At 40.0% G+C, this 144,179-nt stretch overlaps 1 long non-coding RNA gene across 1 annotated transcript; it reads left to right on the top strand.

The window, feature by feature from the left end:
* Positions 1-55,020: 55,020 nt before the first annotated feature.
* Positions 55,021-142,512, top strand: LOC137154130 (uncharacterized). The gene is made up of 3 exons (XR_010920092.1): positions 55,021-55,108; positions 124,426-124,488; positions 142,361-142,512. It is a non-coding gene; the product is annotated as an uncharacterized lncRNA (long non-coding RNA).
* Positions 142,513-144,179: the final 1,667 nt, after the last annotated feature.

Below are 144,179 nucleotides of genomic sequence, written 5' to 3'. Positions count from 1 at the left end.
AAAACTTTAGGTCATCAAAAAAGCAGACTTTGACTCCTTCAGGGAAGCTGATGGGCAGGATCCTTTGGGAGGCTAAATATCAGGGGGAAAGGAATCCAAAAGAGCTGGCTGTATTTTAAAGAAACCTTGAGGGCACAAGAACAAACCATCCCAATGTGCAGAAAGAATAGCAAATATGGTAGGTGTCCAGCTTGGCTTAACAAAGAAGTCTTTGGTGAACTTAAACACAAAAAAGAAGCTTACAAGAAGTGGAAGCTTGGTCAGATGACTAGGGAGGATTATAAAAAAAACTGCTCGAACGTGCAGGAATGAAATCAGGAAGGCCAAAGCACAATTGGAGTTGCAGCGAGCAAGGGACGTGAAGGGGAACAAGAAGGGTTTCTACAGGTATGTTACAAGAGGAACAACAAGAGGAAGATTAGGGAAAGTGTGGGCCCCTTACAGAATGGGGGAGGCAACCTAGTGACAGAGGATGTGGAGAAAGCTGAGGTACTCAATGCCTTTTTTGCCTCTGTCTTCACAGACAAGGTCAGCTCCCAGACTGCTGCACTGGGCGGCACAGAATGGGAAGGAGGTGAACATCCCGCAGTGCTAAAGAAACAGGTCCAAGACTATTTAGAAAGATTGGACATACACAAGTCATGGGGCTGGATGCAATGCACCCGAGGGTGCTGAGGGAGTTGGCTGATGTGATTTCACAACCATTGGCTATTATCTTTGAAAGCTCGTGGCAATTGGGGGGGGTCCCTGATGACTGGAAAAAAGCAAATATAGTGCCCATCTTTAAGAAAGGGAGAAAAGAGGATCCGGGGAACTACAGAGCGGTCAGCCTCACTTCAATCCCTGGAAAAATCATGGAGCAGGTCCTCAAGGAATCCATTTTAAGGCACTTGGAAGAGAGGAAGGTGATCAGGAACAGTCAACACGAATTCACCAAGGGAAAGTCATGCCTCACCAACCTGATTGCTTTCTATGAAGAGGTGACTGGCTCTGTGGATGTGAGGAAAGCGGTGGACGTGATATACCTTGACTTTAGCAAAGCTTCTGATACCATCTCTCACAGTATTCTTATCAGCAAGTTAAGGAAATATGGGTTGGATGAATGGACTCTGAAGTGGATAGAGAACTGGCTAGAGCATAGGGCTCAACGAGCAGTGATCAATGGCTCCATGTCTAGCTGACAGCTGGTCACAAGCGGAGTGCCCCAGGGGTCGGTCCTGGGACCGGTTTTGTTCAACATCTTCATCAATGATCTGGAGGACGGGGTAGATTGCACCCTCAGCAAGTTTGCAGACAACACTAAGCTGGGGGGAGTGGTAGATACCCTGGACTAGGATACAGAAGGAGCTAAATAAACTGGAGGATTGGGCCAAAAGAAATCTGATGAGGTTCAACAAGGAAAAATGTAGAGTCCTGCACTTAGGACGAAAGAATCCCATGCACAGTTACAGACTAGGGACCGACGAGCTAGGCAGCAGTTCTGCAGAAAAGGACCTGGGGGTAACAGTGGATAAGAAGCTGGATATGAGTCAGCAGTGTGCCCTGGTTGCCAAGAAGGCTAATAGCATATTGGGCTGCATTAGTAGGAGCATTGCCAGCAGGTCATGGGAAGTGATCATTCCCCCTCTATTCGGCATTGGTGAGGCTGCATTTAGAGTATTGTGTCCAGTTTTGGGCCCCCCACTACAACAAGGATGTGGAGAAGTTAGAGAGAGTCCAGCGGAGGGCAACAAAAATGATTAGGGGGCTGGGGCACATGACTTATGAGGAGAAGCTGAAGGAACTAGGCTTGTTCAGTCTACAGAAGAGAGGGGATGCTATCGAATCCCTCCTCATTCTTAACTACCTGAAAGGGAGTTCCAAGGAGGATGGAACTAGGCTGTTCTCAGTGGTGACAGATGACAGAACAAGGAGCAACGGTCTCAAGTTGCAGGGGGGGGAGGTCTAGGCTGGACATTAGGAAAAAGTGTTTCACTAGGAGGGTGGTGAAGCACTGGAATGGGTTTCCTAGGGAGGTGGTGGAATCTCCATCTTTAGAGGTTTTTAAGCTGCGGCTTGACAAAACCCTCGCTGGGATTATTTAGCTGAGGTTAGTCCTGCTCTGAGCAGGGGGTTGGACTAGATGACCTCCTGAGGTCCCTTCCAACTCTAGTAGTCATGATCATAGAATCATACACTAAACCTTCTGGAAGAAAGTCTTGTAAAACTAAATTATCTGATTTTAAAAAATGAAATAAGTCAGAACCAAGTCAAATTAACCAATATTCTGCTTGCTATTTTGAGTATCTGAATTAAATTGGGCAACTGCATTTGAAAAAGAACATGTTTCAGAGTCCACTCGTGCATTACTGGATAACCCAAACCTGTGTCTGGGAAATGTGGCTGAGCGAGGAATGCAGGTTCAGCCCAGGATGTTCAGTTTCACTAACATCTAGAGCCAAATTGCAAAGACCGTGCAAAATCTCCTGTTACTGTGCAGATGTTTCATACAGGAAGCCTCTAATTCAAACTTTCTCCTCTCCCATTTGTTGGCCTCATGTGGCTTCATAGTGCTCTTTATTAATTCCAGAACAATTATATACCCTTGAATCATGGCCAGACAGCTTACAGCCTCTGCTTTTCAAAGATTAGCCAATTGTTCCAATCTTATTTTCTGATCATCTTTGGCAGAAAAAAGCCATGCTTCAAATATGAAATACAATTTGTGTGGTTAATATCAAACTAACACACTGTGCTAATCATGTTTTCCCTGATTAGTTCCACACTGGGGCAGAGACAGAGCTATGTACATGTTTTAGGACACATTATTCATGCTGTTTCCTAAACTATTAAATATAACTTTTTTGAAGTCAATGGGAGTTGCAACAGCTTGTGCAAGATATGAATTTCCACCAATATACTTAAGGTGGAAGTACTTGCACTTATAAATAAAATGGGGGAGGACCTTGAAAGATGCAGTCTCATTTACATGCTGTTTATACTGTACATTGTAAAAACTATGAAAAGCTTCCCTGTGGTAAAATGTTCTAATCTTCCCATGAGAAGGAGTGGTGACGAGATATGAAAGAAGTGACTAAGGAGTTTAATGGTGCCATTTCTCTCACCTTTTTATACTGAACAATGACTTAAACTATAATTTGTTGATTCTAAGGCCAGAAGGGACCACTGATCTTGTCTGACTTCCTGTATAACACAGGCCATAAACTTCTTTAAAATAATTCTAGTTCAAACTAGAGTACATCTATGGAATTGTATCCAACCTTTACCACAGGTTGAGGTGGATTCTCTGTTTATCAGCAATTTGGAAAACTGTTCCAATGTGATTTATTACCCACACTGTTGAAAATGAGCTTTATTTCTAATCTGAATTGGTCTAGATTCCACTGCCAGTCATTGGATCACGTTATCTCTTTATCTGATAGATTAAAGAACCTGTTATCAAATATTTGTTCCCTGTGTAGGTACTTATAGATTGTGATCATGTTATCCCTTAACCTTCTTTTTAAGCTAAATAGACTCAAGAAGCTCATCCCTGTAAGGCATGTTTTGCAATCTTTAATCATTCTGATGGCTCTTCTCGGAACCCTCTGACTTATCAATATCTATTTAGAATTGTGGACACCAGAGCGAGACACAGTATTCCAGCACCAGTCCCACTGAGTGCTCTCTGCTCCTTCTTGTGATTTCTCATTTATACTCCAAGGATTGCACAGCCCTTTTGGCCACAGAATTGCACTGGAAGCATGTGCAATGCCTATAGCCATCACAACTGTCAGGTCTCTTTGAGAGTCATTGCTTCCCAGGATAGTCTCCCATCCTGTAAGCAGGGCCTATATTATTTGTTAATGTATAACTTCACAGTTTGCTGTGTTAGTAAGATGGACACAAGCAAAGAATGCATTCTAAGTGACCAGTGATCTGTCCACTTCATTATTTATCACTCCCCAGTCTGTGTCATCTGCAAACTATCAGTGATTTTTGTTTTCTTCCAGGTCAATCTTGAAGATGTGTGTCAAAGAACATACGTTCCTGGTAGTTTCCAAGATTAAAAGGGATTTTTCTGATGCCAAAGGATGCAAAAAAAAGTTTTATGAGTGATGGAGAGAAACCTTCTGAGACACTAAATGTTGCATTTGGGTTTTGTTCTGTTTTACGTTTACTGCTCTATTTTTGGTAAATTGTTCTTACAGTCTAAAGGGCACCAAACGTGCTTTCCCACAATTAATGATGTTCCAGTACAGAGCCTGTTTTTAAAACAATACATGCCAGCTCTTAAGAAAAGAGGCCTTTGTCTGTACAAACAAGGTAACTGTTTTCAGAACTCCTTTGAAGGTGAAGAGGGAAAATTATTATTATAATATCAATAACTACAAAGAGGTGATCCATATTATGTATTACTGTTCCACACACTTCTAATGTTCCTGTTACATGAGCTAGGTGGGCATGCATCATACAAATTATTTTTACTTCCTAATGCCTCCCAGAAGAGCCACATTCTCTCCTCCTTTCCATAGTCTGAACCACATCTATCCAGGCAGATGCTGTTGGGGAGGTTCCAAAACCCAAGTAAGGGAAAGCCTGCATGAAGAGATCATGAAACATGCAGGAGTGAAATCCAAAGTCATAAAAATGTAGTGTTGGAAGTGATCTTGAAGTCATCTAGTCCAACCTCCTGTGCTAAGGCAGGGCTGAGTAAACCTAAACCATCGCTCATGAGCGTGTTTAACCTGTTCTTAAAAATGTCCTACCTTCAGTGGACAATTGACCACCATCCTCTTTGTAGCAGCCGTTAATATATTTGAAGACCTCACCGGTGATGAGTACAGCGGGACAATTACCTCCCATGTCTTACATATGACACTTCATTAGTATACCCTAGAATATCATATGTTCTTTGGTAACTGCATCACATTAACTCTTATTCAATTTGTGATACCTATACCACCCAGTTCCTCTTTAGCAATGCTGCTACCTTGACAGTTGTTCTTCATTTTGTAATTGTGCTCTTGATTTTTTTTCTTCATAAACATAGTATTTTGCATTTATTTTTATTGAATTTTAGCTTGTTGCATTCAGACCAGTTCTCCAATTTGTCAGGCTGCCTAGAATTCAAATCCTGTCTTCAAAAGTGCTTGCAACCCCTCCCATGGTGTCATCCACAAATTTTATAGGCATACTCTTCACTCCATTAGCCAAATCAATAAATTATTGAATAGTACCACACCCAAAACAGACTCCTGAAGGACCCCACTAGATAAACTAGGAGGATTTAACAGTAAACCATTGATAACTACTCTTTAAATAGTCTTCAACCAGTTTTGAACCCACCTTTCCTAATTTCATCTAGACCATATTTCCCTAGTTTGCTTACACATGTCATGTGGGACTGTCAAAAGCCTTATTAAAATCAAGATGTAGCATGTCTACTTCTTTTCCCCCTATATATTAGGCCAGCAACCCTGTCAAAGAGGAAATTAGGTTGGCTTGGTGTGATTTGTTCTTGACGTACCAATACTGGCTATTCCTTAACCCTATTATCCTCTAGATGCTTACACGTTTTTTTTTAATTTCAGTCATGACTCTCTGTGAGAGCTCTGCCCTTGGCCCTAACAAATTCTATGGCAGAAACTATTGGCTGAAGTGTCCCTGGTAACCTGAGCTGCTGCAGAAAAAAGAAATGAGCTTTCTCAAAGCAGATAGGAGAGCCCTGCCTATTTGGCACCGTAAAAACAAGCAGCACCACATTGGATTGGCACCAGAGGTACAGCAGCATGTGGAGTGGTGTGCTCTCATTGTTCAGTTTTGTTTAAAATCCTGCTTGATGCATTCTGCATCAAGTTCTAGTTATCAGATGCTTTAAGGGTCTGAAGCAGAAACAGTTTAACTAATCTAACCTTTAAGTGACAAAGGCCTGGATTAATGGGGCTAGGTCTGCATTGGAGAGGAAAAGGGGTTGCTGTCCCTTGGCTAGCTGAAGGTAGAAAATAAAATATGAAATATCTCAAATGGTCCCTCATTTTGAAGACCAGCTCTCCATTTAAACCCTCCCCCATTTATGTCCATCCCCCACAACCCTGCTGTTAGCTCATTTTCATTGTTGTCAATTGACAATAGAAGTACACAATCATGAGAGCTGGGAATGAGGACAATTTTTGCTAAAGAAATGAATTACTCATTACTTGACTTTTACTCTGTCTCACTTGAAAGGTGAGACTATTGACATGTTTAAGTTAAACTATAGTAAAAATGTAAGTACAAATTTTGGTGTAGATGGAATTGTATCTCTTTCAAGAGATCTCTGTTGAGTGACTTTCTAAGTAACTCTACATTCTTTCCCTGTGTTATCAATAAACATGCTCAATCAGTGAATAAGATGATTTTTTTTTTGTCCCAAAAGGGAGTGAGTACAGGCTGCTGATCAGTTACACTTTGGACCACTTAAAATATCAGCTAAAAATTCTGCATGTAGTCATATCTCCTCACTAAATTCTATCACTTTTTTCTTTTAAAATCTGGTAGTGGTGGGATTAGAGAAGATGCCTTTGATTCTAATAAAAAGGGCAATAAAGTAAGCAGAGAGAGTAATGGAGAGTTATTAAAGAAAAGGAATGGGTTATGATGCTAGGTGGAGTCCCAGTAAAGATAAGGGAGTCCTAAATGGATATCAACTTTTAAGCATTCCTGAACCATGGAGGTGTTGGAGTGTTGATACAGCTCCATATTCCTCACTGCATGGCTTGGGGAGGCAAACACCAGATGGAGTCAGCTGCTGTGGGCCAAGAGACTCCCCTTCTCCCACAGGAGCAGAGGCAGGCACAGAAGTAATAGTAGCTGTAGGAAAGAGAGAGAGAGAGACACACACACACACACACACACACACACACACACACGAGTCTCCCCCATGGCTTAGATCGGGGGGGGGGGGGGTGGAGGGCGGAAGACACTTCTAGTCACCCATTCAGGGCACTATCTCTCATGCTTGCCGTTCGCCACTAGCCCCATGAACTATGGGGAGACAAACTGCAGGCACTCCCCTTCTGCAGGAAGAGCTAGGAGCTCAGGAAGATGCAACACCATCAACAGCACAAATGGTTCCTGTGGGGTTTTAACTTAGGTCTTGATTCTGGACCATCTTTTCTTTCTTGCTGATTGTTTGTTTCTTCTACAATTCCTTCATTCATATCCTTCAATGTCTCTGCTTTCCATACTCCCTTCCCCCTTTCCTCTCTCTCTCTCTCCCTTCCTCCACACCTCAAGCTCCCACAATGTGTTTTTTTTTCTTAAAAAAAATAAAAAATAAAATTACTCACCCTAACATACTTGTCACCCATCATCCTAGTCTAATCCTCCCTCCCTCCCTATCCCCCCCACCCTTCATTTGTGTGGCTTAATTAGATTGCATGCTCTTTGCAGTAGACAATCTCTTATTATATGTTTGTCCCGCAGATAGCACAATGGGGCCTCAGTCCTGATTTTTGGGGCCTGCAGTGGCTACTAAAATAACTAATGGCTGGGACCAATCATGACTGATGATGTATCTGTAAAGCAAGTATGTAATAGACCTGTAACAGTGCGCCATCCTTGGGCACATGCATGTGCCTTTTGGCCGGGTCTACACTTAAAACTTAAGTCAACATAGCTGAGTACCTTAGCTACGCTGCTTCAACCCCCAGGGCAGACACAGCTTGGTTACTAGAAGAATGCTTCCATGGCTTGGAGGTGGAGTTCCAACAGTGGCCACAAAAGCAACTTCTGTCCCTGCAGGCTGTGTCTATGCTATGGGGTTATGCTGCCATAGCTACGCTGCTATAATCTGTCGTGTAGACAGGGCCTTAATGTATCTGTGGCGTTGGCACTTTAAAGGTGGGAGCTACCATTTCAACAACTAGGGGTAAATATGTGCCCTTCAGGAAACAAAATACAAGGCTTTTTGCATGTGGGGCAAAGGCAGCAGAAGTGAGTCACCCAGGCTGGGGGGAGAGGCTCTCCCCAAGGACAAAGGCAGCTAGCATAAGAGAGAGACTGAGGACAACGGAAGTCCTAGTGCTGGTCTCTCCATAACAGCTAGGCAAAGGGTGATCAATTAGAAGCAGAAGGGCTGTGCTGTAGACTAAGGAGGATAGCGGAGAACAAGGGGATAAGATGATGCTTGAGCCAACCAGGTGGCTGCTTGATCATTGTCTCTTCTGGGATCTGTACCACTGTGCTCCAGTGGGGAAGGGGAATGGACTGAACACCCTGTTGTACAACAGGAGCAACTTTGTGTGTCTGAAAGGAAACCAGATGCTGAGTAATATTTACCTGAGGTTGTGTGGGGAAAGGGGTTGCATTCATCAGGGAGCCGAGAAGGAGAAAATGAGGCAATGGGCTTAGTGACCCCAGGACAAAACCCTTTGTTTATTCAAATAGGTTTTACAATGGTTATTAAGAGCTAAGTAAATACCTGGTGAGTGTATTTATGTAGAATGTTACCTGACCTCCTGGGATTAGAAAACATATGAACATGTCCCTGTTAATTAGGAACAATATTGTTAAAACATGTTAAATTCTGTAGACCTCTATCATCTGGCATGTGCTATTTATCTGAAAATTTGGCTTTGGGTACTGATCTTGATAAGTTTGCGAAACTATTGGATGCATCTCATTTGTTTGGTATGTCTCAATAGTTTTGGATGACCACTGGACTTGAGTGAACAAAATTCTGTTTCCAATTTAAACCGCACAATCCTGCTGATGTCAGATATATATAGTGTGTGCCAGTAGCGTGCTCTTTAAATCCCTAGGTGAAATATTTCCACACCACAGGTTGAAATTTGAAGGGTATGTATGCAGATTCTGGATTATACTGGCTGAATTTTTTTTTTTTTTTTTTTAAATTGTACCTGCTTGTTAAATTAACTAGTGGTCTGACCTAAATTTTTACTGGGCCAGATTTTGCTCTTGGTTTTTGCCCTGCATCTTCAATGATGTTAATAGTGTTGGGAGGTCATACAAGCAGAATTTGTCCCTATATATTTTTTTAACAAAGGTATGTTAGGAGAAAACCATATATAGTTTTAAAATATCTCACACATCACAGTGCTTTATTATCAGACTGTCTCCTCTAGCCTAACTTTGGCCGCTGTAATCCTGAGCCTGATCAGGTTACTGAGGCTAGTAAATAAAGTTCAGTTGTCTCTTACCAGCACTCCTATGAGTCATACTTCTCTTTTATATGCAACACTAGCAGAGAATTTTTAAGTGTATCATAGCTGCCTGAAGACTGCCATAACACTTTTTTTTACCCTAACAAGCCAAAGAGTACAGCTTTCTACAGTTCTGTATTCCTAAAACCTTCCTGTTGAACACACACAATGGCCACTAAGTGGCTGGACTCTATACTTAACATAATAATAATGGTGTCCATCCTTGCTAAAGCCTCATTTCACCTCTTTGACTTTCTTTTTTTAGTTTTGTTTTAAAATGCTCTTAGCAGAGGGTAAGAAAGTATATGGAAATGGAGTATATTAAGGGGGGGGAATGGAGTATATTAAGCTAAACTTAATGAAGATCTGTTGCAATATATAAAGAGTAAAGGATTAAAGATTCCAGAAAACAGGACTTATGATTCAGGACATGCTCATGTAAGAGATCATTTGTAATGAACTATATGGAAATGGTAATCCAGTGTTTACATACACGGTTAATATGGCTTGCCTCCTAGCCAACACTCATACTTTGGTAAACCCTGAGTAGGAAGGTGAGTGGAATGTAAGGTCTCTCTGCCAACTGGCTCTGGTTGGAATTAAAAGATTCCAAGAGTGGTGGATGTGGTAAAATTGAAAGGCAAAAAAGAGGATCTTAGTGGATGCCTGTTGTATGGACTGATGTCTGTGCGAACATGTGCCCGTCCCAAAAAGCAGACTTCCTCTGTTTGGAAAGCAAACATTTGGGTCATACTTGTCATGTGCTGAAGGAAGTTAGCTGTTTCTTGTCAGCATGCATATTTCTAATTTGGGGTACACATATTCTGGTTGCAGTTTATGATTAGCAAAACAGTGGGTAGAATTCTGGCCTTACTGCTGTATTCCATAAGGTCATTGGTGAAAGACTTATAGAATGTAATAGGCAATTATAACATCACTGCATTGTTGGATTTTTCATTTATTGAACTGAATATATAAACATACGAATTCCACAGGATAGTTGAATACAGTTATAAAAAGGACTTCATGATTACATCCCACACTGTCTTTTTTTTTTTTTAATAAAACCTCTTGTTTTCATGTTAGTTTCCATATGGGCTGGCTAGCAGAAGGGAAGTCCTCACTAGTAGAAAGAAGTAGGATTTCCACTTAGGCTTTGTTCCCTTTTCTTCCTCTGCAAAAGCGCATAGAGCTGGAGGTTCTTACACATTCTTTCCCCACTAATCCTGCATGGAAACTTGGCACCATAGGGACCCTCAGAAACTACTAGGGGTGGACAGCAGAGCATCCCTTGCTTCAGAGAGGCAAATGTTTCCTCTTTCCTCTGCTCAGACCAAAGTTCTTACAGAAAACTGCACAAGTTGAAACAGGGCAGGCAGGCAGAGAACTCCTGCACATGAAAGAATGGAGCCTGACGATTGAAGCAGATCCTGACTGCTGCATTCAACTGAATACACATTATGGAGCTTAAGTTTTCTTTGTTTGCATCGCTTATGCAAACTGTGGGAAGTAGTTATGGTCTATCTTTTTTTTTATTGAATTCCACTAGTATGCTTGGCTCTGGAAAATATAACATTTTGGGCAGGATTGGAAAAACATTTGTTGAAACTATGGGTCTAATCCTGCCTTGTCCATCTGGAAGCTTTGGATAGGCAAGAAATGTGGGATTGGGCCGAACCAAAGGCAAACTGGGAATCGTCTCTCTTAGCAGAACAAATGCATGCAGAACATTAGCTGCAAACATCTAAATAGTAGCAAGCTGAAAGAGAAACTAATTTCTGAGTGGGGATGGGGAACACCAGCTTAGGAAAAAGGACCAGAGGAACAAGCTATACATGAATAAAAAGACCAAACAAGATTTCTATTATAATGGAAGCAAACTCCCTAATTTGAACACTTAATACTGTTGCAAGTAATTTTACTGGCCCTTGGGTTGGAGTGGTTAGCCAAAATTCAGACCCTGCAGGGCTGTTCTCACTTGTACCACCAATGTTTCATCCAATTCAGGTAATTATTGGTGTAATCTTGTTTGTGTTGACAAACATCTACAAAGTCCTGTTTCCCAGAACAAGTAGAACAAACAGCAGGCAGTTCCCTTGATTAAAAAATCCTTTAACTTTCCACTCCAGGGAGCCCTGTGCCCAACTAGTTTTCTCTTTACCTCCTTTCAGTGTTCCACACGTTCTTCTACTGGCTTGCCACTGCAGTCAGTGTTTGAGCCCCTATGCTTGTAACCAGGAAAACTGTTTAATCCACCTGATGCCTAGTTCCTTTGGGTTGTAGCCCCCATTGTCTGCAACTGTCTCTTTATTATATAGATGAATTCAGTTACTTCGGTTGGGCCTAAAAGAGGGTGGTTGGAACCCCATTGGTTTAATTAAGTTTGCAGTTGTCTTTGGATCCAAGATCCTGCCAGTGGTTAGCTTAATAATGTTTACAAAATTAAAGGAAGATCTTGATAGTGTGCACCATCCATTAAAATATGCAACAGAGTTGCTGTGTGGCTGGTTGTTGGAGTGTGTGTTCGCTCCAAAATGTGTGGCCACTCCCATATGGAAAAGATCCCTGGCTCCGGAAGTAATTGAGTGGTGCGTCTGCTTCCTGTTTCTGGAAGAGAGCATCTATAACAAAAACAGCAACAAGAGGAGTCTCTGTAGTCTCTTCCAGTAAGAAACAGATGGAGTTCTCTGGTTTAATGAACTTGTTTGTGCCAGTAAATAGAGTAGGGGGTTCCATAAGAACACACAGGATCATGCCCTGGTGAAGTAAAGTACCTTAAAGTCAGCTCGATTGTCAAATGGACCCTGTCCCATGAGTAAGGAAATTGTCCTGTAGTATAGGGTTGCAGTAGCTACTTCTGTCACTCCCTGCCCCAGCCCCACTCATAGGGGTATCTCTGGGAGGAACAGCCCATGGCTAGGCTGCGTGTATGCCCTCGTGGGTGTTTAGTTACCAGAATGGTCCCTCGGAACTGTAAGCAGCCAGGAATAAATCAGAGCAATACTGAGGCTACTTCACTTTAAACTTGGAACTGAACTGGTAGGTAGCTCCAGGATTGGGGGATCCATAAAGGTGACTTCTTTGATACCAGCCCCTTTCTGAACTGTGCCAAGTGCAGGTTGGACACAACCCAGAATCTTGGCCACACATTTACTAATTTGGGTGCAGTTCAAGGTTTTCAATCCTACTACAATATTTAATATAAATGCAAGTTCATGAATCATCAGTCTGCTTTGGCATTTAAAATGTTTCAGAACAGTTTCTTCCGTCAACTTGTCGAAAATTTATTGGATGGGATTTAGTAAAAGGTCTGCTTTTCTAGTTACTACAAACACCACCATATGTATCTGACCTAAGCTAATGATTCAGGCATTCGTATAAGCACATTTAGCTGGGATACTTAATAAAAGCCTGCCTGATGTTATCTTGTGGGACCTGGCTAAACTGTTGCTACAGTATAATACCTGGAGTGAAAACAAAATCTTGAGACTTGAAGTTTTAAGAAATTCATCAGCATGTCCCATCTGTGCAGAGATTCAGCCATCAAAAGTCTGTTACTTGTCTTATTTCCAACTGGCATCTGTTTAGGCCAAAAAAAAAGGTGAAACTACAGATACTAATAATTTTACTTCATATGAGGCTTTTATGTAATTCTAAAGCATGCAATTGACCCTGTGAAGAACATTGTGATTACTTAAAAGATAAAACTATCCTCATTAAGCTGTTATAATTTAATACTTACAAAACTGGAATTTTCCGGACTCAAGCTAAATAATGGAGGGAGAAGGGGGAGAATTCATGAATGTATTGAAAATGTTACTCAAATTTGATTTGCTGCTATTCATGGGAATCATTTGTTCACATATACACGGTAAGTGCAAGTATTCTTGAAAATTTCCATGTATCTCGAAGTTCCATGAATTTCCAGAGGAAGGACGTTTTGGTAATTTGCTGTTCATCAATTTTTCTGTTTCTATTAATAGTTCCAGTGATCCAACCAGGGACCAGAAACGATGTTGGCATGCTCACATTACAAACCAAGAATAACTAATAGGTTTGCTGTAACTCTTTCCTTTCATCAGCCACCACCCATCTGAAAATCATTTAAGTATTTCTTGTGAACATTTAATTCACTGTCAACCATTCTTGCATTCTATGAATGTTTTCATTGTTCTTAAAAACCAAAAAAGTCCATAATTTGTCAAATTCATGGTTCAACAAATACTCGATAATATACTTTTCACTTAAAGAACTGAAGGATATGTATGTCTGGTGTACATACACATACAAATACATTGTAGCGTGTGTGTGTACACAACAGGAAAGTCCCCTTAACCAAGAAGTACACTTCTTTGCTACAGTAGATGGTGCTTTGTCTGTGGCGCAAGCAAACATTTTTATTAATATAATTATAACTGAGATTCAATGAAATAATGCTAGGGGAAAATCTGATTTTGTTATGTTTGGTATTGTTTCCAAATGGAGAAAATAGCGGGGGGAAAGTTAGAACACTCAGCGTAGTAGGCCTTTTGATACTCCATATTAGAGCATTGGAAATATTAATGGAAATATTAATATAATATATTAATCAACAATACGCCAATGTTCTAATATTAGTACACTGGAAGCATGATGTATAACGTTAAACGTTGAGTTTAAATACTGTGGTGTAGGTGAGCATGGGGCTGGAATCAAGAGGCCTTTTGGCAGATGTGAAATTGCCCCTGTATACTGTGTTTGCAAGTAATTGTATATGCATGTCCGAATACTTTTATGGTTAAGTAAATGGTTGCTCAGCACTTTACAGGATTGAGCCCCTTAAGTGCTACCATTTTAGTTGGAGCATCTCAATGTTCTCTTAGTATAACTCTTTCATTTAAACTTCACTCAACAGCAAACTGTGTCCCACTGTTTATTACACAATTACCTTCCAACAGCATAGGATACTCATGATGCACCATCTCATTATTTTTAAAATCCATTTTAAAAACTTGCATGAGCTACATGAATAAATAAAAGCACAGTTTAGAGCCTCACTGCTAGTTTTCAGGTGTTCTCATTTGATTAGACTTAATGATTTAAGGAGATTTTTTTTTTAAGTTCAAGCACTGAAAAAAAAAATGGAGCTCCACATTATGTGGCCAATTGTAAGCATGTTATACTAATAACCCAAAAGCCAACATTTTGCTACGTTAATCCATGAAATAGTCTGTGGAATGCGCTCCAACTCTCTAGTTTGGCTCAGTTTATCAGCAAGATCCTCTGCTGCAAACCATGTAATTTAATTAGATTTATTTTTACAATTGTTTTCAATTAGAATAATGTGGCACTTTCTGCACTTTGGAATCCTCATAAGTTTTCAAAATTTACAGTCACTATTATGACTAATTTTGGCTTACATGAAAACTTTGAGAAAATTTATCCAATAATTCTACTCTCTAAGGGCCTCATCTCACCAGTGCCAAAGATGACAGAATGCCCTCCAGCATAGCTAGCCTCAGCATTTAGAAACAGCTAAAGGAAGGGACAAAACTAATAATGCTATACCATGCAAAGTTATCACAAATGCGCTCTTATTCAGGGTGAAATCCTTCACTTCTTTAAGTTACCTTTTTGCTTTTAAAAATTGTAATTTCATTAAGGTACTAACTTATTTACATTCAATATAACCTATAAAACAAAAGTTGTAGGAGTAGGGTAGAGTTGTATACAAAGGCCAAATTCTGATCCCAGACCAATGCATGAATGAAGCTCCTATTGAAATCAATGGGAATTACCCGTGCATGGGAAAGGGCACATATTGGGTGTTGGTTTTCAGTGTATGGATCCAATCTGGCAAAATTACATACGTGTATCTTTAGTCATGAGAGGTTTTTTGTAAAATTGGATCCTATGACAGAAGTCCCGCGAAAGAGACGCAATCAAATTAATTCATGAACATATCTATTACTTTCATACAAAAGATGGATCAGATAATAATTGGGTCCATTCTTCTGTTAGGAATTGAGTCTAATTTCCTATCTTTATGGCTTTATAGCCAATCTTGAAACCCCTGAGTGCAGAATTCACCTTGACGTACATGACCATAGGCCAAATCTTGCCAAATCTCTAACTTGTTTTTCTCTAAAATTCATTGTGGTGAGAGGGTTGCTGAAGTTACTGGATTCAGTTTGCTCTCTCAATTCTATGCAAAAGCTGATATATTCAGAAGAGTCTAATCGAGGTAGGTGCCAAAATCCCATTGAATGTCATTGGCTATTGGGCACCTAACTCCCTTGGGCTCCTTTGAAAATCCCAGCCTACGGCCTTTACAGAGGGTTTTGAGGGGGGGGGGTTGTCTTTCATAAAATGTTAAGCTAATTAGCTTAGAAACGTATTGTTGCACTTACTATGCATGAATCTAAATGATATAAAAAAAATCTAATGGGAGCTTTCTTTAGATTGTCCACTTCACTTTAAGTGGTCTCCTAGAACATGTGTGAACTATTTATGCTTAACAATCTCTTACCACCTTGTATTTAGCTTGGATGCTCTAGTTCCCCCCCCCCGACCCAGGCAGTTCTGTGAAGTTTGACAGCTTGTCTCTTCCACAACAGAAGTTGGTCCAATCAAAGAGATTCTCTTCCCCCACCCCAACCTTCCCTCCCTCCAGCTCTTACATATTAGTAACGTATATAAATCCTCTAGGCTTCTCAGGACATCTTGACTACTCCATATTTTTCTCCTTAGTTTGTTTAGGACCTGAGGACTGAAGAATGTAACTGGACTCTAAGATGAGGATGCTCAGCACCTATGCAAAACAAACCACAGATGTTTACAGGCAAAAGTAATATCCAAGGAACCACATCCAAAAAATCTCTTGTGTTTATACAGCACCTAGCACAAAAGATGCTTGGCTTATGACTTGTATTATTCATTTTATACTAAGCACAAGTCTGTTCCTGAGCAATTATTGCATATCAGGGGTAGTGATGATATATATTATTATAAATGAATGGCTTTAATCATCTGAGATATTTAAATGCTTGAATCAATTAATTTCTATTAAGTTGTATAATATGATAAGGTTGATACCAGACTCCAGAATTTTTGCTGTTATTTATGACCATTACCCCACTAATGTCAGAAATGGGTCTCTTCCCACTGAAGCTGCCTTGCAGCTCAACCATTTGAGTCCATTTTATAATTTTAATACAACACTGCTGAAGCCTCTTGAAATTTGTATTACTGCAATCTCAGGGTAGGAGAAACCATTAGTCTTTGCTCCAGGTCTTTTCACCAGCATAACTGATTGCTAATGCTGTAATATGTAAAAGAATCATCTTGACGTGCAGTCCCATCCACTGAGAGCTTGAGGGGGCATAAAGCAAAATATAGGAAAGATGCAAATTCCCTCCTCAGCAGGAGGCTTGTTTGACTCATTTTTGTGGGGAAACTGGAATCTGAATAAAAGAAACAAATTTTCCAACAGTAAGATCTATTACATAAATCGTACCCCCAAAAGCATCCACCCTGAGGTGGGGAATCAGACGAATCCAAGAGGACAAGGTTCAAGATAGAGAACAGGAGCAGCATGGAAATATATAGGACATAATTCTTCCCACCCTGTCTTGTTTAGCATGCAAACAGGGAGCCCATAACACAGCCAACAGCAGATACAGCTCACATAAAGAAGCCCCCTAGGCCAAGCTACTCACTTCTGCGTAGATAAGACAGCATATCATATTTATGCATAGGCCCACCACTTAAGCAGTTTGTTGCTTTCTAATAAGTGGAGTTGGATCCAGTGACTTTATCATCAGGTGTCAGTCAAGTCCAAAAGACCACATTTGTATGTGTTATAACTCCATTGATTTCAAGGATTCTCAAGGCTTTGTATATGTAAAATCACTTAATGCACTAATGAAATGAAGCAGCTATTAAGAGTACACAGCACAGATGCAATACAGAACAATTCTGGAGAAGAATGCCATGTCAAGTTAATATTTCAGGGGGGTAGTATGCAGTCAGAATTCATTTATTCCACTTGGAATTTGATCAGGGCACCTGACTTGCCCCTCAAATTGAAATGGGACCTTTTTTGATGATAAAACCAGGACCTCAGTTAAACATGCCATCCATAGTTCTATAGTGCACTTTGATGTACTGCTGTCTGAACTGAGAGTAAGTCAAAGTGCCCTGCGGCACATTTATTGCAGGATCGTAAGGTCCATATGACCAGTTAGTGCACAGCAGGCTATACAGCTGTTCATTCAGACCCTGGCTTGCTGTGTGCTACCTACCTGGGTGGACAAGCCTTTAAGAATGGAATTCAGGTGTTCTAATTCACGTCAGGGTACAAACTGATCATTAGCATAAATAGATGTGGGTCTCTTATCTTCCCTGAATTATCTTTCAATGACCAGTGTATTGGATTACATGCTCCATTTCTCTCAGTTCCTATATCTTTATGAATTGTAAACAGACTCCATCTGTACAAATCCAACAAGCTGTGAAAAAGAATGAGGGATGTAATGAGTCCCTTACTCCTCAGCTTTGGCTATTACATCAGGTAGCTAGAATATCTATGATCATATCTTCTGGAAAGGGACAGGATTATTTTAAAGGTATTTTGTATTTCTGAAAACAAGACTTTTTTGTTTTCATGTAGGTGCAAAGACTATTTTTGAGATACTCTTATCTGTAGTGTATATCTCATTTTTGCTTTTAAAACAAAGCAAAGTATCTTACTAGATGTTCTCTAACTATAAAATAAGGGTTTTTTTATGCTACAGATGTTCATTTATCCTGTTTATCTTAAAACATCTAATCATAAAAGACTAGGGTTGGAAGGGACTTCAGGAGGCCATCTAGTCCAACCCTCTGCTCAAAGCAAGACCAATTCCAAGTAAATCATCCCAGCCAGGGCTTTGTAAGCTGCACCTTAAAAACCTAAAAAAAACCTATGTACCATATATAACTGGATATATTTAATGTTAATTAGAAAAAGACAAATGTTGGCATTAGTTTGTCTGGCTACTTACCCATCTGAATACCCATTAAGATCAAGTCAATCCATTTTTCTTCCCTGTTTCTATATAATATTCTCCTCCCCTATTAGCACTATATCCAGCATAGGCTTCTATTTTGGTATTTTTTCCAAGAAACTATTACAGAAAACAGGATCTAATATTGAATTAAATTTTGAACTCCTAAATAAATTTCTCCAGCATCCAAGATGTTCTTTGGAAAACCAGGAGCCCCTTAAGGTAACCTCAAGTAAGGGTATGTCCATACTCACGGCGGCAAAGTTGCTGCTGTCAGATCGATCTTTCTGGATCGATTGAGCTGTCAGTGTAGACCCACTCAATTGATCAGGCAGTCGATGCTGGTAAAGCACCCCTTCAAGTGGCGCAGTGCTGTGTCGACTCCTGCCAAATCTCCAGGTAAGTGTAGACCACGGCTAAGAGCTTATCTGCACTTGGCATGAGAGAAGGAGCATGCATTTTTTTATTAAATTAGCAAGTGCCTTAAATAAAAACCTGTTGAAGGTCAGAAGTGACTTTGAGAGCTTTATAAAAATAAAATAAATCTTGAGCAGACAGTACTTTCTATCCATTTTGGTTGCATTGGTTTTTTTACTCCCTCATAAATTCTGAAGCTCCGTATTGCGAAGCCATTTCAAAAATATACTTTGCATTTTGTTTTATTTGGAAAGTAAATTTTAAAGTGAATGGATAAAACTGCCTGTGAAGGGGGGTGGACAAAGTATTCACTGTCCCCTGCTGCAGACCTCACTACCTTTTGTGTTCCTTGCACTAGGAAGCAGCCCTTTAAGAAAAGAAGGGCAGCATGTTTGGATCCCCAGGAGTTGCCTAGAAAGGCCTCCCAGCAGTGTGTAATTTGTGCCGGGGCTGAAACCCAGCACCTCTGGGCTTGCTATGTTCGTTATGAAAGTCTTTTTTTTAAAAAATCTTGCGCTCTGGCACCTCTTTAGTTACAAATTAAGCACTGCCTCCTAGGATCAGCTGCTGGTGGAACCACCCAGACTTGGTTCTCCAGCATCTACAAGGGCTGAGAGCAGGCAAAGGCCAATCAGGAATCAGCAGGCCAGATAAAAAGGAATGGCTGCTTCAGCTAGTTGTGGCTTTCCTTGACCTAACTCAAGGAACATGGCCCAGTCTGGGGCTTAACCTTGACAACACTGGCCATGGATATCTAGGAAGGACTAGTGGCTTAGATTATGGACTTCAAGGCCCAGATGAGATTTAATTCACGTTCTATTAACCCAAAAAGGAGACTAGAGTAAGAGATGGCCTGCCCAGAGGGGCTGGACCACGGAAGCGACATACTTTGACAGAACCAGGCCAAGAGAATTTGATTTTCAGCAACTGGTTTTTAGGCTTCCAGATTATCTATTAACCTGAAAAAGTCAGTTTGTCAACTGAAAATATTTTAAATAGAGAAAACCTATTTCCCAACCTGTGTAAATAACTAGCCATTCTTCGTCTTTAAATGTTAAACCACCTAGCAAGTTGGTTTCCTTGAGGTTCCTTTCCAGATTTCCAGTAACTGCTACAGTATTAATGGAGAAAAGCTGCCTTATCAGCAACTGAGTAACTTCTGTACACAGCTTTTCAAAGTAGTTTTCCCTGTTTTTCTTGCTGATGATCCAATCTAAACGTCAATTGTGTTTTAGGACCAATTGATTTTTTTTCCCCTGCTACCATTATGTTAAATATCTATTTATGGAGGCGAAAGCAAGAGTCTCTTGTACAAATCAATTTACATCTGTCCCTTTCCTATACAATCTCAATAGAAGAGAGCAGGGAATACAATACTTTTCCACTGGTCCGTGATGTTTGTCATATCACGCTTAGTCATGCTCTCCATAAAGAGCAGTGCTGTTGAGAGTGACGCAGTGTTGTAGCCAATTTTGTGCTTACTGGAAATACCAGTTCAGAGACAGGTCAGATTACAAAATTCCTCCCAACACTCCAGTGTCGCAAAGTATTTGAAAGTATTCCCTACTTCTCTGTGCATCGTCTTCCTGCTTCCATTTTAAATCCTTTTTCATCTCATGAGTAACGATAGGGGCACATCTGAGAATCCGTTGAACTTTGGAGAAGCAATCCAAGTCCAGATGCTAATCCGTGAACTTTCTGCCATTCTTAACTCTTTCCTTGATACTGTGCAAGAGGCCCTGAATCTCCCTTGCCATTAGCTAATCACTTTTTTCCTCCTGCAGCAGTAGAATATTTGGAGGCAGCAACACAGCTCTCTCCTCCTCCCTCCATCCCCCAAATTAGCAGTGACTTTTTAGGGGCGATCACATGGCTGTCACAACTGACAGCTCACATTTGTGGGAAGCACTTCATCCTTCCCATTGACAACAGCAGATGCTGGTTTGTTCATGGGGACAAGAAGGCAGAATAGTCTCTGTGAGAGGACTTACTGCTGTTCTGCTCACTGTACTGTGACTTCTTTTTAATCAAAACCCAGAATTCACAGCATCTCACTGAAGATTTAATGGCCTTGGGGTTTGAAAGTTTGCAGTGTTGTAGCTGTGTTGGTCCCAGGATATTGCCTGACAAAGTGAGGTAAGGTAATATCTTTTATTGGACCAACTTCTGTTGGGGTGAGACAAGCTTTGGAGCTTACCCAGAGCTCTTCAGCTCACTTGAAAGTCCCATGCATCCTAGAGAGAAACTAGTTTCATTGTGGGAATTGCCTGTTAAAGGTGCAGTACTCAGGCCAATCAGATGTACTGAATTCTTCTACTAGCCTCCATTTAACTAGGGAACTTGGAGTCTCCCAGGGTAATATCTTTGATTGGACCAACTTCGGTTCGTGGGTGAGAGAGAAGGATTTGAAATTTTTATTTTATTCACGTTCATTACAGTGGTGTCTAAGTGCCAACCTAGAATGTGACCTCAGTGTGCTCAGATTAGCAGGAGTTTTCTGCTCTGAAGAGTTTACAGTATAAATAGACCAGACATCCACAGAATGGAGGAGAGAGTGAACAATGTGATGGCAGTGAACATCATGTTTGGTTCCAGGATTTCTGAGGGGGGCTTGGCAGGGATTTAGTTAGGAACGGGTCAGGGAAGGGGATGTAGGGTGACAGGGCAGGGGAGAAGTGAAGTAGAGGTCGAAAATGGAGACTGGAATTGGGTGTGAAGTGTTTTTGCCTGAATAGGGCTATATAAAGTAAATTCTCTGTTCCAAGGCCTTCGTGGTCATTTCCACTCTATTCAAACTCTTGTGGATGTAGTGATGTACATTCAAGGCGGGCACCATTAAAAGCGCAGTAGTGCTAAGAAAAACTTTAAACTGGCATCGTAGAGTTTCATATTGATTGTCCCCATATAGTCACATATCAAATGTGCTCAGTATATGAATGTTTTTCTAACAGACTAGCAAACGCATCCAAAGTCATTTCTTTCACAAACTTAAGCCACTTTTTAAAATAATGCAATCCCAATGTCTTCAGTTTGTACGCAGTGACACCTGTTCAGTACTGTGTAACTAGCTGGAATTTAATCAAGGATGTTGTTGCACAAGAAGGAGCAGAATCCAGCCCGGTGTTTCTCACCTCTTTATTTTGTAAAGCTAAGTAAAAACTCCTTTCTACTAAAGTCAGAAGCTATGATTCTGCAGATACATTGGAAACAGGTCTATTGAGCAAGGTGGTCACTTTTGTGTACAAAGTAAAACACTACCTTAAATCGATATTTATCTTCATCAAATGTATTTTAGTATTCATTATTTCCCATTCCATGAATAGAGAACTGCAGATACTATGATAGTCAAATGCAATAGTGTGGTAAAAGAGATGGGGGTTAAATGACATCTACTATAAAAGAAAATAATACCAATAAAAAAAGCCACAACTTAGCACAATGCAACAAAGTTTATTTTATTAATTCATCGATCAGAACTACTTTTTATTCACCATCTTGCTCATATTTATTTTCATGGGCTGGACTCCTCTCTGTTTATCAGATTTATTGCTGGCTTCTACTCTGCTGTGTAGCTCTTGTTTCCTAGAGCAGCCTTTCTGTATCTTTTTGCCTCATTGACTTCCATCTATTTCAGTTCTTGAATGGGAGAAAGGAATAAATGGCTTTGCCAGGCCCTCAGTGAATAAGAAGGGAAAAGTTGGAGCATTACTTCACTTTTGAAGGGAAAATACCATCTTTCTTTTCAATTCAAGCATTGATGCCTTTTCAAATATCATCTGAATACATCTTTTCCTCTTGTGCCTTCATTATTTACCTCTCTGCTATTATCTATTTACATCTGTAAAATAACTCTTTAAATATCTTTCTCCCCACCCGCCCCCCCATGATTATCTGTTATTTAACTGCACAAAACCTTTTGGAATATAGTTTGCACAAAAGTTGCAACTCCCCTAGGGCCTCATCTTGTCCTCTTAAAAGTTGTTGCATGGTCCCACTGGTGTCATTGAGATTTAGGGAACTTGATACTTTGCAGGACCCACTTGGAATCTCACCACGGCCCTACGTGAGTGGGGCTTTAAAGCCAATTCATTTCTTTGCACTGAATCAGTGAAAGAACAAAAAAATTCAGTTACATGTTCTAAGGAAAAGCAATAAATTACAAATGAGTGGTGGTTGGTGTGCGGAAAGCATTCTGTGTATGCTGGAATCAGTGCAAGAAGAATACCACAAAAAAGAGAGAATTGCACTAGTCTAGTCAGAAGGAAATGAAGACATGGATAATTCTTCTGAGGGAACAAACCAAAAAGTAGTTTCCTCATCAGTTAAACCAGACTGACAGAGGTGCTGAGTCAGATTTCAAGGATTAAATAGCATAAACTTTCATAAAACAGTAAGTTAGTGGGAGACTGGAAAAGATACTACAAAGCAGGACAGGCATAAATGGGCGAAGTCTTTTTCATTATGCTAGAGGAGGAAACAAGAAAACCAAAGTAGCTATGGTTGGTTCAGCACAGTTAGGGCTCTATCCTACCAGGCCCTGGACGTTCTTGTGAGGTATTAAGAGCCTGAGACCCCATTATATTAAGTGGGAGCTCAAGGCATTCAGCATCTCACAGAAGCACTTGGCCCATTGCAAGATCAAGCCCTTAATTCAATATGACTTTTTTCAAAATCCAGAGACATATCAACTGGTTATAGCATTGTCTCTACTTTCTGGAAAGGTTCTATTCTTTTTCACTGGGGATAGTGCTGTGAGTTGCAAAGAGAGGATCTGATTTAAAGTCCGCAGATCTCACTAGAAAGAACTCTTAGGTGGGATTTTCAAAAGTGCACAACATTGGCTTAACTCTGCTCCAGCTGAAGTCAATGTGAGTCTTCAGTGTAGGTGGGAGTTAGTCCAATGCTGAGAAAATCCCTCACTGACTTGGAAGTGCTTTGGATCAGGCCCATAGTATGTTTTAAGTTGTATAAACTACCTTCACTTTTTGGATGCACAATCTCCTAGAGTCTAGAATTGCTATAAATGCTGGAAAAAGCTATGTAAACTGGAGGAATGTCAGTGTTGGATCCCTGCAACAATTTAAAGCTGCACTTAAACCTGACCTGGGAAAGCTACATAAAAATACAAGAACAAAACAAATTTTAGATTTGCCTATGCTTTTACTTTTTTCCTAACATAGTTTGCCAGAAACAAAATGCATTGTGATAAATATTTATTTTTCAAATACACACAAAACCCACGAACTACTCCAGCTAACAATGCTATTACAATTATATCCAGATTTAAATGGGAAAACAGAATAAAACTTATCACAGTTTCTACAGCTCTTGGGAGATGGGGCTAGGGCTCCACTAAAATGAGGCTCTGTGGAAAAGGAAGATAGTTCAGCTTTCTTTTTGTAGTCTGGCATTGTTAAATGTTTGTCAGCTTTAGAGATGGTTGGGTTCCTCCTTTCCCCCTCCCCCGCCTTAAGGATGCAGGTCACTCTACTTTTCTGGGTTTTCTTGTTTTGAAGTGTGAGAGAACAGGATATGTATTGTGTGAAACCAAATAGTCTTGTTTCTTTATTAGCTGCTGCATCATTTTCTAGCGTTCTGTCCTCAGACAAGCCATGGTGGACAAGGCACAATTGATAGTTTACTAATAACTCGGTGTGTTACATGCAACAGGTTAGCAACTGGAAACCCAGGGCAAAGGAAACTCTAAATAAAAAATTAGCAGACTACTTCGTAGAAGGGGTTAGACTCCAGTGCTGGTCTAGAACTGGCCAGTAAGTCAAGGGCCATAGTCTCTTTAGGATGATATTGAATGGCTTGATTTTTTTTTTATTTTTTTTTTTTGATAAATAATTGCAATGTATTTCGGCCTGCCTGGAGCATCTTTATGTATTTTTAAATCGTAAGCTAACCCAGCTGTTTGTTCTCTTTGAAAGGCACATTAAGTGACCTCTTTTATTTTAGAGGTGCTAATAGAATGTTATACATTATGCTAGCTACAACTTACTGATTTGTTTCCACAGCTCTTATAGTGAACCAAATTCACATCTGCGTTTTCACATGCAAGAACTACTTGTTCAGACTGAGTGAAACAGGGGAAGCTCAGTTGGTATGAGTAGGGGGATGTTAGTTATACAAGCAACCCCATTGAACTCAGGCATGAATAAAGACTACAGACCTGAGTGGATATTGTAGGATTTTGGCCTCTTCTTGCTGTGTCACTAGGATGACCAGATGTTCTGATTTTATAGGGACAGTCCTGATATTTGGGTTTTTTCTTATATAGATTCCTATTAGCACCCATCCCCTGTCCTGATTTTTCACACTTGCTATCATGGTCACCCTATGTGTCACAGTAATTTAAAGGTGACTGGATTATTTGGTATCAGTACAGCACTGGCCAAAGCCATTAAGGCACAACATTAGTCACTCTCCTCAGTCAGGAATGGAAGGACCAAAAAGGGTCTCTGGATAACCTGCACTGTTTCCTGATAAAAGGGACCAGATTTTTAAAGATCTTTAGATGCCTAAGGATGCAGATAGGTGCCTGGGTAAGAAAAAAATCTTATTGGGCACTTAACATCCATTGATGTCCGTGGGAATTAAACATCTAGGTACTACTGAAAATCCCACTATATCTCTGTCTGCATCTTTAGCTACCTAAATACAATTAAAAATCTCCCTAAAAATAACCAGCGAGGTTGCAATGATGCAGGGGGTGGAGAGAGCATTTGAGACAGAATATCTAATACTGCTTGTTAAATTCATTGGTGGGGATTGGATTGCTTCCAACACCCCATGATAACACTTATACTTGACCAAAATAGGTTTGCTTCTACTTCCATTTTCCAAAAATATACACTGAAGGCTCTTGATCCTTTTTTAGAGAATAGAGTATTTTTCTCATCCAGTGGACTCTTGTTTTATTATAGATGTGGAGAAGTTAGAAATGGAAAGGACCATTTGAGTCACTTAGTCCATATGCCCTGCAGTGCAGAATAGTTCCAATATTAGATATTCTCCAGTGTTGTCTCCAGCCCAGTGACCTAAATGATGGTGCCTCCACCATTTCCCTGGGGATATTATAATCTAGTAGATAACAGGGAAAACTTATCTACAGTGTTTAGCCTACACTTTTCTTTTTCTTAATTAACTCATAACTGCTTGCCTTTTGCTTCACCATAGATAATTGCATTCTCCATGTTTACACCTTTCAAAGTTTTACCTGATTTTCCTCTTTTATTCTCATTAATACTATATTTTTCTTCCTTCTATTTATGGGCCAGAGTATGTCTAAAGTTAGAGGCCTATTTGGGAGTGGGGGAGTGTTGTACAGAACTATTCAGGGAATTCTCAGTATTCATATCTCTGTATTCACATCGCCTCCTGGAAAACTCTAGTACACAAAGGAAGTATGCATGCCAGCCACACGATCACTAAAGAGAACACTGTCTGTGCTCTTCTCTGTGCAAAGCCAGATCAGCTCCCCTTGTCTCTTTGGTGGACTCTAAGGTGTGTTAGTGGGGGGGAGGGTTTGGTATGTTTGGTACTGACAAGGAAGAATGAAACCTTTTAATATTTTCTGTGAAATGTGACTCTTCAGTGCAGGCATGTTGTTTACTGTAGTATGTTCTAAGAGCCACCCTTACTCACATCTCAGGGAAAGCTGATAGACTTCAGTTTCCATTTTTATTTTCATCACAAAAGTGCAGGGTACCATGGAGCCCCCAGAAGCAAACTAATTGCCAGATCAAGATGTGTTTTGCTAATAGTTACAATTCTATTGTTTTTATAACACTAGAGTTTTTACTCCTGTATTAACAAGCATGTTTAACTGGGAATTAATAGAATGTGAAGGTCTTAACTCAATACTGTAAAAGAAGAAAGTTATTGCTGAGCATCAAGGAAATGTGTTTTTCCTAGGTGTACACTGCCTGGCACAATGGGACTTTGATTCTGACTGGGGCCGTTGGACTACCACTGCAATACAAATAGTAAATACTTATAGGAAGTCTTAAGAACGGTGAAGTATTTGAACTGTCTTAATAGTGAAATCACATTGACAGACATACATAAATAGTTAACATCTTATTTTTAATTTGTTAAATTATTTTTTTTTTTCTGTTTGGAAAGGATTGTTGGGTGTCACCATTTTATTGGGATGATGAGCAAAGCTGAGCTGGAGGTGTTATGAGCCAAATGAAATCTTGTTATGCATTAACCTCTTTGAGATTGGGTGTGAATTGTTCCTTCAATTAACATATTGTCATTATAAAATAACAAGCCCCAAGTAAGACCAAAGGGGGTTGTGAACATGCCCAGGAGTTCGGACTGAGTGGGTGGAAGGGTTTTGTTGAGTGGTGTGGGGGTGAGTGAAGGCAGAATATACAGACTGAGAACAGAGAGGAAGAGGCAAAAAGCAAGAAAACCACACAGTTGGCTATGAAACTGGTTCATAATCTAGAGAGCTTTTTGGTTTGGTGCTGGGTGCTGGCTAAAGAGGCTTGAGGTTGTATTTGGAGAAGCAGGACTTTGTGTACATTCATTGTAAATAAATCAAACTGCATCAAAGAAATATTGATCACCAATTTGTACTCTCAGCTGGAACGGCCCCATGGCCCTAGCTACTGAGGTCAAAAAGGGGCAACCCCAGTGACTGTGCTTAAAGACTCAAGTGTTGAAACAAATAATTAAGAGGGCCATATTTCCTAATATGACTCTTTTGCTTCCAAAGTCCATACTTGAGCATCTCCAAAACTGTATTTCTGAGGATCTGAGAACACACAAAAAATGGCATTGGGAAAGTAACGAATGGTATCCTGCTGCCAAATCAATTACCTTTTCTGCTGGTTTTTATCATCTGATTCTTAAAAAGTCTTTAACTGGGCCCACCAGAACTTAATTTCAATACCTTAGATTTCTATGGCTTTAAAATTTTATTTGACATTGGATAACTGCTCCATACCAATATCCTAGTGATTATGAAGCTAGCTAGAGTCCAACATAGTACATGCAGATGTTTTGTAAGTTTCTCCATACAGCTCTGCCAGTGCAACTTAATCCTGGCACACAACACACTTGCCATTCCAAACCTTCTCTCTGGAGCAGAAACTAAACTCTGCTGATTTTGACATGCCCATGAAAGTGGGTACAATTACCAGACTCCTCCTCACTGGTGGTCCTACACAGGATATGATCTAAATATATAGGTGACAGTAGCCCAATATATGGGGAGAACACAGTACCCAGGACATGAGTTGTTTCACTTATATCAGTTAGTCCTACTTCATTTGGTGTTCTGTTAAAGTGCATATGCAATGCAGCCTTTCTTTTTGGGATGAATGTCTTTAGAAACTCCTGCCATGTCTTCCTTCCAAGTGAAGTGATTACTTCAGGATGCCTTTACTTCTATTCTTTTTTGTTGAGCAGCTAACTGGGAACAATTAAACTATATTTAAACAACTCTTTGGCAGCCATGCGAGTCACATTGACCCAGTTAACATAGAATCATAGAGTTGGAAGGGACCTCAGGAGGTCATCTCACAGCAGGACTAACCTCAGCTAAATAATCCCAGCGAGGGTTTTGTCAAGCCTCAGCTTAAAAACCTCTAAAGATGGAGATTCCACCACCTCCCTAGGTAACCCATTCCAGTGCTTCACCACCCTCCTAGTGAAAAACTTTTTCCTAATGTCCAACCTAGACCTCCCCACTGCAACTTCAGACCATTGCTCCTTGTTCTGGCATCTGCCACCACTGAGAACAGCCTAGCTCCATCCTCCCTGGAACCCCCTTTCAGGTAGTTGAAGGCTGCTATCAAATCCCCCTCATTCTCCTCGTCTGTAGACTGAACAAGCCTAGTTCCTTCTGCCTCTCCTCATAAGTCTTGTGCTCCAGCCCCCTAATCATTTTTGTTGCCCTCTGCTGGACTCTCTCCAACTTGTCTACATCCTTTTCGTAAGTGGGGGGCCCAAAACTGGACACACTACTCCAAATGCGGCCTCACCAATGCCGAATAGAGGGGAATGATCACTTCCTGTGATCTGCTGGCAATACTCCTACTAATGCAGCCCAATATGCTATTAGCCTTCTTGGCAACCAGGGCACACTGCGAACTCATATCCAGCTTCTTATCCACTGTTACCCCCAGGTCCTTTTCTGCAGAACTGCTGCCTAGCTCGTCAGTCCCCAGTCTGTAGTTGTGCATGGGATTCTTCCTTCCTAAGTGGAGGACTCTGCACTTGTCCTTGTTGAACCTCATCAGATTTCTTTTGGCCCAATCCTCCAGTTTGTTTAGGTATTTCTGTATCCTATCCCTATCTTTCAGGGTATCTACCACTCCCCCTAGCTTAGTGTCATCTGCAAACTTGCTGAGGGTGCAATCTACCCCCATAACTTGCCTTGTAAAAGAATGAGCCATTGTTTGCCAAAGTTTCTGTAATAGCAAAATAACAAGAAAATAATAGGAGTCTTCCTACCACTTACATTCTCTCCTTGCTGTCTCCACATATCCTACCAAGTCTATATAATGAAATGTTTCATTGGATGGGTTTGTCGAGTCAGCATGGAGAAACAGAATCAAACCCATATTGGAAGTATCCATTGAGCAATATGCCTGCAGCAGCCAAAGAACTTGCCTCAGCTGTTAAACATAAAATGCTAGGTCTCTTATTAAAGAAAGATGTTTAATAGCAGCGACTAACCTGCAAAATCTGTTTGCAAAAAAACCCAATTCCCCTGTCCTTCCCCCTTCACCCTCCACAAAAACCCCAGCAAAAATAAAACCATTCACAACAAATTATTAAATGTGACCTAAAAGTCTTTGGGTCAAATTTTGCTTCCATCTACATGCATACAGCTTCCTCTGGTTTCAGTATGTATCTCTGGCTGAAATTAGCTCTTTTTCTCTCTCACTCCTATACTAATAGTTATGCACAGCTAGAATTCAATCCAAATCTCCTATTCAGATTACCATATGTAAATGACATACACAGCCTGCTCAGACACTATTATTGGTTTTCAGAACACTAAAATAAAAGCCAACTGCAACTTTCATGTGCCCACCAAACTGATGTTTATACTTGATTCTAGACTCACTTCTACAGAGACGGACTCATTTGGAACTGGTGCGGGCCCTTGTGATGCCCATAAATGGGGAACTTCCTCTACTGCCCACTGCATGGGTCCCTAAGCTTTTCCCACAGGAAGGGTGACAGTTTTGCTGCATCAAGACTAGAGTGTTCAGCATCTTGAAGGATTGAGCCTCTTGTGCAGCAGTTATCTTTCAAAAACCACCTCTTTTGTAACTGTTCTCTGATATTACTTCCTGTTAATTTCAGTCTTTAAATTAATTTGCCTTTTCTAGCACAAAATGTGATTGCCAATTTATCAAGATCTTGTTTATTTCTCTGGGCATTAAGCAGCATGGATAATTTTGCATGGCACTTGTGCATCTCTTAATGTGTTTTCCTACAGCCTCAAACAGCGATCTACTTGAAACCTCAAACTAGTGCTTTTGATGGCATTTTTTATGCTCACTTTGATTAATATCCTGGTTGTGTGACTTCAGAAAACCAGTTATAGGAGCTCATTTAGGAGAGTGAGCCACTAGAACATACAGAAAACATGCAGTAGCAGAAAAAAGTTGGATAACTAACATGGAAATAATAGGATTCTGTATTGAAAGGCATGGTAGTAGGAATACCTTTTTGAATGGATTGTTTTGTTTTTTCCCCCTGAATTTATCTTTTAAATGGAGACCTTATTGAAAAGAGGCGAAACCCTTGGTAGAAAGAACTCCTCGCCTGTAGTTCTTCTTTGGGATCTCAGAAAGAACTCAAGACTGCTCAGCTGTTCTGTGACAATGCTTTGCATTATGCTTTAAAGAACTTGTAAGCATTTTTTTTAGTCCAAAATCCCTCCCTTGGAAGTCTCTTTCAGAGCCAGCTATCCCGATAGTTTTTTCTTAATATTTAACCTATATCTCCCTTGCTACAGGTTAAGCCCATTACTACTTGTCCTACCTTCAGTGGACATAGGGAACAATTGATCACCATCCTTTTTAACAGCCCTTAACGTAGTTGAAGATTATCAGGTCCACCCTCTCTTTTTTTTTCGAGACTAAACATGCTCTGTCACTTTAACCTTTCTTTATAAGTCAGAATTTCTAAAACTATTATTTTTGTTCTCCTCCGGACTCTACGGCAGATGTGGAAAAAATTGGGGAAAGTGTGGCACCCACAACTGGATGCAATACTCAATCTGAGGCCTGACTAGTGCAGAGCAGAATAGGACAAATGAATCCAATGTCTTACACGCCACACTCCTGTTAATTCACCCTAGAATATTAGCCTTTTTCAGAATTGCATCATATTGTTGACTCATTCAATTTGTGATCCACTATAATCCCCAGATCCTTCTCAGCAGTACTACTGCCTAGCCAGTTATTCCCCATTTTATAATTATGCATTTGGGGGTTATTTTGGGGAGGGGTGGGGGGGTTCCCCTAAGTGTAATGCTTTGCACTTCTCTCCACTGAATTTCATCTTGTTGATTTCAGACCAAATCTCCAATTTGGAAGATAGTCATTTTGAATTGTAATCCTGACAATGTGCTTTCACGGTGTCATTCTCAAATTTTTGTAAGCATATTCTCCACTCCATTATTCAACTCACTAATGAAAATACTGAATAATACTGTATCCCAGACAGACCCTGGTGAAAACCCACTAGATATATCGCCCACTCATTTTGAAAGTGAACTATTGATAACTATTCTGAGTACACTCTTTCGGCCAGTTTTGCACCCACCTTTTATAGTAATTTAATCTGAACAATGTCTCCCTAGTTTGCTTATGAGACTGTCACATTGGACTGTCAAAAGCCTTATTGAAATCAAGGTATATCACATCTACAGCTTCCTCTCTATCCACTAGACCAGCAACCCTGTCAAATAAGGAAATTAGATTGGTTTGGCATGATTTGTTCTAGGCAAATCAATGGTGGCTATTACTTATAACCCTCTTATCCTCCAGATGCTTACAAATTGATTGTTTAATTTATTCCTTCAACTTTCCAGGTATTGAAGTTAGGCTGATTGAAGTATCATAGACCAAAGTGATATCTTTCTCTTGAAGTGTTAGGGAAAGGGATTGGAAAAGAGAATTGTGGCAGAATCTCCAGAATTTATCTCCATTCTTTATCTACCCCCATCTAGATTCACTACTCTAGCATACTTAAAGATCTTTTTAAGTGAACTTGCCATTCACATTTTTCTTTATTTATCATAGCTCCAATATGAAAGTTATATATTCAGAAAAAGAACATCACGATTACATACATAAGCAGGATTTCTGAAAGGAAATCTCTTGTGCTAACTGTTCCATATTAGCAAGATCAAGCTTAGACTAATCATCACTGTTGGATGTTTAAAGAATCGTAATCACTAGAAATCCCATATTTCTTGTTTAATTCTAGACAAGTTGTCATAGGAGCTAGTTATCACTGTTAAAAGGTATTTCAGATGGAACCTTGCCTACATACATCTTTCATTTTGGTCATAAATTTGAGGTTAACTTTAATATTTACTCTGTCATGTTGCTCCGTTCTATTTTGAGTTCACTAATGTTTCCTAACAAAGTTTTATTGGGAACCAGATTTTACCCTTTCTAGAGACAGTTTAAGAGGTGGCATGTAGATGAGCTATTCCAGGATAATCTCAGGGAAGAAATTGTCACCTTCTCAGTTCCTTCCGTCCTTTAAAGGGGGAAATGATTGGAGCAAGTACTCTACTAAACACAGATCATCTCTCCTCTTCATTTTCCCCCAAACTCTTCCTGGTGCTATTTCCACTCTGTTGGCCAGTATGCAGGGCATCTCAAGTAAATACACTACCCAGTTCTTTCCACTCTCCAGCCCCTCACTGCCCTTTTTCATGACAGCAATGGCTGTACAGAGTCTGTTCTCCTGGAAGTGCCTGAACCCAACAGGACTGGTGGAGTCTTAGACCCTCTTATGCCACTGTGTGGTCATGTACAGCTGGAACACAATCTAGTTACTGATACTGACATGCTAAGTCAATACACAATTTTTCTTTTCACCATTTTATACAGAATACTTCTATGGTTCATTTGCAAACTGCCTAACAATAAAAACATACATAATGCAGCCTAGAAACTCCAAATATTCATATCAATATATTGATTAAAGTGATAAAAACAGTCATATATCTCTTTAAGTAGTGGCAGTCACATGAGATGTGCTAGCCTTTCACTAGCTGATGCATTATATCGTGCCTAAAACAAGCTAATGAGACTTTTTCTTTGCAATTTAGTGTAAATTTACTCAAATACTTAAGTATAATGAGGCTGTCTTAAAAAATAACATTGTCAAATTCTCAAACTGAATACAAAACACCAATCCATGTATAAATTTGTTAAATATATTGAAGGTATTTAATTATATGGCTTTTTTCATTTGATAGAAAACAACTACCAAATATTCACTTTTTTACTGTATTCACTGTAATCCATTTATCCCACCCCAGACATTTTATTAAAGTCAGTTGAGATCATATTTCTGTCAGAAATCATCAGACCCTATTGGGTTAATGGATAATCTGTCAAAGGTCATTAATCAACCAGAAGGCCAATAGCCAGTCTGACACATCTGTGAAAAGGTGGAGACACGTTTAGTGTAATAACCGGTGTTTTTGCTGTGAAATACAACTCAAATGTGGAATGATGTATCTGGCATTTATTTTCAGTCAGATCCCTCTCTCCTTCAGAAAGCTGAAAGGAATGCCCTTTTAAAGCCTTGATTTGAGCCATTGCACTTCAAGACTTTTCACAGCCGTCATCTGCCAGAGAGAGAGAGAGAGAGAGCTAATTGTCAAGAGAAGTGATTTACTGCAAATAATGGGAGGACACTTGACAAAACGTCCCTGAGGTATTCTTAACATGAGCTGGAAGGAATTCAAAGATTTGTTCAGCCAGGGGGAAATTTAAAAGAAGCCCTTGAGCTTTTATTTCTGGAGAGAGCAACACATCACAATGCATGTAGGCTAAAGTAGTACTGCATTACAATTTCTAGCATCACTCCCATTTTAATGCTCACAAATGCTGCAGTAGATCGGTTAGCCCTCAAGTATAATGTGGGAATGAATTTAAAATCCTTTGCATGAATAACTAGCATTAAAATAAGAACTCCATTGTGTGAACTAAGCTATCTATGTTGGAAATGAACATACACATCCAGAGCTCTATGATGGGTTTTCCATTTTGGTTTTTATTTTCCTCCCCGTTTTCCCCCCACTGATTTTGGAAACCTTTTTGTCTCCAGTTAACATGCCAAACTTCTGGGCATAAAATTAAAATGCTGAAAAACAAATTCTCCAAGACTTTTAAATCAAACCCATAAAGAACATATTCTTCCACTGAACTCTAACTGCGTTCAGCACGCCATCATCTTTGTCTGCTGGTGGTACGTTAGTTGGGCCAGATATGCAATTGTCTTTGAATTTAAATCATAACACTACAATGGTCTTGGTATGGCATGAGAACATATACTAAAACGAATGTGAAATTGTATGATCAAATTTAATAGCTTGGAAAATCACTGGGGCGGAGCATATTATTAAATCCCCACATCCATTTTCAATCTGTTCAAATTTGTGAAAGTGACAGCCACCACTAAGATCAATATGGAGCTCATTAAAGATCAATCACTTGACCTGGGAGCTTGAGCCCATGCATCTAATGATAGTCAATGAGATCTACAGCTGCTGAGCAGCTCTTGGCATCAGGCCCGTAATAGCTTCATGATCAGATAGAAGAACTGGCAAAGAAAAGCAGAAGGCACAGTAAGAGAAAGGTGGGAGTGTCTGAGGGGAAGGGAAGGTGAGAGTGCCTATGAACTTTATCTTGTTTTGAGGCACATCACTCATTATAATCATAACTGCCTATGTGCCTCATAAGTGTTCATTCCCTCACTTATTACTGAAATTTATTTACCCCTGGAGTGAAATTCAGAGGGGGAAAGGCTATAGAAACTTACATGGAATTTTAAGCTTCCTGCATGAGTGTTTCGTTTTTTTGGTGGGTTTTTTTTTTGTATGTGTGCTCCCCATTTTGGGTCTTTGCAACACTCTGCACTATGCATTTGAGTCTTGGCAGATTAGGAGATATCAAGGTGGAAATTCAACACAATTTCCTTATTAGAATGGAAACTACAATGGATTCTGAAGCTTGATATGTAAATTCAAAGAAATCAGAGATGGAAAATACCTTGCTACTGCAAAATTATTCAGTATTCATACTACATTACTATGAGGAAACAGTCCTGTGTTCCTAATATACAGAACCACCATCACCCTTGTGCGCTGTGACTGCATAACAAATGCTTTCTGTAACAAAACAAATGAAGAGCAGAGTATGTTAAAAATCAACAGATTATGCTCTTTCCTGATGTATGCGTGGTCACTTAGTTCTTCACAAATGCCAAAGGAAAAAATAGTAGTAACCAGAGTATCTGATGAAGCTAAAAATAAATTACAGTAGGAAAACCCATATATTTTTGTCCAAGAGGGACATGTCTCCAGAGTGAGCTCAGATGAATTGTTTTAAAGACCTTGTTATTTATGGAGCCATATGGCTGGAATGAAGGGACTTCCTGATGATGGCATTTTAATGAAGTTAATCAGAAGGTGAGGGTTTCAGTGTCTGCAAATGAATATGCAGCTTTCCTTTCCTCCCAGCCCAGGTATAAATGGTCTGTCTTCCTGCAGCTGTTAACTTTTTTGACAATAAACAAGAACAGGCTACTGAAGCCTCACTATCCTCGAGAGTGATCATAGGAGTTAGATTTTTAAGGAGAGAGGTTAAATAACTGCGATTTGAGATTCACCATGCCTTCCCTAGGAGGCATGCTCTTCCCTATGCTTTTCTTTCTGAAAAAAGTAGAGAAAGTAAACTACACACTGTGTATTTCCTGTCTCGGTTCCCCCCCTGAATGGCCGAGCACAATCTCTCATTAAAGATGTGCAGTTTCTTTAAGGACAGCCAGATCTAGGAAATGAGGTGTCTGTGACAGAAACAAGGGTCAGATTCTCATATGCAAAATAAGAAAGAAAGAGCCCTGATTTAAATAAATCTATATAATCTCCTAGAGAAGCTTGATGACTCAAGGAACAGCTTGTTCAGAAATATTAGGCTGCTAGGCCTTCTTGAGGGCTCACGGTATGAAAATTTCCTTCAGGATTTCCACACTGTCTTGGCAATGAGATATTTCCTGCTCCACTTAATGAGGCGCACTGAGCATTTGCTCAAAAACTTGGGCCAACCAACATGGGACATGAGCCTTGAGTAAAATCTCAGTGATAAAAGGGATATAATTCTTAGTACAACCAAATGGCAGGACACACCATATATTTGGGCTCCAATTTATACTACTACCCTAACTTCAGTGTATGTAGCGCTGGAAATTGGTGCAAGACCATTACAAAAGACACAAACTGCAAGTAAATAAATCTAGACTGTTCTGTATTTTTCCAATGAAACTCTGAATAATTGTTTTAGGAAAACCTCTTTTTTTTTTTTTTTTTCTATTATTGATGCTGCAGAAATGTTAGAGTTTGAAAATTCAGCCACCGTAAGCCTTCACAGGCCAATAACAGCTACAATGAGCTTCCAAAATGGACTTCACTCCCTATCACAAGCAGTTTTTCCTGTGATCCTTTACAGGAGACGTCATAGCCTCTCTAATAAACCAATGAATAATAGTATGGCCTAATAATTTTAAAACCTATAAGAGCCATCCCATTTACTCTGGGGCAAGTATGGAATAACTCAATTTACTACAAAAGCAATACGATTGTATCAAATGCTATACTGATTTCCTTCCCCTCCTTCTCCCAGCAAGCAGTATCTTAGTGTGGGGATAACTTTATTTAAGAAATTTGACAGAGTGAGATAATTTGGGTTCTTTTGGTGTAAGGGCAAGGTAACCTGAGATAATAGGAACTTCTGGCTAGTGGAAGGGAAAGGAAATATTTAGGAACTTGAATCCCAGGCAGTATGGCTAATATTCCTGGGACTCCGTTAATATATTTGAACACAATACAATTAATAATTATAGGCTTATCCCATTCGTAAGGGATGGCTTATAAGTGTGCTACCTCTGGAGAAGCAGTAGGAAGGAACTATGACTTCAATTCTTTTTCCTGCTTTCCCTCCCCCACCCCTCACAAGGAGTGAGCAATTTATTCTTTTTAAGCTGTAGTATAGTCCCCTTTGTGCCGAGCCTGTTCTGCTGGATGGTACTTGTGGAGGCTGGGGCCAAGGTTCTGTCACTCCCAGGTCCTCCTGGAGAGGATATATTGGGCATGTAGTCCCTGCTCTCCTCTGCTATGCCTGTACACATGATTCAAGAGAGTCTGTCTGTCTTTGTACAGGAAATGGAGATGGGGCTTTAATTTCCTTTAGTCTCCTGTATGGCCTCATAAGGCCAAGGCACAACTGAGCCTATATAGTGTAGAAAGTTCTGGTGAAAATACCTCAGTGGCTTTTTAGGTGTTATATGATTGTGGTTTGGGTAATTATACCATTCATCTCTCTCCCCTTATTTTGAGAGAGGGAGCCATTTTTGTAAACACTCATATGAGAAACGATCATGTGACACCCAATTGTTATGCATTTTCCATTGTATGAGGAAAGGATAACATCTATGCTCCAAATTATTATGATGATACCACCTTTATTCAAGAGTTTTCATCTGAGCTATTCAAACTACAGAAGTATGATTTTTATTAGGAGATGACTTCAATTGTTTAATAGATTTGTCATTCAACAAAGTGAATACTAACACAACAAACATTAAAACGGCCAGCATAATTAAATTTAATGCCATTTACATGGGCTATTCTGATGTGGGGCTTTCTTAGACTTGCCTATCGAAAGTCTTTCCCACTTGTTCTAAATAGTCAGTCAGTCAGTCACTGGAGCAGAGACTTCAACTTGAGTCTCCCACATCCTAGATGACTGCCCTAACTATTAGGCTATCAGGTGATTCTCACTTTTTCCCTGGCCCAGTGACTGTCCATTGTTAATTAAACCACCCTTAATTTTAGCATTTCCTAACCTAAGTGCTTCGCTTTGCAACCTGTTATTTTACTATCAACTTTTTCTGTGGGTAATACGTAGTTTAAAATGAATGACTCTGAATTACCACCATTAATAACAACTGATACTACCTGGCAGTCCTACAACCTGGCTCCTCATCCAAGCTCTCACCTCATCCCTTCCTTTCACCCTTCCTTACGAATTTCCTCCCCAGATTCTAGTCTCCTTGACCAACCAGTCCTAGCCTGTCCTCTGGCTCCCAGTCTCAGTTTTCTTGCCCAGACAGTCTCAATCTCTTCTACTCATTCCCAGTCCAACTATCCCTCTTCCCCCTCTTCCCAGCCTCTAGTCCCCATCTCCCCACAGGCTTCTTGTCCCAATCTATTTCCCTCTCCCCTCCCCACAGGATCAGCTATTGTCTCTTCTGCATTCAAATCAAGTAGCTTCCTCCTCCAAAGTGCCTGGGTCCTCTGAGCAAGGGTATGTGTGCAGGAGAGACAGGTATGCTGCTCTGCACTCTAGTGGTGGGCCCCACACTGCAATTGCAGTGAAAGTCCAGCTCAGCCCCAGGCTGGCACGTGCTTGGTTTGTATGGAATCTTTGGGGAGTTTAGCTGTGGAGCTCTCACAACTCTCTACTGAGCATGTGCAAACTGTGATCTTTCAGAGCTTCATAACTTTGCCAAATTTGAATGGATTAACACGGGCAAACCCCTGACCCAAAGGTCACCCATATGTAAAATTACAAGTCCCTGGTCCAAAGCATGAAGGTAACCAGAATTTCTTTACATGGGCAAAAGTATATTTTTCCCTAGTTTAATTCTCAAACAGCTGAACTGTTTAGGCTGAAATATTTCATTCAGCATGAGGCAGACACAGCATGAAAAGTTTCAACCCAAATGTCTAAAGTTTGGCAAAATGATAAGCAACTGAAAACAGGGTCTTATAATGGGGAGTGGCAGGTAATCTTAAATAATAGGCAAGGCTGTATAACCAGACTTGTATAAGCAAACTAATTATTGCAGTGCAAAATGAAACCAGAAATAAGTTGATTTTTGGTGGGGTTTTTTGGATTTTTTTAAATATAAGGTCTATATGCAGAAACCTAAAATTAGATACTTGGAGCAGGAAAGAAGTGCATCTTTTACAGGAAAACTAGAGTTACTACTTCTCAATAGAAGGCTGATTTAGTAACATGAAACTTTCAAATTCAATACCAAATTTTTGTTCTTCAGTGAGACAGAGTGGAGATTTATATAAAGGCTACATCAGAGCCTAAGGTTCATACTGGATCCTTGGTTATTTAGACCATTAGCAGAGAGACTGGTCTCTTGGTGAGACTCAGTTTGGGAATATACTGTTTTCCACTAAGATTGTAACCACCCTTGATATGTTTACCCTGGAGAGGATAAAGTGCATTACGCAAGGTGCAAGTACCTACTGACAGCACAGATATACATTTTAAGCTCTAATACTTTTCAAAATACTAAAACTTACTCTAATGTACAGGGTTTTTTATTTTATATTTTTACAGGGCATATGAACATTAGGGGACCAATTCTGCAAACATGGCTCAAGTTGAGTAGTATTTACTCTCTCAGATTTTCCTGTGGAGACCAGCAGGAGTACTTATGAGTATGGGCTATTCAGCAAAAATTATGGGTGGTAGAATCCTAGCATATGACTTTGCAGATTTGGGGACATAATCTAATTTCTCCTCTTCTGAACTGACACACTGACAACTTACAAAATACATATATGAAATTTCTGTATTGGGGATCATATTTTATAGGATTTTATGCAGCAGATGCTGTCATAGCCTCTTTTGCACAGAAAAGCATCTAAGCAAGATCATCCTGAAGGATCTCTGGAATTTGAGATTGGCTAGTACAGACAAGAAGCCATTCTACATTTCATGGGACGTACACAATTCTCAAGCAAGGACAGACAGGTGCAGATGCCTCATCCAGACGATGTAGACACAGCGGGAGCAGGATTGGCCTACATATTTTTTTGGCTTGGCTTGTTTGTTTCCAACACGTACTGGACACTTGTCCAAAATATCTCCTTTTCCTATGAATTTTTAATTCTCAGGAGCAGGTTCAGCAGATTAAATGCATAAAAAAAGGAAATATTTCCCTCCACTGGCTGTACGAGGAACACCTAAACCATAGGGCAGAGGAAAACACAAATGCAACTTATGCACTGTTTCAAACTATACCTTTTTGCCTCCAAGGAAATGCATCTTTTCCCTCTTCTATCCTACATGTGAGGAGCCAGCCGCCTCCTGGATCATGTGAGAAACAATAATTACTTAGACTGAAACCTCTTTGGGGCAGAGGCTGTCTTTTTTTGTTCTGTTTTGTACCAGGCCTAGCACAATATGCTGTGGTCCATGACTAGCATTCCTAGGCACTATGGTAATAAATAATTAATAGTTCTCTTCTGTTCATGAGACAACTACTGATCCAAAGCAGGAGAAAAGGAAAGAAGAGAATTAGAGGAACAGATGAAGAAACTGACCCTCCTGGAAAAGAGAAAATAGGTGAATGCAGGAACAACAAAGCTGCATTATGAACTTGTAGTAGCAAGACCACACTTAGGATTGTATCTGAATCTTCTATTTCCCTGGGTCTGTACCTTAGTGTCACTTTTTTTTACCCCTTTTTTGTAAACATTCCATGGGAATTTGAACCACATTTCTGCTACTAATCAATGTGTGTGTGAAATGATCTCCAGTGTCAATTTTGTTTGTATATGGTTTAATTTTTAGGAAAGTCTGATTCCTGCTCCCAGCACACATTTGCTGTGATCTGGTCAGTAACATTTTGGCATTAGAGATAAGCAGTCACTTGCTCACTCATTCAGTCCAGTTTATTTGCATATTTGGGGAGAGTCTATATTGCCCGGGTAGTCATGGCCACAGTTGTCTTTGATAACTGATTTACCACTGATGATCATAACAACCAAGGAGGTTTGGGAGATGAACTGTAATGAAAGCAGCCTGGGTTTGGATAAAATGCTGCTGTGTTCCATTAGGTTTGTACTGGGGTAAGTTACACTGTTCCTTTTCAAAGGGTAATGATTACTTTCCTCAAAGGATTACATTAGAAGTGAAAATCCCAACTCTTTTTGTGTAATTATTTATATGCTGCTTTCAAAATTGGGAGCTATGGCTTTCTGAATATTTCTTTTTTTGAAAAAGTAAGAAATCAGAGCTGAATCATGACTGTTTTTTGTGTTACACATTTAAAAGTAATGTGGCAGTGTTCAGCAAAACTGAAGTTGCCTTTAAAATGTTTTGTATGAATACTGTTTAATTATTTTCAATAGACTGGTCAATGGGGTGCAGCATGGTCAAATATGGTGCTTCATGGAGAGAACTAGGGCAATATAATGTAGATGGAGAAAACAAATGCGTAACTGCATTATTATTTAAATAAATATTTTATATATGTGCTTCTATTAAAGTAAGGATATTCACAAACAAAAACAGCTAATGAAATTTGCACTCATCAATAAACTAAACCATAAAGAATACAAAGTTGAGGGTGCTTGATTTTGCACCCTTTTAATCTTTAAATTAAGAAATGCAAGAATGCATATTGCCCATGCAACCTTAATTTGCTGCCATCCCCTCTGTGCATGTATGTTTATGATACAGCCTTTACATGTAGAAGTGACTGTTTAGTGTAAGTGAATTACCTGGCTTCACAGAGGAACTCATGGCAGAGGCAGGGATAGAATCTGTAAGGTGGCATACAACTGCCTCAACTATTCAACCATCCTTTCTCTTCCTATACTCCCCTGCCTCATTTAGCACTACACACACAGGACTCTGTGGGCAGCCAGGCAGGACTTCCCATTGCTATTGGAGAGGGAGGGGTTGGTGCTGCTGCGTGGCTTCTACTTTGCTGCTGTGTCTCCTGGAGAGAGGGAGGAGAGGTGTTAAGCCCTCCCCCACCACTCCTCCTGGCCTTCCTTGCCTCTACCCACTGCCCTGGGATTGCAGCAGTGACTCTTGCTTTGCAAAGCAAGTGGGGCATGCGCCCCTTAGACATCCCCCTCCTTCTGCACTCTCCCTATGTTGAAGCCTACAGGTGGGCACTGGCCCAGGTAGCAGAGCTCCCAGCCATTATGGCAGCCTCTATGATGGGTGGGAAGATTGTCTTCTTCCTGGTTGCCATCCAGGAGGTGGTAGAGAAAGGCAGTGAATGGGGGGGGGGGGGGGGGTCTCGTCATCCTCCTTGAGCACATGGAGGAGCTGGGCATAGGGCTGGTACTTACTTGGTCCTACACTTCCTTCCCAATACTCCCTGTTGCTTCCTGCCCCCTCCCCCCCCACAACTGGGGTAATTAGTCTTCACCATGAGCACTCTACCACTGGTTTGCACTGATCCCCTCTGTCACGTATGTCTGTATGCCATTGCTGTTAAGCCCTTTCTTTGTCTCCTGTGCCATGTGCTCTCCTTCCACCTGCAAGTTACCATAGTGCAGAGGGAGCTTAGAGTAGTCTGTCATGGTACCCTACCAGGCCTCCCTTTAGCGTGTCCCCCATTCAAAGCAGGGGCTTGGTCCTTCCTCTGGCAGGCTTTGGGGCACAGCTGGAGAGATTATCCCTTGGCCCAGCAAGAAGGGATGCTGGGCACTGGACCAGACAATCCTACTTGCCAGGTTCCCCTCCCCCCCATCATCCTGCTCCCAAGACAGCAAATGGCCCCATGTGGATGCTGGAGGTGGCCCCCATCACGTCCAGCTATGCAGAAAGGTCTTGGTGCTGCTAGGCAGCAGATAGATTCTGTGAAAGGGGGGGTTACAGTGATATCAGGGAGCTTGGGAAAAGGCCCCTCTAGAAGACATTGCCCCTTCCTCTGTTACCCCACCCCTGCCTCCCTGTGCCCTGATCCAGTTGCCCTTGCTCTTTGAGCCCTCTCCCTGTGGCTACCCCTCATACAATGCCAATGAGAATAATGGGGAGTAAGTGCAGCAAATTAAGTGATGGGCCCAGCACCTCCCTCTTGAGGAGGCAGAGGCTGCCACTGGCCCTGGTTCTGCATCCCTCTGAGAAAGTCCAGCAGGGGGAGATTTCTGAGGAGGTTGTAGCAGTGGAGGGGCATGGTGTCCTGGGAGGGACCCTCCTTGGCCTTTCTATCATCTGTCTTCTCCCACTTATCACCAATGTGGAATCAGCCTCCGATACTGAAGGGGAAGGACCCTCTTTTGGTAGTTGGGGGGCCTACAAGCCATCTTCCAGGAGATTGGGCCTTGGGTTTGACCCCTGGAACCGAGAGAAAAGACAACCTTTTGCTAGTGGGCCTTGATCTGAGGCCCTTGTCCATTGCAGTGCCCCCTCCTCCATCTCCCTTTCCTCTTCCACAGCTTGCTGTCTAGGACACTGCCTTTTCTCTTGTTTCTAGACCATCCCCTGTCCTTTCCACCAATCTGGCTATGGATGGTACCAAACTTGAGGCTGCCAAGCCCATTGAGGAGAAGACTGGTGCTGAACAGCTGGGATTAGAACGTTCCAGGACATCCCTCCTGTAATGGGGCAGTTGTTTCTGCAGCATCTTAGGAACACTCATTCAGTCAAAGTCCAACCTGCTGCCATAGCTGAGGCACCAAGCGCATCAAGGTGCCCAAGCCCAGTGTCATAGAGAACCTACCTGTCTCACTTTTGTGCCTGGTGAGGTTGTGCCATACCCCAGCAACTCATCTGTTGGGGATTCCAATCTAATCCCAACCCCTCCCCTTCCACCTTTTATTTATGGACAGGCCTAGGCCTGTCCATCCCAGTTCCCACAATAGGTACAAATCTTTCATCTTCTGTAACAAGGACAGGTGCCTTCTGCAGGTGTTCTACAGACTATATACTCATTAATTACACAACCCTGATTCTTCAGAGCAGATCTGTCCTGATTGAACCACAGGGTTGGGAGAGGGACAGGGACAGACAGCAATCATGCAATTAAAAGCTGCATTGTAATACATATGTACAAGGGGGCCGAAGCAAGGTTTCTCTAAACCTCTAGAAAATAATAGGATGCTGTGTAATAAATCATAGCCTGGGTTTAAATACATTTATGCCAGACAAACTTGATTGCTTTTTATACAGAATTTCAGTATTAATGGATGAAAGGACGGAGATAAGTGAGATAATTAAGTGTTCACTATCTCTATGCTGGGAACAGTACATTAAAATGACATTTTGAATGTATAAATTACATTATAGACCTACCATAATTTTAGGTATTATCTAAATATATTAAATCTCTAATCTTTTAGTGAATCATTTGATATGGTACCTTGTAAGATCTTACTCCCAATATTAATTTAAATTGTTTGGCTATGAAAAGCCACAAGTACAGAAAATTGACTGAAAGACCACAGACAAGGTGTAATAATAAATGGTACTGAATCAGACTAGGGAAAGTGTCCAGGTAATGTTGGGTCTTCTTGAACAACTTCATAAATTTTCCGGAACTAGGAATAAACAGCATGTAGATAATGAAATGCAGAGATGATACTCTACTGGGAAGTATTATGAACAACAGCCAGGCTAGAACAATAACACAAAGGGAATTGAAAGGATAGATGTATCCGCAGAAAATAACAAAATGAGATTGAATTTGGAATCCTGAACTTGGATACCAGTAGTTATCTGGATAGGTTCCACTCTGAAATGACGGATCATTGGATGTTGTTCTGGTGAACAAAGGATGCCACTGGAGTGTCGAGGATTACCCTTTTTTGTTCATCTTACAATAATCCAATGCCACTAACTGATTTCTATCAGCCCTCCAGGGGGATGTCAGTCCCCTGGATTTGTGGTTTTTGTGTCTCTAAAGCTCTTTTTTGGGGTTGAAAAGGATAGCAAAACTAGCTCAAGTTTGAAAAACCTAACATTTTATTTTCTATATTTTAGTTACCTCCAGATAGGAGTGGTCTAAATGAGACTACACATAAGAACTGTTTGTGTATCAGAGTTGGTTCTAGAGAGCATATTACACCAGTTCTTTGTACATTTCATTAACTTCTGGTTCATTTCCAGGTGCAGTTCAAAGTGCTTGATTTGGAGCTTTAGAGAATTGCTCTGTGATTGAGGTCCCTGGTACATGAGAGATTACTTCCCTCCATATGCATTGCCATGCCAGTTGCAATCAGATGAGATGTTTGAGCTAAGAGTTTCTAGATGCCATCATCTGACGGCTGGTGGGAGGTAATTTTCAGTGGAAAACAGCTATGTTGTGAAGAGCAGAGCCATGCTAACTTCCATATTATAACAACCTGAGATGATAACTTGTAATGGGAGTTAGCACCTCCACTTGTTTCTATTGGAAAGAATGACAACAGCTTCTACTAATAAGCTGACACAAAATGATGCACAGAACATCTTGCCAGCTAGGGAACTTCTGTGACTACTTCAATAGCTCAGAGGACTTTCACCACATGCTGTATCTATGCCTTTCATAAAACTAAGGTATCATGCTTCATATTTTAGTTTTAAAACATGGACAGTTAATGCAGGCACTAATTGCATTTGACTCTTAAGGAGGTTGGGGTTATTTGTGAAATATGTCTGGACCACCCTGTACAGATCCATGCAAAGTGTAAACAAGCTTTTGTTTTGCAAAGCTCTTTGATGCAGCTGTTTTTCATTTTTGTCCTACTGATGTTATCTTGCTTACAAGACAGCTTAGTTAAAAAGCTGTGTTAACTCATAGGCCCAGGATGTAGACTTCTCATCCGTGATTGAGAAGAACACTTGTCACACGGCTATAATAAAACTGGCTCTGATGGACACTCACCAAGCTATGTTTGGGTCCCAATATGCTAGACCTGTGTGTCTTTAAGCTTCTTGTGTACTGCATAGGCTGCAGCATTGGCTCTTTCCTTGGCCTCTAGCAGACTTCCAGGGCACAGGCTCTCTGTGTGTTACCCCTTCACATAAAAGGAACCTTGTGGCAAAGCTGCTGTAGGCCCAGTAACAGTGATGACTCCTCAGTAGTTTAAGAACATCTTTTCCCAGAATTCCATGTTGTGGTTCTTCTGGTTTTGCAGTTTAACCCTTCAGCAACAGGCATACCAACTTTGTAAGGGAATTACTTTTTAATTTAGTTAGCATAAGAATTATATAGATTTAGACAAAATAAGACGCACCTATATACATTTCCCTGCATCCGTTTCCTCCCCACTCTTCAGCATTCTTTGATCTTAGGTCAGTCTTTTAAGACTCCAGGATCCTGCCTCCTGCACATGATTTCACCTCCAGAATGTACATACTTGGAGTGAGGGAGTCAGCCAGTCCTAGAATCAGCAGGGAAAGACCCTTTCTTTTATACCTCCAGATCCCTTTGTCAGGTGACTCCCTGATCAGCTTCAGCAAGTGACCAAAGTCCTTTACCAGTTGAGCCTTTGCTTAGTTGTCACCCCCCCTCCAATTCAGATTTGAAAAATTGGTTTGCCCTGAGTGGCAGCCATCTTTTGTTCAAGGGTGCTCCATTTGACTGGGAGCTGTTTAGATGAACAACTCTCCCTTATTAGCCCCATGTCACCACCCTTTGGAATTTCAGTCTAACATGGAGGTAAAAAGACAGAGGAAAAGTCAGCCAGCTCCACAGTCAAAATGGAGTTTGCAGTCTGACACAGACAAACCTAGAGTGTCTCCAATATCAAATAGAATTCTTTAAGACATGCCCTAAATGGTCCAAGCATTACTTTATCACAGCAGGACAGATGTCCGGACAGCAGTGAACTGTGTTTTACTATATGTGGAAGGCTATGGTTTCTGAAAAAAATTTAATACTCTCTCTCCCTATGAAGCAGACAGAGTAGATTACTAACTCTTACACAACATGCTTATTCATCCCATGATTATGGAAATGATGGCTCATTGTGTTAGCTAATTAGAAAAGCTTGATAGCCTGGACTTTACTGTTTGTTTCCATTTTCTGCTTTGGTAGATGAGAAAGGGATGCTGAGAGATCTGAAGCTGTTTTGTTTTTGTTTTTGTTTTGTTTTTTAAACAACTCACTTGAACTTTGGCCTTTCTGTGACCTAGACCAAACCTGAGCCTGGTCTGAAGTTTGTGGCTAGCTCCATAGAAGGACCCATCTCTAAATTTAATCAAGCCCTCAGCTACTTCCTTGAAAAAGGCTGGCCAGTCCTCAGTGAGATTACAACTTTATGCTACAGCAGTTCTCATCCCATATCATTCAGACCAAAAGGCCCTATTCTTCTCACTAACAGCCACCAAGATTATTTTTTGCATGTCACTCAGATGCTACCTCCTTTTATCCCTCTGTAAACCTCACCTCAGGCCTCTGAATCCCCTTATACATAAATATGGTGGGTTCCAGCTATTGCTCTGCTTGGCCTTCATGCCTTTGCTTTCAGTTCTTGCACAGGATGACACCTGATAAAGCAAAGGAGCCTTGTGTGCCTAGTGTGGCGGGATGCAGAGGTTTATAGGTAAGTGGCTTCAAATAAGACATATGGGTTTTTATCAGTTTTGCACTTACATGAATAGTAGCTTTTGATCCACGTGTCTCGGAATACTTTACTCCTTAATTTCACAGGTGGATAAACTGAACTATAGAGAAAATCTATCCTGTCACATATATTATTTAAAAAAATACTGAGTCAGTAGCAGCCAGTATCTTTTTAACCAATTCAACTAGCTAGATAAATTGCCATAATTTGCAATGGTGTGCGGAACCAATGTGGTGTATGGGACTTGTGACAAAAGCTAAATAACTGAGCAATTGTTCAAAATGGTGTGAACACAGTCATATACGACATTCCACATGGTAAGGAGAGAAGTCCTTATGTTGTTCACATCTGCAGATGCTCCTGTTACGGTTCGAAACTTCACTGAGGCTGTGTACAAAGCAGCAGGTGCTTGAAGAAAATTTTTCAGATACTCCCAGTTTTATTTTTAGGAGACCATTAGCTTTCAAACAATTATACATACTAATTCCTAAATTCCTGGTTATGTTTTTTGACCACATTGGGCTCCAAAAGCAGGAAAAACGTGTTGAGGCAATAGCTGCCTTGAATCAGAAGGAAATTTGTGGGTAGATTGTTGGAGCCATCTTGGTGGGGGCAGGCACAGAGAAGAGCAATCACAGTGGGCCTAGATGCAGAAGTTTAGCCAAGGCAGCCCCTGAATTTAAAAAAAAAGCGGTCCCCACCCAGTCTTCACACCAGTCATGATTTTATAGATCTCTATCACATCCCCCCTTTAGTCATCTCTCTTCCAAGCTGAAAAGTCCCAGTCTTATTAATCTCTCCTCATATGGAAATATTTCTATACCCCTACTCATTTTAGTTGTCCTTTTCTGTACCTTTTCCAATTCCAATATATCTCTTTTGATTGGGGCGACCAGATCTGTGCGCAGTATTCAAGATGTGGACATGCCTCTTTATAAATCCATGGTAATACGATCTTTTCTGTTTTACTATCTATCCCAGTGGTTCCCAACCTTTGGTCCATAGGCCCAAAGTGGCCCCCAAGGGCTTTCAAAGAGGCCTGCCGCTCCCCTCCCACTGGCTGCAGAAGGGAGCCGCTGCCTAAGGACGCAAGCGGAGCACGTTGCCACAGGGCTAAAAGACCAGTGCAGGCTCCTTGCTGCACCCAAGGGGACAGGAGATCAGGCTGTAGCAGGGAGCATGGCAAAGCACTCTACCTGGATCCATAGGCTCTGGTGTACCTGCTGGAGCCGGAGGGAGGAGAGCACTGATCTCCCATTTCCCTGGCTGCAGAAGGGAGCCATTGTCTACAGACCTAGACGGAGCGCACGGGGCTACAGGACGCATGTGGTTTCCCTGATGCTGCCAGGGGGATGGGAGATCAGCGGGGAGGCTGCCTACCTCCTCACTGAACTCCTTCCGTCTGGCTGCAGTGCGGGGGAAGGAGGGAAGGCTGCTGGTGGAGACTAGTGGCCTTTCAGGGTTGTAATAATATCTGTGGCCTTCGAGCCAAAAAGGTTGGAAACCACCGATCTATCCCTTTCCTAATGATTCCCAACATTCTATTTGCTTTTTTGATTGCCACTGCACATTGAGTGGATATTTTCAGAGAACTCTTCACAATGATGCTCTTTATTGAGAGGTAACAGCTAATTTAGACCATCATTAGAGCCCAGTGCAGATACAAAATTGTAGATACTCATCTGCGAGAACCACTTTACATCTGACCCGCCATCCACAGTATCTCTCTTCTATGGCATTCGCTCCCATATGCATCTGCAGCTCTGGGCTCCCCAATCAACTGTTTGGAGGCCAGCCCCTCCAGGCAGCTGTCAACAACTGATCGGCAGCCAGTAGGGAGAGCGCCACAGAACAACTGATTTGATGACGGGTGGGGGAAGAGGCATCCCCCATCCCTGCATCTCAAAGTCAGGGAAGCAGCCTCAAAGACTATGAGCTGCGGACAGCTGCTTCCCTGCCTTTTAAGATCTGCATTTGATCCACCATCAGCAAAAAAATGGCCCATGGATATCCGCATCTGCAGCACAGATGCAGATATCTGCAAACTTGCAGGGCTCTACCCATCATTTTTATGTGTAGTTGGGATTGTTTTCCAATATGCATTAATTTGCATTTATCAACATTGAATTTCATCTGCCATTTTCTTGTCCAGTCACCCAGTTTTGTGAGATCCCTTGGTAACTCTTCATAGCCTTCTTTGGACTTGACTATCTTGAATGTTTTTTTGTATTTTCTGCAAATTTTGTCACCTCACTGTTTACCCCCTTTTCCAGATCATTTATGAATATGTTGAACAGTACTGGTCCTAGTACAGATACCTGGGGGATGCCACAATTTAACCTCTCTCCATTCTGAAAACTGACCACTTATTCCTACCCTTTATTTCCTATCTTTTAACTACTTACTGATCCAGGTGAGGACCTTCCCTCTTACTCCATGACAGCTTACTTTCCTTGAGAGCCTTTGGTGAGGGACTTTCTCAAAGGCTTTCTGAAAATCGAAGTACACTATATTCATTAGATCATCCTTGTCCACATGCTTGTTGACCACCTCCTCCCTCCACAGCACATTCTTATGTCCTGCTTTTGGAGCCCAGTGTGATCAAGAACTATAACCAGGAGTTTAGGAATTTAGTATGTCTGATTGTTTGAAAGCTGAAGGTCTTCTAAAATGAACTGCTCAACACTACTAAAAACTAATCTTTGAATGTATGTGAATCTATATTTGACTGATTTCAGATTTTAATGAATTCAGGGACATTTCCGGGGTGTAGAATTCTTAGTATGTGATTATTATTTTTTTGTAGAGAGCAGAATATTTTGTTGTTGGAGTTTCCATATGTTAATTTCCTATTCTTCTGTCCAAGTGAAAATCCCCTAATGTTTTCATTAAGGGTTGTTTGCTTGTTAATCTTCCTGAGCTTCTTGCTCCTGAGAATATAATTGAAAGTAATCTGTATTTAGCAGTACTGAGAGTCAGATTTCCATCTGTCTATTATTAAGGCCCAAATAATGAAATCAATGAAAGTTAGGAGCCTAAATAGATTTGAGATCTCGCCCTTAGACCCTAAACTTTTTTCTTCAACTAAATTCTAGAGCTGAATTCTAGACAGATCCTGTGTGGTTCAGGAGAAAAAAGTAAAGGATTCAGGGCCATCACCTTGAGAGAGTTCAGGCCCTGGAAATAGTCTCCACTCAAGTTTAACTAGGAAGGAATTACCTAAATGTGAAAACAATACAGCTGAACACTGGCAATGTATGGAATAATTTCAAGCTTATTTACTCAATCAGAGAAAAAAGAAGAGCACTAACTATTTGTCTTGTTTATATTCTGTGGTGACAGCTGAAAAATGTTTTTGCTAGGAACTTCTCCTGCAGCGAATAATTTATTGTAATGCAGATTTCCTCAGTTTCAAGAAAAATCCTACAGTACTGAACACCACTTTTCAGCAGACACCACCACTACCACTATAGCAAGTAATGCAGCGGAAAGGTTAAATTTGCAGTATTTAACCTTTCAGAGCTGATCCAGTGGAAAAGTTGGTCCAACTGAGAGCTTGCTAACAATATGTAGGCTAAGAATATCAGGTAATAAATCTGTGCTCACTATTGAATGATATATCTGTTATCACATGGATGATTTCATAAGCTTTCAACCCATGGGATCATGTAACCTCCCACAAATAAATAAAATATGCTTAATTTTTATCCATGTTCTATAGTTGTTAGTAGGTATCATAAATATATAATCAGGACACTGTAGTGCCTAGCAAAGAAACCATAAATGAAAACTGGTAGAATCCGAAGATAACTTAAGTTTTCAGTTCCCTAATATTAAAGTCTACGTTATCACATAGTGTGTAAAATTAAGCTTTGTTTTGCCCAGTTTCCTTATGCACAAAGTTGGCCAACCATTGATGATGACTATAGACTCAGTAAGCAGCCACACTGCTCAAAATCATAACTGCTCAAAAGTCAAGTACTTAAAAAGAATAGCCAAAGAGTTTTAAATCAAAATGTGACCTGCTTTAAAAAAATAATTTGCTGGAGAATGAGCTCTAGGAATTAGAATGTTTGCCACTCTATAGCTACATCCACAGACATAATGTATTATAGAACTTACTTTAAAATACTTTTTTTTTTTTTTTTGCTGGTTTTGATGTCTTAGTCCTATTCTGAGAGCTGTGTTGCCATTACTAATTATCTTGACTCTTAATTATCATGGCTTTGTTTATTTAAAAGTCATTAGAAACATACATGTGCATGCTAAAAGCAGGGAGAGTTCAGATTTTGTTATCTTCATAAGCCTCAAGATGTTTCTGCTGTAAGTCAAGTAATGCATGCAGTGCTTTCAGCAAGCTGGCCTCACTGTGAGTGAGAAATGTGAATTTGAAAATGAGCAGATAAAATTTATGACACGACACATAATTAGCAAACAGGGGATTCAGTCAAACTGAAGGCAGTACCGATGTGTTGTTGAGAACATAGTCCCTAGAAGTATGGACACATTGTTATCTGATCACACTCCCTCTTGGATTGTTTCCACTACTCTTGGTGACCTACATGCTACTGCAAACTGTCCCATTTTATGGCATCTTCAACATTCTGCCTCTTTTGCTGGACATTCTTGCCAGCTGTGGCTTGATGTCTTGCCACATCTTCCACAGCTTTTCCAAGTTTGCCTCTGTGACAGTTCTCAGGATACCAAGGGCTGAGAGTCATCCTGTCCATCTTTTTGGCTGTTTGAACTCTGAAGGGCCAGAGACTCTAAACTGAAGCCAGACATCCCAGAGGCTGCCTCCTTGGTCTTCCCTGAAAGACACTTTGAAATGACTGATCACTACAACTGTCACTCTTATGATTTTGATGGTAACTCATTTGTGTATATATGTTTGCTTGCTTTAACCTATACATAACTCTTATTCCTTTTTCCTAGTTAATATACCTTTAGATAGTTTATTCTCTGAATAGCTACCGGCATTGTTTTTGGTGTAGGATCTAGAGTACCAATAGATCTGGGATAAGTGACTGGAAGCAACCTAAGTGTGGTGTGATCATTATCACTAAGTACAGTTTGTCTGGGAGGCAAGTTAGACTGCAGAGTCTAAGTGGACTGTCCGTGACTCTATGGTAAGACTGTTATAGATATCCAGGAGTTCACATTTGTTACTGGTTTGGTGAAATCTAATTATAGAACACACCACCAGTTTGGGGTATCTACCCTGAGGTAGGCACTCTAGACAGCACGACATTCCTAACCCTAACACTGGCTACTCACACATATCACAGATCCTCTGCCCCAAAGGTACAGTGTACCCGACTTTACCGGTTTTACCTTAAATCGCCATTCCTGTAAAACACGCAGCACTTGTGAGCACTTATAATAAAACAAAAGGAGGTTTACTTGAGAAAGAATGGCGTTAACTAGAAACAAGAGGAAAAATGACTGAAAAAAATAGTTACAATACAAAACAAAGTCCATAAAACTCCAGCTTGGGTCTACGCTTATTAACCTTTCCTATCTTAATACAGTAGGTCTCCCCTTCCTCCCCCCCCAAAAAATTCAGTCTGTTGCAGAGATGGATAGCTTCTGAGGAACCAGGATCGAATTTTTAATGAGAACATCCCCACTCACCAAAATGTCTCCTCAGTGAAAGGATTCAGAGGGCCTCTTCCCCCTCTGTGCTATACTGAAACAGTCTTTTGTTTCTGTTCATGGACAGGGGAAATCCCTGTTGAGTCATAATGGTCCATTATTTACCTTCCAGTGGTTTTGATTGTTTGCTTTTGCCCCTGACTGAAAGTCTTGGTATTAAGCAAGACTAAACAATTGAGCCTCGCATTACATCACTAGCTAAGCAGGGAGGGGTGACGACTCCCCCCTACCTGAATGGGCCATCACTGAAACATACTATACCCTAGTGACTGATTTTTACTCCAAGTCCATAAAGCATAATTTCAATATAATTAATCATTACCCATACATGTATCTAACAATGATGGTGAATCTTGACAAGATACCTTACAAGCTACTCTTTATGGATAAATATCCTGTAAGACATGTGTCTGGTGTGAATTTGTCAGGTCTGAGGCAAGTTGTTTGCAAAGAACAGGGAACCATTTGCCAAGGAATCTTGTGTCACACCCTCCTATTAAGGTTGTTTAGTCTCCCAGTGGCTAGCTGTGTACTGTTCTGATATTGCAAATTTGGTCTGGCTGTTCCTTTCACATTTGTAATTTTTTTTACAGCAGTGGTTCCCAACCTGTGGCTCGCGGGGCCTTTCAAAGTGGGCCCACAACTCCCCTTATGCTGGCTGCAGATGGAAGCGACTGCCTAAGGACCCAAGCGGAGCGTGTTGCCACGGGGCTAAAAGACCAGTGCAGATTCTTTGCTGCAGCTAAGGGGATGGGAGATCACGCTTCCTTCCCGCTGGCTGTAGCAGGGAGCACTCCGCCTGGGTCCATAGGTGCTGGGGTACCTACTGGAGCCAGAGGGAGGGGAGCTCTGATCCCACTGGCTGCAGAAGGGACCCACTGCCTAGGGATAAAAGTGGAACAGTCAGGGCTACAGGAGGCAGCCTCCTCGCTGAACTCCTTCCGTCTTGCTGCAGTGGGAGTCAACCTGCTGACAGAGACTGGTGGCCCTTCAGGATTGAAAAAATTATATCTGTGGCCCTCGAGCCAAAATGTTGGGAACCACTGCTTTACAGTGTTAATATTCTCTGATGCAGTCTCTCCTATGGTGCTAGCATGTAAGTCACATTGCAGTTTCTTTGTGATTTCTTGATCTCACTTTTGCTAGTGTGAGAATGGGATCTACCTGAAGCTGTGCTGGAAAATTGGGGTCTCTTATGCCAAGAACTCTCCTGTCTCTTAATAGTTCTTCTTTTAATGTTTCATATTTGCAATGTTCAGCAAGACTCTGAACTTCAGTATTAAATCTCTGCGGTTTCCCTTTGTTCCTGGCACCTCCTATTAAATTTGGCCCATCTGTATATAATATTCTGTCTACCTATGAAAACTCTCTTTCACTCTGGCATATTCTTGCTTTTTCTCCTCAGGGAGGGAGAGGACACACACGATGCCATCACCAGCATCACCGCTGGCAAATATCAGGGCATTTACCTGGTATTCCTGTGCTTGTCACTCTAGAAGCCATCGGGGTCACTCTAATCTATAGATCCAGCAAAGCCAACTCCTGAGTTGCCCAAAAATCAAACTTCTCTAGCAGAGCCATTTGCATGATGGGTACCATAGCTGCCCTGAGACAGGACTCTGTCTCCTTCCTATTGCAGCTTTCACAGGTCTTCTCCCTGATTTTCCACTTTCCCCGCTCACTCACTTTGGTGGTGGAGAAGAGATCTCTTTTTTTCCCCTCATTCCTTCTTTAGAGAGAGGGATTAACTCACTTCTGACTTCATGTGGTGTGAGGACAAACACAAAAAGCTATGCCTTCAGCAGCAACTAGAAAACCCCCTGACCAGCAAGTTCCTATGTTTGTTAAGCTGCCTGCTGCAATACATCCTAGTGGTCTCTGGTAACTATGGGAGAGAACTGTATAACCACTCCACAATGTCCAGGTAGATTGCTCTTAAAGATTGCTCTTGTTGTGTATTTTTGTGATGATATAGTAGTTGACCTAGCCAATATTTAGGTTACTCAAGAAATATAGATGAGAAAACAGCTTTCTTTTTGTGCTGGATTGTGGGGGCATCAGGGAGGGAAGAGTTAAAAAGGTGGGAGGTTAAGGCAGCTGGAAACTATCAGGCAATCAGAGCCAGATGCTAGCAAGAGGAAGAGGAAGTGGGGTTGGACTGGTGGGGAAGATGCTGATTATGGCCTTGATCCCAGGAAGAGAGAGGGCTGAGGGTCAGGAAACATGAAGTAAGACTATTTCTGTTTACTTTGGGACTGTATTTTGAATAGGTTTTTCACCCTGGAAAGGGAGTGTTTTCTTTTGAACTGCCTTTGTACCTTAGGCTATGTTCTTACTGCAGAGTTAACTCAAATTCTCTAAACTGGGGTGTGCCTAGTGCTCAATCAAGGGAAGCCATACTGCAAACAAGTGTTGCTGTGCAGATCAAGTGTTAGTATTAGCAGCTCAGTGTGACTAGATTAGAACTGACAATGTGTGCTCACTCAGACTGAAGCCATACCCCTGACTGGCCAGTTAGCTTGAGTTAAAAGCACCACCACAGTGGAGTTAAAGGTTTTGTGTGTTGGAACTCAAATTAGGGGCAACTCTCACATTATAATTCAAGTTACCTGTGCAGTGAAGGCAAGCCCTTAGCTGGCAGTGCCTTAATTTGGACTGAGCTTGCACCTGGAGAAGGGATGGCTGACATGAGCTCATCCTGTGGCAGTTCACAAACAATCTCTCAATTTGGTTTACAAATGATGTTAATGATAGTCATATAAGCAAAATAAATAAATTCCACATGCATTTGGCCTCAATCTGTTGACACACCTGCATAAATCTGGATGATGCCAATTGATTGATACCAATGTAAGGGAAATCAGAATTGGGCTCACTTGCTGTTACCAGTAAATACTTTTAAAAGGAGAGAGAAGGGTAGAGAAATGTTTTGTGGAATTAGAACACTTTTTTTTTTCCCCCCCCAAACTGTGGAAGCAATTTACTTGCTGTTGATCTTTTGCTTATTGGGCCATATTCTCAGCTGGTTTAAATTGTCATAGCTTCATTTTCAATGTTGCTAAATTAATTTAAATCAGCTGAGGATCTGATTTGTTATAGCCACAAATTTTGTAGGTAAACAACTTAATCAGTCTCTGCATTTTCTGAATTGTTCTGAAGGGTGTTGTCTTTTAGGGATGTGACAAGGTTATGCTCTTCTTTTTAGTTTTTCCTTTTAGTGAAGGCTCTGTCTTCTCTGCCTGATGAATACAATCAAAAGGGAAAACCCTATTTTGTTTATACAAGTGCTATCTCATACCATTTTAAAAGTAACTCTTGCTTTCGCAGACAAGATTAGGTGCTTAGCCCCAACATATGCTACAGCTCATCCTAAATAGTTTTGAGGGTTTTAACTATTACAACACTGATCCCACACAATCCAGATTTTTCTCCAGTTCCCTCAGTGAAATCAGCCTTCAAACACCTATTATAGTAATCACTGATGCAAATTTCTCTTGTAATCACTTTTATGCAAGTGATCAAAATTGACCACAATGAAACAAGTGTGCACTCTAAGAGCAAAAATCAGGTTATGGAATTAATAGAAAGAAATAGCATTTTCCTTTTTCTCCTCTTTCTCTTTCTGGAGTCTGCACTCCCTTGAGGACCTAGTCCATTGCCTCATTCCTTAATATCTATTTATCTTTTGTCTTCTCTCTAAGGTCTATGGGAAAATTTATAATAGAGGAAATTACAAAAAAATGTTAAAACAACAGTGGATGGAATGAATTTGTAATTGTCCTGAAATGACCCCACACTGGTGCTTGGACTCATACCAAGAGGATTGTAAACATGAGTTTTGCCTGCTGCAGGCTGTACATATGATGGGCAAGGAAATGTGGTCCCAGGGGTGGGATAATAAGTATGAGGAGGGTCAGATGTTTGAAAAACTAATCATCTTGCAACAAAGGGTTCCCCCCCCCTCCTTTTTAATTTCTCCATATGAAGTGGAGTTGATCAAACTCATTCATCATGAGTCACTCCGCACGGGCTATTGCTGCTGAGGCATGCAGGATTAGACATTTCAAGAAGTCCTCAGGATAGGAGTGGGTGATCTAGTTCAGATGAAATAAGAACTGACAATGACTTTGCCTTGAATTAAAACTTTCACAGCACTTTCATCAAAACCAGAAACATTAGTTAGCAGAAATTGTACATACAATCCTGTTTTCATGACAATTTCCAGCACAAATTGTGGACTCAAAGGGGCTCCAACTCCTTTGAGGGTTTCCCATCACAAATCCTCTGTTCTTTGGAATTACAAAAAAAGAGGAAGAGCTGCATGGTAATATCTTGCAAGAATGATTTTTACCCTTGGCCTTCCTTAGCGCAAAAATGTAACTCACAATCACACTTGCAATTCCTAGCAACAAAATCCTGCTGCACCTACTAAAGCAAGGATTAGATGGCATATTACAGTTATGATATTCAAGGGGGGAAATGTTTTGCCTATTGCAGCATGAAACTGTATAAGTTTCAGAGAAATACTGGGAGCTTGTGTGCATGAATGTAAATGTTGAAAATAGAACCCTAGGTTAGTGGAGAAGTTACAGTACTGAGGGAAGCTGCTGCAGTATGTAATGACAAGGGAATGTGTACCTAACAGTCTAGTGAAATTTTTGTAGCCGCCTTCTGCTGCTGAGCATAAAGCCTTGATAAACAATAGGGAGAAAGTAACTGAGGCTACAGCATGAAGCCCAAAACAAAATGGTGAACTTTGCACTTAAATTCTGAACGCTGCTAATTAACAAGCCCTCCTTTTATTTGTAAGAATACACTGGGAGCAGTCTTGAATGACTTTTCTCTGTATAGCTGTTACATTTTGAATATTTTTTTCCAAATCCTCTTACTGTTAAGTAAAGAAAAGAGGCTCTGTCTTCTTTTGTGTGGTAAGAAGATGGATAGGGCTTTGAGCCAGAAAGCCAGAATAAGATGCTATTATATTTAGCAGTGCTCAACCTCTTTTATGCAATGAAAAAAATGGCTAAGAAGACCATATTAAATGTCATTTGGTATAAAACTGCGTTGTTTTAACCAATTAGAAAAAATTATTGATTTTTGACCATATTTGGCATACAAGTCTGTGATGAGGTATACAAACTCCACAGTGGACAGGAAAGTGTTAATGAGCTGCTGGGGGTTCAGTCAGTCCCACGTCACTACACCTGCCATAGATGTAAAGTTTGGAAGTGAGGCTAAAACCCAGCTTGCCAGGAGAGAGGGCAGACAGTTGGGTGGGGGTGAATAACTGCCTGACAGAGTGCTGCCTATCAGAACTTCTCTGAGGGAAGGCAGGCCTAATGCAGGATTTCTGGGGTGATTTGCACCCAGTTTATTGCATGTTGTTGGTGGGTAAAACTGCTGCACGTGATGCCCTGTTTAAAGGAGGCAACAAACAAAGACTTTTTATCTTACACCTGATTGGGAGGGATGGTTAACCAGTGGTGGTTAGCTGGTCACAATCATTTTAATGTTAACTGAAATCTGTCAGCAGGGGTGGGGTGAGGGTTTATAGCAAGTTCTGTTTTTATCCAAGCTGCTCTTTCTGTATGCCCAGCAGAGCCCTAGCAACTAGCCTCTTACTCCATAAATAGAGGGATGACCAGTCGTATACAAAACCAAATAGAAGTAAACTTAATCAGTTTAAAGAATCTGAAAGAATTAAAACAGAAGACCATTTGCTTTACCAAAGGACCTGCTATGCCACTGCTGGAGACTAAGGCCTTGTCTTGTGTAGAAAACTACATTAAATTAGAGCACAGCTGTGAGATGTCACAATAACTAACATGCTGTTAATCAAAACTCTCCATTAATGACAGACAGGGACAAGTCATGTTCAACATTGTCACATGGCTGTAGTTAAATCTTACCAGGATATACCCCCCCAGCTAGCTGACCCTTCCATTATCAATAAAACAGAGATATCTGCAAGGACTTGACTAAAATGGGATTTCTGAGTCAGGATATATATTTGGAAGTTTTTGAAGTGGAAAGTTGGTCTCAGTGGCAGGCAGTAATATAGTCTTAAGGTTATATAAAATAAGGAATTCCTATAGTTTAGGCTGAGGAGTTGCAGAATCTGATGACTCAAGATGCCTCCCATTTAGCTTATTACTGGTATAGAATTTAAACCATAAAAGGTAGAGTGGATGATTTCACATCTTGATTATGCTAATTCTGCTCCTGCATAACTTAATTGACTTCACTGGAGTCAATCCTGATTTTCACTGGCGGTTAAATCAGAATCAAGCCCCAAAACTGGAAAATACTGAAATCACAAGGTAAGATCCTTTCCACATATACAAGAAATGCAACTGCCTTTTGAGAACATACATGCACATGAAGAACTTGAATTCTTTACCATATATGTAGGAGTCCATGCACATTGAAACTTTTTTGAAATGTACAGTAATTTCCATCCATTCTATGAGATTGAGTTCCCAATAGGGGATCTTACTACCTGGTGATGCTAAAACAATATGTCACTAGGCAATTTTCCTCCAAAGGCAAGATCTTGAACTTTTGTCCACTAAATATTGTGTGATCCAAAAAATACTAGATTAATTTGGATGAGGATAGAAACATATTATTGGTTTATTCACTTTTGGGTGTTGTTTCTGTCATAATTCAAAAGACTTTATTCCAAGGAGTAAAGTGAATGGAAGATAAATATATAACGGGGGGAGAACTTGATAGCAAATATAAATGTAATGTAGCATTTTCCTTAAATAACCTTGTCATGAAATATGTTGGATTCTCCGTTTAGTAAATGTAGCATGCACAATAAAATGCTTTTCAGAACGGGATTGAAAATGGAATGTTTCCTAATATATTCATTTCTCTAACACAGGCATGCACAGTGAAGTTTGAACTAATGATTTCCACTGTTCCTCTCATCCAAAAGAATGAAACTGTGATATTGTATCATTCCAACCTTTTAAAAATATCAGTCTTATACAATATAACTGATGTCTTCATAAAAACTAAGGTGTTAGTCCCGCAATTGACTTCCTATGGACACAATAGCAGGATGGGGACCTTATGTACCATAGTCAGCATCAGTTTCTTAAGCAATTAAATTGCTTTTAGCTCCTGCCAAGCATGCTGTAAAACCCAAACCAAGGGAACCTATGCTTTATTGTAGTACCCAGGCTTTGTGGGTCCTCATCTGAATTATGCCTCCAAATAATTTGCATGGCTATTAATAGGCTAAGATAACTAATTCAGTCAAGTATTTTTGAGATTGCAGTTAGAATTCAACCCACTTTACAGATCTCCTGGATATGGATTTAGATCTGGTTTACTGTTGACTTGGCCATTCATGCTTTTGATGTCTTTAACTTGCAGTGTGGACATCTGGATGTTTTTGTTATTGTTCGCTGTTATTTAGTAAATACACAGATTGTGTTTGTTTTTATGTTTGAAAATACCATTTCTTCCCCTATTAGTTTTGCCTTTTTCGATTTGGCAGCAATTACATCTTTCTTGTTTCCTATGCAGCTCAAACCAGCTAACTAGCAATTAATTATTTACAGCACAACCTTATTCTATAGTTTTGGGAATCTGAGCACTCCTGTTGGTTGCCATTCTGTGTTCCATTTGCAATGACCCACACAGTACTATTCAACTCTGAAGATAGAACTAAATGCAGTTGAAACATACTTGTCACTTTACTGTCTTCAGCCTATCACAAACTAGGATTTTCCTTGTATATACTATGACAGTACCTGTTTCACATGGATACATGTAATTCCTTTGAAAACCCCTCCAAGAAAAGGAAAGGAGCTATGTGAACAAAATGCATAGATATCACTAATAGTGATGGTTTATGCTGTGAAATTGTCATGTGTTTAGTTAGCATGTAATGTGAAGATGGGCCTGTCAGACTTAGTGGTAAACATGTAATTTGTAGGTTCTTGCAATGGTAATGCTTTTCTCCAGCATTGCCAACTCCAGAAGGGAGTTAACGCACTGAACATGCCTTCCATGTTGACAATGAGATTTTTTTGGCTGCCAATGTACGAAGAACCATTTACACAGATCACTGGAGAGTTGATAGAGCAGGAAAGCATTTCCCAGAAAACAAACAGAAATGTGTTATGTCAGTTCTTTCCAGTATCCTCGTTCAAAATGGAGTTAATACTTGTACTTTCCAAAGCGTGTATATGATAATACTATAGTTCCTGGAGCACTTCCAGCATCAATTCACAATCACAAGATGCATCCTATCAAGCCAAGATAGAATCCACTATACATGCCAGGTAACTTTTTAAGTGGTACAAAGGTCTGTGGTACCCATTGTCAATATTTTTAGGATGTTTTTACAGTTTTTTAGTGATATTTTTCAATACACTTTAAAATACACAGCCTGCTGACATGCTTTATATTTTTAATATTTTGAAATTTGGCCACTGTTGTGCTACTTTCATTGGGACCATATTTTGCTATGTGTACATATACTACATAGCTGATCATTAAACCAGAAAACCATCTTTTCGGTCTAAACTTTTTATGAGCATTTGGGTTAACTTGTTACCTGACTGATTTAATAATAAGTGTAAAGTACCTTAGCAGGAGTCTCTTCATGCTGTATACTCAGGCCAAATGAGCTCTCTTCATAGAGACATCCATGAAAGGGCTAACAAACTCTGAATTATGAATTACAACTGTCTGTGGTATCATTAATGGTTTGCCTCCCACTGGAAAATGGGCAAGGAGCAAAATGCTCTTAACTCAAAGATCTTCTGAGGTCTTGAAAACAGTCTCCTAGATCTCATGACAGCTTTGTCATGGAGAGGTCCTGTTGTCTACGGAAATGCTTCTATCTGAGAAGCTATACTACCATATGTGCTTCTTGCTTCCTCCACTCCCAAGGGTGGACAGGTGGTATCTAATATGCAGAGAGATGATATATTTTGGAAAACATTTTGAAATTGTCTAAACATCCCACTTTGATGTTTTCTAAGTGAAAAATCTGTTTGTAATTACTTTTTGTGCTTTGAAAATTAACCTAACTATAGTTTAAAACACTGGAAAAAAAGGTAAAAAATTGAAATGATCTCAAATTAGAATGTTTTCATTCACCTAAACTAAAATATTCTGGGGTTTTTTATTTCAACTTTTTGTCCCAATTCTGAATGGGAAGTTTTTTGATTTTTGCAAAATTTTTCCAAGGGTGGAAAACCATTTCCTGCCTAGCTCTAATCTGGGTCTCAAACTCAGAAGGAGCAGCACTCTTACTGATCCCGGGAAAGAGCATCCACTGAATTCCCCTCCCATATCTGTGCATCAGAGTAACCTTCTCATAGCAACGCATGATATTGGAAGTACAACTGATTGTCAACAAAACAATGTGACTAAGGTGTTGCCAAATCCCATAAATAAACTGAAAAATAGATCAATGTTTTACCTTTAATCTTTTAATCTATAACCATGCTTGGTGTAATTTGTAACAATACTACTGAACATAAATAACTTTGTCAGAACTTGGATTTTGAAGTTGCAGTGTCCTTTAAAGTCAGCATTTACCTTTGATTACAGTCCATCAATTAGGTAGCAAAGAAAGAAAAATGGATTTTATTGGAAACAAGCACAAGCTGTACTATCTCCTGGCATGTCAAGCAAATTGCAATTGATTCAGGCCATATCAGGCCTTGTGCTGAGTTGCTCTTTAATTGAACAGAACAAGTATAATTTTTTAATGGAAAGGATGTCTCTACTGGAGAATTTGGGGTAGTCTCTGTATTAGGAGGACACTAAATGTAAGAGACCAAGCACTGCTAAGGATTGTTTAGCAGTATCCATAGAGAGGAATGGATTACACCAATGCTGGGGAATGCATCTCTTGGGGTCAAATATAGTTTATACTCTAGGCTAGTGTGTCTACATGATACCAATACCCTGATTCAACAAAGCATTTAAACACATAATTAAAAACCCATTGAATGAAATCTGTGCCTCATTGAAATCAATGGCAACACTTCCATTGACTTCAGTGTATTTCACTCATTGGCTTTAATAGGATTTAAATCCTTACTTGGTCCAGGCCTAAATCACCATATGAAGACTACCAAAAGCTGCAAGGAAGTTTACAGCAACTCTGTCAAACTATAAAACAGTATTTTCATAATAATTGTTACATTAAAGTGGAGCTACCCTCAATCTCTTATTTCTAACTTATTCTCTGTGCACTTTTGCCTGAAATATGTAAATGGATAGAATAAATATTTCAAGACCAAGGAAAGTGAGTGTCACAGGGTGGCTGGCCCCTGTAAACGAAGCAGATCCAGTGCCCCTGTGCTAGAATAGGTGTGGCTAATTAAGAAATTAAGGGCTGGGCAGCACCTAGGGCTAAACAATGATCAGGGAGAGGTTAGAGGGGAAGGGAACCAGTGAGAGAGACACCTGGGAGTTAGGGGATTGGAAGAGGTCTCTGAGGAAAGCTGCAGAGAGCAGCTGCTCCCTGGAAAGAGGGGGAAATTATCAGGAAGCCGGTGAGGGGGAGAGCGGGCTGGCTGGCTGGCTGACTTTCAGAAGTCAAAGCCAGTACTGGAAGGCTGAAAAGGAAGAAGAGCTAAGAGCCAAGGGAGGGGCTGGCCTGGCCTGCTGACCTTCCATGCCCAGCAAGTCATGGCTGAAGGCTGAGAACAGGAGAAGGAGACGCCAGCTGGCTCTGACAACTGGAGAGCTGAAGCCAGAGGCTAGAGAAGACTGGGAGTGAAGTGTGGCAAGGGATGCTGGAGCCATACCAAAGGGCTGAGACAGGGACACTGGGGTTCTACTTGACGTACTGTCTGTACTAAAGTTATGGGACTTGGGTTATGGCTTATGTGCATGGGGCTTTCTTTTGTAATAAATTAACCCGGCCCCCACCCCAGAGTTTTAGTACTCAGAAACACTGTTCGGACTATTTGACCAATTGGAGGGCAGGAGGAGCTGTTGCTCATGTGATTTTTTTGTTGCACAGGTCCAAACATTTAGTCATGTCAAACAACAAACCTAAGGAAATGAGAAATTGGTATTCCAAGCATTAAAATCCAGAAAAAAAGAAAAACCCTAGTAAGCACGACAGAACAAAACCTTGTTTTCTCACTGTTTTTTTTCATAGCATAAGGAATTGCATTGTACTAACTTCAAGGAGAGGGAAGAACAAGCTATTCACTAGGAACATACATGATCACAATCCCATTAATGTTAGAACAAAAGAAATTTCCTACAATTTGCATAAACTTGTTCTTGGAATAGGTCCTAAACATATGGTTTCTCCTTTCTGAAAACCAGATTGCATTTCATTAAGGTGTATATCTATTGTATGCTCTGCAGTAAACAGATGATACAAAATACGCACCATTTGTTTTTAATGTGAATTTGACTCCAACAGTTCCGAGAACTTACAACAAAATAAATTATACATATAAATTGATATTCACAGATTTTTATATAAAAGAACTTTTGGCATAGCTTTTGCATAAAAATTCACCTGACCTTTTCTGTTCATGTGTACAATTAAAGTATAAGTGTCAGAAGGAGTTTAACAAGACACAGACAGTAAAGAGTCTGCCAAATTCCTCTTATAGTATCTTGAGTAAAGATACAAGTTCCTTCTCTACAAGACACTAAATGATTAAACTGTTCATCTTGCAGCTAGTTCTTTCTTTGGGTGTTCAAATATTAAATCCAGAAAACAACCACATTTCTGTCCTTTTTTTTTTTTTTCATTGCTGTGGGCCTAATCTGGCAAACCTTCACCTGAGTAATGTGTTCTCACAATCAATAGAATTATTAGTATTAGTAAAAGTTTGCAGGGGTCTGGAATACTGTCTCTCCAGAACTACTCTGCCTTTGTCATGTTGGCTAACATCCTCTAAATCAGGGGAACTAGTCAGCAGGCTTGAACTCATGGGATAAGAAATATGGATTTTTAATTTGTTCAGTGTATTCTGATTTTAAGGATCTGGCTGAAGAATTTACCTTAAAAAATGTGGGCTTATACTCTACAAGATTTGGCCTTGGTCTTGTCTTTTAATTTATCGGGCAATAACTTTTCCACTATTAACCTCAACTGAAAACCAATGCAGACTTTTACTCTTTTCTCACTTGAACAATCCTATTGATTCTGTTGGGTTCGTGACTGTTTGAGATCATTTTCTCTGCCTACTCAAACTTAGTATCTACAAAGTCATACAGTGTGCCTAATCAAAGCTTCCTCAACTGAAAACAGCTAGGTGTTTGTGGCTGTGAAGGATTTGCTATTCCTTTTCAGATCAAATCATTTCGTTTTGGACAGAGCTATGGGCTATTTCCCATAGACTTCTAGCTGAGCTTCTCTGCTTCAGTTTCACCCAGTGATGTTCAATAACATTCTGGAAGTGCTGGAGATGCACTAACCCACTCTCTGTTCAGTAGACCCATGTACCACTTATTTGATAAAGACTAGTAATCCGATAATGGGCCAATTGTTGGAGAAGATGGCCTGTGCCACTGTATTTCAGTATAGGATGGGAAGTATTCTCAAAGAGCCATTAATAAGGCCTCTATTCAACAAAACATTACTTAATGGGGGTAACCTCTAATTCTAGATTGATTATGGAAGCCCTCTTTTTGGGAAGATGATTGAAAAGTTGTTGGCTAGTCATTTACGGAAATATTTGTATTCTGCAGATTTCTTGATCCTGATCTGTCTGGTTTGAAATCTGCTGGGAGACTAAGTGCTCTAGTGATAATGATGGCCTTCTCTTGACTGTGAAAGAGGATTATACAGATTATCTGTGAACTGGTTCTTATGCAGTTGACCATGAAGCTGTTGAGATGGCAGGAATGGATGGCCATGCTTTGAAGTAGCTTCACTCCTTTTTATACAGAAAGGGCCAGAGGATGAATTAATTTAGTGTTTGTTCACCTCTAGATGGGTAAAAATAGCAAAATCCCATTTTCAGAAGAGACTTGAGCCAGATTTCAGCAGGAATTAGGCACCTGAAAACCTTTTTAAAATCTGACCTTTAGACGCCTACATCTCCTTGAAAGTCAGTGTAGTGTCAGTCCTTAGGAACCTAAATCACTTTTGAAAACGGGACTTAGGCTCCTAAGGAAATTTGGGAAAACTTTACCCCAAACCTAGGAATTGGTCTCCAATATGTCTGATCCTTTTAATACAGTAGAATGGATGTGACCCACTCTTGACTAAAACTGGGCTTTAGATGAGGGGATAGTAGGCAGAAGCTTGGTCCAGAAAGTCTCTGAAATACTTTCAGCAGGTTGAGAGAAGCTACTGGGAAAACTGGATAGAGTTGAATCACAACTGTTAATTTTTGAAGGTAGGCGGCCATTATTTGTAAATCAAATGTTCAAACTACGGGTTTTGTTAGACCGTGGACTTCCTTTCTTCTAAATGCAGACCTTGTTAAGCTTATCCGTGCCTTTGTCACCTTGAAATTAGACCACTGTAAAGCCCTCTATTTGGGGCAACATTTGGAGACAGTTGGAAACCAAAGTTAGTGCAGAATGTGGCAGCCTGTGTGTTAAGTGGCACTTTTCATTGGGAGTGCATAATACCCCTTCTCTGTGATCTGTCCTGGTTGTGATTTGTTCTTTTTTTCCCTTTATAGTCCTAAATGATTAATCTGGGTTACCAGAGAAACCACCTCTTTCTTTGTTATGTACTGTGCCAATTTGCAATCAGTAGAGGTGTTAACTCTGAAACTCATTTGATGAAGAAGAAAAGAAGCTGTCAACAAGCCTCATCGAGATTCCTTCACTTGGGAATCTGCTTCCTATTGTGGTATGCTGGAGCCCAGACTTGTTAACATTCTGGATGCTTTGCCAGCTTCATCTAATTATGGGGTGTTTCATCCTGGAGTTTTGTTTGTATCCTTATCTTGTTACAGAAATGTTTAGCCACATAGATATGTTCCTTACTCTCTTATCTCCAAGCCAGTTATGTTAATGGCAGCTCCATCGCAAACAAACTGTAATTTTTTTTAAACATGAAGCAAATATGTCAGACAGAAATTTATACCAACATCTAATAGTGATTCCAATGGGATTTTTTTCAAATTCGTTTCTACAGAATTATCTGCAAAGTTTCTAGAAAATGTGTTCTTTAAAGCTTCACAGTGAAATGCTGGAATAAAATTATTCTCCTGTTTTTAATCTTTTAGTAGTGTCAGCAAACTGGATTTATGGTTTTATCAATCTCTATCATAATTTTGAAGATCTCTATCTGGTTATCTGTTCCCAGGAGAATCCCATCTTACTTAATGGTTTCTTCTCTAACCAATATTACATCTGATGTTGTGGTGACCTCTCTCTCTCTCTCTCTCTATATATATATACATATACATATACATATACATACATACACACACACACGAAAGTTTCCAACTAAAAGTTGGAGTTTCACCAATGTTTTTTGACTAACACCTTTTTTATTAATCTTTTATCTGCAGCCTTTTCCTTTCTTATTTTTTTCACATAAATAGTCTAAAAGTTTCAAGGAGTTTTCCTCTATAACCCCTTGTTGTTTACTGTAGTCAACATAATGGACATTTAAATAACTCATTAAGTAAGAATATATAAACGAACTAAAATTTTAGTTTTCTATAGGAACTTCTTTAGGTGACAAGGAAGTTTTAAAGCTGGTGGCTTGACCCTTTAATAAGCACTTCAACACTTTGCGGAGTTTGTATTTAGATATATACATTCAAAAGAAGCTTCTTTCTCTATAGGCTTTTACCAGACTATCTAACTTTCACATAACTATGTACCTTGTATGCTTCATAACCCTGCACAGCTCATAATCTCAACCCTTATCTGGATTTTTGAGATGTGAGGTAATTCAGTTTCTAGGCCAGCAGAGAGAGAATTATTATATGAATGGTTCCAGAGGATGCATTCTCGCCTCCTTCATGAAATATGTCAGGAATTTGGGTAATTTGACAGTATAATCATTTGATGATCTTAGTATGTAGGAACTGAATATTACTGGAAAGGAAGATCAAAGCACCAAGTTAACTTTACTTATGCTAAACTTGAACAATTGTTCCTACATCATCAGCTCTATGAAGGTATCCTATGATCTGTTTTTAAATAGAATGTTTCTCTTGCCTACCCTATATTATATTTCAGTATGTTCACACACACTAGATTTATATATCCTTCTAGGACTGTTCTTCAGAAATACAGTGTAGATTGGTTATTTTGTAGATGTATTTAGTAGTTCATCTCCAGTCAGAAACAGAGTACTCTTCCAGTGAAATAGAAAGTGTTATCACTAAAGTAATAAGTAGTAATTGCTAATATTTTTCTAGTTGTTTATTGTAAATATTCAAAAAGTTTGGGGCAGGCCTCAAGTGCCAGGTTAAAAGTCAGGCGGGAAGGACGGAGTGCATGGGAACCTGGCTCTGTGCTGCAAGCTACCTCTGTATCCGCCATGTTACTCCTGCATAGTAGAGGAGCACATATAACTAAGTGCTTCAGTGTCATGTTGAGGCTCACATTGGAGCTATGTTTCTTTAGCCGCGCTGACAGCCTGCCCACATACCTTAAGCACACGAAAGTAAGAGAGCGGACACTCAAGGGGCTTGAGGCTTCCACTCTGTGCAGAGGTCTCTGTTGAATCCTTGATTTTATTGGTGTACAGATGTAGCTTTCACTCCCAGTTGATCTTCCTGCTGCCTGTACCGTTCAGGGTACAGAGCAAGACCTTTGTATAATTCATGTCAATTTGTTTTTAATCTCTCCAAATTGTAATCAGGAAACATGCACTATTCCACCCAAGTGTAGTGCTGTGTTCTGTTACGTGTATAAATAAATACATACTCCTGTTCTGCATGCATATGCCATATGACATTTAAAAATCCCCTGATATTAAAATAACTCAGAGGCCAAGTACAACCTTGCCATGCAAAGCTTGCAAACTCCAGACACAACTACATAGGTGCTAAACACTCAGGGGTAGAAAAAGCTTATCCTCTGCCATGGCCTTTTGTATTGTGAGGAGGAACAAGAGGAAGCAGCCCAACTCTGGGAGAGTACATGTTGCATCCCCTTTATGTCATGGCAAATACTATGGGAATACTATATTTCTGGTTTTAGCATTTAGGTTAAGCATAACATTGAGATATATGACTATCTATCTTGTTGAGATAGTAAACCTTATGGGCCCTATTCAGAGTCACAGTGGGAATTACCACACTGGAAAATACTTTTTGATTTCTTCTAGTGGAAATACTTATTTTTCACTTAAGTCCTACATTCACATCTTTAGTAATTGCATCACTCACAAAATATCTTCCTTAATCTCTTGCTGGTTTAAAGAAAAAAGTATAGGGCTGTTAATCTTCAGCCATTAAAATGTTAAAGAAGCTGAATTTATCCTGAGTTTATCCAATGGCAAAAACAACTGCCATGAGCACAGATGTCTTAGCAAGGTGCTCCCAAGAGAGGGGCAAAAAGCCAAGGGTCAGAAAATTAAATGCAGAGAATTAAGTCATGCATAAGAATACTTTATTTTACAGGGTTGACAGTACAGCCAAATATTGCTTTCCTCCCCAAAAGAGTTCGTCTTTTTTTTTTTTTTTAAGGAAATGTACATTAAAATTTTGTTCATGCAACGTTAAGGTTGCACAGTTAAAATATAATAAAAGCAAGGAACTGCAGAAATCAAGGTCTAACAATAACACAAACGCCTCTGTTTTGTGATATACATTTTCTGCCTAGGATCTATACTGAGCTACACATTTAGCCTGAAGAACAAAAATATGAAATTGTATGCAATTTCCTAATTATCATAACTTTATCTACCAAAGTCCTACCGTTTCCAACATAGAACGGTGATCATCCAGTAGCTCAAATGGCTGAGGGCTACAGTTTTCGAGGGGAAGGTTCTGAGTTCTATTGTTTGTTATTGATGAAATAACACAGGGAGTATGAAGTGCCTTACTTTTTACTGTATACAAGTCTTTAGATTTGTGTTAGTTTCAAAAAGGAAGTAGATGTTTGGACCTGATCATGCAAACACTTACGCATGTACTTAACTCTAAATATGTTAGTAGTCCTGCTCATTTCAGTGGAAGAACTATTCACATTCTTTGAAGTCAAGCATGTGGATACCATAGAGAAAAGTAGGGTGGAAGATTAAATATTCATTCTTTGCAAGGATAATGGACTGATCTTTCATGGAGAAGTCAATGCCATTTACAATACATATCAGGTTTTATGATGTGATGTTGACTTATCTAAGAAATGTCACTCATCAGTGTGACCCAAAGGTTCTTGCAGGTTCCTGATCTGAATTAACTTGTGGGGATGAGAAATTCAGAGAAAACACAAGGAATGAGAGAGGTTTCAGATACCGCTTCTCTTGGTTTTCCTATGTTAAGATGAACTGGTCAGAATTTTTTGATTTAAAAATATATTTTTGATTTAAAAATAACATTTCTTATAAACTTGCACAATTTCTCCCTTTCTTCCCCCGTTTCTGACCAGAGCTATTAATATTGACATGTGATTTTTGTTTTGTTTTGGGGCTTTTAAAAGAAAAACCCAAATATCTCTACACCTTAAGTAAAATGATTCCCAGTATATAAAATACTTCTTTGTTTGACTGGTATACTTGCATGATAGAAAAATTTACTTTGATATTTCATAGAAGAGAACAGACATTTAAAGCATTTTGGAGACTGAGGGTTTTGATTGAAGGATTCTTTGGAATGAAGTTGCATCTTGAATTCAGGTTGGAAGAAAGTGGGGACCCCTCTTGATTAGAGATTGACCATTTAAAATTCCAATGAAATAAGGACAGTGAAATCCAATGTGAATCATAGCTAGGAACATCAATTTTTGAAAGAGTCTCTCTTGAATCTCCCTAAATATTAAGAATATTTCTGACTTCCCCTTCTTTCACTCAACTCTCCTCTGTACTGTCCATCCTTAATCCATCATTAGCCATTTTCAAACCTGGTATCTGATAAGATGAGAAATGAAGTGTCTTAGTATTTAGCTAAAAACACTGTTAGAAATTATTTCATTGTGCCTCTTTGTCTTAGCATTATCATCTGGTTTTCCCTTTTAAAAACTGTTTTCTTAGTTAATGCATCAGGAGTCATGGAGGATTGGGGATACATCAGTGTGGAACCTGTAGGAACTCTTCTTTCCTATGTACAGTGGTTCAAATAAAAACATGCACTGATATTTTTTTATGTCTAGGCAGGCAGTATAACACGAATAATTTAGCTAGTGAATTTTTCTTTTTAGTGAATAAAGAAAAAGCAATTTTCTAGCCATGCAGATTTTTCAAGTATTTCCATAATCAAAAGCTGTATTTTGCAAGAAAAACATCTCTGAAAACTTCACATTTTGCAAAATGGCTTTGGATCATACTTGAAATTACTGCAAACTTTGCAAAGAGTTTGAAGTTTTATAATTTCGATAACATTAACTGACTTTTTCACTGCAAAAATATTTTCAAAACCCTTCAGTTTTATATAGACAAACAGTAATCTTTAAAAATGGTTAACTACCATGGATGATAAATGGTTGTCTTTCATACATATATATGGATTTATTAAGGTCATGATTACTTTATTATATGCCTTCTCTCCTTGTACCATACCTCAGCCAAAATCTAAATGTTACCTACTGTAGCTTTAAGCAGATGTGTTGAATGGCACAGTTGAAAAGGTTCAAATTTCCAGGCTGCTCAGTGGTACAACTTTTGGGTGCATTTTGTTGCTTTCATATTCTCTATATTGCCATACTCCAGGGATTTTATGGTTTGCAATGCTCACTGAATTTACCAGTCAGTGTTCACTTGTAAGTTTTATTGAGGTTGCCCATCAGAGTTAAAAACTATTTTCCAGCTGATTCTCAGCTGCAGCAAAATCTGCTCAGTGTCTCCAAGATGGGGGAGAAGGTGACATGAAGCCGTTTATGACTCCACGATTCTCTGCCCAGAGGAACCCCAACATTTACCCGAGTGTTGGCTAAAACAATCTGTGCTCTTCTCTAATATGCTCCAGTGGGCAACAGTCCCCAAAGAATTATCTGCTAACTGAGGGCAGTTTGAGTGCAGTATCCTCCGGCTGCACTGCTGTTCTGTCCTCTAAGTCAAGGTTGATATAGAGCTGCCCCGGCTGGATCAGAACATCTGCTGAGAGCTCTTCCATGCTGCAGAACCTTCAGTAAAGGAGACACCTTCAGTTTCTATTCTTTCTGTGTCACCTGAGCAGTACAAAGTGAGTAGAGCAGGGAAAGTGATCCCTATATTTTTAAGACACTTTTTTTTTGTATTTGTATGCATAGCACAAAGCCTGATTTAATTTGTTTGTTCATTTTTACATGATGATGTTTTAGACTTGCAAAACATTTCCTGGATGTTGCTTGGATAAGTTTGGATTCTGTAACACTTTTGGCCTACACTTGTATATACAGGGAAGATGTTTTTGGAACTCTCCAACACTTGTATGGATCTTTACCAAGATGAATCAGACACTCAGGAAGTTTAGTCTTAAAACACCATTTTAAAGCCAAAAACATTTTTATTATAACCAAGTGAACTCTTACTCAGATAAAATTCCTGCCCCACCACTAGCCCAGTCCAGTACAGATGTTCTGAGATGGTCAAGCTAATGGAGGGGTAGGAATTTGATCTGAATAAAAATTCAGAATTGAGCATAATTTGTCAAAATCTACATTTTTTTTTTTTTTTTTTTTTTTGATTTTAACACTACAGTCCAGCCTAAAGAAAGAGGAATGAATATGTGCTCCAGCAATTACATTAGATGGGACATTGCTTAGAAAACAAATCTACATAAATTGTCTTCAATCCACTGCACTCTATAGATTAACTTTCTACCAGCATGTTGTTCTGTAACGCTGCTGGTACTAGTGCTAGATAGATAGAGGGCTTATGAAATATGTATGTTTCTAGAATAAGGAAAAGTCCACACTTTGTGTTGCTGAATCCTCACCATGGAGGTAACTGGATCTCAGTGCTAATTGAAGTGATCTCTCTGTATAGCTTTTGCATCAGTTTGTGAAGCAGTTGGGATGATTCTGATGAAAAATCCTACATACAGATGTAAGCTCATTAGCATTATCCAGCATTTAGCTTTGTATATGGGTCTCTTTCAAACAAAAAATGAATGCTCTTTCCCATTAGAACCCTCCATGTATCCCTTCAGCCTGCTTTCCTCTGTGTATGTGCGTGCGTGCACATATGTATATGTTAGGGCTGATTAGAAAACAAGAATGCTGTTTTGAGGAGAATGGCTGTATTGCCAAGTAGTTTGGGCACTCAGCTGGAATGTAGGAGACTGAGGTTCAAATCATGAACAGCAGGGACTTGAGAACCTGGGTCTCCTACTTCCCAGAGGGCTGACCTATCCACCTAGGGTATTATTATCCAGCAATGAATGTCTCTCTCTCCCTCTCGCTCTCCTGTTGGATCTGTTCCACATTGTAAAAATTAAATATTCATTAGGCCAAAGGAGGGTTTTGACCAAAAATTTCATCCTGGAACTGAGAAACTTTCCCAATGAAAGTTTTGTCAGAGAGAATATGTTTCTGTCAAATGTTTTGTTTTGACACTTATGTATTTTCTGATTGGAAAATGATTTCTTTTACATTTTAGAATTTACTACCAGTTCTGATGTGCAATCCAAACACACACACTACTGTTTTTATAAATGAAACGAGAAAAGGGAAGTGAAATAAAACAATGCACCTTTTGTGCTCCTTAGCACATTTATGAAGCTATTTCTTAAAGGTTTTGTCTCATGATAATCATGCAGCTTGTCGTCCTTTCAGATTTATAAAACTAACTTGAAATGCCAAAATGATCTGAATAACTGCACTCAGCACACTCCACTTGAGGGCTATAAACTTTATGCAACCCCTGAATTAAAATAGTTTGTGCCCCACAGGAAAAATGTCAGTCAATAATTGGGGGCCTCAAAAAACAGTAGGGAGGAAAAAGGTCTGCTTTCATAAGAACCACACACCCCCTACCCTCACTCCATTGTGAAAACCTTCCCATTATTTTGACTCCACCTCTCCCAACCAAAAATCCTACCTAAAGAGCAATGACTTACAAGACTGGATAAGACTTCTTTGTATCCTGAGGAGAACTGAACATCGAGCATACCTTGTCCCTTCTGTCCAATTTTAAAACATTCCTTTCGCATTCCTGTGATTTCTGTTTAATAAAGTATGCAGTATAAATGATAGAAAAGCTTGACAAAAGGCAAAATGTCTCCCAGCTTTCAAGACATTGAAAGGAATGTATTAGAGCAAGTCTTGATCCAGCAAAGCACTTCTCCATGTTTTAACTTCAACCAGCATATTAGTAGTCCCATTGACATCAATAGAACTACGAACGTGGTTTAAAGTTGAGAACGTGTTTAAGGGATTTGCTGGCAATTCCTTGTCCTTTTTACTATACAGGCTGAGTTTTAGGCCCACACTGTGGGTTCCCCCCTCACACTCTTACTGGATAGTAGTTACTTCAGTGAAATCATTTGGGGTTGCTTACAAAGCAAGGTGCTACTCACTGCAAATAAACGGTAATAGACTCTGACCATTAGAATGTTCATTATTAGAAGAAAGATCTTTGTACCTTGGATCTTTGGAAATGTTACTTTCTAACATTTGTTTTTAAAAGGTGCATTCTCATGTAAAGTCCCTTTTTATATAGGATGACCACTGGTCTGATTTTACTGTATGTTGGCTCTCAGCTCCACTGAAGTTAATTTACAGAATTTCCTTGCCTTTGTCATCTGTAGGTCAATGATAAATTTATAACTCAAATGCTTATAAGTGGGGAGATGAAAACCTAAATATTTTCATTACTCTATCTTGGGTACATATATGGCCCCTATTATCATAATATCTTTAATGTACTTAACTTAATAATATCCTTGTGTGGTATGGAAGTAATATTATCCCAGTTTTACAGGTAGGGGACTTAGGCTTTGCCTGCATTGGAAAGGGTTTGCCACTATAGCTATGCGTGCAAACCCTCCTAGTGTAAATGCAGTAAATATACTGGGAAAGAGTTCTATTGCTGATTTGGGTTATACCAATTCTCCAAATAAAATTAAGCTATGTTGGCAAAGGACTTCAGGCTTTTGGCAGCATAGCTATGTCAGTTGGAGGGGGTGATTCCCTTCCCACCCACCCCCATCCCCCCACCAGAATAGTTGTGCCCTCAAAAAGTGTAGACCCAGGCTAGGGACTTTTTTACACTTAAAATGCTGCAGCGGTAGTGCTTTGGTGAGGATACTACCCTTGCTGACAAAGAGGGGATTCTCCCATTGGAGTAAGAAATCAGTGTCTCCAAGAGGCAGTAGCTAGGGCAATGGAAGAATTCTCCCATTGATCTAGTGCAGGCTACAATGGGGGTTAGGCTGGTTTAACCGCATCGTTCAGGGGTATAGATTTTTTCACACCCCTGAGCAGACCTAATTTCCTAGTGTAGACAAGATCTAAGTGACTTCTCAAGGTCACACAGGAAGTCTGTGGTCAAATAGGGAACTGAACTCAGGTTGTCAATCTCCTATTACATTACCCTGGCTGTATAAATAAAATATTTGACTACTAGATCGTTTAAAAGTATATTTAGATATGTACATTATCTTTAATGTGCTTGAGGTGAGTTATCGCAGGAACCTATCTTTTCAGTTAATGGATTTTGTGCATTTAAATGAAAATCTTAAACATTGGATTAAAACATGGTTTGCTTTTTTTTGTTTTTTGTGTTCAATTTCCTGTTTCCTTTTCTTAAGGGGGGGGAACTGCCTGTGCTTAATAATCTCAAGTTCTAAATGGTCAATATGGGTTTTGAAATTCATGCCTCATTGAAGTGAATAAATTCGAGAGGGAGAGTTGACACATCTGCTGCTATTGTTAAATAGGAACCTTTTCTGGAGGGTTGGGTAAACAAGGAAGCAGCACATCTGGTTAGTTGATATTTTTACAATGGAACAAGGATGACTTTTTTTTATATTATCTTTAAAATATGCACAATTTGTAGAAAAAGTAAATGGGAAGAAATCTTTTCCTCTGATCAGTCACAATTTGCTTTGCCTGATGTAACTGTAGGATTGTGCTGTATATATTAAACTGTGAAACTATATATATTACTATGAAACATACAACTTCTTGTGGCACTGTCCAATCAGTGAGAGAGTAGCGTACTCCAACTTCCACAATAATCAGTGCAGTTGTGAACCAAATCCTGCTGAATTCAGTTCATGGACTGCAAAAGATCCTGTCCCAAAAGTGTTTTAAAAAAGCTGTGCCATCGATGTTGATACACATACTCTCATATGCTGTTTGGATAATTGTACTATATAAACTATATTTTTGATGAAATATTGCAACTGCAAATATTTTTAAAAAGTGAGTGGCAGCAATGCACAAACATTAATGACATGAGTGGGAAGAAAAATACTACATCCCATTGAAACCTGCAGTGGGAATTTCAGGAAACAGAGGTAATTTCTCACTCTGGAATTAGGCCAGGACACCAGTGTTCTTTTGAATAGTGCCATGGGATCTTTAACTCTTAGGAAGTAGCATATTCCCTTTCCATTCATCACTGTTGTCTAAATTCCTAGGGGACAACAGCTGAAATGTTTTCTCCAACATTACAACAGGTGAAAAATCTGTCTGATTTTTTTTTTTAAGTGGAATTTTGTCAAGATTGTCTTAATACTGTATATGGGACACATTAATCCTTGATGCCAATTCATAGAGATCAGGGGAGTTTTATAATGGTGACGTTGTGTCTAAAGCTAGAACATATTGTTCCTTATGTTTTAAATAGATTGTTTGCTTCCCTTGGTCTCTATCCACCTTCTTGTATGGACAAGTCATATGGTTACAGTATCTTTAGGTGCCAACAGCCGATTCTAATTAAAAGAAACCTTTGTCTCTAATGATCAGGCAAAAAAAAGAAGATTTGTACAATTAACAGCACGTAAATATTGTGCAGCTTGGAGTATCTGGTCAACCAATGTGTTTTACGTGTAATTGCAGCAGTGCCACATAAAGGAAATAATCACTATGAATAGATAAAAATCCAAGATATGTAATAAATCTTGCATTTTGAACCTACTTAATGTGACAAGTTGTTTTTTCTTTTTTAACTGTCCAAAGAAAATGGAAAGTGAAAGCCAATGAATTCAACCTAGAAGAGTGTGGAGAGCTGGATTTGCACATTTGGGAGATCTTAGTTTGTTACTGAATACAGAAACTTGTTGCAAATCACTTCCAGATGACCATGGACATGATTTTTTTTTCTTCTGGTTCTTTCAGTTCAACATGCATTTTTAATCAGTCTTGGTGAGTTTATAAACAAATTTATGGCGTGACTTTGTCATAGACATCTGTCATACGTTCCATTTAGGACACATTGTTCACATGATGTGCAGGTTGTGGTCCACTTTCATTAACCCACATAGCATCCTTTTTCTGTTCCTGGCACTCTGGTAACAGCTGAGCTGGGGCCTGACTATTTGTATATTTATTTATTTATTTAAAATGTTGTCAAAATTGTTTGGCAGTAGGAGCGAGCGTTTCAGAATTGTCAGTTGTCTGCAAGATCCAGCTACTTTAGAAGAAATGACAGTGTCTGGCTTGTAGCAGATAATGATGTGGCTGGCACAGGCAAAGATTATTAAGAAAAGCCATGACTAGAACCTTGTTAATGATTCTCATTTATAGCAGTCTGATCATATCCACCAAACCTTTATTTTTTCAGCATTCCAAAAAGATAAATACCTAAAAATGATAAAGTCATACTTTGTTGCGTTATTTTTTGTTTATTTTTTAAGAAAACATGAAAGATTAAATTATCCATATGTCATTATTTAAAATTTCTGTTGCTGTAGCACTTAAGGACATTGCTCAGTGAACATAGCCCTACTGTACTAAGCACTATGCAAACAAGTTATGCAGACAGCCCCTACCCCAGAGAGCTCACCATCTAAGATACAGACAAGTGAATAAACAGAAAGCAGAAAAGGATAGGGTGCAGGAGAATAAGGGGTATAGTAGAGACCGATGGGAATGTATAAATCAATCATAACCCTGGTCTCTGTAGTTGCATGTGATTACCACTTCAGTGCCAGTCAGTAATGATTTGTTGGCATCACAACAAAGGGTAGGTATTAAGGAGGGATTTAAGAAGATAGTGACAATCTTGGAAATTTGAAAGGGAAGTAGCATATTCCCAAGCGTAAGAGACAGATGGGAGAAAACTCGAAGAACTATAGGTGTGATCAATTAAAAATTCTCACCATAATATATGGTGAGTGGTAACAGACAGTCCTTCAGGCTTTTCTAACTTGTGTCTGGGGAAACTGGCTCCAAGACTGTAGGAGTCCCAAAACACAAAAACTTTGCACCCTCATCCCCCGTTCCTCAACTAAACTGAGAACTCCCTTGCCAGAGCTGAGGATCTGAGCCCTGGGTACCTAATACTTCAATATTCTTTTTGAAATTTATGATATTTACATTTGTAATATAATTTGTTTAATAAGTAGAAAGATGAATTGGTGGTTCCATGAGTTATTCCTTCCATAAGTTTATTTAGCACATCTGTATTTTCTCAAAATAAATGTAAACTATAATGAATTAGCCAATCTCTCTCTCTCTCGCCAAGACTAGTTGTATAAAGTAGAATGAGACTTGGAAGAGAGTTGATTTAACATGACTTACAAACCGCAAACTATCCCAATGAAATGTGACTAGTGAAAGTAAATTAAGCCTATTTTAAAACTCTTTAATGGTGATTTTAATTAAAAATCTGTGGAGGAAGAATAATATAAATTATCCCATGACCAAAGAATTGCGAGACACAGTTTTTAGAAATCTAAATAAACTAATGTAAGCAAACTTAATTTTCTTCTTTAAAAATTTCACTTTATCTCCTACTAAATCAATTTGTCAGAAGGAGAATTTACCCCCTCACAAAACTCCCACTGACTTCAGTGGGACTGCATGGGCCGCATCTGCAGATGGTACACATTGGCTTATGTCCATTGACTTTACATCTCTGAGGATCTGTCCATGTGACTTTTACATTTCTTACCGCAATAAAATTATTATAAATAAAAATGTTTCATCAGAGACTTGTCATTGCTAACCTAAATCCTCTTCATTAAATATTCCAGCATGCACCAAATCCTAATAATTCATAGAAGAGAGCCAAGCAAAGTGACCAGTGTATAGTCCATAGAGGAATACTTTATGGGACAGTTTTAGTTTTAGGTAAGCAACCAGTCTCTTGAATGGGGAAATCCCTGATTGAATGGTGTTGGCTTGGCTTGAAATTGTGATGTCCTAAAAATGACTGCATAGCTTGTCACAGATCAGGTTAGGATCCTCAGTACTGGTGGCCTGCCGGATTGCTGTGCAGGGAAATTTGGGCTCTGAATCCCCGAGCAGAACTTCCAGCCTGACCCACTTTAAAGCCCTCAAACTTCCTGTTTTGCTTGTAGCGAACATTTCCCGCATACAGAGCGGGAGAGGGGAGAGTGTGTGAGGAAAAATGGGCAGTTTGCATTTGTGAGTAGCCTTGCGACCTGGAGCGCTGAGTCACATGACCTGACCACCCCTCCATCTGCAGAGGAGCGGCTGGGCCAAATGTGAGTGCCACTGTAATGTCAATCAAATTTGGCCCATCCACCCTTTGTCTGCATCTGTGGGGGGCAGATGGGCCAAAACTGAGTGGCACCACATCCCACTTTACCACTTGAAATGTTGGGGTATGCCCAGGTGTTTTATGTCTCTGCAGTCTGAAGAGAACCCAGTCTTGGGATCCTTAGGGCACTCTGAGTGCAGACCCTCTGTATACCAGACCCTCCTGAGAACAATCATGCAGCCCAGCTGCCTGGCCCCTGGAACCATTGCTGACTCCTCAGACGCCCTATATAGCTTAAACACACCTTGTCCCAGAATCCCATGGAAGGTGTGAACCTTCTGGGTTGGAGTTCAACTCTCCAGGGACAGGTGATTGATATAGCATATAACACCCAGATACTTTTCACAAATTTGTGTGACACTATTGCTTTTTATTTGATCTCACAAAATATGCAGATCCATTTAAAAAAAAGTTTACACATTTTCTCCTCACTCTCTAGCTCACTTTTCTTAGAATTCTTGGGAGACCATCTGTGTTCCATTAAGCTGGGTCCTCCCCACTCCCTTTTGGCTCATCTGGCTCCTGCCGTAGATTCCTTCAGCTTAAACTGCTGAAAAATGGCTAGAGAGACTGATCAAATAGAGACGCTTCTGCTCTTTTATAACCTTCTAGTCTCCTCGGTCAACGGACCACAGAATCTTACTAGGTGAGGACATTGCAAGGTGTCTGCTCCCAGCAAATCTGTTCTCCAGGAGAGAAGGCACCTTTTTATCTAGGGTGTTCCTGTTTGAATAGAGCATCATCGAGATTTAACAAATCTGTCTTGTTAAGCCTTTGCCTTAACTGCTGTTGGGATTTCTGTCCAACATGGAAATGAAAAAAACAACAAAGATAAAAGGTTGCATCTTCAAAATGGAGTCTGCAGCTCAGTAAAGATCCACAGAGGTCATAATTTTGCACAGAATTCATAAATTGTACAGACAGATTTCCCCCAAATCATTAGTCTGTCTAGGTGTTTCTTGTTTACAATGGCCTGATTCTTCTCCTTTATATTAGTTATTTCAACAGCCGTCATGAGGTCAGTTCTGATATACCTCTCTGTAAGTGAGATCAGAATGTGTTCCACTTTCAAAACAAACTGAGGTATTACAATTAAATTCCAAGCAGACCGCTGACTGTAAAATGTCCTTTATAACTGGCAGGAAAGGAGTCTAATCCAAAGGCCTCCAATAACAAAAAAAGTTGCTGCTGGAAAATGCATAGGCCTATGAAGTTGTCCATTGTAAATGTTTGTGTAGTAAAAGACTACAGAGATTGCCCAACTAACCCCTCAGTAATCTAGTGACTTAGCAAAAGAGTAAATTTCTCCTCACTCTTGTCCTCTTTTCACCCAGGACCAGATTCCCTTCCCACATTCCTGCTTAGTAATACCTTACACCCGGAATAGCTCTATTTCAACAGGATTGATTGAGAAATAAAGTGCTACTCAATGTGAGTGAGGAGGGTATCAGAACTGGGGCCACAGAAAATAAGATATGGGGAAGAACCTGTTAAGATCTTGACCCAAAGACTAGTGAAAGCAAAAGGAGTCTTTCCTTCGACTTCAAAGGGCTTTGGATGGATGAGACCCTAAGCCAACCTGGTTTTATAGACTGATGAAATTATTCATTTTTCAATACATAATTCATTTGCTTTTAGAATTGAGATGTTTCTGCAGACTGGAAATATCTGATACTTCTGTATCTAGCATAAATGCAGATAATCAGTAGCTAAAGAAGTGCAAGCTTTCAAGGAGTGAATATCAGATATAACACCAGAGTACCTTTTTTTTTTTTTTTTTTTTTTTAATTATGGTTAAAAATGTCATCTTTCCCCCTTACAACTTGAAGTTGATCCAACCAAAATTGTGAAGAAGACCACATTTTCAAGATTTCCTGTCAGACACATACAGTTGAAATGAATCTTGTTGGCATGCATTACATTTTTCTTTTTGGGGAACAGGTAAAGTATGTGGAATAGACATCCAATTAAAAATAAAGAATATTGTGAGGGTCAAGGTAATATAGCACCAAACTGACCTTAGAAAATCACAAACACAAACAAAATTGTCTGATACCTCTATTCTGTGCATGGGCATAAACAGGAATAAGGATTTTATAATCCCTAATAAAGTATGGATTAGTGTTCTCAGAGGCATTATGATGTGGAAATTTCATAAATTTAGGATCTCTCAAGTTACATACATGGTCTACACCTTTCAATATAATATACATTTACCTGTTGCTGTAGTTTACTGCATATAATACTGTGTTTTAATTTGTACCTTTGATTACTCAGAAATGTTTTGGTGAACTGTCATCTCCTAGGTATGTTTCTATTTTGTTTTCCCTTCCCATCTTTACTAATATTTCAGAAGGTTTTCTTTATAAAAGCAACAAATCTGGGAATGTAGAATATGGCTGTACTGTTTCAGAGGGCTTGAGCCCATCTGATATAATTATGAATGGATTTATCAGTCATTTACACTTCCTGTGAAAAAACTGGAGTGTGAAAAGTAGAGAGGAGAATGAAAAATATTGCACCTTCACTCCTTGTTAGAATTCCTATCTAAAGGACAAATTGAAGCATAAGAAAATACTAATGAAGTAAGCAGTTTTGTGCTTGGATTTCTCTTCCACAATACACCCAAAATGATGGGGGTACCCAGGCATATCTCAGGAATGTTTCTCAGGTCCACTCATCTGGGATATTGATGACCTAGGTTCAAGTCCTTGCTCTTCCTGATTCAGGGTCGTTCGCCCTTTTTCCAGTGAGCGTAATTAACCATTGGAACATGGTAGATTCTACATCACTGGCAATTTTTAAATCAAGATTGGATGTTCTTTTCTAAAAGATCTGCTCTAGGAATTATTTTGGGGAAGTTCTTTGGCCTGTGTCACACAGGAGGGCTGACTAGATGAACACAGTGGTCCCTTCTGGCCTTGGACTTGATGAATCTCTGATTCTTGCTGACTTTCTTGGCATTATGTTATGCTAGTTTTCCTCTCAGTTCCCTTCTGCTACTTTGAAATCACAAACTAAACTAAACTTTAAATTACAAGTACATTCATATTGAACTGTGCTTTGTCATTTGATCTGTGAGATTGTTGAATGATCAAAATGAGGGGGTGTGCATGTTTAATGCCAAGTGTATATCATGATCTAGTTCTCTCATGAAGAATTCAAGGACTGGCTGTTCTGCTTATGGTAAATTTCATTTATTTTTCATCAACAGTACCCAGGTCGGTTTTCAAAAGAAAATGGTTACAGCCATCCACCACTCATTCCAGAATGAAACACCTTATGACTATTATTTTTAGGTTTTATTGTGCTTTCAAGTTACCTTGTTTTATATTTTCCTAAATAAAATTCCAAAAAGCCCTAATGCATTTTTGGCCAATGATAAAAATTTGGGCCATGGATCTGTGACCCAAAGTTTGGCCCTTTTTAAGAAGATGGAACAATCACTTTTTTATTAATTATGAACATATGACTGCTGTTTAATTTATCTGGAGTGCATGCTGTCCATTCAAAGAAGGTCCCATTCCACAAGTCCATGAGAATATCCTGTGCTACTGCTTGAACAAAATACTGTCCAAAAGGCCAATAATCACATCCAAAATGTTGCTATTGGAAAATGCATCGGCCTAGAAAATTGTCCATTATAAATGTTTCTGCAGGAGACTTTTATAAATAGACTTCTAAGAAGATGAGAGCCAGAATGCAGTTACTGTACATCAGGATGCTATATAATAAGGGCACTTTACTAGAGTGGGATTGTATCTAAAGATTTCTTTTTTTTAAAGGTAGCCTTCTTAATGGCATTTCTATACAGAAACATTTTTCTTGCTATAAAGTATGTGTTGGCTTTGGAATGAGGCCAGGTCAACGAAGCATGAAAGAATTGCAGTCTTGCTTAAAACTGCATCTATTCCAAGTTCCTGTAGGTGATGAGGTGTGTTGTCTTTTTATTTCCATCACCCTTGGAAACCTTTTGGTACAATCAGCAGGGGGCATTGTTGTTACAGAGCCTGCAAAGGTGGGGTTGATGTTCATAATGAACACATTTATATTAAAGATTTTTTGCCCCTTTTCATAGCAAATCATTAATGTTGTACATAGTGGATTATTGGCTGTATGAGGTTCTGTAGGTATTCTTAAAATGCTGATATGCCATTCATAAGACTTAATCTGACAGGAAAATGTCCATGATTTTCCTGAGGAAGGAGCAACTGAGGGACACATTTCAGTGGAATCAATCTTGTACTCTGGAAAAGCTTAAACTGTTAAGATGTTAATTGTTATGATGTTACATCCTCTTCACCCCTTCCTATAATAGGCGCATGATGATGCTTGCTGTAGGGTGTTTAATTTGTCTATCACACTTATAAGTCCAATAAGTGTATAATGACATGACTTTTTGAATCATTTGGTCATTATTATTTCACATACTGTGTTAGTGTGCATTTTTTTTAATGGTCAATTTTTCCCCATTATAGAGTGAAGCTTATAAATGTTTTCCCCCAACAAAAAAGTTAATAAATCACATGTGCCCTAGATAAATTCTGGCCTACTTACCAGCAAACATGTCCTCAAAAGTCCAATTTGGTATTTTAAGAATATTTTCTCTTTGAAAATGAAATTTGAGACTAATAATCAGTTAGTTGTTGTGGCCGTTGTTCTTGTCTTTGTCCTTTCAGTGTAATTTAAAAGGGAGAAAATTCATGCAAAGATAGGGCTGGGAAAACGACTCAGTCAAATTTGTGAACATTGTTCTGTCATCTTTTTCTCAAAGATAGAGTGTGATCAAACTTCTTTACAAGATTTCTGCCAAGAGGGGGAAAAAATGGATTAGTTACCAATCTCCGTTTTGATCATTATATCTGACTGATCACCCTATTCATATCACTAAAACAGTACCCACCCTCCAAAATAAGACGTGTATGCAAGCCACATCTCCATCTCTGTTGCAAAAAGTTAAGAATAAATTCTGCTAGGCATCTCAATGGGAAAGAAGATTAGTCAAGAATAACTGGCTGTAACTTGCACTCCCACTAGTTGTAACATTCTTTACTTATATTTTAGTGAAATTATTTCTAAATTTTGGAACCTTCAGCTAAATTAATTCCAGTCTAATCTTTACAGCTAAATGCTTCACTTATTAGAACAAGTGGTGGCAAAGGCATCATCAACACTATGAATCTGGGAAATATTTTTTCCTCCAGTATAACCATATTATTGCTACACTCTGGGCATTGATAAGTGAAATCCAAATTCCACCATATATGCATAATTTTTTATCTGATTAGACTGACGTTTTTCCATTAGTTCAGAAACAATATGGACTAGCATTCAGAAGATTAATAAATGACACTTTATGCGGAGCTAGCCTGAGAAATATGCCAAGTGTTCAGGGACACAGGGTTGTGTTTCTTGATACTACTTCTGTCATGACCATCTTGTTTCCAATGAGTATTCTACCCATGATTTCCCAACAGCATGTCTGCCATAGCCTTGCCTTGTTCCTCAATGAGAAATTAATATGGGACTTGCTCTCTTTGTCTTGGCCCTTGGTATGGCACTTGCCATTTGAATTTTTTAAGTGTTGAAAGCCTCCTTAACACTTTAGTATAAGCGACTCCTTGATTATCACTTTCCCAGCAGCCAAAAATATCCTACAATCTCTAATAGCAAGTGCCCCAGAATGACCTGTCCTATCCTACTGCCCAGTGTTCACTCTTCAGACATTCAACATAGGTTAGAGATGTCTCAGAGTGGCCTCAAATGTCTTACTTCCCCACCTCACTGGGAGGTTGTGAGGATTAATACTTCAATGTATCTGAGGTTCAGATCCTATGGCAAGGAGTGCTGATTTCTCATAGGAGTCATGTCAGAGATGGGTTTGGAGGCAGCATGTTGAAGGAAGGTGGTGGCCTTCAGAGGAGTTCCAGGTGTATCACCTCAGTACAATTTTTAGTGGATGACAGATAAATCTAAGACCGTGATCCTGCAATGAGGTCTGGGTGGAATTCCATTGATATCAATGGGCCAATAACATTGTCAACTGTGGGGTTCCACATGGATGTCACTGAAGGATTGAAACCTAATGGTATGTCTACACAGAGATAAAAAAACCCGCTGCCAGCCCAGATCAGCAGACTTGGGTTCTTGGGGCTAAGGCCATGGGGCCGACAAATTGCTGTGTTAGATGTTCAGCCTTGGGCTGTTGTCCACACAACAACTTTTCAGCCTTAGAGCCCACGCCCTGTGAGCCTGATTCAGTTGACCCAGGCCACCCTTAGGGTATGTCTACACAGGGATAAAAAGCCAGATGAATATGTTGAGGAGCTGTGTGTGAACCGCAGATAAATTAAATAAAAATTAGCTGGTAGGCCATATCTGTTTTCATTGGTTTCAGGAATAATCATATGTTCTCCTTCTGTTACTCTCCATAGAGAGTGAATAATATAACTCATCCAGTGAAAGAGGATTCTTTTTGCAGCCTGGGATTTGATGAACCAAGATGCTAGTTTAGCGTTTTTTAAATTCTGTTCATTTCCCCCATCATCAAGAGGTCCATCATGATGATGATATGGGAGAAAGGAGGGAATAATTTACAAGAAAATTCAGCCCAAATATTTGCCTTGCAGAATGTTGACTCCTCATATTTTTATGCAATTTAATCCTGTTTATCTCTTGGGATGCACTTGAGATGGCAATATACTTAAGCTATGACCAAATATTACAACCTTTCTCACCAGGAGTTTATAACTGGGGACCCAATCTATTGTGTCTTTTCTGATTAAATTTGAAGGGGATATCAGAGTTATTAGGAATAATCAGTATATGGTGAGATGTTTTAGTATTGAATATGATTGACCATCATTCCTTCAACTTTTCTGCAAGGTTCTCATTGCATTTTTCTATAGCGTTAATAAAAAATAACAAAGGGGAAGGGTCATCTCAAGAAACTTTTTTAATAGTAAATTGTCAGTGTGATCTAGCCACCAACCTATATTGTTCTCAAGACTCTACTTGGACTAGAAATTCTTTGGAGCAGGAGCCATCTTTTTCTTACGTTCGTACAATGCCTACAACAATAGGTCCTGATCCATGGATGGGATCCTAGACTCTACCCAACACAAATACTAAATACAGCCTCAAGATCAGGTTGACGATGGAGGCCAAAATCAAACCACTTCAATGCATACAGGACTATATCCCTTCTTGTTTTTCTCACCTAAAGTTCCATTTGAAACCAGAGAGAGTTTAGTGCAAGTAAAAGTAGTTGTCCCAAGCTGTAGGAAGCCGCTGTGGCCTCCCTCGGAGCCAGAGCCTGGGGAAGGACCCGAGAGCTCTGATTGGCCCAACTCCCACCCTGCCCCAGAGTCTGCCCGGCAACAGGAGACCTGGGCCGTGATAGGGCCACCCGGCCAGGCCAATTGGCAGCCGCGGGGCGGAGCCCCAACAGGAAGGGGAAGGATAAAAGCCTGGCCCCTGAGCTCAGTAGGGCCCAGATTGCTGCCAGAGGCAGACGTGCTGCCCCGCCAGCAGAGGCCTAGGCCAGAGCCTAACCGCCGCCAACAAACCCCGGCCCCACCTGGGCCCGGGGATTGGATAGGGCCCTCAAGGAGCTGGACTAGGCAACCCGGCCAGGACAACTGGGCCGAGTTACCCCAACCTCGAGCCCGGGGCCGTGCTTGGGAACTGCCAGACTGGGCCGAGACCCCAGAGCCGCCCGAGTGGCGGGCACCCCCGGAGGCCGGACCGGATTTGGAGGAACTGCCGGCCGCCGAGCCCCTCCCCGCAGCGGGGCAGGACTTGGAGGAGCTGCCCGAGGCCGAGCCGCTTGCTCCAACCTACAACGACCTGGAGGAGCTGCCGCCTGAAGAGGAGTTTCCTGCCTTATCCCCGGTCGACGAGGAAGGACTAGCAGCGCTAACAAAGGTGGACTATCCTTGGGACACGGAGGAGACAGGTACCAGGGTCAGTGGGGAGGAAGTAGCCCAGGGACAGCCGCGGCCTGTGGCTGAAACCGCCTTATAACCGGTGTGTTGCGGCGGGAGCCCCGCCGGCACAGTGGCAGCCGCTTCTGCCACTGCTAGGGCCCTGGGCTGGGACGCAGTGGAGACGGGTGGGCCTGCGTCCCCCTCCCCTTCCCCTTGTCCCTAGCCACCCCAGGAGAAGTGCTCTCCTGACCCTGCCGGAGCGATTAACTGCTGCTCACTCCTGCCTAGGGGTTGGAGCACTGGACTCCTGTTCGCTCGCCCTGCCTGAGGACCGGAGCGATTAACTGCTGCTCACCCCTGCCTAGGGGTTGGAGCAACTGATTCTGTGCTCGCTCGCCCTGCCTGAGGGCCTGAGCGATTAACTGCTGCTCACTCCTGCCTAGGGGTTGGAGCACTGGACTTCTGTTCTCTCGCCCTGCCTGAGGGCCGGAGCAATTACCTGCTGCTCACCCCTGCCTAGAGGTTGGAGCAACTGACTCTGTGCTCGCTCGCCCTGACTGAGGGCCTGGGCGAGTAACTGCTGCTCACCCTGCCCAAGGGTGGACTATTAGGACTATTCACTCGCCAAGCGCGAGCTATTCCCTGTTTGTAGGAAGCCGCTGTGGCCTCCCTCGGAGCCAACACGCCTACACAAGCCCTGTAGCTAGTATTAATCTATATAATCAAAATATTTTCCACGGGTCTGAGGATAGAGAAGCTACAGGCAAACTTAACTTCTGGGTACTATTTGTTTCTAAAATGTTCAGGCCCAAATGACTGCCTCCTGAGTACAGTTTGTAGGAGAAATATTCTCTGCAAGGATCTCTTTGTGGAATTCCACACAATCGTCACACTGGAGGTTTGAGGTGCAGCATGCAGGAGGAGTGAGCAGTAATTGGAATGGCCATGGTATCTGATCTCAAACCTGGCATGTTCCAAAGGGTCCATGGGAGACCAGGCCTTCCACAGAGAAGCCCTATGTCTGGTATAGAGCAGGTCTGCCTTTCTGTCCCAAGTGCTCCCAAGAAGGGGGCTCTCCGAAAATATAATGCAGTCTGTGGCTGTATCATCTCTTTGAGGGAATCTCCATATGGACAGGACGGGAATGATGTATGTACCTTAATTTTCCTATCCCCTGCTTACCTCCTCATGCACCCCGTCTCTGCGTGCTCTCACTTCATGGATCCCAGATCCAGCATGTACATTCAGTGGGTTTAGGTATGGCAAATGGGATATGCGTGGAGATGGGGAGGAGCAGTGCTGATCTGTACCCCCTTCTTCAGAAAAGGGGAAGATTTGTATGTAAAAGGTTTTCTCCCTCTCCCTGCCCTCTCACTCACTCAACCCTGCTTGCTTTGTGTGTAATTCCCAGCCCCTTGTTGTGAGTGGTATTCACCATAACATCATGTGCTATACAGACTGTAAGTGCCTTGGATAGGGACTGTCTTTTTCTTACATGTTCCTGGAGTGATTTCAACTATGGGGCCTGAGATGGCGGTCCCTAGGTGTTAGCACAATACAAATAATCAATGTTTTTGTCAAATTTTTGTTCTAGTCTTGTACCTATGATCTTTGCATAAATCCTACAATCCCAGGTAATCAGGAAAACTGGTCTATAGTTACTGTGCAACTTCGGGCCTCCATTTCTATGTGATAGTAACTAAATCTTCAGAGCATGTAATGTCCTTCTTTATAACCTAACAACTCACCTGCCCTTTATTAATAACATAAAATTGTTCAAACCATAGCAGCCAGGTAGATTCTGAAAATGTTTACAGAGTTCAACAGCATAATCACTTCCGAGTGTCTTCCATTTTTCAGTATATTAGTAGCAGCAACATTAGCTGCTTTTTCTCAGAAGCTTTCCCAGCCATGTCATGCTCTTTTCAAGTTTGCTCATCTTTTCAATGAGATTTCTAATTCTAGCGTATAATGATGAAGTTTCAAAGGGAATTTTTTAGAACTCAATAAATTTCTTAGCAATACACAAAATTTTATGTAATATAACACTATTACTTAATAGTTCCACTAATATTTATATATCGTTTTACATGTCTGATGTGCTTTGCAAGCAATTGAATTCATCCCTTACACTTCTCCTATTTGATTACTTGTTCCCTGATTCCTTTGAATTTTAGATAATTTTCTGAATTATGTATAGAAGTATAAATATCTGTTTAAAATTTGGTTTGACTATAGGAGACTGCTCTATCACTCATTACAGAATATTTATATTTTAGCTGAAATATTTTATAAACAACATTATTATCCTGGTGCTGATTGGTTTGGTTCAATCCTCTACTTTTAAAAATGTTTTCTTCCTAACTACCCAGTTTCTTATCAGGATTATTTTCTTCTAGCTTGCAAAACTAATAGAAACTGACTGATCTGAAAGAAAACATGGACACGTGAAAGATCACTTTTGTAAACCACCACCCAAAGCTTTTGGGAAGCAAAATATATATGATATTTCAACAATGAAACCATATTGGCCATTATTCTCTTATTTCACTAGTTTTACAGTGAGGTAGCTCCATAAAATTTGAGTTACTTAAATTTTGGTCTGGTTTAAATGAGAGCTGAATCAAGCCTCAGACTACATCTCCTTACTGTGTTGCTTTCAGCACTAAATTTATAGGCCCAATCCAGTGCATGTGAAAATCAATGGGAGTTTTCTTACAAAGGAGGTGAAGGTTTGGGCCTTTAATTTTTAAATGCATCACAATATGATCCTTAATCCCTTCTGTGATTGATCCTGTACTACTTCAGGTTTACTGTCTTAAAAAAAAAAAAATTATTTTATAGTATCTGAAGTGCATTGAGTGGAAGATAACTAAATCCACCTCGAAAAGAATTTATCATGGTGGATTAGTGATATTAAAATATTTTACAGCTTTCTAGTTGATTTAGAAGGGAATAAAGTGGCTTTGGTGTATCAAATGTAAAAAGAAAATAATTCCCAAGTATCCAATTTTACATTTACCACTTTCTTCCATAATTGCTTATGCAATGGTCAGTCACATATCTGATCTGCATTTTTTACTAAATAGGATAGCTGTACTTTTCCTCCCCTCCACTCCCTACTTGACTTTGGTAAATAACCTAAAATCTCAATCTTTTAAAAGAATTTTTTTTTGGTAGGTTGGTTTTGGTTTTGTTTGTTTTTTATTTCTTTGCCATTTAGATTAGTTCATTGGAATAGATTAGCAACAAATTTCTTGTCCTGGTGGAAATTAGATCTTTATTTTGACTGATTTGTTCAAACCAAATCTGTTCCGGGAAGTTATTTAATTTTTTGATCTATAATAATTTATAATTAGATCCATACTGCATATTCAAACTGAAGAAGTTGTGAAGAAAAGTGACAGGCAAATTATTCATCAATAATTATTTTCCTGCAGGATATAAATTGCACTACCATAGAGAGTCCAGCTTTTTTATAAAGTAAAAAATGTTAGAAGTACATCAAACTTCCAACAGGCAGTTATAATCTCTTGTCAATGTGGGACTCAGACTTTGTATCTGACCAAGGGGGAAACAGGTGGCTGTCTGCCGCCTTTACACTTCCTTATATTGGAACAGGTTGTTTTGGCCTCTGGTACAAGTTCAGGTGCTGGAGGTTGCTCTGACTGTGCCCCCATTGCCAGACCATACTCCAAATATACATCCCTGTGCGGGAGGTCCTCGAGTAGGTGGCTAAGTCAGCTTTGTAGCTGCATTGCACAGGTACACTGGCATAATTCAGCTATAGAACAACTGAAGTGTCTGGACCATGAAGGATATGATGGCACATACCACCACCATATTTAACATTGGTGGGCTGGATTGTCCCAAATAGATCTGTGCAGGGAGGGGCCACTGTGAGCATGGATCTCTTCCTTCTCACTTCCATGGCATCTTTTTTTCTGTAGGATGCTTTTTTCATGTTCTGGGTTCCACATAGGGAAGGGGATGCACACTGTGAATGCCAGGAGTGAGGTGTAGGGGAAGTGTATTAGCCAACCCCATAGATAATCCCCCTGAAAAAATAATAGTGCCCCAAGCTATATTAATTCTGCAGAAGAATCATCTTCTGGGGGCATAGGGGCTGCTGTTGTTAAAGTAAGTCCCTGTTGCAATGGCCCCAATCACGTTGCACATTGGGCTGGAGCTGGTATAGGACATGGGGTGGGAGTGTCCTTGGTTTCCTTCAGCTCTCCTAGGATCTGTCGAGTTTCAAAGGACGCTCACCTCTTTTTCTTCTTAGCTACAAACACTGCTCTCAAACAGGATTATGTAGGAGTATTTCTGTGGGGAAAGCCTCATGATTTCCTCTAAGTAGAAGGGAACAATCTGGTTGTGTTCTCAGATTGGTTGGTTGGTTGGTTGTTTGCAGGTTCACAAGGAAACAGTGAGAGACTTTTAAAAAGAAGAAACAAATACATAAGAAATGAATTGCTATCCTGCTGCCCCCAAGACAGGCTTGGAACAGCAATAAAATGTAGGGCCAATATAAGGAGCAAAATAGTCCATTCTAGTCTATGAAATATGTCCTAATCTGAATGGCAAGAACCATGTGTGTATATATAGATATCGATACACACAGGCACAAATAACACAGTAGTAAACAATGCACTAAAACAATTAACTTAAACACTAAAAAAACTGCTGTCCCTTAAATAGAGCATATGGGGGGAAAAAACTGAAGAAAAGAAAATATATGGATACAATGTTTCTGAAGCTTTGTTGCAGTTTTTAATCAGAGGATTTAGAGACTTAATAACACAAATAGCAGAAGAGGAAAAAGTGCAGAAATTTAAAACCATATCATGATCCCAGCAGACTTAAGTTATTTGTTCCAGCACAGCTGTTGCTGCATCAGTTTACTATTTTAGAATCACCCTGGTAGATCTCCAGAGAGGTTTCCTTAGATTTATTAGATATTGTATTTGTCTTATCGTCAATGGACTAATATGACAAACCTGGGTAAATTAAACAAAAAACAAAACATTTTTTATTTCCATTTAGGATCACCTTGTGATGTGCAGGGTGCACAATGGTATATCTAGCACCTTACTCCTTTATATGGAATGGAATACTTTTCTTCCTTATTGCACTGCCTTTTACAAAAGTTTTTTGTCCTTCTCAGACTGTGTAAGTAATAGTTTTTACAGTCTTTAAGATGGGGGGAAGCAGGAGGGAGGAAGTGCATTAACATTACATAGCTGTATCGATGTAACACGATTAACTTTGTGGGCACTGAAACTGTAAGGGCCTGATTTTTCAAAAGTACAGCGAACTCCTAATTCCACTTGAAGCTGTGGTTGCTTAGCATGTTAAATAATCAGACCCCAGGATTATGCTGGTGACACTACCAATAATACGTGTCCACACTAGACATCCTGTTTGGGTTCAGTTGAACCATCCCAACACTCTAGGCTACCCTTGCAGCATATTCAATAGTCCCTAGGTACCCAGAAAGCAAGCTGGGGTTTATGGGATACTTATGAAAAGCCTTCTTTGTGCCAAAGGGGTTTATGGGTGAAGGATCACTCTCTCTCAAAAATTGTCATGGGTTATAGTTAGTTGAGGCATTACATCAAAATGCAAGTCATGGTGAATGGTCAAAGCTTGTTCCTTGCTCAGAAAATACTTGGCCAAATTAATTCCTGGTGTAAATGGGTGCAACTCTGCTTACATGTTGTTTAAACTCATACAAAACTGCAGTTATAGATCAGGCGACCATTAAATACATCTTTTTCCCATTGGTGGTGAGGCATGATGAAGCCTCTTCCTAGACACTATTCTGAGTGAAGTGTGATGTGACATACAGTTATGTGAAACTTCAGGGAAACGGCTGGTGATGTGGCATTTTCCTGCACACGCTTCAAACCTTTAAAGGATACTATTAATGCAGTAACTTCCAGAAGTAGTATGACACTTGTGATATCACACCCATTAAACGTGAATACTAATATAAAGAACATGCATTAAAAACCATTCTTATAGAATGTGATTCACTAACTGTATGTTAGTTCAAATGGTAAAACTTTTGGCTTTTTTTATCTCTCAATTCAAATGTGGATATTAAACCATACAGTACATCCAGCTGGAATTTGTCACAAAACCTCTTTGGTAGCTTTTTCTCATGTGCTTCCAGTTCTGCTCTCAGGGCAAGAGAGGTGGAGACACTTCAGGCTCTCAGTGAATTCATGGGAAGAGGGTGATATAAAGAAAGTGGACTTTTAGGCACCAGAGAATTTGTGGGGAAAAATGCAGAGTCTACAAAAGGGTAGAGCTCTACCATGGCCAAAGTAGAATCAGGCTGCTGGCACAGAGATTTAACAAGATTCTGAGGGATTATTTAAACTGGAGAAAAGCCAATTAGCACTGGAAATGTCTCTGTTAAGGGAGATGGCTGCTAGGATGTCTGTAACAGAAAGGTATTCCTGTATCCAGTAAAGGATATTACATCTGATTACACAAATTACACCTGAACTGGAAGAATGGCATGTTGAGGAGGACACACTAACTATTAACTGACAGAGTGAGGAAGTGTGTTTTTCTATAACTGTTCACTAAGCAGTTTCCTCCACTTGCTTCTGAAACATCTGGTATCAGCCGCTGTTGACTGAATTTGGATCACTAGACTAATGTGGCATGACGCTTCCTATGTAACCTTACCAGGAGCATTCTTCATAGTTAGTGAATCAGCACAAATAGTATCCTGTCCAAAAGAGAATTGGTCGTAGTTTGTAATAAGGTGATACTTTTTTTAATATTCACAGATCTTATTGTACTATACAACATATAATATTGAACAGCAATTTTTTCTGTACTCTAAACATTTTTCATTTAGAATCCTCTCTTCTATGATTTATTGAAGTGTAATTTACTTTGGTTTGATATAGTCTATACAAATATATGATCTTTTTCTTCTAACAAAGCCAAATTAAGAACTATATTCAGAGTGTGTGACTGCATCTTCCTCTATGATGTAAAAAGAAGTAAGTGAATTATTTAGTATTTCAAGGATGTGTTGAATTACATTTTCATGTAACTCATTTCTGTAATCCTAGGTCAAATTCAACCCTAATGTGATTCCATTAAGGTCAGTAGAGTTGCAATAAAGAGGATTTTAATTAATTGTTCTAATGTATTTTGAGCAGTACTGTTCCACTTTCCAGATGGGATCAACTAAATAATATGCGCAAATCCTGATTTGGACTAGGACAAAGTGTTTGCCTATAGCTCAGAGTCCCCTTAAACTACAGTGAATTTATTCATTCATTCTTTTTTTGCTGTTGTCTGTCAGTACTTGTTTATAGTGTTAAACAGCATATAAAGAGACATTTCTATTATATTTCCAGAAAGTGGAAAAAGGTAAGAAATCTGTAATTCCATTTTGTTCAGAGATACCATATTTTCCCATAATTTGTAATGCTGTTTGTTCATCTATACTAATATTTCATTTGTATTGAATGTGCAACATTGCTAATTCAGTCAGAAAGCAATGGTGGTTTGAGGATTTCCTGCATTTTGTAACACAGGATTTTGGGGATTAGAATTTGGATCGGTTTTATCAACCACTAAGTGAAAGTTCAGTCCTCTGATGCAATCCTAAGAATTATGAGTAATCATTCCAAATGTTCATTTTCTGCTCTTCAGCCAGCTTCATGACTTCCATAAATACCATATGGACGAGGGTTCTTTCTGGTAGCTCTTTTGGAAGATCATGGTGTCTGGAGAAGAGAAATGTGGGCTCACTGAAGGTGGTACATGGGAAGCAGGATGCTTTTTAAATAGCTTTAGCTTAGCACAGGTCTCTACTGAACTTCAATAGAGTCGTTTTATGTGCATTTAGCATATAGATTCTAAAGAAACAAATTTTGAAGGAAGTCAACACTGACTCTTGCAAAGGGAACTCATGCAACAGGTGGTTCATGGCTTGTTCAGCCTTGATTTTTAGATGCTTAAATGTGTAGGCTTGCCAGTGGCTATTTTACATGCCTAAATACTGATTTGAATGTCCATACGTGGATTTGGACATCCAACCCAAGATGTTAGACTCCTAAATCGATATTTAAGTACCTAACTAAGGCCCCAATTCATCAAAGCATTTAATGTGTGTAAGTCACAGGACTACTCGCATGTAACTGTAGGAACATACACTACTGTGCTTTGCTAGACTGGAGCAAACATGTTGAGCGCCCATCACCTCCTATTTACGTCATCAGAAGTTTGAGTTGTTTAATATCTCTGTCTTTCAGGCTGCTTCTATACAAGGGCTGAAATGTGGATTTAGGAACCTAATTTTAGAGTACCAGACTGGAAAAACTGGCCCATGTTTAGGAACCCATAGTTGAAAACTGGGATCAGTGTCTTGTATCTTTTAGAATACATATACATTTTTCTAGGTAGAGTTGGAAAAAAACATGGTAATTATTAAAAGTGAGCTGTTGGTGGAGAATGTAATCCATATTGACAGTAACAGTGTATACTTTCTCTTCAATATGTATAAGGAGTGTGAATCTTAGTGTAAATGAACACGTTGAATTGATAGCAGTTCAGCTTTTCAAAATCTCACTTTGTTTTAAACCTATCAAACCAGAATTGCACATGACCAAATGGAATTGTTTCCATATCTGAAATGAGTCAGACATGACTTGAGATTAAATTAGAAAGTAATATGTAGGCAGAGTACTGACAGATAGGGGAAATCTGAGGTATGTCCAAATACCAAAGTTTTCAGGGCTTCGTTCTAAGGCAGATATTTTCTGTTCTCTGAGCGTACAATCATGGGTGATGATTTGTTTTTGGTATTGCATGCCTCTCCGTTCCAGAGGATTGGGGATACTTCCACCGCACTGTTGAACTACCAGATGCGGTGGTATAGTTGACAAAAATACCGTAAAGCAGCGGTTCTCAACCTTTTTTTCCCCCGAGTACTACTCGGGCCAGGTACAGTCAGGTCAAGTACCACTTGACCTCACTGTACCCGACCCGAGTACCACTCGGGGAAAAAAAGGGAGGGGACCTGCGGCGGGGTTTCGCGGCGGCGGCAGGAGGGATTTGCGGCGGGGTTTCGCGGCAGCGGGGAGAGACTTGCGGCGGCTTACATGGGGGAAACAATACCCGCCGCCGAACCCTTCCGCCGCTTGCCCATTTTCGGCAGCAAAGTTTTGCAAGGGCGGGTGGGAGGGCACTTCCGGCGGCGCGGTACGGCTCGCGTACCACCCAGCCTTCTCGTAAGTACCACCGGTGGTACGCGTACCACCGGTTGAGAACCGCTGCCGTAAAGGAAACCCCTCTCCCATTGAAATACATACAGGCACAGTGAGCCAAATGTTCTAGTGAAATCTGTTGACGTCAAGGGAGTTGCATGGCTACCTGGGGAATGAAAATTGGCCCTTCTATATGTTTTTTAGTATCTACTGGTATTGTAATTATGTAAACTTGGACTAAACCACCAAAATACAGAAGCAGACCCCACAATGAAAGCTCATTTTCTAGATGCTGCAGATTCTTTTAGATTTCCTCATTTAGCTGGAAAAACAGTGGCAAGATTGAGGGTTGTTCAAGTGGTTTATTAAAAGATTATATTACCTTTTGCAGTGTTATTTACTTCCTTATCACAGATAAAAAAAATTTCTTGTGGCCAAAAAAATGCTTTTTCAAATAAACATAGTAAATCCTTAATCTCCCTCTCCCCCCAAGATATGTGCACAAGGACAATTTTCTCTCTGGACCCAGTTCCAATCTCATCTGCCCAGTGTAAACCATGATTAACTACACTAACATTAATGGAATTACAGTGCAATGGTTTAAAACCAGTGCAAGTGAAATTAGAATGAGGCACGATTTCGTTAAGCATAACCTAAATTAGGTTTCTTATCAAAATATAATTAAATCATAACATTTTCATTTCTCCTTTGCATGTAGAAAATGCAGTTTTCAAAAGCATCAGTATTGGCTGCCTCCTCTTCCCAAGTCAATTGGGAAATTCAATGAGAGTAGAGTTAAGCCATTGCTGAGCACTTTTGAAAATCCTATCCAGACTTTCTGACAAAGATTTGATGTCTCTGTTTTTATTAATATTCTTTAGTAATCAAGTTTACCACAGTGCATAGGTGCAAAGCAAGTACAGCTCCCTATTGTCCTACTCAATGCACAGAGTAGTGTACAGTCTCTACTTCAAAAGCATCTAATTCAAGATGATGATAATATTAGCATTTGTATCATGCTAAAACCCAGAATCTGTAAGTAGGATCAGTCTCTAGTCATGTCTGAACCTAAATGAAGGTGCAATAAGTGTCCCAAAAACTTATGTATGTTACCATGATAGAACACATATATAAATACATTTGCGTACATGCATCAGGTATTTGAAGTATATGATGACTTCAGCCTTCTTTTGTACTGTAGTGCACTTTTTATCAAGTCGTAATAGTCTTCCTTGAGTATCACCATCCCAGTAAGTTTAGTCTACTCATTAAACCTTACTTCTCCCAGCTCAGAGAACATTCTAGCTCTTAGGAGTGGGGACGGGAAAGACCAACACAGTAGAGCCTCAGTAAGAATCTTGAATAGAATCAGTCTAGTAACTGGCTAGAATACACTTATGAGATCTAGGAATGCTCATCAAAGCAGTTTTTTCTTTTTCCTTCGCACCTGTTCCTGGAATCTGAATCCAAGAGCCTCCCATGAACATCACTAATTAGGAGGTATTTGTAGATTTGCCTAAATCAAAGTTGCTGTTCCTTAAATAATTTGTCATCCAGGCACTTGGCTGTGTTCTGCACAAAACTAACTGATTTAGGATATTAATATGCCTATGGCCCCCAGGTTTCTTGGATTTTAATATGCCTATGGCCCCCGGGTTTCATGGATTTTCCCGTTCACTGACTATATAAGTATCAGGAATATATCTATTCATCTTTATATCACTGTGGCTGATATTCGTGACTATCGAGGGGGGAAACAAGAAAAGCTCAGCCTCCTGTTCAACTCATAACATGAAAACAAAAGAATAGAAAAGACATTCTGTTAATCTCAACTCTCTGAGAACATTAGGCAATGACTCATGTTAACAAAAAGACTGCCAGCACAGCTGGATGAGCACGAATTGCATGTACAATAGCGATGTCTAAAAGGCAGGGGAGTGGGATTTTTTTTTTTTTTTTTAACAGTTGCCTTTCTTTTAGAAGTGTGCTCTGAGAACAAGGTGTGCACCCTTACAATGAAACAACATGGGGGAAAAATGGCTTGAAAGAAAAATGAAAATGTGTGTTACTTAAGTTCTGCAATTCTTGATTTTGTGAAGTGCAACCTTCTACAATGGAAATGCCTCACTGTACACATATGATGTATCCCATGATGTGAAAGAGCAATTTGACATGACAAATTTGTTAGTGCTTAATTTGGGCCCTAAACCTGTAGAATGATTGATGAGGATGCACCCTTATGCCTACATGAATCATGTTGCATTATCAGGACCTTGGTGTTTAAGAAATGAAAAACACTTAGTCTTCTGGGCCCTTGGTTTGCTTTCATTTGCTATTCAATGAGATAACAATGCAGATCTGTTAGATATTTCACAAAAACTCAGGATTTTGGAATGCCTTGAAAAAGGAGAGAGAAAAAAACCTGTTTAGACTGCTCAAGAGTTTGAAACGAGGAACAAAAAGTACGTGTCATTAGAAATGTTACACACATCTGACTTCTCTACGTAGCTGTGCCAGAGCGGGGTGAGGGAGGAAGGGAGAGGGAGAAAGTCAGCAAATGCTGAGCGAGCACCTTGCCTGATGCAACTTATTTGTACAAAATCTATATAGGGACACGCTGACTTTCAGTTACAATATTAAAAAAGGCTGCACTTCTCTATCTCACTCACTGTGAAAATGTCACTTTCCCAGCAAATAAATGTTGTTTACCTTTTTTTAGTGGATTTCAGCAACTATTCATCATACTTGGTACTGATTTTTAGTGTTCTTGTATCGGTTTTCATGTGGTTAGTGTAATAAGTTAATATTATTTCCAGCCTGAACACATCTGTTGGTGACAAAACAGGCTTTTACTGGAAACAATTAGTAGAAACAACACATTGACCCAGTGAAAGAACTGCCGAAGGATTAGTATTTTAAAATAAAACCATCTGAAGCTGATTGCATGGTCTAAGCAAATGGGTCCCTGTGTTCATGTAGCTTATGATTTGAGAAAATGATGAAACCTCAGTAGCACATTAATATCACTAATTTGCTAGTTTTGTACAGAACGTACCCAAGTGCTGGATGATTTCAGTTTATTTTTAAAAACAAGCTACAGTTTTCTAGTTTTGCCCCCTTCAGTTCAAAGTCATTCACATCAAGATGATTGAAAGTGCTGGTGTAAATCCAAAAGGGGAGATATTAAGATGGAATAGTGTAATATGATGCAAGTTTCTCCAAGCTAATCTGACTGCAAAAATTAAGTTGGTTGCTTTAAAGATGTCTAGTAAGAAAAATGTAAATAATTATGCAGGTTAAACTGTTTGTATAGAGATGAATGTAGAAAATGGAGACGTTCTTGGTTGAAATCATGTCTGTGTAATAAACAAACAAATCAAAAAAAGTGTACATGCCAGCAAGAACATGCAATGAAATAAGACCTGAAGTTCTGGCATAAAAACTAAGTTGGCAGTTCCAATTGTGTGGAAAAAAATCATACAAACAAATGTGGAATACGAGGAACAACAGCTGCATTTTCTGAGCCAGGAGAACAACTGAGTTTCAATTCCGAAACATTTAATTAGTAAAAGAAACACTAAGAAGGCTAACGAGGCCTACTTTGGAGTCATGAAGGATAAAGAGATTTTCTGAGGTTTGTTCATGAATCTAACACTCACAGTGAAGAGCAAGAAGGAAGAAATTTATATAAAAATCCATAGAAATATGCAAGCAAGAGTGCTGCTTAGAGAGCATTGAATGTGAATGAAGGACTTTTAAAATTTTTTTGAATGAAGGAAACAAGTTCCTATCGTGGATTTCTACATTGCTTAATAATGTTTTGGACTGCTACCATCCTACATTTGAAATGTGTTGCATGTATTGAATGAGTAAGAAAGCTAAAGTGGTTGACTGACTGACTGCTGACAGTAGTTTAGTATAGGTTTATTACACAATGTGTCTAATTATTCCAAAAATGCTGTTGTGTGTCTTTCTCCAGGCAGGAAATAAATCAAAAACAAACAAGTTTCTCTAAGGCTCTGGTGCAGTTCAGAGATTTAGAAGTAGTTTGATTCCTTTATTTTTCCTTGTCTCACAGTTTAGTGCATTTACATGCATGAAGGGCTCTAACGTGTATTAATGAAAAAAATACAAGCATGGAACCTGTGCTGATGGCTATACCAAATGCAGAAATGTAAATTGCATGGCCAGAAAGAACTAAAATAGGAATAATGGAAAGAAAACTGATGTGCAGAAGTAAAAATGAAATTGAATGAGTTATGTCTATGGGTTGTGTGTTCTGTAGTCAACTTATCTGTATAACAGCTACATTTAACTCCTCGCGTCCCATCACTGCAACTAAGAATGAGCGGGATGTATTTAAATTTCATGGGGTAAGATTAGCTTTTGAAAGGTTGAAATTTTATCCTATAATTCTTAGACCTGCTTTACACTGCCAATGGAGATTGACGTAACGCCACTTATGTCAACACCCTAAAGTATGGGTCTCCACTGGCATGTCAGTACCACCAACCTAAATAGTGGTAAAATTCGACTTAATAAAACCACCTCCACAAGTGGCATAGCACTAAAGTCGAATTCAGTGGATGAAATGAGTGTCAGTATAAGCAGAATGCAATGTAAATTGACGTTGTTGGCCTCCAGGAGGTATCCCATGATGCTCTGCTCTCTGCTGTGACTGCTCTGCACGTTCACACTCTGCTGCACTATGGCCACGTAAGCATGAAATAGCTCCTCCCTGCAACCTCTGGGAAATTTTGAATTCACATTGACCAAACAGGAAGTGTGGAGAGAGCTTGCCAGCATAGCTGATCATGGTGACTACACACCCCAAATGCTTCCCAGCATGGAGCCAACCTGAGGTCTTGGATATTTATAGTAGCTGACCAATGAAGTTTTTTAAAGTGTGTTATTGCATAGCCAGGAATGGTTTCTTGGGTCGGCCCACCACAAGTCCTTAAGTAGGATGTTGTTGCTATGGCCGTTGGGCACCCGCAAATGGGTTCCCATTTTTTTGCTCCAGAGACAGTTAACCCATACCCACCCCTCACCCTTTCTTTCACCTGTTAAAAGCCTGATCAACTGGGAGCCCCACATCTATGCTGCTCTGGGGAGCATGAACCTGTGCAGCATGGGCACTGGGGATTTCACTAACTCAGATGCACTCGGCCCTTGCTTATCATGGCTGGAACGGCACTCCAACCCCTGCAACAGTCAGACAATGGAATGTGGTTGTAGCCTTCCCTTGGGAATGTTCAGGGGACTTATTTTTACATTGTAACGTTGCTTTTCATCCATGGGATGAATTAACAATGGGTACCTTGTGCTTTGCTTTGTCCCTCACAGTGGACAATGTGGTCTTCAACAGTCCACCGTCTCATATTCCTGCAGAGCGTCTGTTGCAGATTAGAAAGCATGGAAAAAAAACCATCCCGGGATGACATGTTTAATGAGCTAATTCGCGCCTCTGTGGCTGCTGACACAGAGCTAAGAGCATAGAGGATTTCATTATCTGACAAATCGAACATGGACAACAAGAAGGCAGCAGAGGAGTATGAGTGTTCAACACAAGAAGAGATGCTGCGTATATTGTGGGATCAGTCAGACATGTTGAGGCGTCTGGTTGAGCTTCAGGAAACTCAGCGGAAAGAGAGATTTCCTCTGCAGCCCCTGCAAAACTCTGAGATAATGCAGTCTTTCCTAGCCCCCACGCCAAAGCTGTCTAGGAAGAGGTTGAGTGAGGTGCAGTATGTGCTGCACTCCTTGCTGGTTGAGGCAAGCAGAAAGAGGCAATGGCCCCTTTAAGGGGTGAGGGGGTGTGATTTTTTTTCCTGTGTGCACAGCCAAAAAGGGCTGTGTACTCATGGCTCCACAAAATGCATGCAGAAAATTCCATTTTATTCCATTTTCCTCCTAAGTGAAGAATCACCAATAAAGAAAGTACTGTTGTCAAATTCATTTCTCTTTATTTATTTATAAAAAGAGAATAAAGAGAGGGGAACGGGGGGGAAGGGGAGGAAATATACTGCCTCACATTTCATTACTGTTTGTTTATGGATAAGAAGGAAATAAAGGGTAGGGGAAGAGGGGACTGGAACAGTGGGTAAGGAGAAGGGGAGGAACTGGTTTGGTGGGGGATGGGTAGGAGATGCAAAGTGAAAGCACAGCACAGATAAGCAACGCACTTTACCGTTGTCTCATTGCAAAAGCAGTTTTTCAATGCTTCCCTGAGGTGCAGTGCTCCGTGATTGGCTCTCAGCGTTTCAGTGGCATCTTGCTGCTCAAAATTTGCAGCCAGCCTATCTGCCTCCACATCCCTACCCAATGCGAACTTCTTCCCCTTTGTCACACAGACATTATGGAGCGCACATCAGGCAGAGATAACTATTGGGATGGTTTTTTCACTGAGGTATATCCTAGTGAGCAGACATTGCCAGCATGCTTTTAAACATCCAAATGCACATTCCACCACCGTTCTGCACTGCTGAGCCTATTATGAAAACACTGCTTCTAGCTGTCCAGGTGCCCGGTGTAGGGCTTCATTAGTCCAGGGAGCAAGAAGTAGGCAGGATCATCCAGAATCACTATTGGCACTTCAACATCACCAATATTTATTTTATGGTCTGGGAAGAAAGTGCCCGCATGCATCTTTTTGAACAGACTAAAGATGCGCATGTCATGCACCTTTCCAGATCACCCCACATTGATGTCGGTGAAGCATCCCCTGTGATCCACAAGAGCCTGCAACACTATTGAGAAGTATCCCTTTCCATTTGTGTACTCTGAGGCAAAGTGGTCCGGGGTTAAGATAGGGATGTGTGCGCCATCTATTGCCCCGCTGCAGTTTCGGAACCCCATTGTGGAAAAGCCTTCCATTATGTCCTCCACATTTCCCAAAGTCACTACCCTTCTTAGCAGAAGTCTATTAATGGCATGGCACACTTGAATCACAGCTGCTCCCACAGTGGATTTACCAACTCCGAACTGATTCCCAATTGACCAGTAGCATTCTGGCATTGCCAGCTTCCACAGAGCGATGACCATTCTCTTTTCCGCTGTCAGAGCTGGTCTCAATCAAGTATTCATGCATTTCAGGGATAGGGAGAGCTCTCCACAAAGTTCAAAGAAAATAGCCTTTCGTAGTCGAAAGTTCTGCAGCCACTGCTCATCATCCCACACCTTCAAAATGATGCAATCCCACCAGTCAGTGCTTGTTTCCAGGGACTGGAAGCGACATTCCATCAACTGCAGATGGTGCATGATAGCCTGTCTTGTAATAAGGTGGTCTCTGTAACATCACAGTTTTCAGCACTGCGGCTCCTGTCTCCCCCCTGAAAATACTGCAGAATAAGGCGTGAGGTGTTTGTGATGCTCACAAGAATAGTGCAGAGCTGAGCGGGCTCCATTCGTCTCAGGCAATGGCATGCGTGTGGCAGAAAGGGTTTGAAAAAATGGAATGGAAAGGAGATCATCTGTTTGGACTGGGGCCAGAAGGGGAAGGAGGAATATGTTGCATTATGGGAGGATGACAACCTTCCCAAAAGTCTCTGTGGCTAGTTGCACTGTGGAATAGCTACCCATGGTGCACTGCTTTGCTTGTCGACCCAAGCATGGCTAGTGGGGATGCAATTCCCCGATGCAATGAGCGTGGTGTGATCACGCTCCTCCGACTTCTAAAATTTGGCGGGTGAAAGTTGATTTAAAATAAATCAATTTCACTCTGCAGTGTAGACAGACTCTCAGAGATATCAGGTACACAAGCTAGTTGGGCACTAAATATTCCACTCCTGACCACAGCCTTTTAATTTAAGGTTTTATTACACATCCTCCATATCAGCCTGTTGGCTGCTGGCCTGATTCCCTCACCTTGGAAAGATTAAACTCCATGCCCAGAATCTGGTTCAGGGCTTCAGTTTTTTTTCTTCACGATACAACAGTTAAACATACGTTTCACACACAAATCCACTCTTTTCCCCTGACCTAGGGGATTTATCTAATCTACCAGCTTCTTGTCTGAGAGAAACTCTGCTCCAGGGTCTGGCATAGGCACCAGCCTGGTTTTGATAGTATAATACTTGCGTATAGAAATTAAAGAATTTATTGGGACATTGCAAGTAACAACTCCAGCGCACACACAAACATGACTTAACTTCCTCCTAGACTCATCTCCCCTGAAGCAGAACAACACCTAATAAAACAATAAACACCACCAAGATACAGATATAACACCAACTATTGGAGGAGGTACTCTTTGCACTGATCATGCCAATAGCTCTGCACCCCTGCTGAGCCACTTGCTGGCTTTTATAATCAACTGGTGAGTCTCCATTGGAAGATAGCTGATCAGTGAGACGTGACATTGGGCCCAACTCTCCTTGATGGGCTAGCCAGCCTGTGACAGCCTCCCAAATTAGTGTTAAGATCCAAATCACCATGTTAAAGGACGCATATAAAACAATCCCAAGATGCTGTGGTTTGGACTGCAGCAAAGTATGGTTGCAGCAATGCACATCATGTTGTTCTTCTGTTTTCCTGCTAGTTCTTCTTTCTCAGTCAGTATGAGAGAGAGAGAGAATAGAGGTGAAAGGATAGAACTTTTTATGGGTGCATGTCACCTGCATATTCCTTTCTCTGATTTCTAGCAAACAGCTGTGGAATAGTGAGCTGGATTCTATTTTAGTTTATTCTTCATCAACAAAACTATTAGAGATTTTGCTAGATGAATTTATTATACTGATGCTGACAGAGCCCAGCTTGAATCTCAGCTCCCAAGTGGTGTTTGATATGCTGAGAACTAAAAAAGCCATAGTTTTCCCTGAAAGATGAACAAATCTGATATGTAAGACCATAAACATACAAACCCCAGTGATATTTTTACAAGGACGCTGTTCGGAATATAACTGAACGCTGATTGTAATCTTTTTTTAGAGGGCCTCTTGCCATTTCCATGTGAAGGGAAAATGGAAAGAAGTTCAGTTCTTAACAAAGGGTGGGCAAATCAAATAATGTAGCATAAGTAATTTCTTGTTACCTAGTACAGTGAACTACCGTTGCCACTGTTACCAGAAAATCACTATATGCTTGAATGAACTCTCACAGAAAAATAAGACAAAAACACCTTATCACCTGTGGCTGAACACTTTTCATAGGTCAGATAGAGTGACTTTTGTATCGATCCTTATCCTCAAAGGAAACCTGCACAACACTTTCAAAAGACAACCTGGGAGCTTAAATTCATAACTCTACTAGACACTAAAACTCAAGGACTGAACACAGATACTGGATTTATGGCTTGTTACAACAATTTGTAATCCACTACCTCCCTCTTTTTGTCCCATGACGGCAGATGTGTTAATGGGCCACTCTACCTTGAATGGACCCTTACAATATGTGCTAACCACTTCTGCTAAATAATCTGTTCCACCTTGCATTTAGATACGACTCTTAGGCTACATTTACACTATACAGCCTATATTGACAAAATTTATGTTGCTTATTTGTGTGAATGTTCCACCTCCTCCCATCCCCAGTGACATAATTTACACCAACGTAAGAGTTTCTCCTGCTGACATAGCCAGCCACTCACAGAGGTGGGTGACGCTCTCCTGGTGGCATAGAGCATCTTCACCAGACACGCTGCAGCACTGTACATAGATGTGGCCGGTGAGTACCTTTCCCAGACCTGAAGAAGAGTTCTATGTGGCTCAAAAACTTCTCTCTCACAACAGAAGTTGATGCAATAAAATATATTACCTCACCCACCTTGTCTCTAATATCCTGTGACCGAGAAAGCTACAACTGCACTGCATACTCTTATCACACACACAGCAACGAGAGTCCTGTAGCACCTTAAAGACTAACACATTTATTTGGGCATAAGTTTTCTGCCTACAAAAGCTTATGCCCATATAAATTTGTTAGTCTTTAAGGTGCCACAGGACACTCATTGTTCTGGTGAAAACAGACTAACATAGCTACTCCTCTGGAACTTACCATGCACAATTCAAGCCTGTTGTCCTTCACTTGCAGATCCGGGGAAAATAATTCCTTCCACTGGAGGAACTATGGGTGAAATTATACGGCTAATGTTATTCTGGTGATCAAACGAGATGATCATAGCCTTAAAATCAATGGGTGAAATCCTGCCCCATTTAAGTTGGTGAAACTGTTGTCACTGACTTCAATAGTCTAGGAATTCTCTCTATGAATGTCATTTTAGAAGCCTTTTTGAAACGCTTTGTAGTCATTTGTGTCAGACCTGATTCTGAGCATCCATCTGCTGTCTGTCCTTAAGACATCTCTATTGTCAAGAAGGACTAAATAGGGCTATTGTAATCTAAACAACTGACAGTTCAAGAGCTCATGTGTGAGTTCATACATGTTCCTAAAATCCATAGCTTTTAACCATTTTTTCCACTAGGGTTTAAATAGCAAAAACATGGGGAAATAAATAATAATTGCAAGGGAAAAAACCCCACAAAGGTATTGGTCAAACAGGACAGTGGTAATATATGTATCTTGAAACTGTCAACCTCTTTTTTAGACATAAACAAAACGAAGTGAGAAATGAATGAAAATACAAGAGAAAAGAGTGTTTGCATATCTGGAAAGAAACACTGACAGTTCTAGTCCCATAACACTTCGAATCCTTCTATTGAACAACATTGTTTTAGGCATCAGTTCAAAAAATGGTTCCCATGTCCTCCGGGTTCTCACTGTTTGCTCCACAGAAGAATGAAAAATTCCCTGGATAAAAAAATGTAAACATTGGTATCCCAAATGTAGAGGCCCAGAAGGAATTCACTGCAAGAACATATATTTTCTGGCAATGAATACTGAAAACAAAAGTGATTTGTACCATGGTTATCTTCCTACATGAACTCATATCCCACAACAGACACAGTGAGCGAGGCAACGTAATCAGAAAATAATTTGTTTGCATGTAATTCCGGTTTGCAAAAGGCAGATTTATTTTTTTAAGACAGGATCTAGATTCCGCCTCAGAATTTGAGTTGCAATTCCTGTTTGCACACTCAATATAGGAAAGTTCATGCTGTAAATGTAATTATGAGCACTAACCAACTGAAGCTAGAGCACAACCCTTGTGCCATTTGGCACAGGAGTTGGTCAACTTTTCTAGCATGGATGTGTTATGTTGATAATCTGCCTTCCTAGTGAACTGGAAGAATGTGTTCTTGATGTCATTTTTTGCCTACGGGCACACTGAGAGAATAGGATCTGTTTTTCTATTGCCTATGATATGGGCTCCATCACTATAATATCTTGCCTTGAGTATACGTTTAGAACTGTTCTGTGATAAACTATATGATGACAAAAAGGTTATCAGGCGGCTGTACTGCTCAATGATAAGTAAATGTCTATCAGCCAGAATGTCATAAATGACACACCGCCGTACAGTACAAGGTGAATGCTATATTTCTAGTTGTATCATCTTTTGGTTACATTAAACATTTGGAAACATTAAAACTGAGGCCCCAACTACTTGTTTTAGATGGCCAACAGTGTGGAAAGTCAAGATTACATGCGTTTTTGCAAAAGGACTAATTTAATAACACCCCCTCCCCCCCATCTCACTAAAGCTCAGACTTTAATATCTAACTTCTGCGTATGAACTTCTGCATGTAAAGTGGTTATGACTACCAGTCACTGAATGGCTGCGTGAATTTCTTCTACTCATTCTGTACAATCTTCATTTTATTTGTAGACAGAACTTAAGTGTTGGATGTAACAGGAAGAATTCTTGCTGCATATCACCTAATGTATCTTTAATACTGTTTAAAACTGGAAGATTTATGCAGCAATAAATAATTTCTCAAAGCAATGAAGTATCACATTTACATTAAGTGAACACCTACTAACAAAAGAGTGTTCAAACCATGGAAGTTGCCATCCCAAACCAATTTCTATCTCAATTCTAGGCCCATATGTACAATGCATCCTGTCAGGAAATTGTAATGGTATTTCAATGCTAATCAATGAGCAAGACTCGGCAAAAGGTAATAACGTATTACACTCTAGAAATGTGCTATATTAAAAATTGAAAGCAGCTGTGACCTTTTTATTGTATCAAAACTAACTCAATTAAAAGTTTAGAGACTGTATTCATAAATTAAATGGAAATATAGCACACAAGGGGAAAAATGCTTATTATTTGTTGGGTTTAGCACCAGGATTCATCTCCACTTTAAGGACTTGCATGCAATGAGCATGACTACTTAGCCTATGATGGACAGATGTCTGCATTTCAAACAATTTGGGATCCTTGGCAATCTCTGCTAAAATAAAACCTTACGTTGAGCTGCTGGAGCTTGACCTACCTCCCGCTCCTAGAGATTGATCCCTCCAGGTCAAGAGGACAGAAATATTTGTCAGGGCAGCTGGCAATCCACCTCCTTCATGATATCTGTCCATTTAGCAGGGGCTTTCAGGGAAAATCCTTCCCATGTTAATCATGGAAGTAGTCCCACTGAAGTTAATGGGATAGTTTCCATTGTTATCACTTCATTCACTTCCATCAACACATATACCCATGCCAAATCTTTGCAAAGAGGGGGAAAAAAAGGTTTAGCATGTAACTTAATATGTAACTTAATTGTACTTGGCAAAGTGTTCTATTTAAATAGATTTAATAAGGTTTTCAAAATGGATTTTCTCATAATTGGACCAAAGCATGGCTGCTATGCAATTTCGTCAATTGAATTTTCTAAGGTCTCACAGCAACATTAAACCACGAGGAGAAAACATGAGGGTAAAGAGAAAGACAAACAAATGATGAGTGAGTTATATACCTCCTCTCTTCCAATTTTTGGATCTCTTTAGGGGGGAAAGTATCCATAAAAGACTATGTCCTCAGGCAGCTTTAAATCTATCTGATTAGCATTTATTCAGCAGATCAAGGGAACACACTCACTAACTTTGGGAATTAGTTCCTGCCCTAAAGAGCTTCCAAACAATACATATAAACCTTAACTTTCTCATGGCTGTGTGCCTATCGAGGCAGTTAAATATGCTCTATACCCTTATATCTGAATGTCATCCATCTTCTATAAAGGAGGTACTTTGGGTCTGGTTGTTGTAACACTTTCATCAGTATGGCATTGGTGTAAATTGGAGGAGAATCAGAACTCTGTAATCCTAATCTTTTTTGATTAAGGGTAAAAGCCTGCCATTTCTGCAGGTATTAGCACAAATGTGTGCTTGGTCCAGTCTTTGATTTATTTCAATGTCAGTCACATATAGGCAAGAGATTTGGAGAAAACACAACAAAGAGGTGGATCTTTCTGTGCGGATTGTGATCCAGGATCATTCTGATATCTAGTTGAAGGGAGTTATAGAATCATAGAGTTGGAAGGAACCTCAGGAAGTCATCTAGTCCAACCCCCTGCTCAAAGCAGGACTAACCTCAGTTAAATAATCCCAGCCAGGGCTTTGTCAAGCCGCAGCTTAAAAACCTCTAAAGATGGAGATTCCACCACCTCCCTAGGTAACCCATTCCAGTGCTTCACCACCCTCCTAGTGAAAAACTTTTTCCTAATGTCCAACCTAGACCTCCCCACTGCAACTTCAGACCATTGCTCCTTGTTCTGGCATCTGCCACCACTGAGAACAGCCTAGCTCCATCCTCCCTGGAACCCCCTTTCAGGTAGTTAAAGGCTGCTATCAAATCCCCCTCATTCTTCTCTTCTGTAGACTAAACAAGCCTAGTTCCCTCAGCCTCTCCTCATAAGTCTTGTGCTCCAGCCCCCTAATCATTTTTGTTGCCCTCCGCTGGACTTTCCAACTTTTCCACATCCTTGTAGTGGGGGCCCCCAAACTGGACACAATACTCCAAATGCAGCCTCACCAATGCCAAATATAGGGGAATAATCACTTCCTGTGATCTGCTGGCAATGCTCCTATTAATGTAGCCCAATATGCTATGCTTCTCGGCAACCAGGGCACACTGCTGACTCATATTCAGCTTCTTATCCACTGTTACCCCCAGGTCCTTTTCTGCAGAACTGCTGCCTAGCTCATTGGTCCCCAGTCTGTAACTGTGCATGGGATTCTTTCATCCTAAGTGCAGGACTCTACATTTTTCCTTGTTGAACCTCATCAGATTTCTTTTGGCCCAATCCTCCAGTTTATTTAGTTCCTTCTGTATCCTATCCCTACCTTCCAGGGTGTCTACCACTCCCCCTAGCTTAGTGTCATCTGCAAACTTGTAGAGGGTGCAATCTACCCCATCCTCCGGATCATTTAATGAAGATGTTGAACAAAACCGGCCCCAGGACCGACCCCTGCGGCACTCCGCTTGTGACCGGCTGCCAGCTAGATATGGAGCCATTGATCACTACTCGTTGAGCCCTATGCTCTAGCCAGTTCTCTATCCATTTTATAATCCATTCATCCAACCCATAGTTCTTTAACTTGCTGATAAGAATACTGTGAGAGACGGTATCAGAAGCTTTGCTAAATTCAAGGTATATTACGTCCACCACTTTCCCCACATCCACAAAGCCAGTCAGTTCTTCATAGAAAGCAATCAGATTGGTCAGGCATGACTTTTCCATGGTGAATCCACGTTGACTGTTCCTGATCATCTTCCTCTGTTCCAAGTGCCTTAAAATGGATTCCTTTAGGACCTGCTCCATGATTTTTCCAGGGATTGAGGTGAGGCTGACCGCTCTGTAGTTCCCTGGATCCTCTTTCCTCCCTTTCTTGAAGATGGGCACTATATTTGCTTTTTTCCAGTGATCAGGGACCTCCCCCAGTTGCCACGAGCTTTCAAAGATAATAGCTAATGGCTCTGAAATCACATCAGCCAACTCCCTCAGCACCCTCGGGTGCATTGCATCTGGCCCCATGGACTTGTGTATGTCCAATCTTTCTAAATAGTCTTGGACCTGTTCCTTCAGCACTGTGGGATGTTCACCTCCTTCCCATTCTGTACCGCCCAGTGCAGTAGTCTGGGAGCTGACCTTGTCTGTGAAGACAGAGGCAAAAAAGGCATTGAGTACCACATCTTCTGTCACTAGGTTCCCTCCCCCATTCTGTAAGGGGCCCACACTTTCTCTAATCTTCCTCTTGTTGGTAACATACCTGTAGAAACCCTTCTTGTTCCCCTTCACATCCCTTGCTAGCTGCAACTCCAATTGTGCTTTGGCCTTCCTGATTTCATTCCTGCACGTTCGAGCAGTTTTTTTATAATCCTCCCTAGTCATCTGACCAAGCTTCCACTTCTTGTAAGCTTCTTTTTTGTGTTTAAGTTCACCAAAGACTTCTTTGTTAAGCCAAGCTGGACGCCTACCATATTTGCTATTCTTTCTGCACATCGGGATGGTTTGTTCCTGTGCCCTCAAGAAGGGTTCTTTAAAATACAGCCAGTTCTCTTGGATTCCTTTCCCCTTCATATTAACTTCCCAGGGGATCCTGCCCATCAGCTCCCTGAGGGAGTCACAGTCTGCTTTTCTGAAGTCCATGGTCCATATCCTGCTGTTCTCCTTTCTTCCTTTTGTCAGGATCCTGAACTCAACCATCTTATGGTCACTGCTGCCTAGGTTGCCACCCACTTCTACTTCCCCTACCAATCTTCCCTGTTTGTGAGAGCAGCAGGTCAAGAGAAGCACAGCCCCTAGTTGGTTGCTCCAGCACTTGAACCAGGAAATTGTCTGCAACACTATCCAAAAACTTCCTGGATTGTTTGTGCTCTGCTATATTGCTCTTACAGCAGATGTCAGGGTGATTGAAGTCCCCCATGAGAACCAGGTCCTGTGAACTGGAAACTTTCCCTAGTTGACTGAAGAAAGCCTCATCTACCTCGTCCTCCTGGTCTGGTGGTCTATAACAGACACCCACCACGACATCACCCTTATTGTTCTTGCTTCTAAGCTTAACCCAGAGACTCTCAACTGGCTTATCTCCAGTTTCATACTGGAGCTCAGAGCAATCATAGAGCTCTCTTACATACAGTGCAACTCCTCCACCTGTTCGCCCCTGCCTGTCCCTCCTGAACAGTTTATACCCATCCATGACGGTGGAGTAACTCACACGACTGGAGCACTAAGCCTACGTTATTCCAATCATGTCATAGTTTCTTGTCTGTGTCAGGACTTCCAGTTCCTCCTGCTTGTTTCCCAGGCTCCTTGCATTTGTGTATAGGCTCTTGAGATAACTAGCCGATTGCCCTACTTTCTCAGTATGAATCAGGAGGCCTCCCCTGCTGCATCCTCCTCCTTCTGCTTCCTTGTGGTGTCCCACTTCCCCACTTACCTTCAGGTTTAGGTCTCTGTCCCCCATCGAACTTAATTTAAAGCCCTCCTCACTAGGTTAGCCAGCCTGTCTGCAAACATACTCTTCCCTCTCTTCGTTTGGTGAATCCCATCTCTTCCTAGTAATCCTTCTTCCTGGAACAACATCCCGTGATCGAAGAATCCAAAGCCCTCTCTCCGACACCACCTGCATAACCATGCATTTACTTCTGCAATGCGACGGTCCCTACCTGGGCCTTTTCCTTCAGCAGAGAGGATGGATGAGAACACCATTTGCACTTCAAACTCCTTTATCCTTCTTCCCAGAGCCACATAGTCTGCAGTGATCCGCTCAAGATCGTTCTTGGCAGTGTCGTTGGTGCCCACGTGGAGAAGTAGGAAGGGGTAGCGGTCTGAGGACTTGATGAGTCTTGGCAGTCTCTCCGTCACATCCTGAATCCTAGATCCAGGCAGGCAGCACACTTCTCTAGTTTCCCAGTCCGGACGGCAGATGGATGACTCCGTCCCCCTTAGGAGGGTATCCCCGACCACCATCACCCTTCTCTTCCTCTTCAGTGTGGTGGTCGTGGAACCCCCATCCCTAGAACAATGCATCCCTTGCCTTCTTATCAATAGGGTCACTTTCTGATCCATTCCCTCAGATGAGTACCTGCACAGAGAGCCTGAAAACGATTCCTTACCTCTATCTGCATGGTGGGCATGTAGTTCTCTTTCTTCGGGAGGTCACATGCTGCCGATTTTCTTCCCCGTTCTTCAGTTTCCCCTGCAGTGCCTTCTCTGAATCTTCCTCACACTGTGCCTGCAGTAGCAAATCATGTCTTCGATCGAGGAAGACTTTGTTTTCTTTAATGCAACACAGGGTTGATATTTGGGTCTCTAGTCCTTTAACCTTCTCTTCCCATATGGAAACCAGCCTGCACTTTGTACAGATGAAGTCGGCTCTATCCTGTGGGAGGAAGACAAACATAGCATATCCAATGCAGGTGACAACAGCAGATCGCTCACTTTCCATATCTTTCCTCTGAGAGCCTCTTAAGATGCTGTATTTACTGCTCAGCAAAGTCTGAAAGGCAAAAACCTACTGTGAGCTCTCCCCCCAAGCGAACTCCCAGGCAAACTCCTTCTGTTTGCTTCTCCTCTGTTCGCAGGTCACTTGGTTCACAACTGGCTGCTTCTTATAAGGCTGCTGACTCAAAGCAGTTGCTAGTTCAGTAGCTATGGGTCAGATCTATTTTCTTAACTCTGTGGCACAGTTATCTCCAGTGTCCCTGATAAATGGAAATGCTGTGAAAGATTTTGGTCTTGGCAGAGTCTGAAATCACTGGCACTCAGCCTAACTGAGGGCTCCGAAGTACAATACTTGGTGTTGGACAGCGAGCCAGAGCAGTATTTGGAGCCCTGGGCTGAGGTGTTACTTGGTGTTAGTGTTGTAACTCTTTCATTGATCTTAAAATGGTTTGCTGTATGTTGTCGTAAGCAGGAGCTTCTTCATGGCATTTTCTTTCACCTCTAGCTACAGTATTGTTTCAAAGTTGAGCCTTGAGGTGCATTTGAGGCCAAGTCTTCCTTTTGAAGGGCAAGAAGCTGACATGAAGGAATGCAGCCTGCTTACTAGCCAAGATATGAAAGGCATTCTGGTACTGATGTTGTTTTGATGTCTGGGAGCAGGGAAGATTCCAAAGAGACTCCAAGCCTATGCATCAGAGGTGGCGTGTGTGTGTGTCTGGGGGGAGGGTGTCATGTCCCCAGCCCAGATTTGCTGCTTGGCTTGTACTGGGCATGCTCAGTAACACTGCTGAAACTGGCTGCCCTCACTCTGCCTCCCTCCTCCACTATCAGCAGGCATGGTTCATCTCTGCTATGCATGGCGTTGGCAATCAAAGCAGAGATGCTTTTGATTAAGAGAGATGAAATGCATTGGACCATTTCTTAAAAGTATTTTCTTCTTCTCACCACCATCACCTCCATCTTATCTGGATTTGCCATCCTCCAACTGCTTGTCTTGGCTGGGTGATGGTTTTATCTGCATTTGATGTGAAAGAAACATAGAGTTGGGTATCCTCTGTGAGTTGTTTCTGATTTGTGTGTATTTTGAATTAAGAAACTTTGTTACATTTTTATAGGCAGTTAAAATAAATATTAAAAGTATGGCCAAGTAACTTAGCTTATAAAAATAAACTGTCTGCAAAAATTCCAGGGCTCTAACAAAGATTCCCGTGGGTTTTCCTTAAAAGCCCCATGAGAATTCTGTTCTCTCTGTATATAGGGCTCTACTGAAGCTGAATTATCTGTTTTCTGTTTGGATATCTACAAGATAATTGTTTGTTTTCAATCCCCCATCTCATCTCCTTTCTGTCCAAGGTTCTTCGGCTAATTTTTACAAGGTTATGCATGAAAACTAGAGCCGATTTAAAAGAAAAAATAAAACCCCAGAATTTCTGTGTCACAGGAAATTCTAATATTACAACATTTTGGTTTCATTCCCACCTGAGTTACCAAATTTACAGTTTAAGATCCTGTGTTTCTTTTATATGTGTTGTTGGCATTACAGACATTGATATGTTATCAGCTGTTAAGGAGGAAAACACAGGATCTTGGACTCAGAATTTGGAAGGATACATTTGTGTAATTCGTAAGCATATATGTTATTTCTAATTTGCTATCTGTTTTCTCTTTCTCATGTAAAATTATTTCTGTTTCTCTTTCTCATGTAAAACAACTTCTGTGCAGTTCACTCTTATATAGCAATGTGTGGGGTGTAAACATGCTATAAACACTTGCTAAAGATTTAAAGACTCTGCTGTGCATTATGATTTATAAATCCACAAGAGGAGGGAATTCATTAGTACTTTAAAGCAGTAACACATTAATTGTATGAACTGACTCTTTGAAGTCCTGTTTCTAGTTATTTCAAATAGCCCCTGAAATACATAAGAACAGCATTAATCAAAATGTTATCATGAAATAATATCCTGCATTCCAGAGTCACAATTAATCAGGGGCGTTTGGGAAATATTATACCTTTGATAGTCAGCCATAAATGCTGTCTGTACATTGATGGAAACCTGAAATGCCTGGACCTGCTTCAAACTCTGAACAAAATAAATGCAAAATGCCATAAAAATTATTTCAAAGAGGTTAAATAAACAGCATGTACACAAATATGAAAAACCCCTAAAAAGTGTATTTTTATTTATTGTTCGCTTAAATGCAATGTTAACTGAAGGGGAAAGGACTCCTACAGTTCTTATGGGTTTCCTTGCAGAGATTGACGGACCCACGGGGATACTTGTAGTTAGCTAAACTTTTTATTATTGTTACAAAGTATTTATATAGGGCCAAAATATTATATAGCACTTTCCAAACAGCAAATCTATTCTCTGCCTCAAAGTGATGAAGAAATGACCGAATAAATAAGACAACCCAGAACACACATGTGTGCGCAAAGACTAGCACACTTCAGAAAAGGGAAAATAGAAGGATTCTTAATGATGAAAGCTGGAGAGGAAGAATTGCTTTGAAAGCAGGATTTTAAAGAGAGATTTGAAAGAAAGGAATTAAAAATGGTTTATTGATGAGTACAGTGAGTCTATTCTAGGAATACTTCTCAACCTGCCAAGGTCCACATATGGAATGAAATATGTTAAGAAAACCCAAAATATATGAGAGAGAGAGAGAGTGAAAATTATGCACGAAACTTTAAATTTTGTGGGATTCCTTCTTTTAGTTTAAATAATTTTTATAACCTAAATGTTCATGTGTAAATAATATGTGAAGGCCAAATTATGTAAACCATCATTAGAATTAGAGGATGGGGCTGAAAGGAATGATGTCTCTCAAAATAAGGTACATTACAGGTGCTCAGGAAGCATGCGGAAAAACATGAGAGAAGGCACCAAGCTTGAGCCAAGGAACATGACTAAGGGAGGAGAAGGGCAAGAAGATTGGGAAGAGTGCAGAGAAAGAACAGGGGAAAATGAGATCGGTCTGAGCATCAGGCTTAGAGTGAGAACAGAAGGAGACTATGAGGTACATGAGTAGATAGAAGAGAAGAATGTCCAAATCCCACAGTGATAGTAAAATGGATATTATAATCAGAAGCATTTATAGGTGGACTTGTGAAGTGTGTTTCCTCCACTTTTGCCCTTCATCTCCAAATGTAACCAGCTCCTGTCTATTCTGCTCAGTGACATGATCAGAAAGCTGCTTGAGCATTCGTCTGGTTTTTAACTTCTTTATATCTTGCTCCGGGCTTTCAGGCTTTCCAAAAAACCCTGATGTTCTTTTGCACAAGTAGCTGCATAACTGCATAGTTACTATATGTGGTGTAAAATGATAGATCTATTTACAGTAAATTCATCTGTACAGTACAGTACAGTATAATTATATTTGTTCCCATGAAATATATACAAAGTCTGAACAGCAAACTGTTATTACTATTTTCAGTTAAACATTGTTCTTTCTTAGGCAGGAAAATATTTCAGTGACTAACAGTGGTTGTTGTCCCTCTGGATCACCTCATTCATCTTGTGAGCAAGACCCTCTGACAATGAAAATTACTGCAAGCTGCTTCTCAACCCAAGTGAGGAGGGTGACTGACTAGTGCTTGTGTTTTCCACTGACCCTGCAGAGAATTCAGCTTCTTGGTTCAGACTTTCCTCTTTGATGTAATGAGTTGTCTACAAATTGGTAACTGAGTTGTGGATTTAAAAAAAAAACTATTGTAATTATCCCAAACCTGTATATAATAGTTGTTTCCCAGCATAGAGCGATTGTGTGCTACTGTATGGGTTGTGTGCTGTGAGTTTGTTTGGTAATCTGGAGGCAACAGCAGTAAGAGTGGTAGAGAAAGGAAAGGTAGATTAAAGGTATTTGGGATAGTTTGAGTTGTTATGTATGGTGGATTTTGTGCAGAGTGGCTGTTCCATCATATTATCTGAAAAGCCTTTTGTAATTTTACTTGTACATTTGAATTCTCAATCACATACTTAGAATCTTATCTCTGATCCATTCTGCCATGTGGTCTGCCCTTTCTTCTTCAAGAAGGACTATAATCCCCACCCTAATCCCCATCAGCAAAATGTTAACTAATCAGATGACCTAAAGACTTAATTTGCTTTGATTTGTATTTATGGAGCAAACACAGAGATATTTTAAGATCAGAAGGGACCATTATAATCATCTAGCCTGACCTCCTGCATAACTGAAGCTATAGAATGTCATCAGGGATGGTATAAGGCAAATGAATGAAGGTCCTAACCCCATCAAAAAGAGGCTGGATAGCCATAAGTCTTGAATATTTTAGGCATAATAAATCCTGCATCTTGGCAGGGGGTAAACAAGATGACCCTTGTGTTCCCTTCTAACTCTATGATTCTATAAAATGATATTATTAATAAATACACCCAAGTGAGAAGTCAGTGGATTTGTATGGGGTGCCAATAAGGATAGAATTTGTTCCTAAAAAAATCCCTCCAAAAGTGTGGAATATATATACTCAGCTTCACTGCTTTCTACTACATCACATCCTTCATTTAAGCATGTCCATTTGGGTTCTGATGCTGCATACGGAAAGGATCTGCTAGCATAAATCCCATGCTCTTGTTTTTCATTCATTTCAGTCAGATGCAAGGCTCAGTGCTAGTGGATCCCACTGCAGGACTGGGTCCTTAGACTGCAATCTTTATAAAATTGGGACCCTGTTACCTATCTGCAAGGTGCCTAGCACACTGAGGGCATTTAAATGAGTAATGAACAATGCAGTAATAATGACAGCAATAACCTGAGAATCTCAGAACTCTTCCCAAAGGTGAGTAATTATTATTATCCCTATTATCAAGATTGGAAAACTGAGGCATGGAGAATTTAAGTGCCTTTCTCAAGGTCACAGTGATAGGATCAGGAATAGAAACCAGGTCTCCTCACTTAGACACTAGCCCTAAACACTAGACAACACTGCCTCCCTAAATGCATAGAATAATGCTAACACAGGTTCATGTTTGTGATATTGTGTGCAATTTTTAATAAACAGATTTTTGTGGCCCTCTCTCCATGTCCTTTAGTAATGTGCATTGTCCATATATTTCAGGGTATTACAGTGTGCAATTTACAACCAGATATTTTGAATGGATTTTAAGTGGCTGCAGGCTCCTTCCACATTAATTTGTATGGAGCCAGATCACATGATCAATCCTATTTAAAATTCCAAATGCAAATTAGAGAAATAAGTGAATTTAAATATAAGTGCATAAGGAGGCAAGAAATCGTTCTTTTTCTGCCTGGTTCCAGGAATTTCACCCTCTAAACATTTCAGAAGACCAGCCAAGTTGCAAGCATTACATCATGAAAACAAACTCATTTCTGAGCCTATGTTGAAGGCAGGAGGACACTGTTTCTAGCAGCTTCTGAACCTTGTTCCCAGAATTGTAATAAGAATTATAAAACCATAATGGACTATCAGTTTCACATGTGTTGTCTGATAAACATAGGATGCACACACATTTGTGAATAATCTGTGCAGATGTTGAGGTTTAATAGCCTCCACGGGTTTAAATCCACTGTCAACTGGATTATTTTCATTGAGGCCACAAATTTGCAACTGTTATAGGATATTTATGTTCCCTTCCAAAAACAGGGCTGATTAGCACACCCAATGTTTTATTGTTGTACAAGTTTATTTCAGGATTGATTAATTCTGGAAATACTGATTCAGCCTGGATGGAAAGCTTGGACAATTATTGGCTTTACACTTATTTTTTTGCACTCTCTTAGTATGGAGTTCTTATGTCTTCTTCAGTACAAGAACTGAGCAAATGAACTGAAGTCCTGACCCCCACAAAACAGCATTACTAATAATACTGTATTTCCATATGAAAACTTACTTAAGTGTCTGGGACACTGTTGCCAAAGAGAGGAGAAATAAAAGTATATATATTGAGTATCTATGCATATTTGTAAATGAATGTACTTACTTGCCTAGCAAAGGCATTGTGAGTGCTTTGAGATCCTTGAATAGAAGTTGCTATAGAAGCATAATGTATTTTTAATTCAATTAACTAACTGACGGATTTTGAATTGAACCATACACTAACTCCAAGAAGAAACTGCTTACAGAATTCACTCTGGTGAAGTTCTGTTCAGAATAGTTGCTTAGCGAGTTTCAGCAATCCCTCAGCTATCACTTTCCCATTTTCAATGCATAATTTAATCTGATATCCTTTACTACAGGGCCATGATTATCAATCAATAAAGAAAGTGGCATATAAGTGAAATCTTTGACAATTCTTATCAGTATTTGATCCAAAATGTAACATTGGGGGTTGTAATTTTTTATTCTTGATCTCTGCCCAAAGGTAAAGCTAAAATCAGGTTCATAAAAGAAATGCATTTGTAACAATGGAGTAGCTGCCACTGCAGCACAGTTGTTTTAAAAGTTTTAAGCAAAGTCTCTTCAGCCATTTCTGAGTTCTCAACAGGTGAAAATGTATTGTGACAGTTTATCAAATACATAACCCAAAAATGGCTCAACTTGGCATGTAACTATCCCTCAGTGAGTTTAAAATGATATCAGATTACAATGGGATTCATCTGAACTTTTACTATGTACTAGGTACTACTGAGTTTACATATTTGAGATACGTGGTGGTGAAAAATGTGGTGATAAATATTTTCATAAATTGGAGAGAGCATTTGTAATTTATAAATTGTAGAACAAATTAGATTCACAAATGAATGATGAATGTGTGAAAATATCTCCTATCTCACATTCCTCTCTCATGTATTTGGTTCATGCAACATATTTGTTTCATTTTGCTTTTGTGCCAATGGAATGATGATGATATGGTTAAGGCACTAGAGTGAGACTCGGGAGATCTTTGTTAAATTCCAGGCTGTAAACTTGGGTGAGTTACTTAATTTCTCTGAGCCACTGTTTCCTATGAGTATAGCATGATAACATTCAGATTAGCTAATTCTGTGTGAAAAATGCTATGGTGGTAGTGATAGCAGCAAAGCAACACTTGCAATATTTCACGCATATGCACAAATAATATTTTAATGAATTATCAGGCCAGTGTGTAAATGAATCACTGCCCTCAACTAGAATGGGCATGCTCAGAACTGTTCGTTTATGATAGGTCTGGTACCGCTAGCCTGTGCTTTTGGTGCATGAGTATTTGGATTATTTCCCCAATGCCATAATGAAAAGAGGCCATTTTTTGCAGCGTAATGCAAACTCACAACTGTGAATTTCTGACATTATTAACTGTAGACACCCACTGAACAGTGTGCATTTTTCCCATATGAGAGGACACACAAACTGCCATAATTATCAGTGGGAGTTAGATATGTGCTCTGAGAGGAGATTAGGCTGCTGGAGGTGTGGAAGTGTTGTCTGGGTATACAAGTTGACACATGCTGTATGTGTGTCTGTAACAGGCCATTTTTGTGCGAAGGTGAGGGATATTTGCCAGTGAATGAACTTGTCCAATATGAGAAAATAATTGTAGTCTCAAATTTCTCCTTTGTGTACCTGTCATCTCAGACAAGCGCTAATTTGTCAATGCTATTTCTCCTGAATTCAGCTTCTTTTGCAGTATACGTGTCTGAGGCCTTGAATATCACCTGTGGGATTAAGAGCACACACATTACAAGCAGACCATCAGTTCTTATCACAGTGCCTCAAAAAGCTATAAAGGATTTGTTGAGGAAGATGGGTCCAGCTTTGAAAGCATCCAATGTCTCTGCTCCAGCCTGAGAAAGTCATGGAGTGCAGTATTTCTATCCTGATGATGAGTTTTTCACTTGGGCTGGTAATCTTTAATTCCACTGCAGTACATTTCTTCCTTTTGAAAACTTGGTAGAAGATGAATCATTATCAGGAATGAAAGTAGCTGTATTCTGTATGTCAGCTGCAAGAAAAAGTTTTTAGCCTCTCAGACTGAGAGGTGGACAGGGAAGGGCAACTAAATGATTATTTATTGTGATTTGGATGCTTTGGTACAGTTTTATGGATAACGATAGTTTCTGTAGCTACAGATAAATAATGCGACTTTGCCTTCTGCTGCTGAGTCTGATCTGGTGCTTACGTTCTGCAAAAGCCAATACGTGAAGAGAGAATGTCTGAAGCCATTTATTGTAGGGTTTGCTTTAAAGCCAAAGTAAATTTTCCTTTCTTTGGGAACTACTCAATAGTATTTCTGCTGTATTTATAACTTTAAAATGTATTTGTACTACGTCTGGTAGTAGCAGACAAAACAGGCTTCCAGCTTCATGTTTACTTACCTTTTAAATCAATAAAGTCAAGTAATGATGTAAATCCCATCTACAGGTTCCTTTCAATAGCCATCTCAATGTAATTTTTTCTAAAGGATAAAACTACCTCATTCTAGCTCCCAATGTTAAAAATAACAGGGATTCCATGCATAAAATCCGGGTACGAAGCAGCCACCAAATTCAGAAAATGAATGACAAATCTAATATGTGAATACTTTGTGCAGCATGGAAAATATTTATATACATGGGTGATTTAAGATTCATATAAGATGAATAGTCTGGGAAATCTGGATTGTCACGTCCACATAGGGGAGGAGTACCTAGCCCTCCCTCCCCTTCCCCCCAAAAGAGAGCCCTTCAAAATGTAAAATTTTCATGAGGAGGCTGAACACAAAGTTTAGAAGGGGAAGGTAGCTGGGAAGCCAGGATGAAACGAGAAGTGATCTGTCTCCTCTATATTCCGTTTGGCTGGCCACAATGATGAGCATCAACATTATGTGAAAGTTTTAATAGCCTAATGTTTACCTTTTAAGAGAGAAGTAACTGTTTTAAATTACTCTATCAATACTAATTTTGAAAAATATTTAGTTCTCATTTTCTGGCCGTGTTAGAGATTAATTCTCTGTGTGTATAAACACACACATTATTGGAAAGCACAGCAATGTCTATGTAGAATCTGTGTACCAGCCTCTGTTGTTTGCAAAGAGCAGCAAGATATTCTGTAATTTTGATTAGTAGTACCCCCTTTCCCAAGTTTGTCAAACAAATTTTGTAAAAGCAAATCTTACAAAATATTTTCCTGCAAACTGCTACCCAAGCAGGAGAGTCTATCTGAAGCCCAAACCTTATAGGGTTGAGCAAGCCTGAAGAATATTTTCTTCTCCATAATAGTAATGAGAAAAATGAAATACTTTCCATACAGCTGCAAAAATTCTGTGTCAGAGTCTTGGGACTGAATAATATACACAGCAACTCTGACAAAATCATCAGGCAGCTGATAAGGGATAAGAAGTCACTCATGAGAAAAATGGCTGGTATGGTGAGCAAGGCAAAGGACTTTAACTTCCGCATAATTGGGATACTATAAAAATGAAGCCTGGAGAACTTCTTTCTTTGAATAATGGAAGGGAACAGAATATCTTTTGTTCCCAGAGATTTGATTTCTCTTAAAATACTGGCCCCCAAAGCCATTCTAGAAACCAACATCCTGAAGAAGAGTTGTTCAGTTATAAAAGCAGTGACTGACTTGCAACCAAATTCTCATGGCTGCCAGAAAAACAGGACTCTGTTAAATTCCAGCTGCCTGCTTCTCTACTTCCATGTGACTCATGTAGCCATAAATTTCAATGTAAAGTGAGTATAAAATGGCAAATCAAAAAGGCAGTGTTTTATCTCCACTTTGCACTGATGCAAATAACTCTGCAAGTTGCAGGACAATGGAGAATTAGGCCTCGTGTGCATTTTTACCCCTTTTGTACTATTCTCTCCTGGAAAGCCTAATGATAGGACAAAATAAAAATAATTTCTGGTGAGTGAATCTGATGTAAGCAGTAATCCGACAAGCAAATTTTCTAATGATTTTTGCTGTACACAGTTCTGGAGTAAATGAAGAATATTTATAATTCATTCCCTACTATGAAGCCGATAATAAACTTGATGATGGTTAAACAGCAGGTGCCCTGTGACCGCTTGCTTTTCACATTATCAGTGTAATTTCATTGTTTCCTTGTGCTCCCCCTGCTTGTCTGTTTTATGCCTCTGTGGTCTATACTCTTACACTTAAATTGCAAGCTTTTGGAGACAGAGATTGTTTGTTATAAGTTTTATATTCTAGTACTTTGGGGCTATTGCCTCTAGGCACTACCATAAGGCAAATAAATAAGATGAGAGGTGGGCCAGAGTGTAGACTCAGGTAATCCCAAAGATGGAGACACATGATTGGAAAGACAATTTTGTGCGCTCCATTGATGTTGAGCAGACAGCTGGCTGTTCCCAGTGTAAACACTGCCAATTCCATTTAATCTATCCATTCACATGACTCTCCTATTAAAACAGTGCAAAATGTTAATTGTGAATTCCTCTTAACAGGGAATAAGACCATTTACTGAAGCATCTGGATTAAGAGGATTCAGTTCGATCATGAAAGACAAGGTACTGCTATAACAATTCAGTCTCAAGCCTGGTATAATAATAGGCATATTTAATTACAGCGATAAAGCTGAAATAGTCTGTTCTGACTTCATGAGTGTGGTGGAGTGTTTTTAAACTTACTGTGTTAGTGTTTTTGAATGTTTCAACTCCTCTTGCTTATCACTGAAATATCTCTACCTTTTTGCTATTTATAGTTTCATTATTTAAGTATGCAGACATTTAAATTACATGTACTTACCTATGCAGTGCACATTATTAAATACTCCAGGCCAAATTCTGTGCTGTGCTGTTCCATGTATGCAACCCCACTAAAATCAATAGGGCTGTACAGGGTATAAATCAAGATGGAACATGACCCTCAGTACTCTAATAATCAGAATGGGACTCAAGTACTCTGGAGTGGTAAACCCTGGGTTTGTAATGATGCTAAATTCACATCAATGTATGATTCAGAAGTAAAAGTATAATAATTATAATTGCTTTTATCAAACTTTGCTAAAAAGTTGCTAATGCATTAACCACTGAAGAGTCAGAAACATGCTAATTTTTCAAAGCCCTATGACTTAAATGACTTGGCTTTGTAGCTTCAGACTTTCTCCCAAGTAATTTCTGGCCTGAGATTAAGCATGAGTTACCTTGCCAAGAGATGTCTTTCTGGGAAAATCAGGAAGAGTTAAAATAGGACTTAAAAATGGAATGGAAACCTTAACATCATGGCTGTGACTCCATGAAACAGTATCAGGGCAGAGATGGACCAGTAGCACCATGCATACATAAGCACATACCTATGTATGCTATGCTCTTCACCGGACAGTATGGATGCTCTTTTCTCTGGTGTTAATCTCAACAAATCCTGTACTGTCCCTGCAAGTAGACTGTGACCAGAGGTGATGTCACTCCTAAATATATGGCTTTAATAGTGATGGTTGTCAGGAATCAAGCTGAAAAACTAGAGTGTACAAATGAAAAACAGGAAAGGAATAGACATGAAGGAAGTTTGGAAAAAAGGCTGAATGTAACGGACATGTGGAATGGAACCAGTAGAATTTGCTGTCATAAACATGAGCAAAAAGGGTTGGCTACTAAGAAAACACATTACAGTGTGCAAAGATTTTATAATCAGGTGAATGAATGTAGATGTGTCATATAGCCTTCTCCTGGCCACAAATGTTATATGGCTATTTATTTGGACTTTTGGGCAGACAGTGCTCTATACTTCCACTCACTTATCAATCAATAAAACATTTAGGTGTTGAAACATCAAATTTTGCATGAACAGTCCTCCGTAGGAACTTCTATCATTAATGTAAAGAAATAGAAAAAAATGAAGTCCAAAATGTTACATCATCCATTACATACCAGTCTGCTGTCACTTTATAAAGATCAAATTTTCAAAAAAGACTAGTGATTGTGTGTGTCCAGACTGAGACAATTTAAAGGGGCCTGATTTTTCAGAGGGTAGCTACTCAGTATTTTCAGGAAATCAGGTCCTTTTAAGCCATTTAAACTTGGGCACCCAAAATTACTTGTCCCTTCTAATTATTTTGGCCATGAACATTTGACTTCTGAATTTATTAATCTTAACAATCCGTATTAATGTTTTGCCAAACAGGTTGTGCTTTCATTTTTGACGTATATCTTATATGCTTATAAAATAAAGGTTCAATGGTATAGAATTTCTGGAGCTCCCTGGCATGTCTACTGCCATTCCCTTCCATGGGAAGCATGTTTTTAACCCTTGCATGCCTGGTAAACTTTGGTTGTATGAGGGAGTGGCAATATGGAGGGGATTTTGTATCCTCCCCTATGGAGAATGCCAGTTTGGCCCTAAATGTAAATGTCCCAGTTGGGGTGCAGTGACTGGGGGGAGGTGGAGAAGTTTAGGGATCACTGGGAAAATTGCTAACACTAGAAACAACACAGGACATGGATTTAAAATAATATGCTGCATATTTTTAGCTGAATAATGTAATTCTAATATAGGGATTTTTTTATAACTATAATTTATGGAAAATGGAATCTTCTAGCATATTTCAGCCTGCTATTTTGTACCCTGTTACACCACTGCTGCAGTATAATTTGCTGCCAGTTAAAAAAAAAAAAAAAAAAAAAACAGGCAAAATAATGTACTGCCAATTGTGATATCTGGGAGATACAGAGAAAACATTTTTTTATCTGGGCAATAAATGGTTTAGTAATGTGTGCTTATTTTCAGTAATGAGTTGAAACAAGTTATTAAGATGAAGAGTCTTTAGGTTGAAGAGTCTTCATAAGACTTGGTATCTCTTTTTGTTACCATTAAACTCATATTTATTTTATTAGGATAATTCAAATGTTTTCTATTCCTGTCTCCTCTATTTCTGCTTAGTATATTTATTCTAATTAATTCCTCGTCCCTTCCTCAATCTTTGGGTTTGCAGAAGGCTGCAGTCTTCATGACCCAGCCCTCTTTGCCTGCTATTCTCATAAAAAAAATTGATGTCATCAAGGAGATCAAATTCCAGATCTTCTACCCATTCTGTTTTAGATAATTCCCTACTCCCACACCCCTTAACAATGGATCTCAACTATACATGATCCTGCTAACTGGGGACACTGTGCTATTCCATTGTTGTCCTTTCTGGTCATTCCTTTGGCTATTACTCAAAGGAGGTTTGGAATATCCTTTTGTTAAGTAAGTTAGATTCCCTCCATGAAATGTATAAAGCTGCACTAGTCAGTGGAAATTCATTTTGATGCTGGCAGAAAGTTGAATCTTATCAAGATTAGTGGATGATTCACTTAAACAGGACTGGAAGGAAGGCAGGGGGAAGGAAAGCCCTATATTGTTTGATAAGAACCAGAATGTGACTGACTGGATGGCGTCAGGAAATTTGATTTCACTTGCCTTGGAGAAGAGCTACATGAACATACAGAGCCAGGTTTACGTTGTCTGCAGTTTCTGTTTTCTTGATTAATACTTCTAGAATAAATGTATCCAGCACCACACTGTAAACCTTAGGCAGGTGGGAATTCTCCCCTTCATCAAATCATTGCATGGACGTTATGCTGCAAGATTATCTTTTAGCGAGGTTAAATAATCCTCGTTGGGCACAACAGTGTTTCTGCATGAGCCACGGTGTGGAACTTAATCACAAATCGGGCCCAGCATAATCCCAGCACAGACCCCTGCCCTTGAACTGACAGCACAAAGTGCTGACAAAGTACCTGACAGCAATAATAGGTTGTCCTCCTCTGTGTGGACTAGCACTATATGGGGATGAGACACACATTTTTCCACTGAATTTCACAGCGATTTGCTGACAACAGAGGAATGGTGAGACTTAAGGAAGCTTGGGTTCCATTCCTGGCTCTGGAAGAAAAGTGCCCTTTAATGGGCATAGACCCTTCTGACCTTCCCTCAGAATTAACCCCTTCTATTCTTCCCTTCCAATCTGTTGTGGTCCCAGTTCTGTTTCTTCCCTATCTCTGACTCCCTGGGCCATTTCCATGCTCCTCACCTAGGCAGTCCCAGTCTCCACTCTTCAGGTGTCTCATCCCAGTCTCATTGCCCAGCGAGTCCCAGTTACACCTTCTTCTTCCCAGTTCCTCATCTGATCTGTCTCCCCATCCCTAGCCTCCAGTCACCACCACTGCCCACCAATGTCCCCATCCCCCCTGGCTTCCAGTCCCAATTTCCTTCTCCAGGCTCCTCCTCTAATCTGTCTTTCTCCCCAACTTCTCCCTGGCTCCTTGTCACAGTATCTTTGCCCAGCCAGTGCTAACTCTTCCTCTATACTATGGCTTCTCACTAGATTTGTCTCCCCTCCCTCAAAATCCTTCACCACACCCCACTGGTCTCCAGTCCCAGTCTTCTGGCCCAGCCAGTCCCAGTCTCCTCCCCCAACTCCTCCCCCAGTTTTAGCCTCTCCCATCCCACCAGCTGGTTCCAGTCCCTCCCTCATTTCCCTTCCTGCCTCCCAGTCTTGTTACCCAACCAGTCCTACTCTCTTCTCTGCCTCTCCCTATCCCCCAGTATTGTTGAACAGCCAATCCCATTTTCTCACAATCCTACCAGCCTCCAGTCACAGGCCCCACTCACCAGACTCCTTGTCCCACTCTATTGCCCATAATTCCTGGTATGTATCTTGTCCCCTCTTCATCTGAATTAGGCAGTTTCCTCCTCCATGCTGCCTGAAACTAGCAAGGCAGTGGAGATGAGGGTCATTGAAAATACGAGAGACAGATGCCCAGACCGTAATTGCAGAACAAGTCCTCCTCTGGGCAGCAGCATCTTTCTAGATTTTAGCTGTGAAGGTCTAGCAAGCTTCTACTGAGCAAGTGCAAACTGCAAGTGTTCAAAGTTTTATAATTTGGGCAGATTTTCACAGGAAGAGAAAAAGGCATGTATATCCCTGATACAAAGGCCACTCTCTGCCAAATTTCAAATCTCTGCTCCAAAGAATGGGGGTGCTAGAGCTTCACAAAGAAAACATCACCCGACTTATTTAACATTGACGAAACAATATATTTTCCCTAGCCTTAGTCTCAAATGGGTGAATTGTTTTGGCTGAAATTTTCTAAGACAATTCAACCTGAGACAGACAGCTAGCTTGGAAAATTTCAACCAACAAAGTTGAAATTGTGCCGTTATAAGCAGCTGTAAACAGAGACTTTTATAATGGAAAGTGTCAGAGAGCCTTAATAACAGTGTTACCAGCCCTGACTATAGTACGTGTATGTACACACATGCATGCGTACATACATAAAATGTAAAATATCTCTGTCTAAAAATTAAAATACATTCCATTTTTCTATACTTGTACTTCTCCTAAATATTGTTCTGGCTTGTAAATGTAGGTGATATAAGAGTTTAGAACATTCAAGAGAGAAATGTGTAATGTGATGCTTTGGAAAGTGTAGATAAATACAATTGCTTAACTAAACATTTTTGGTTTTTAAACTCAGAAATGGAATGTTTTCTCCTTTCAGTATACAAGGACTTCCATACATCATTCTAATACATGTGGATGAGAGCTTCTGACAGCTGTTTACCAGTGTTCAAAACAAACAAGCCCTATCAAGCTTAGCTCATAACCATTAGCTGCTGCTGCCATACATCACTCACCACTGACAAATCAGTCAATTGAAATGAGCGCAAAGGTGCGTCAGACAGCAGTAAAGTGCAGAAGAACAATAACACTAGGAAGTGTAAACCTCACTAAAGGACAATCTCACAGCATGATATCGATTAACGTAACTGAAGTCAGTGGGAGTTGTTCTGCTTGGGTAAGGTCTGCAGGTATGCAGTCTTCACTCGGAATATTCCTGTGAGCTGCAGTTAAAGGAATGATTAAATATGGGACAAAGCAAAGTAAAACTGCCGTTGGCTGTTGTGCAGTGCATTGCATTCATCCTGGACAGGCCAGTAGCTGAAATGATATTATTATAAAACAGTCTATAGCTCATTAGAACACACACACAGTGGGGAAAGGTGTGGATGTGGGTAGAACTGTGCCTGCCTTTGATAACCAAACCATCCTCTGCTAGCACTGCCACCCCCATTTAAAAAATGGTTAGTTGGTGGCAGGTTGGAACTGTCTAGCTCTTGAGAGCTGGTGGACCAAGGTTTGAGGCCTCTGGTCCCTGATGTTACCCTCTTTTCAAGGGGTACCCTCAGAGCAATGTGGGGTCAGGCTTTTATGGTGTCTGGCTAACTCAGTCCATAGAGCATCAGCCTTTCAATCTGACGGTCCAAGGTTCATATCCCTAGTCAGGCACTCAGTCTCTCCAGTGATTTCACACTCTAGGTGTTGAAAATGATGAAACCACATAAAAATTGCTTGAATTCATGCCAGAGTCTAGTGAATCAGGGTCTAAGTTCTCAGGTCTTTGCTGTAAATTACTGACTCTCCCCTGAGTTTTTTTCAGGCGAAGGTTGGCTTGCCAGCTGCCTGATATGTGTTCCCTCACACCAAAATCAACCTGGAAATCTTCTCCAATGCAATGTGCAGCCCGCTCCAAATTTTAACAAGGTTTTTAACAGATTTTAACAACCTACTGCTGGTGAATCAGGAAAGAAGGAAGATGCTTGCTCTCCAGAGGGTTTTTCCAGGAGAAATAGGAAGTTTTAACCAGAATTTCCATCTTGGACTTAAGAAACCGTTCCTGATTAACATGTAATTGAAATTGGCACAGTTCCATGAAACATTTAGATGAAAAATAGCTTTGTCTGAAAATCCCCAACCAGCTCTGTATGGCAGTCCCTAATGACACTGTAGGACACTGGTTCTCTGGCGGTATGCAGAGTCTTCTAGAGGGGACATCAGCTTATCTAGATATTTGCCTAATTTTACATAAAAAGCACTAGCAGGTCAATTCAAACTAAAATTTCATACAGACAGTGAATGGTTTATATGAATCAATATACTATACATTGAAATGTAAGTATAACATTTATATTCCGATTGATTTATTTTATAATTATATGGTAAAAGTGAAAAAGTAAGCAACTTTTCAGAAATAGAGTGCAGTGACACTTTTGTATTTTTATGTCCGATTTTGTAAGCAAGTAGTTTAAGTGAAATGGAACTTGGGGTACGCAAGACAAATCGGACTCCTGAAAGGGGTACAGTAGTCTGGAAAGGTTGAGAGCCACTGCTGTAGTGTATGTGTATGCACATGCGTGTGTGTATGTGTTGGTGTAAATCCTCTTCTCAAGATGTTAAACATTTCTTGAGGCAGCAGGAAACAGATTCTTGGATTATGATTTTTTTTTTTTGATGGAATCCATGTGAAACATCATGGTTTTGACTTTCTTTTGCTCAGAATTATTCAGGTTCATTTGACCCCAAAACTCAAAGCAACTCTCACATGAACTGAAACAGAAAAAAAACCCAATTCATAATATCCCTAGCCAAGCAACTTTTCACTCAGCGATTCACTCAGTTTGCAGTGTGAGATAAGTTTTAAAAATCAGCTGTCTATTTGTGGTATTTGTGTTCTTTGGGCTTCATTCAAATATGGGCTGTTGGTTTTTTTTTGTGAGATACAGGAGTGGTTTCACTGATAGAGAGGAAAAAAACACTTTCATTTGCAAAAACTTTAGAATAAATGTGGACAAAATATCAGAAATGTCCATAAACTACACATTCACTGTTTATTCATGATGTTAATGGAAATGGGTTGATTGGCAAAAGTTGTATTTGTGTGAGGAGACAACATGACTTCTGAAGCATTATGAAACAGTAGAGAGCATCCTGTAAGTGAACAGTAACCTGACATTGTAATTTTTTTTAAAAGTAGTTTGGTTTCCGGGAGGGCTTTTCAAGCGGTCCAAGTTCTACCATGAACCCATGAGACATATTCTTAACTTGATTGCATAGTTATAGTGGTTAAAAATTGTCAGGATTTTAGAATGCAGTTTATTGAAAGAAAGAGAAGAAAAGTAGGTTGGATGCCTAAACTTTGCAAGGTCATCCAAAATTCCAGCATGTAAGTTCTGAGTATTTAAAGTATAAAAAGGGCACTATGAAAGTGTCGTGAGCACTTCTTTTCAATTTCAGGAAGTGATGGAAGAAAATGGACAAAGCTCTCAACAACAGTCCTGTGGAAAACAATCCAGCACTGAACTAGATAAACTGCTAAATCCTTTCTATCTGTATTATTGAGACTTCAGTGGACACAACTTTTGATGTGTTCAGTTAGTGTATTTTAATATTTTATAAAATAGGGAATGAGGAAGGAATGTGTTTATGAAAAGCTATAAAGAAACTGAAGAATGTTAATAGTTGCTATGAATTGCTATGCAGTGGTTCCCAACCTGTGGCCCGGGGGCCAAAAGTGGCCTGCGGGGTCTTTCAAAGTGGTCCCCCGTTCCCTTCCCGCTGGCTGCAGAAGAGAGCTGCTGCCTAAGGACCCAGGCTGAGCATGTTGTTGTGTGGCTACAAGACCGGTGCAAGCTCCTTGCTGCACCCAGCAGGATGGGAGATTAGTGCTCCCCTCCCTTGGCTCCAGCAGGGAGCACGGCAAAGCGATCTGCCTGGGTTCCTAGGCACTGGGGTTCCTGCTGGAGCCAGAGGGAGGGGAGCACTGATCTCCCATCCCTGTGGCTGCAGAAGGGAGTCACTGCCTCGGGACCCAAGTGGAGCACACGGGGCTACAGGACACGTGTGGTTTCCCTGATGCATCTAGGAGGATGGGAGATCAGCGAAGAGGCAGTCTCCTCACTGAACTCCTTCCGTCTGGCTGCAGTGGGGATGGGGGGGAAGCTACTGGCGGAGCAACCATGACCCACCATACTTGAGGAAAGGGGCAGGTCTCTAAAAATCAGTGCCTTCTGGTTTGGCCTGCATTTAGCAGACCCCCCACCGTGACTTTGCTGCCAGCCCATGTGCTTCAGTGTGTAGTGACAATCACTCGTCTACACTAGTTCTTTGTCTGAGTGTGTATGACATACTGTGAGTAATTTGTAGGTGCAAAATAGTGAATGTAAAAAATGAGCACAGTAGAATCAAATGTTTACTTTAAATATGTAGTGATTTGTAATCCTTAATGGTGTATACGTCAATACATTTTTTATGAGTTGGTAGATTAGTGGTCCTTCAAGGTTGTAAAAATGATATTTGTGGCCCTCGAGCCAAAAAGGTTGGGAACCACTGTGCTAGAGCAATGAATGGTAAATTCAGCTTCTCTTCTGAAAGAATATAAAGTAAGACCTCTCTTGCACTGCTGACATGTCATAACTATACCCTCAATATTTATGGGATATAAGAAATCATTCCTATTGAAAAATGCCTATTAAGCAACATATATAATATTAGAGATTTTCACCTTACTATTTAAAAGTGTCGGTAATAGTAATGATATTGACCAGTTTAGGGTGACCAGATGTCTTCTTATTGGGACAGTCCCTAGACCAGTTAAGGATATCTTGAGTCTGACATCAGTGCTTAGCAATCAGCTATTCATATTTCATATGGAACATATGCAGTAGTATATGTATAACAAAAGTCTTCCAAAAGCAAATATAGAGCCATGATCATACACTGCAATTGTAATAACTGGTCAGTGTGTATTACAGATCCCTCGCTGTGCCCAAGCCACAGAATAAGAATGTTACAGTTTCTAGCTAGGGAGCCTGGATCCTAGCTCAAGCTGCTGCAGAGACTTGTGCTTTCAGCTCCCAGAGGTCTGCAGTTTAATCTCCAATATTAGCCAAGATGGCAACATCCACAGGATCAGCTGGTTTCACCTTGTATTCCCCAACCTTTATTGTCCTCTGAGTGCCACCTGAAGCTATGGTATAGGAGAGAATTTGGCCCTCCTCCAACATACATTCAGATGGGCCGAGGAAATTGAAATGAAAAACTAATAGCACATGCTTTGCTGTGACTATTTTATCACATCTGGATCCAAACATCCCCAGACTTTTTGGATCAGGGGGCTTGATTCCCATCTAGCTCTCTACATAGAAACAAAATAATTTATTTTTAAACTGCTGTAGAAGATATTCTAGAAAGTCCCAACATTTTCAGAATCAAAAGCAGACTGAGTGTTTGGGAATTTCTCGTGCTAATATGCTGCCTATACATTTTATTCCCTTTATGTACTATGAGCCAGTTGAAGTAAGACACATTTATAGTGCTGCTAGTAAAGCCATTCTAAGGATGCATTAGTGTTTCCATTATAAACTGCTTAATAAGAGTGATTACAAAAAATCTCCATCCATAAAGTTTACAATACAAAGTGGCATCCCAGGAGTAATGGTTTTATTTTACAGATTAATAAAAATAATCTGTATGGCTGTTTTGAGGATATAGTAATGCAGATTATATTTAAAACTTTCCCAGTGTTGAAAGTCTTTATATGCTGTAGGGTCTGAAACAAACTTCAATTTCAGAAAGAAAAGGGAAAGGAAAAAGAAAAATCCCAGACAAGCGTGAAGCATCCATTAAGACAGCTATGTCTCGCCCTGATAAGAACAGCTAAAGCTACTGTAATAGACATGCAACTCTTCTGCAATGTAAACATTTCTCTTTTTCCAGAGGACTGAGTTTTTCTTTCTTGTTCATAAAGTTTATTGCTTCGGCGGGGCTTTATTTGTTAGTGAAACTTTTTTAATGGGGATAAATGGCTTTATTGTAAAAAATGAACATTCGTGGATTGGAGGTTTTATGTTTTTGGAGGAGGATTTATTATTATTAGTTATTATCATTAAGATTAACTTGAGCTCAGGAAAGTAAAAAGGTCAAATTGATTACATTTCTTTTTTGTTAGAGAACATATTTCTAATGCTGGCTTGCATCCAAAGTCCATTGAATTCAATGGAATTGACCGATTGGCTACACTGGGCTATGTATCAGATCTATATTATTTTTTACATACTCACTGAAAAAAATCAGTTCTTTCTTTGCATGGGAAAGAAGAAAAGTTTGAGTTAGTTGGTCACAGGATAGCTGGCGCCTGACGGTGTCAGGCACCCAGCCTATTTGTGACAGACTCTGCTAATGTGTCCAGTTACTGTGTTTTAATATATTGCAACAACAGGAAATGAGCTAGGACACTGGAGGTAAAAACTTGCTTGCATGTCTGTTTGGCCTTTGATTAAATAAATGAGATCTCTTAAGGGACACCATTATCTATACATAAGCCCCATTGAACTTATTGATAGCTGAGAAGGGGAAACTGAGGTAGGGACACACCTCATGCTCCACACTGCACCACCAGGGGGTGTGCATGGTGACACCAGTGCTGAAACAAGGGGTATTTTAGAGGTGAGCATGCATGCTGTAACAGTCTTCCTTCCTTCTAATGCTAGTTTAGTGTGATGATCTAGACCACCACAGAGCATGTGACAAAATATTCTCTCTGCAATTATAGTTTGCCGCAAACTACGTGGATACATGGGTGATTTTGAATTTATTGGTTCCGCACATTACTCAGAAAAATAATCTGCTAAATAGAAAATAAAAGAAAAACAAGGCTACTTACCAGTAACTGATGTTCTTCAAGATGAGTTGTGTGCAGGGCTCCAGGGGGCGCCAGAGCCAGCCCTACAGGATCTGCTAAGAGGAAAAAAGTTCTGGGTAACCGTGCACAGAGGCATGCACACACCTATAGTGGAATGGACATGAGCAAGCACTCGAAGAAGAACCAGTAATCAGCAACACACTTCAAATTTTCCTTCATTTGGGACCTGATCCAACACTCACTGAAGTCGATTAGAATCTTTCCATCAGACCCTTATATTGGTCTTTACATATATGTGGTACTGGCCTTGAAGAATTTACCCTCTCAGACAAATTAGACCAACCCAAAGTCAAAACATAGGACCAACGATTCAGTTATGGGAGGTTCTGAAGAGAATATAGGTGAAGGCAAGAAGGTGGGAAGGATTTCTCGAAGAAATGAGTTTAAAGGGGGGTGCGGGGTATTGAGTGCTTAGCTAACAAGAAGTAGAAGATAAAGTTCCAGGCATTGGTGACATCATAATAGAAACAAGAAGCTGAAATTGGAAGGCCTGACTCTGAGAACTATTAAGAACTCTCAAATCCAATTGATTTCAACAGCACTCAGGATAAAGCCAAAAAGGTAGTTGGGAGAGAGTAGGGAGAGAGAGGTGGAATAGGGAGAGCCAAGATCAGAACTTTAGGTATGGGCAAGATTATATAGGATCTTGAGGATGAATTTGATGCAGTAAAAAGACAAAAAACCCAGTGAAAAGCCTCAAAGGGTGAGGAAGAAGGATTGTTGTGTGAGCAGAGTGAGATGAAGATGACTTTAGTGGCAAAGTTTTGGATAGTGTGTAAGGGAAGATTTCCCTTAAAGAAATAAGTAGTGATTCGTGAAAAAGTAAAACTGTTTTTCCAGTTGCTCTAGTCCAGTGTACACATGGTATGTGAGACTGAAAACTGACTAGCACTCAGTACTATAGAGAAGGGCTGAAGAGTCCTATATATACAGATTGTCAATATTGACCACATCAGCTATTTGGCAGTACAATCAGTCTCCTTGTTCTTTTAGCAGAAATTTCTAATAAGCCTAAATTGGGTAGTTTTGTTTTTGTTGAAATGGACTAAAATGCACCAGGCATTATACCGAAACCATCATTTTTGCTTTAGAATCAGAGAAATTTAAATTAGCTTGTGCAAAGTACAAGCTTTCCAAAACTAAGGGACTTGTGTGTGTCTGTGTGCTGGGGAAGTGTATTTTGAATTTGATTTCTGTCAGTGCAACTGAGAGAAGAATCAGGACATATGGTAGCAAGAGTGCCTTCTGCTGAGATTTTTAAAGTAGTCCATAGGAGAGTGCTACAGTAATCGGAGAATGTCCTCTGCAATTAACATTGTAATGAACCTTCACATTAGAGATCACTCTCGAAAAGTTTCACTCTTACTCTTTCCACTGCCTCCTCCCCAATCAAACACTCCCTCCAGGGGTGGTTCTTTTCTTTCCAGTCAGATTCTCAAACTTGTTCTCACACTCAGTTAGAACCGTTTGTGGTTTGTCCATTTTAATACAAAGAGTCTCCAAGAACTCTGACTGAATTTTCATGCTTTAGTGAATTTAATGTCAAATGGATTCCTGACAAGATGGCAACTCATCCAGACTGTACTAACATTGGTACTAACAAAGCTCTTTTAAAATAGATTCCTTACTCATTTTTATTCTTTTCCACTGCAAAACTTGTCAGCAAATGTCTGGCATTTCCCTGTGCTTTGGAATGGAAATAGTACTGACTGAAAAGCCAAGAGAATTACACGAAGATAGGCGCTTGGAATAGGTCTGTCCAAAGCCAGATCTCTCAATGTTTATTTTCATTTTTAACTTCACTGTTCTAACCCCATCTTGAACCCTTATTTGGTGTGATTGCCTTCCATCCAGAGCTGGCCTGTTAAGCATGTGTATCTCCCATTGATCTTTGGGCCCAGTTCAGGTATGATGTAAGTCGAGATGCAACTTGCCAGTTAGGGGTTTAATCATCCTGGAAGATGCATGCAGGTGTTAATTGATTAGAAAATGAGTGTACATTTGTGTAACTTACATGCTGAGGTGGTTGTAGACTGCTATAGGTTGTACCCTGCTGCTAGTTAGTTTTCTTTTTATACCATCCCCACCTCCTTTCCTTTGGCATGTAAATTATACCCACTTAAAACTACATGGAGTTACAAGAGGGAATCCAGCTGATCCCTGACATGTAACTTGCACTACACATGACACAGCTAAATTCAACCTAACATTTCTCTTCCCTACCTTTTCACATCAAGTAAGCCTGGGATGAGCAGTAATTCAACTGCATCTTTCTCTGTAAAAGAAATTGAAGGTCATGGGGAATTATTCCCACCACATCATTTGCTTTGGAGTTAAGCAAACCCCAGGGCCTAAAATCACTCATAAAAGTAACTGGGCCAGATTTATCCCTGGAATACACCTATTGAAGTCAGTTGAGTGACACACACAATGGGTTTGTTCCATTTTCTGCAATAGAAAAGAAAGTGCTAATTAAGGGTAGTCGACACATGAGCTTTAGCGGGTGGTTTAATAATTTGTGTTCTTAAGCATTGCTATATGCATTTATGAAATGAGGATATGCATATTTTGAGAGTTAGTGCATATTTAAACATTATACTTCGTATCATTGAAGCTATACATTATTATGACCGTTAATTATTTTTAAGGCCCAAAATAGACCCTACATGTTCCAGTAAATGAGGAAATGCAGGGAAACTGTAATATATAAAGAGCAATCCCTTCTCTTTAATGAATGATCAGTTTTGCAGAATATATTAACATATACGGTATCTTGTTTCTATTTCAGAAAACAATTAATAGTTTTTGGTCAAAAATTTTAATAACTTTTTTTTAGGAATTTTTTGTTTTTCCAAAAGGACACAAAATGTTCATTTTCTTACGAAAAGTGTTTTGAATTTTCTGGTTTTCCCCCTTTTACTAGTGGATTGCGCTGGGGGGGGGGGGGGAGAAGTTAAAGGGGTGGGATTTTTTCCCTACAATTCTGAATAAAAAAACTTGAATTTTTCCTGAAATGTTTTATCAAAATCCCCACAAACTTTTTTTTTTACTTAAAAAAAAAAAAAAAAAAAAAAGCCAAATTTCAACCAGCTCTCTTTAAAAACTCTTAAATCCCATCTGGCCTGTTCAGCCCGAGTAAGTAATAAATATGTAGATGAGCACAGAAAATACTAAAATAAGGAAAAAAAGGTTTGGAAGGGATATCAACGTTCATATTTCAGAGCTTAAGCCAGCATCTGGCTCTGGGGGGTTCAGAGGAAACTTTCTTGGAGGGCAGATTATCCCACTACGGTATATGTCAAGAGTTTCATTTTGGGTTGGGCTACACTTTCCTCTGAAGCAACTGGTACTGGCATTCTTAAAGACAGGATACTGGACTAGATGGACCATGGGTATGATCTAGCATGGCAATTCCTATGTATGACTGCAGTCTGTTCTTCCACTCTTCTTTTGTATTTTCTGGTGGAGAACATTTAGATGTAGCGCATTGCTCAAATGTTCAAGAGTGCAAAATAACATATATACATACCTTTGTGCATAGTATACAATCACTGTCATCTAAAAATATGGATGGTTAAAATTTAACCTAGATTAACGCAGGACAGCAAAACTACAGTTGAACTTTCTCGCTAACTACTGGCAGCAAATAAAGGAAAAAAGAGAGGCTCTTTTGTGGAAAGGAGATTAAGGAAGAGAATAACTCACTATGGTTGATTTTTGGATTCCTGGGAAGTTTCCAAAATAAAAATCCACTTAATCTCCCCTTTGATTAATCTCTAGACATTCTGCTATCATCAGGGTTTCTTTCCCACCCCACATCCCCTACTGACATCCTTATTCACTGGATGAAGCATTACAAAAATCTTACAAACTTGCTTAATTTTTGCCATTTAAAATGGGTCCATGAGAGCTCCCATAACGTGTTGGCTGCTAGGGACGCAGGCGGTGTCTTGCAATTTATGGCAAATCCATGGATTGAAATTGTGGGTGGTCACACAATGAGAAATAAACACAAGTCCAGTTTTGGAACTTGTTATGTCATTGCAATGTTGTGTTTGTAGAAGCAGCCTGAGAAAAGATAAACAATCCAGAGATACAGAGGGAAAAATCCCTTCTGTTAGGCCATATAAGACTAAATCAAGTCCTAACAGGTACTTCTGTTCATAATATTTACTTAGCAATTTATAAAGCTATAGTTCAGCATTCCACTAAAAAGGGCTTTTAGTTTGTAAGGATATGTTGCAGAGCAACATCATGCCATGATGGAGACTAATGAAATCTTAACACTTTCTATATTTGCTGTATTTTGCTCTTCAGGTCCTATTCTCCATGAAGAATATCAAAGGCTCTTTCTTAGGTCATTTTAAAAGTAAATGGTGAGAATTCTTGCCTGTTAGGTCAAGGGATAACAAAAGTTATGAGAGTGGCCTAGGACTTAATTTAGGACTCAGTGTGCTGCCCTTAGCTTAGGGCTGCATTATGGACACCTCTGGCCTAGTTTTTCACTTTATTTAGGCTTAGGTTCAAATTAGATTTCAAGTGAAAATGAGTTGGTGTTCCATTCGAGCGCCTGGTGGATGTTAGTACACAGCACAAGTCATCAACACGAAATACAGCACAGCTGGACATCTCTGTGCAGGAAAAGCCCATGGTTTGGACAGCCAGCTGTACTGTAGTGTAAAGCTAAAGTAAATTGCAGAGCTGGTCATGAAATGAAATATAAAATGTGAAAAAATATCTTTTTTTCAAGTTTTTCATTGAAATGTCATCTTCAGTCCAAATATAGTACATTGGCAAAGCGTGGGGAAATTTGCACAATATGTCTCTGCACTACTGGCCCAAATTCTAGTCCTTTTAAAGTTATTGGAAATAGTCTTTGAATAAACTGGGACCAGGATTTTTCTCTTTAGCTAACTACAGTGAGTACGATCAGTGCTTCACTTTCATTAGTCTGGTCACTTACATGCTTGACCAAGGATAAAATAATAAACTAAGGGTAAAGAAACTTCTTTCCAGTCTTTATATCCAAGCTTCAACTGTGGTTCTGTTCTGATAAATAACTGGGTAAAACATCATGATAGGATTCTGCGTTTGCCATCTGGTGATGATTTACAAGTTAAATGTGTTCAGTTTACAAGTAAAAAGATTATTTTTGACTGTCAGACTCAAAAACTAAACTTGGGTTCTGAGATTCAAGCTATGTTCTTTCCACCTTATATACATCTACAGTGATAATGGTCAGGCGAACATGAGCCTTCAAAATTCTCTTTTCCCCTTACAACTAATCCGTTTTTGACATTTTTAAGGATGAGGTTTGGAATTTTTTAATTTTGTGTTCCTCTCAGTGCTGAGTATGTGATCAGTGTTTATTGTATGTGGTGAAGCATATGTGAAACTGATATGGTTGGTTGGTTGTTTTTGTTCAACATAAATCGCAGAGCAAAAGCAATATGCTCTTTCATAAATTCCTTTTTTTTTTTTTTTGGGTTGTTGTCCAGAAGTTGTTGGGCATAAAAATTGTTTATCATTTGATGCACTTTATTTTGCTTGCATTGGTTTCCCCATTGTGGAAGCAGAGTAACCTTTTCATTCAGGCCTTTAGTTATCTAAGCTAACATCAATCTCAGGAAAAACACTGCTCTGTATGTCTCTGAAAATAAATGAACACAATTAAGCTTTTTTATTTATGTTGGGGGCAATGGTTCAACTAGTCTAAAATGTTTGTTTGCCTTATGAAAGACTTCATAGGTTTTTCAGTATGAAGTAACCTTAACAAAACTTGGTTTATGCTGCAGAATAAATCTTCAGTTTCATTGTGCAACCCTTTTGCACAATGTTGAGCACTTACCCAGTGGAATTACTCACATGAGTAAGTGCTTACCATCACCCTTTGTGTGTTTAAGTATTTTGGTGTTGTGTGCAGCGCTAACAGGCAGGAAATTCAGTAACTCCATATAATTCACTATAGAAGACATTTTGTTGTTACATCTTTTCCAATATCCAGCACTTAAATATTCTCAGGGTAGGGCTGGGTGAATGAGTTCAGCTAAAATAAAAATGGATTAGAATGTTTTCCAAAATTGCAAAACTGCTGATCCTAAACCCTTTCTTTTTTTTAAGGGATTAATTTATTTGACTGTCAGTTGTTTTTTTTTATTTGCATGCCTCTGATCTTCTGGGGTTTAACTGGAATTGGAAGCAGAAAGTTCCAGGATAAAACGCTGAAGCCACTGGGGTACTCATGCACCTAATGGAGCCTTTCCATTAACATCAACGGGCTTTTAATCAGGCCCAAAGTTTACTTCTTTGTGTAAATCCTCACAGAATTAGGCCCTCAGTAATTTAAAAGGTTAAGGTTCTGATTCTGCAAACACTCACTAAGAATTGATTTGCACAGCACAACAGTGCAAACTAACGGGGTGTGAGTTCTAAATGACTCTTGAATGTTCTGCTTGCTCTACCCCATGTAGACCCTGCTGGCCTGCTCTAAAAGATTTTAAATAGGACTATGTCAGTGTGCACTTAGTACTTTTTGGAGCATAATAGCAGCATCTACACAGGAAAGATGGAGTACTCTACAATTCACACCGCTCTAGTTCACACTGTGGCACCATGTAGACAAGCCCTCAGTGTAATATGCTGAAGTAAAACAAATAAAAACACCTTCTGTTGATTTCATTAATTTGCAGAATTTCTTTATATTTGGAAGAGAAATCTATTCACTGTGGTAAAAGCCAATGTTATTCCTGTTTATATATGTAGCCTCATAATATAAATAGATTGAATTGATCAGTATTTCTAAAAAGTCAAGCATATAGTTAATATATTAATAAGAGGCAAATCCTTCTCTTTTCCCCCTCAGCAGTCCCACTGGTCACAAGGGAAGGATGCTGTCTGTCTACTCAGGGATGCATATGTTGGAATTGTGTAATTTGTGGTGAGTGCTATTCATTGTTCAGGTGTATGTTGCTGAATGTAGGGACACTGTCTCCATAATAAATATATCCAAATGGATTTGATAGCCACCGTGGATGTGATCCTTACTAATTTTACTCTGATCATTTTTGTGATTGATTCTGTAACCATATACGTAATCCCTACAGCATCAGTAAGTGCATGTTTGCAGAGCTGACAGGCCTGCACAATGACATCAGTACTTGAGATGTGATTTGTAGCTGTGATGGCCATTCACATTCACAACCAATTAACTTCATTTGTTGTAAATTATCTGTTCTAGATTTTGACCTGAATTCCCATTATTTCTCTGTCTTATACGCTCAGACAGTCTAACATCTTCCGCTGGTAATATCATCTGCCACTGACTCTCCACTGTAAATAATAGCAATCTTTCACATCTGAGATGATTGCCATGGTATAGGCAATCTGCAGTGTCTTGGGTCCCCAGTGGGGTGTAAACAACATTGGAGTAAACACTGCCTCTTCCTACTCTGGAACATCTGCTGCTCTTGTTGCACTTTTGTACTGATTTGATGGGATGATAGGGAGTGGTATATACTTTGCTGTTTCAGAAGTATATTTTGGAGCGTCTTCCTCACTTTTTTGAGCTACAGCTGTCCAGCTATTGGCACACGGGTATGAAAACAACACATCCTTAGACCCTCTGGATGTGTTTGTTGTTTGGCCATATGACTTTTGTGGCTCACGGCTAGAGATACAGAAAGCTTTTAAATAAAATCAGTAAATATGAAAATGTTGAGAACAGTTCATATGATCTTATGATACATGCTAATGTCATGTTGGGCTGCAGAATCTGTCCTAAACTCACTTTTCAACTGTCATCGTTACATTGAACAAACTGTCACTTGAAGACAAAGGGGCCAAATCCTTTAGCCTTTCTTCAGTTTTTGGAGAGTTTTACCTGAATGAAGTTTGAGTAAAAACTAAAATGGACCTTCGGATAAGAGCCCTTTGTCTTTAGCAGAACTGAAAGTTAAATAAAGCTCTGTTGCCATAATTTGATAAATGCAACTACAACAGCTGAAAAGTGAGCAAAAGACAAATCTGCTGTCCTACATGACAACAGCACCTTATAACTGTACCAGAGGATGTTATTAACTCTTGTTAAGGTGTCGCCAATGTGCCTCTTAGATATCAAATATTCTGTCTGCAAAAAATCCTGGTGTAAAATGCACGCTAAATTCTGGCTATTTTGTTCCCTTCTAGTTTTGCTGTTGTTTTCATCTTCCCACATATTATAAGCTTTTTGGCAAAAGCAACACAATCAAAACAATTCTCCACCCAATATAATTTATGTTCTTGAGGCAATAAAAGGAAAGAACATTTCTGTTTTCACAGTGAGAATGAATGCTTAGACTATGCATTGTAATACATTTAAATCTACTTCAGTACATCATGATCACTGGTAACCCTAAACCTAACTGGTGCAAATTGTATCACTAACAGCATTTTTAATGTATCTTAAATAAAGTGTAGCCATGCTTGGGTAGGTGGGGAAATCCAGCTGTAATCTTTTGAACCCCTTAAAAACCATGAGTGGTTTTCCATTCTTTTCCATAAAACTTATAATAGACGTGGTGTTCTCTTTGCCTAAATATGCAATTTGACTTGCTGAAAGAAGGTAATGTACATGAAATCTGAAATACAGCTGTGTTGTGTCATAATGAATAACGTCTGTTGGGTGAGACACTGAGTCAAGGGCT

This window comes from Emydura macquarii, unplaced genomic scaffold, assembly GCF_026122565.2.
Source record: "Emydura macquarii macquarii isolate MOO-44397 ecotype Brisbane River unplaced genomic scaffold, CSIRO-AGI_Emac_v2 contig_1253, whole genome shotgun sequence".
Classification (NCBI taxonomy): domain Eukaryota; kingdom Metazoa; phylum Chordata; order Testudines; family Chelidae; genus Emydura; species Emydura macquarii.
The sequence above is the reverse complement of the archived record's forward strand: the minus strand, read 5'-3'. Positions and strand labels throughout refer to the sequence as shown.